The sequence below is a fragment of the Haliotis rufescens genome, unplaced genomic scaffold (assembly GCF_023055435.1).
Source record: "Haliotis rufescens isolate VD_foot unplaced genomic scaffold, xgHalRufe1.0.p SCAF_6, whole genome shotgun sequence".
NCBI classification, from domain to species: domain Eukaryota; kingdom Metazoa; phylum Mollusca; class Gastropoda; order Lepetellida; family Haliotidae; genus Haliotis; species Haliotis rufescens.
Genome location: NW_025964334.1, coordinates 37,209,179 through 37,331,074, shown reverse-complemented (window position 1 = coordinate 37,331,074; position 121,896 = coordinate 37,209,179). Strand labels below are relative to the sequence as shown.

Sequence of the window (121,896 nt, the reverse complement as noted above, 5' to 3'; positions counted from 1 at the left end):
CATACTCCTCGTTCTTCTGCTCTTCAAGCACCATGCAGTCCACCCCAGGAGCCCTGTGTAACCATGGGTGATTAAAATGTCCACGACATACTCTAGGGTGGTACTAAAACCTATTCGAAAGGGCGAGTACTAAGGTTTTTATCTCCAATAACGACATATACGGCATATTTACTGATGACCCTAACACATCTGCAGCATACACTAACGCTGATTAGATTTGTCTCTAACGTATTTTGAATGGTCACTTCAAAATGGCCCCTGTGGAAGTGATCATTTCCCAGCTATCCTTTCAACAGTCAATCCGTCTCATAAGACCCGTGAAGATTCCGGGGTAGAATAGGTCTTCAGCAACCCATGCTTGCCGTAAAAGGTGACTATGCTTGTCGTAAAAGGCGACTAACGGGATCGGGTGGTCAGGCTCGCTGGCTTGGTTGATGCATGTCATCGATCCTAATTGCGTGGATCGATGCTCATGATATTAATCACTGGATTGTCTGGTCCAGACTCGATTTTTTACAGACCGCCGTCATATAGCTGGAATATTGCTTAGTGCGGCGTTAAACAACAAACCAACCAACCAACATATTCCCCCTTCAACAAGATGGAATTTTACGCAGGCAAGCTGCTCTGCCTTTCAAACTTTATGCACAAATTCGCATGTTTTAGAAATGTTGCTGGTCCTATAACTTGTTTTTTTTCTGACGAATTAAATTAACTTGCTGGTGACTGTACCCAAGTCCTCTACAAACCCACATGTGCGTAAAGCATGGTTTAACACCGATTGTAGACCATCTAGAAAAGCGAGGAACAATATTTCCGCCACGACTAAACGATCCATATGTTCAATAAATTTAAAAAAATTAAATGCTGAAGTTCGTCATACGTTTAAACAAAATTTACGACAACATTGGTAAAACTATGTTGCTAAAAATAATTCACGAACGCCCATGTCCAAATTTTGGAAGTTGGTGACAAAGATAAAAGTTAAAGATTCCAAATCTAGTGTTCAACATCATGAGGAGGGTAACGCATTATTAATCGAAAAGTCAGATATAGTGAATACACTCTAAACCCAAGTGTTCCACTTCTGAACACTAGACAGAACACATGGATGTAACACTTTTAGAACGCGTCCATGTGTTCTGAAAATATTCTGAACGTTGATGTTCTCGACCCAGAACAGGAGTGTTCTACAAACATATTTAGAACGCTTCAACGTGTTCTGACGATGTAACGCTTTTAGAACGCCTGTAAAGTGTTCTGGACCGAGATTCAGAACACTACACGTTCTCGGACACGTACTTCCACATTACTGAAACGACAACTCATCGTGTGTGTCGAATACAATTTACCCGATGTTTTTCAAGGTGTAAGAATTTAAACCATACACCCATGCATATTCTCTGGCATAAAATCACACGGACGAAATTCTGAACTGCAACCATGAATTCTTTATTATATTTGTTTGGGATGATCATGGATATTCAAGTCACTTATGAGTCAGAGTTCTTCATGAAACATTACAAACTGTTGTGTAGCAAATTGAAGCATACTTCCATACTTAAGATAACTTAAGTTTCAAGCGCATGTACTTCGCAGATGTTTCTTGTGGGTAAATATCCCCAAAGGACGATGTTCGTAACAGCGACATGACCATCGCAGGCTTCAGGAAACTTCATGTCAAATATGACTCCCCAACATCCTACAACACAAAACATTTATTTGATCATAGTCATATAGTTATCAAACTCGTACATATTACATAGGACATTCTAACAAATGTTCGTTAGTAAACCCAAGATTACCGTGACATTTGTTTCATTATTTATAGGTTGCAAAATGTTTTGCCAAAAATGTCATTTGACTAACAAAGTTACCACTTACTTGGATAAAGGTTAGAGCAAAATATACACAAGTACCTTCTTATTTGATCTGCAAAACCTTGTGTCTTTTCCTCCTTTGTGTAGACGTGTGTCCTGTGCAATAATTTCCATGGATGGTACTGATTATCTGCAATGCACCCTGAAATAGAAACAACAAGACTGATTCTCTAAAATATTTCACATAAAATAGCCAAAAACATGTCCTGTGAAGGTTTAGTTCTTTTTGTTCATTACATACTTACACTACTCTCTGCTGATTTCGATGCATTGTCGATGCTTGCTGATCATGCCCTCGGATCCCAAATTAGATGTTCAGAGATTTGTTGCACGTAGCCCGCTTCGCACTATGGCGATTCATATAGAACCTGAAATATATATTCATTTTATTTGAACATCATTCAAATAAACGGAAACGTTCAAATAGTGACACTTGCAATTTGGATTGGAATTTCATCTCATAATTTATAAATAAAGCGTGTGGAACAATGGCAGAAATGACGGTCAAAATGGCGAGTAATATGTCGTCTGCTATGCGTTTTGTAAGGGGCCGGTTTTACTTCGTTGGGATCAGCATATGAATATATCGCCGAAATATTACATTATTTTAGGTACGTATTAAATATGAAACAAAAGTATTCCTAGATGGATACTTACCACAGACACCTCAGATCATAGGAAATTGTAGCGCCAAATACATGCGACGTCACGCCAGTTTCTCACATAACGGATGTGAATCACAGAGCATGGACAGCTTTGAATGCTTGTTAGAAAAACAGAACACCGATGTTCTATTAATGGAACACGTGTTCTCGCATATAACATTATAGAACACAGCAGAACACATGCGTTCTAGGAGAGAACGCAGGCGTTCAGCAAATAGACCGTATATGTTCCAGAGCACCCATTAAAGATCCAGCTAAAATTAGCCATCAGAATGCCAGTGTTCTGATACACGTAAATGTCCCCAATGCAAGCAAGTTATTTCCATGTATTAGCAATGAGTTGTATTTCAGTAATGTTTCTTGTTGTATTTATTCAGGCTACATATGAGTTATTATTAACACAAAGTATGCCATGTTTATAAACTATTTATTATTCATCAAACTCAAAATATAACCCTTCTTATACACATTTTCTGTTTGACATACCAATCTACCAGCCTCTCTTCTTCTCAAAAATAAATATTCCGAAAACACAAATATGATGGTCGAATTTAAATTTGTCTAACAGCATTCAGCACATTAACTCTGCTAATGTGCATGGACTTCTCCCAGGAGAGAACACACGCGTTCTACATCAGATCACAGGCGTTCAGCAATAGAACACGTGCTGCACGAATTAGAACATTCGTATTCTGTGGCAGAACGTATGGACGCGTCCAGTGTTCTATATTAGAACACATAGATTTAGAGTGTAAGAAAGGGGAAACTTTAGTTACAATTCATCCTCATAAACTTATATACTGAAATTTAACAAGTTTTGTGCAAATAGAAAAATATGATAAAGATGAAGATTACAATGTAATTTTTTTCAATGCTGAGCTCCATAGAGTCTTAGGCCAAGCTCCTAACACGGATAGGTGTGCTAACAAAGATTGTGAAATATATTTGATCATACCTGGCGAAATGACTGTTATAAATCCAATACCTAAACCTGTACTGATCGTTCTAATGTTAAGCCTACATCATATACTATCTGTATTCGTAAGACCATCGTCACGCCGAAGGCCCGGGTTTGATTCCCCACATGGGTGCAATGTGTGAAGCACATTTCTGGTGTCCCTCGCCGTGATATTGATGGAATATTGCTAAAAGCGGCGTAAAACAAAACTCACTCACTCGTTAGACCATGGAAGTATGGTCAATGACAGATTAATAAGGTACTTAGAAATTAATAATTTTATTACAAATACTCATTGTGGTTTTAAAATTTAAAAAAAAATAGAAGTCAGATCATTTGGTTTCATTGGAAACATTTGTTTAAAATGCTATCATCAAAAAGCAACACACCGTATCTCTATTTTTCGATCTACAAAAAGCGTATATGATACGATCGGGAAACATTTTTAAAGATCTTTGTGAGATTAGTCCGTTTGCCTAATTTTATGTAACACATTTTATCATATCTAGATGACACTCCAGTTATGAAAGAACCCAAGTTCCAATATTTGACAATCAGCTTACGTTTCTGTCTCGTATGAAAGCAAAATGTCTGAAGACACTGGATATATTAAAATTTGTTTGTATACTAGTCCGAACTTATGCAGAATTTATAGTACCAGCCCACTGAGACACAGTACAATGGCTCTGACCCACTAATCCCTGTCTAACCCCCTCAATGCCGAGCGTCAGGCAGGGTAAGAGCAAGTACCATCTGTTAACGTCTTCAGGGAGTTCGCCGCCCGGGAGACGCTCTATCTACGTGACCACGGAGGCGGTCTCGTTCAGTCCATATCTATCAAGTACATAGATCATATTGCTAGTTATTAACCTGTCCTTCAATGACAGTTACAGCATAACTGAATAACTTGCTCAAGTCACAATATGGTTGAAATATCGCCGATGCGACTTAAAATTCAGTCACTCACTCTATAGATCACAAGTCAATTTGACTTTTCGCTATCTTAGAGAAAATACAAAGTAAGCAATGAAATGTGCATATCTCCCTTTAAAAGGTTATAGACCTCCAAACTGCAACGGTCGACAGCAGATCTAATGGCTACACCACTTTCATCATCGACCTCTGTCACGCTGCTGAGCCGACCACGCTTGTTTTGTGCAGACAAACGTGAGGAATATGAGAGGACATGTGGTGTCATCCACTACTTCCGAAGAAACAACCATTTTACTTTGCCCGAGACTGTTGCCGGACCTTCGTTCACGCCCGTTTCCACACTTTATAGGTATACATACTACCCCGAATGGATGATAACATACTGCGATCATCTCAGAAATTTATGAACACAACACCATATATACCACGAACAGACACATGCTACCTCTTGTCACTACACCTTCCACACTGCATCTTCTTTACAACTCGTGTCATCTGCCTTTTATGGATGGAGCACAGTGGTCCGAACAAATAAATGTGTGAATTTCAAATTGTATGGTCTTATTTTGTTTACTCACATGACTATATCCCATTTTAACACCTCAGAAATTGTTCACCCATGGGATTCTGAACTTGTCCACCAGTGAGTTGTGTTTAACACCGCTTTTAACAGTATTCCAGTTATATCACGGCGCGACAGCTTCATGTGGGAGGGAAGCCCGAAGTGATGCAAGTCTTAGACATTTACCACTTCGGTGAAACCTACGAGCACGGGTATGGTGCTGACAAACCTAGAAATATAATTGGGGTGAACCAGGATTTAAACCCACAATCATAGGTTTCTGGTGTGCCCAAGGGACGCAACTCTGTACAGGGAATCGCGGCGCTTTAGACGACTGGGTCATCCGTAGACACACAGCAATATTCCATCTATATGACGGCGGTCTGTCGAGTCTGTGCCAGACAATCCAGTGATTGATATCACGAGCATCGACCCACGCAACTAGGATACGATGACATGAATTAACCAAGACAGCGAGCCTGGCCACCCGATCCCGTTAGTTGCCTCTTACGACAAGCATAGTCGCTTTTACGGCAAGCATGGGTTGCTGAAGACCTGTTCTACCCCGGATCTTCACGGGTCGGCAAAGTATGTAGCACTGTGAGCATTCACCTAGTGTATGGAGTTAAGCGAATAACAAATGTAGTTATTATTATTACTTATTTAATATCTAGGCGTGTAATGTAATATACATGATGGAATTTACAGATACTTAACATGCGAAAAATTAAAGTTTACGCCTTAGAGTGTGAATTAAAAGATATGTAACCAAATTCAAGTTTACCAGGTCAAATGGTGAATAGTGAGGCACGTACGAATTAGCCAAGTTACAAAATTTAAACGTAAAGTGAAAATATTAAGTTGCTATGTACAGCTGTAAACTGTACCTAGACTACAACCCACCAAACAACGGCCAAAACATGAATATGCATGACTTTCGCTGTGCATGATAATACACCTCGACTGTAATTGGGATTCCCCGACATTCTGCACCGGTGAAAGTAGTCCGCTTCGGTAGGCGTGGCTTATTTTTTTAATAACACATGACCAATTCAGCTAATTAGAATGCAGGAATTATACCATGAACACAACGAAAATTTATTTTTTTTGATTAAAGACTGCACGAGGCAAACGGAAGCAACTTTAACAGTGATATCAAATTGTGTTGTGGCCTGTACACGAAAGTAGTTCCACGGTGGATTCCTGACAGTGCTTATTTTGGTTCTATGTTGACGTTAGCTATTCACGATAATGACTAATGATGAAATTAAATAAAAATTATATTACACCAGAAAAACGTTATCATCACAAATATGAAAAGATTATGAGGGATGAGTGTTTGTGTATAGTACAGATCAATGACATCGATATGTGTGATAATCAATTTGTTTTTAGATTGACCCACAACAATCGATACCAGATATATAGTCAAATGTACCGTATTTCCCTCTGTCGTGAACATCTCTTTGACCGTTTAAAAATAGAGTACATCGAACGTGTATATTGCCTGGTATTGTGCTAGTCAGGATGTGTCACAAAACTTGGAAATGCATTCCGTTTATGCGTCTTTTGTCGAATAGGTGCAGAATTGCTGATGCGGCGTTAAGAAATATTCACTTAGATATAACTCTCACTTTATACCAGAAACATAGCGTCACAACGTCAATCGGAGCTGTAGCTTATGAGTTTCACCAACAAGGCCGATGTGCTCTGATTGGATTGTGTATACTTTCGTCACTTCCTGTTTTCAGCCACCATTTTGGAAAATAAATAGTGTCGATCTTTGTTTAGCTGCGTCAGTGTGCGTACGGACAAATACTCGACAGTCTATCGTCTCTGCCTTTGCTCGAAAGAAAAATCTGAAATCAAACAATGTCGCAAGTACGCCAAAACTATCACGAAGACTGCGAGGCAGGCATAAACCGCCAGATAAACATGGAACTGTATGCCAGCTACGTTTACCAGTCTATGGTAAGTTTCGACAGATTTACTGTACGCTTTGTCGCTTCAGCAACTGTTCAGAGATAATACTTAATGGTCCTTACGTAATAGTCACAGTGTCGATGCGTAAAAACTTCCATTTCTTCGAGCCCTTTTATGATCTTCAGAATAGCAATACTAGAACGTGTATTATTTCCAATGGGAGCCGCTATTTTCATTAAGGATCCAAGTGCTAAGGATAGTTGGTGGTAACTTAACCTTTCCGTTACACACGTAACCATAAGGATCGTATGTATGTAGTATATACAGGTATTACGTAGTGTATTATGATGCTTTTGCATGGCGAACAGATTCGCTATCGCTTCCTGCTGATATAATGTTCATTGCTTACAGTCGATTCCTGGCAAGCACAATGAGGAAAAAGAGTACTTTGCCACTCCCTCCCCTTGATAACTATCATCAGTAGCCATCATGATAATGAGAAAATTAGGGATTTTCCTGTTTCTGTTATTTTGTGTGTCCAGTAATAATTTTTGGTCCAACATGGTCAAATGCATGTCCCCAGACTTCCAACATGTTGTACACATCACTTGATTTCCTAGACTGTAACTAATGGCGTATCACTGCACCATTGACACATTGAGTGTATTTTTTACAGGTTATAGTCAAAAGGGTCACAAAGACATTGGTCAAAATGGCCACAAAAGAAGTCAAAATGGTCACAGATCCCTAGTCAAAATAGCCACAGATCCCTAGTCAAAATGGCCACATAAAAAAGTCAAAATGGTCACAGTGAAAAGTAAGGCAATATGTGATCTGCTTCCCCCCGTGTTCATTCCCATCCCTCTGACACTTAGTCAGTCCAATCTTGTGTGGTCAATCAACACAGTATCAAAGAATGTATTACCATTGTTTTGTTATATGAATGTTTACATATTGGCCTTGTTATAGGTTCAAGGTCAATCATATTGGCTTGAGGCAGGCTGTATTGACTGACCAGAGGATAAATACTAAGACCAATGTAAAAACTCTCATTTAATGACGAGGGCACAGATGGCCCAGTCGTCTAAGGTCCCTTGGGCATGCCAGTAACTTATGATTGTGGGTTCGAATCCCAGTTCGCCTGATTATGTTTCTAGGTTTGTCAGCACCATACCCGTGCTCGTGGGTTTCACTGAAGTGGTAAATGTCTGAGACCTGCATCACTTCGGGCTTTCGTCCCACATAAAGCTGACATGCCGTGATATAATTGGAATACTGTTAAAAGTTGCGTTAAACACAACTCACTCACTCTTTTAATGACATATTTCTTTAATGACAACCTAAACTATTGGTTTCCAAGTAGTACCAGTGAAGGATATCAAGAAAAGGCTCTAACGATGACAGCATTCTATCACCTTGTGATTGTACGGAATGCAATTTACATGCAGAAGCAATATTGGACTGGCAAAGCCATATTGACATGTTCATAACCTGTATTTGCCCTCCAGTTTTTTCCATATGATGCCGGTCGATGGAGCATATTACGGACCATTGATTCGTAATATTGTGTTATTATATTGGTGTTTTCATTTTGGCCTTGTTATAGGTCCAAGGTCCATCATATTATCCCCAGTCAGTATAAACTGAGGGCGAATATGACAGTGAAGGATATGTAACCATAGAAACACTTCACACATGTTCACACAGATCCTTTGAACAGAAGGTTTAGTGTTATGAATCTCTTTTCTTTGTCTTCAGGCATTCCACTTTGACCGAGACGATGTTGCTCTGAAAGGTTTCCACAAATTCTTTAAAAAGCAATCTGAAGAGGAACGTGAACATGCAGAGAAATTTATGCAGTTCCAGAATCAGAGAGGTGGTCGTATTGTGTTGCAGAATGTCCAGGTAACAAATTGTTATTGACACAGAAAATGTCTAGTGGTAGGTATAAAATATGCCATACTTTTGATTGCAGCTTTTCATGAATGTGTTTATACTTATGTAGTCAACAAAAACAGTAAGGGATCCTGAATGTTTTTGGAGATATTGCATATGGCATTGTGTGCTCTGTCTTCACTACAAGAAAATATTCATGATCCCTAACTGATTTTGTTCAGTACCAGTATATTTATACTTCTGCTTTTTAGTTGAAAATATATATCTTTGTCATCATTACTGAGAAAATGATTATTTGTAAAAGGAAAATTATCAATGATTATTAGACTGGAACAGTTGGTGTGGCATCATCATGTATGGTAATGAAAACATGAATGTACCATGGATTTTGTCATGTTCATGTATCAATCCACCTGGCTGATAAACTCGATGAAACTTAATGTCCAACTGTCTTTTTTTAAGTACATGAATATTCAGAAGTATATGTCCACAACGCCAAGAAAGTATGATTTGCAGTGTGAAACGGGGGACATGGATGACCTTGTTATATACGTGTTGCGTCTCTGAGGCATGCTAGAATCCAATGATATGGGTTTGAATCCCAGATTCACCCTGATTATATTTTTAGGTTATATGCCATGATATATCTGAAATACTGCTCAAAGTGGCGATATTCCTAACAAACGCACACATATGGTGAAACATTAAAAACACAACTGCTAACTGTTTTTGTTTTTTTATCATGGTAATCATTTACAAATGTTTTGAAATATTTGGAGAATGTTTATCATCCTTTTCTACAATCAAGTTACCATGATTAAGTTCATTCACATTATTTTATGACCTCATGACCTCTCATTTATATACAGTTCAAAGTTGCATTTACTTGTAGTGAGACCCGTGAAGATCCGGGTTAGAAAAGGTTTTCAGCAACCCATGCTTGTCTTCTTGTAAAAGGAGACTATGCTTGTTGTAAGAGGTGACTAACGGGATCTGGTGGTCAGGCTCACTGCATTGGTTGATGCATGTCATTGATCCCATTAGTGTGGATCAATGCTCATGATATTAATCACCAGATTGTCTGGTCCAGACTCGATTATTTACAGACCGCCATCATACAACTGGAATATTGCTGAGTGCGGCGTTAAACAACAAACCAACTAAAATGATTAGGAAGACTCCTTGCCTATCCTTGCCTTGAATAATATGTTACATGAGCTTTATGTTGGGACTAATAGCAGTGTTTGAAGTTGAGAGAGCACATCCCTCTGTAACTTTTAACATTTGGGTTTACTATAACGGGTACCCCTAGACTTTCAGGCATATTTTCGACAGAATTGTTTAGAATTGTAAATGTCATTTATTACAATGGATTAATCCCATGTTTTTCTTCCATGTTCAGAAGCCTGAGAGAGACGAGTGGGGATCTGGTCTTGATGCTATGCAAGCCGCTCATGCCCTGGAAAAAAATGTCAACCAGGCCCTTATTGACCTGCATGGGGTAGCTGATACTCACAATGATGCACATGTAAGCACTGTTGCATATATATAGGGGCATAATGTATAATGCAGTGGAAATGATTTAGTAAGTAATCATTGGTAATTTGACCAGAAAAGTCCCTGATGGAAACAATGAACATGACTGCCATCTGCCAGGGGATTGGATGGTCGGTGGTTCGATCCCGGGCCACGTCATACCCAAAGACAGTGAGAAATGTTTCCCTGTCTGGCACTTGGCATTCAGGGGAGAAAAGAAAGACTGGTTGGCTTGAGTTACAATTGAGTTTGAGTGGGGTATACATGTTAAAACTCAGTGGCAAGCACTGTCAGTGTAAAACCAGCAGTCGCACACATACATGCATGATTCTCTCTATATACCATACTCGACGTAAAAAGCGCCTGCTCTAATATGCGCCCACAGCGATATTTGCTAATATATTGGCTAGTGAACAATCCCAATTAGCACCCCTTACGATTGATCAATGTACACAAGACTTATTTATTTGTGTTTAATACGCACTCGTGTGTTATATGCACCCTTAATTATGGGCAATTAAATTCTGGAAACTATCTGTTGTATGTAACATTTCAGGCTGTCAGCATAAACCACAAAATTTACAATCTTTCACCAAAATAATATTCTAATAAGAGCCCCCTTTTCTAATTTTGAGAGTGCCCTGAGCGATTATTACGTCGAATACGGTAAGTGCAATACTCTTGAACACAACATTAAAACCCCATTTCAACTCACCTGGTCCACAAGGGGGATTTATGTTCTACCACCTGAAGCCAAGGTTTGTTTTATGTCTACACTTTGTAGGTAGTACGAAGTTTGAAACAGAGAGAAATTATCTCCGTGAACTTTAGGATAAGTATTCACTGCCATATCAGGATTAGTCTACACCATAAGAATGGATTTAGAAGATAAACAAATTGCTGTATAAAATCCAACTTGATTAGACTACCAAGTATTTTGATTGTGTTCGTGAAATTCAGTTGCTGATCAATAACGTGAACGTTCAAGTCTGTACTTTTCTGATCTTGGCTTTCAGCAACCCATGCTTGTCGTAAGAGGTGACCCATTGGATCGGGTGGTCGGACTTGCTGACTTGGTTGATACATGTCATTATACCCAATTGTGTCGATCATTGCGTGTGATATCACTGGATCGTCTGGTCCAGACTTGATTATTTACAGACCACCGTCATATAGCTGGAATATTGCCGAGAGTGCCGTTAAACAACAAAGAAACAAATTGTAGGATGTTTGTTTGTGATACATGATTTGTCAGCACTTCTGTGAAGTATCAACAAGTAGATTATTAATCATGAGTCATGATAATGTAGCACCTCTCATTAATGCACACGTCTTCGTGCGTCAAGTCTTTGTCAGTTGGATAATACTTCCATATCAGTGAAAACAGATCTAATGTCTAGAATAAAAGACCCATGAATATCCGGGTTAAAATAGGTCTTCAGCAACCAATGCTTGCCGTAAAAGGCGACTATGCTTGTTTGTAAAAGGCGATTAACGGGATCGGGTGGTCAGGCTCGCTGCCTTGGTTGATGCATTTCATCATATTCCAATTGCATAGAACAATGCTCATGACATCAATCACTGGATTGTCTGGTCAAGACTATTATTTACAGACCACCGTCATATAACTTGAATATTGTTATGTGCGACATTAAACAACACACAAACAAATCTTGAATAAAAGCTTCTTTTTATCTTGCTTTTTCAGATGGCAGATTTTATAGAGGAGGAGTTTCTCAAGGAACAGGTGGAGTCCATTAAACAGATCTCTGACTATATAACCACTCTGAAACGAGTGGGCCCTGGACTTGGGGAGTACATGTTCGACAAGGAAACTCTGGATGCCTGACCTGACGTAAAACAAATCTGTTGCATCACATACTCAGACCTCAAAGTTTTATGTTGAAATCCGCCAAGTTTCTCATTATTTCACAAAGCGAAAGTATTTTCAAAGTTGCTGTAGATGAATTGGTACTAAAATTAGGTTGATTGTGACACAAGATCTTGACCATGTTGACTTCTTTGTGTTAGTAAATTTTGTAGTTCAATTGTATTTGTGTATTCTCTTGTGAATGTGTAATGTTCTGCTATCAGAAGAGGTTGAATGAGTGACAGCAATCAGAACTATTGTATACCTTCTTGTTCAAATTATTTTCATGTCATGTTGAGAATTTATAATCATGACAAAACATTGACAGTATTTTATATTTTCAAGTGCATTGTTTTTGGGGAGGTATTCATCATTTTGATAATATATTTCAAACATGTTGCATAACTTAATAAAAAAAAATGTTGCACAGAAATGTTGCACTTCTGAAATAAAGAAGTCAACATCTATTTGAATGCCAGTTTCCATTACATATACAACCCAGGTACATTTCCTAGCCATCTGACATTGTATTTCAACTCCAAGGACTCCCCCTTCATGAATGACCAAATCTTCAACATGTCTTCGACAGATGTGATATCAAATTAAGGGAGAATCAAAATGTATGTTGCACATCAATAAAACTTGCATTGTCATATACTGTATTCGACATAATAAGCGCCCAGGGAGCTCTCAAAATTAGAAATAGGGGTCTCTCATTAGAACTTTATTTTGGTAAAAAACAACAGAGTTGAAAGATCGTAAATCTTGTGGTTTATGCTGATAGCCTGAAATGTTCATATAAGACATATATATTTTTCCAGAATTTCATTGCCCATAATTAAGGGTGCATATAACACACAAATAAATAAGTCTTGTGTACATTGATCAATCGGAAGGGTTGGTATTTTTTGGTAGCCGATATATTAGCAAATATTGCCGGGGGCGCTTATTACGTCGAATAGTTATATTAATGTAAACATACAGCTTTTCTACAGCTGTGTTGACTTGAGGGTCCTAATCATGCATTTACTTTAAGCGACAGGTCGCCTACTGCAGGGATTATATCCATGTGTCTGCTAGTTGTGACATCTATACAATGTCACTGTATTTAATAGTGTTCTACATTACTTGTTTATGAGGAGGGTGGTGACTCAATTTTGTCATAGATGTTGTTACAAGAATAAATGTATCAAACGCAAGTGAACTCAGTTTACTGTTGTTTCTCTCTTTGAAACTAGTGCTTGTTCAATATTTCATAGACTTGCCCAATTCTTATTGGTCAATTGTTTGTCACATTAAGCACTGTGTTACACTTCTGTGTCCCCAAGCTCCCTTGTCTAGCCAACTTCCATACATGAATCCTTCTAAGGTGAGCTGCCTCAGTGGCCTAGTCAACAGACCATCTACCTGGAGAGTGGATTGTCTGTGTTTGATCCCTGGCTGCGTGATACCAAAAGATGTTATAGATGGTACTTGTTACCCTGCCTGGCATTCGGCATTAAGGTGATGAAACAAGGGCTAGTCCGCTGTGAGTAAGTATATTGTGGGTGGGGTACCGGTAATAATGTTAAACTGTGGTCTCAGTGGCACTATTAAAACAATAGCATTAGTCCAGACGAGTACAACAACATCACAATACAAGTGCAATAATCTTGAATGCTATGTTAAATCTCATTTTAGTCATCCTTCACCTTCTCAAGTGTCCTCAGATCAAGGTCAGGAAAGGTCCTTGGTACTCCATGCTTGTCGTAAAAGTCAACATTTGGATCAAGTGGCTGCAGTTCCTAGACTCCAGTGTTTACAGGCTGATATGGATGGAATATTGGCATTTGTGGCTTAACACTCGCCAGAAATTCACTTGGGTGGCAAATGTGTTTTTGAATTTGTCACCATAATCCATGAGTAACTCATTGTGTTCAGTTGATCCAGATGTTAAGTGGGCTCAAATAATCCATCTCAAAATGCCTTATTTGTTGATTTAAATTTTATTCAACAAATATAGATTGTTAATACTGTCATGGCAAAAAAACATCTCATATTTGTGAGGTTTCATCTGTGACATGAAATAATAGTTTTGCTGATGGCGAATATAGCGCCTTCACACTTTTTATCATCACCTGGATGTTGACAACCCCAGAAGGTCATCTGTTTGCTGTCCGCCTGAATCAGCAGGAAATATGATCGCAACTCCATGGTGAATAGCTGTTACTACAATACTGGAAGATGAGTAGAAAGGATAAATATACTGTAAAGAAGAGGAGTAAAGTGGGGATCAGTAGTTAGCTGCTTGCATGTCATTGTGCCCTGATGGTATGGGTTGTTCACATCATCACATGCCTCATTCACTGGTTTGCAAGGTCAGACCCCATTCTTTTCAGGTCGCCCTGATACAGCTGGAATACTGCCGACTGTGGCATCGAACAACATTCACTCACTCACCCATGGAGGAATACCTCTGTACATACAGCAACTACAGACACTAACAGTACCCTGCATTGGGGATATATATATAATGCCACCATTCTTTACTACTGTTTTGATAACAACTGCTGACCACTAGTTTATAAAGATTTCCCACCCCTGTGCATTTCTCATTGACTTCTTGGAGACAAACTGGCAACTTATATTTGCCATTGGATTTTTAAAGATCTTTCAAAATCTCTGGCACTCTGATGGTTTTGTTCCACATCTGCCATTCTTTAAGTACTTGACCCTTTTGATCTAACCAGATAACTAAAATGCAATGAAAAATGTGAGTGCTAGCAAGCAAGCCCTAGGTATGGTTAACACAGTGGCAAACAACAACACCTGTAAAATTAAAGTTGTAAAGTTCTAAAAAAAGTACAAGTACAAAAACATACAGTTAGCAAAAAGAAGGTATACTGGAAGCTACTCATCACTCCTAAACTACATTTCACAGATAAAATACCTCGTAAAGACAAGACTCGGTCATACTCATGTCCCTGTTTGCTGGTGGTGATGTGTGTCATCGTCTGCTATTTGAATAAACCCACATGATCTCACAGCCTTTCCCTAGAATCTGATGGACAATTAATTCCACCATCCTTCCTTAGTCTGGCTGTAACTTTCCTTCCGGCCTATCTTATCTCAATTCTATTATAATGAGTACCCTGGACCTATTCGCCATCATAGTTTTCCTGTGAGCCTAGTTCGCATGACACTATGCTAAAAATAACCATCCAATCATATTACACAATTTTTCATGATAAAACCTACTATCCTACAGTCCGCTGTCAGTGTTGTACCCATTTACTTGATTTGTGACCAGTGCAGTCAAGTTGTAGGGATGTTTTTTCTTCAAATAGTCTTTCAGTACATAGATAGAAAAAGCTGAACAATAAATATCCTGATCGCCAGGATTATTTTTGATGGTGTTGCCGCCAGGCCTTCTGTATAACTTCTGCTGCCTGTCTTGCTTTCCTGATTTTCGCAATACGGTGTCTCTCCGTCTCTGCCTTGCTCATGTAGGCCGACTCCCTCTCTGTGTCCGGTAGAGCCTTGATCTTCTGGCGACTGCTGGACACGTTTTGTACGGGGGAAGACTGGAACTGCTCCAGACGACTTGTAAAGCGGTCGCTGGAGTTTGACTTGGAAGACGACTTAGCTGTTGGGAGGAATATGAACGTTATGGACAACTTTTTAATTTATCGGACACGAACCAGTGTTAAACATAAATTACACACGAACCTGCTAGATCAGGGTTACCTATGTGGTAATGGAAACATGGCCATCACGAAATCAACTTGGCCTCGATTCAGCAAATCAGCTATTGTTAATTTATCGTTCAGGACCCCTGGTTTGTCTCTCATTTATGATTGTTTGTCTGTTAACAATCATCTTGCATTTTCAAACAGGCATGAATGAATGAATCACAATTTTACCTAAAGTTTTTCTTATCAAAATCAATTTATTAAGTTATGACCTCCTAACAATCTTATACCAACAACATAGAAACTTAGAAACAGAATATGAGATCCAGTTACCATGGTTACCTGTGGTTCTGGTGTCAGGGGAGCTACAAATGTCCTCCAGGAACATGGCAAGTTTGGCCCCCACAGATGATCCCTGAAGTAGAAAATACAACTGTGACTCCACAGGGTATGGGTCATCTTTGGTAAGCCAGCATGTTATGTCTCCCTTCTATTTTGATAATTACCCTGGATCCATTTGCCATCATAGCTTCGTTTTGGGAGTGACTTTACCACCTCATTTGCTCCTGTCCTTTGCCTGACTAGCCTCAGACATTCTCATGCTCATGAGAGTAATTGGAGTGGACAGCAAGTCCTAGCATTATCCCAATCAAATCATATGACATCGTGGCAAGTGAGCAAAAGTCCTTATCACATTTTTGTAGCTGGTTTAATGTAAAAAAATATATTGACTGTTTTGTTTGGGCTAACTCTGTTTTACAATTAGGTGAACTGAAAAACCCCACACGATTTTATCACTGTTCGTAAGAAATGGTGATTATATGTTAATTGAATAAAAATCTTTCTTCTGACCAAAAATAAATCCTGTCTGGCTCAGAAAAATAGGTCAGAAATACACCATCACCAACCTTAGCCTCAGGACCCCAAGCCATGAGCATCTTTGTTGCATCGTCAGTGTTGCTGGTATGAACATGACCATGTTTGTTGGACGTCTGCTTGCGACTCGGGCTACCATGTTTTCGTTTACCTGACCGTGCGAACTGGTTGTAATACTCTTCCGAGTAGCGAACCGTCTCTTCCTTATCCAACATGGAAGACAATGCAGTCTCAAAGGTCTTGGAGGACAACTCCATCCTCCTTGCATCAAACTTATCCCCATTTGCCATGCCGTGCACGTACTCACTGGGCATGTAGGTCGCAAATGGTTCGTCATGTGTCTGGCAAGACTGTTCACTAGGAATGTTATTCCCTGGAAGATCATTGGATTCAAACACGGATTTCAAGTCTGGGTTAAAGGCTTGTGAAAGACTGTTTAATGAAAGCCCATCAGGTGGGGATTGTCCTATAGACATGGTATCGGCAGTAGCTGGTCGAGTTTCCGCGGTGGATGGCCTTGTGGAATATGCTGAGTCCCACCGTGAAGCCACACCTGTCGATGTCTTCCTCTGGGTGTAGAAGCTACCATCAGGAACAGTCACAGACTGAATGCTCTTCCCTGACACTGGTCTCGAGATTCTATTGTTTAGCATGGAATGAACCTGATTGTCTTTATCGCTATTCTTCTCCGCGTTACCTCCATTGTTCCGTGATCCTTTCTTTTCAAGGTTATCACCTCTTTCATGACATTCCTCAGTTAGACGGGTTCCATTAAAAGTACTGGAGACCTGAGTCTTCATTTCATGAAATGTTCTTCTGCTATTCTGCTCATCGTGATTCAGGTCGGTGTCCGTTTGCTCCTTGTTGTCATGTGACTGGCGGATCATCTGCTTCAGCTCCTTGAGTTTCTGTCTGGTGGCAGCTTCCCGCACCTCGAGCTGGCGACTCACTGTCAGAATCTTCTCTCGTTCGATCTCGGTTTGAGCCTGTCAAGTAAAATACACATGTTAAGGTGAGTGTGTGAGTGAGTGAGTGAGTGAGTGAGTGAGTGAATGAGTGAGTGAGTGAGTGAGTGGTTGAGTCAGTGAGTCAGTGAGTCAGTCAGTCAGTCAGTCAGTCAGTCAGTCATATTACAGCTGTGTTGTTTAACTCTGCACTCAGCAATATTCAAGCTAAAAGACTGTGGCCTGTAGATAATCGAGTTTGGACAGACAAACCAGTGATCAATATTGTGAGCAACAATCCATGCCATTGGGGTACGATGATACACCATCAACCAAGTCACCGAGTCTGACCACCTGATCCATTTGCTCGTCTCTTACGACCAGCATTGGTTGCTGGGGACATATAGCCAGGAATCCCAACTGGGATCTAACAAAGCAGCCTGTAATCCAGTGATGGAAAATATGAGCAATGATTATGCAGAGTTGCAGAACTGAACCAAATTATTCAATTTAGTCAAATGTGGAACAGACGATTTTATGTGACATCGTACAAAAAATGAGCTGAGCTGATTTCTCTATTTGTGATACATAAACCCTAATTTTCATCATTTTCAGTTAAAAACACTATTGGCGGGGATTTATCTAGATCTGCCCAGAGGCAATTATTATGCCCCAAGTTTGAAGCAAATGTCAGTAAAAATTTCCAAATTAGAGATTTGCCAATACATGTTATTATAGTAAACAAATCTCATTGCTTTGTAGTCGTGACCACCCTATTTTACTGATAACAGCATTGAATGAAATATTAAATTCCCCTGAATTTCTGAAAATAAGGACTTTAAGAAAAAAACAATTTTGAACAAAGTTATGTTTTTTCCCCAATTTGTCTGCCAAGGACACTTAGTTCTGAATACTAGATAAATGCCTGATTGGCTACATATAGAAGACAAACAACTTAAATTACAATTATCTCTCCAAAAGAATTAGTGCTGAAACTCCCATGCCAAGGACTCAGGACTAGAATGAACTCTCTGGAAACATATATTATGTCATTCCTGGATGGAGTGTTTGCTAGATGGAGAACTCAACCGATGATAACCATGTGTGTTTGATTCCAGCTGTAACACTGGATTTGTTTGTGTGTCTGTCAGCTATAACACTGGATTTGTTTGTGTGTCTGTCAGCTGTAACACTGGATTTGTTTGTGGGTCTGGCAGCTGGAACACTGGATTTGTTTGTTGGTCTGCCAGTTGAAACACTGGATTTGTTTGGATTTATTTGGATATGATGCATACAACACAGAACTCAGCCACCTTAAGATATTGGGGTTTTCATTTATCCGGCTAAATCTTATCCTACAGAACAACATGTAGACTAACAAGAGTCCACTGTAGCCACTAAATATAGCTCAGAAATAGAAGCCTCATTGTTATCTTTAACAATAGCTAAGCTGTTATAGCTATTAATATTATGAATTTATTAGACACAACTTTCCCTGGTCCAATGACACAGTTTTGCTTTTTTGACATGTACAATTTTTGAAGATATTAATCTATACACATGACTGAAAAACTAAATGTATATAAATGCCTGGCACTCCTTGGAGGAAAAGGGTCTGGAGTTATGAGAGCTCATATTTCATTACGTTTAATCCCGGATTGGATCTTCTCCAAAAGAAACACTGGCGTTAGGAAACCCGTAAGATCATTACATTTTAATACCTTTTGGGAATGGAAAGGATTTATAAGCAAAACTGGTAGTTATGACACTGTTGTGTGCAGAAAGAGAATTCATTTTCCAATTTTTTATATTTACTTCCTTTATTTATGTTTTCCAGCCTTTTTCACAAATAGCCTCCTTCACTACTGCTTTCCAAAGCCAATAACAAATAATAATAATAATTGTGTTACCTTCTGTCTCTTCTTCTCCTCCTGCTTGAGCATGTTGAACACCTGCCGGGTGTTGAGGGAGCCATCACGCTTCTTGTACTGGCCAAACTTCTCCTCAATGCCCACTTTGGAAGGAGTTCTCGGCAACTCCGGGGATTCCACATCTTTTCTTAGGATGTGGGCCTTCCTCTGTTCTATACCTTCAATCTTCTTCTCAAATTTTGCCTAATATCAATAAAACATAATTTCAGTTACAGGAAAGAAAATACATATGACCTTACTGTGTAGTCAAAGGGGAGATAACTCTCTCAATAATGAAGCACGTGTCGACACAACACAACCTGTATAACTGTTCTGTTGGCTTTTGTCTTCAAAGAGTATGTACATGTACATACATTCTGTTTAGCACAGAATAAACAATGTTTACTATCAGTTATGCTAAAGGAAGTATATTTGGCGGGACCTGGTGATATTGGTTTACACTGAAATCATGCAGTATCACTACTCTCTTGCTGCCCCAGTCAATGGAATAGGCTAAGTGGACCCCAGTGCCACAATGTACTGTTTGAGACACTTCATTATGACATACATTGTTTTTGAATCCTGAATCCCAACTGTCTCTCCCTGCGCCCCAACTGTCTCTCCCTCCACCCTAACTGTCTCTCCCTGCACCCCAACTGTCTCTCCCTCCACCCCAACTGTCTCTCCCTCCACCCTAACTGTCTCTCCCTCCACCCTAACTGTCTCTCCCTGCACCCCACCTGTCTCTCCCTACACCCCAACTGTCTCTCCCTCCAACCTAACTGTCTCTCCCTCCACCCTAACTGTCTCTCCCTGCACCCCAACTGTCTCTCCCTCCACCCTAACTGTCTCTCCCTCCACCCTAACTGTCTCTCCCTGCACCCCAACTGTCTCTCCCTCCACCCTAACTCTCTCTCCCTGCATCCCAACTGTCTCCCCTTGCACCCCAACTGTCTCTCCCTCCACCCCAACTGTCTCTCCCAGCACCCCAACTGTCTCTCCCTCCACCCTAACTGTCTCTCCCTGCATCCCAACTGTCTCTCCCTCCACCCCAACTGTCTCTCCCTGCACCCTAACTGTCTCTCCCTGCACCCTAACTGTCTCTCCCTACACCCCACCTGTCTCTCCCTACACCCCAACTGTCTCTCCCTCCACCCCAACTGTCTCTCCCTGCACCCAACTGTCTCTCCCTGCACCCCAACTGTCTCCCCCTGCACCCCAACTGTCTCTCCCTGCACCCCACCTGTCTCTCCCTGCACCCCACCTGTCTACACCTACACCTGTCTCTCCCTGCACCCCACCTGTCTACACCTACACCTGTCTCTCCCTGCACCCTAACTGTCTCTTCCTCCACCTCACCTGTCTCTCCCTGCAACCCAACTGTCTCTCCCTCCGCCCCAACTGTCTCTCCCTGCACCCTAACTGTCTCTCCCTGCACCCCACCTGTCTACACCTACAACTGTCTCTCCCTGCACCCCACCTGTCTACACCTACACCTGTCTCTCCCTGCACCCTAACTGTCTCTTCCTCCACCCCACCTGTCTCTCCCTGCAACCCAACTGTCTCTCCCTCCACCCCAACTGTCTCTCCCTGCACCCCAACTGTCTTTCCCTGCACCCTACCTGTCTCTCCCTGCACCCCACCTGTCTACACCTACACCTGTCTCTCCCTGCACCCCAACTGTCTCTCCCTACATCCCAACTGTCTCTCCCTCCACCCTAACTGTCTCTCCCTGCACCCTAACTGTCTCCCCCTGCACCCCAACTGTCTCTCCCTACACCCCAACTGTCTCTCCCTCCACCCTAACTGTCTCTCCCTGCACCCTAACTGTCTCCCCCTGCACCCCAACTGTCTCTCCCTACATCCCAACTGTCTCTCCCTCCACCCTAACTGTCTCTCCCTGCACCCTAACTGTCTCCCCCTGCACCCCAACTGTCTCTCCCTGCACCCCACCTGTCTCTCCCTCCACCCCACCTGTCTCTCCCTTCACCTCACCTGTCTCTCCCTCCACCCCACCTGTCTCTCCCTCCACCCCACCTGTATCTCCCTTCACCTCACCTGTCTGTCCCTCCCTCCACCCCCCCTCCCTCCACCCCACCTGTATCTCCCTTCACCTCACCTGTCTCTCCCTCCCTCCACCCCACCTGTCTCTCCCTTCACCTCACCTGTCTCTTCCTCCACCCCACCTGTCTCTCCCTCCACCCCAACTGTCTCTCCCTTCACCTCACCTGTCTCTTCCTCCACCCCACCTGTCTCTCCCTTCACCTCACCTGTATCTCCCTCCACCCCACCTGTATCTCCCTTCACCTCACCTGTCTCTCCCTCCACCCCACCTGTATCTCCCTTCACCTCACCTGTCTCTCCCTCCCTCCACCCCACCTGTCTCTCCCTTCACCTCACCTGTCTCTTCCTCCACCCCACCTGTCTCTCCCTCCACCCCAACTGTCTCTCCCTTCACCTCACCTGTCTCTTCCTCCACCCCACCTGTCTCTCCCTCCACCCCACCTGTCTCTCCCTCCACCTCACCTGTCTCTCCCTCCACCCCACCTGTCTCTCCCTTCACCTCACCTGTCTCTCCCTCCACCCCACCTGTCTCTCCCTCCACCCCACCTGTCTCTCCCTCCACCCCACCTGTATCTCCCTCCACCCCACCTGTCTCTCCCTCCACCCCACCTGTCTCTCCCTTCACCCCACCTGTCTCTCCCTCCACCCCACCTGTCTCTCCCTTCACCTCACCTGTCTCTCCCTCCACCCCACCTGTCTCTCCCTTCACCCCACCTGTCTCTCCCTCGACCCCACTCGTCTCTCCCTCCACCCCACCCGTCTCTCCCTCCACCCCACCTGTCTCTCCCTTCACCTCACCTGTCTCTCCCTCCACCCCACCCGTCTCTCCCTCCATCCCACCTGTCTCTCCTTCCACCTCACCTGTCTCTCCCTCCACCCCACCTGTCTCTCCCTCCACCCCACCTGTCTCTCCCTTCACCTCACCTGTCTCTCCCTCCACCCCACCTGTCTCTCCCTCCACCCCACCTGTCTCTTCCTCCACCTCACCTGTCTCTCCCTCCACCCCACCTGTCTCTCCCTCCACCCCACCTGTCTCTCCCTCCACCCCACCTGTCTCTCCCTCCACCCCACCTGTCTCTTCCTCCACCCCATCTGTCTCTCCCTCCACCCCACCTGTCTCTCCCTCCACCCCATCTGTCTCTCCCTTCACCCCACCTGTCTCTTCCTCCACCTCACCTGTCTCTCCCTCCACCTCACCTGTCTCTCCCTCCACCCCACCTGTCTCTCCCTCCACCTCACCTGTCTCTCCCTCCACCCCACCTGTCTCTCCCTTCACCTCACCTGTCTCTCCCTCCACCTCACCTGTCTCTCCCTCCACCCCACCTGTCTCTCCCTCCACCCCACCTGTATCTCCCTCCACCCCACCTGTCTCTCCCTCCACCTCACCTGTCTCTCCCTCCACCCCACCTGTCTCTCCCTCCACCTCACCTGTCTCTTCCTCCACCCCACCTGTCTCTCCCTCCACCTCACCTGTCTCTTCCTCCACCCCACCTGTCTCTCCCTCCACCTCACCTGTCTCTCCCTCCACCCCACCTGTCTCTCCCTCCACCTCACCTGTCTCTCCCTCCACCTCACCTGTCTCTCCCTCCACCCCACCTGTCTTTCCCTTCACCTCACCTGTCTCTCCCTCCACCTCACCTGTCTCTCCCTCCACCCCACCTGTCTCTCCCTCCACCTCACCTGTCTCTCCCTCCACCTCACCTGTCTCTCCCTCCACCTCACCTGTCTCTCCCTCCACCCCACCTGTCTTTCCCTTCACCTCACCTGTCTCTCCCTCCACCTCACCTGTCTCTTCCTCCACCCCACCTGTCTCTCCCTCCACCTCACCTGTCTCTCCCTCCACCCCACCTGTCTCTCCCTCCACCTCACCTGTCTCTCCCTCCACCCCACCTGTCTCTCCCTCCACCCCACCTGTCTCTTCCTCCACCTCACCTGTCTCTCCCTCCACCCCACCTGTCTCTCCCTCCACCCCATCTGTCTCTCCCTTCACCCCACCTGTCTCTTCCTCCACCTCACCTGTCTTTTCCTTCACCTCACCTGTCTCTCCCTCCACCCCACCTGTCTCTCCCTCCACCCCACCTGTCTCTCCCTCCACCTCACCTGTCTCTCCCTCCACCTCACCTGTCTCTCCCTCCACCTCACCTGTCTCTCCCTCCACCCCACCTGTCTTTCCCTTCACCTCACCTGTCTCTCCCTCCACCTCACCTGTCTCTCTCTCCACCCCACCTGTCTCTCCCTCCACCCCACCTGTCTCTCTCTACACCCATCCTGCCTCTCCCTCCACCCCACCTGTCTCTCCCTCCACCCAACCTGTCTCTCCCTCCACCTCACCTGTCTCTCCCTCCACCCCACCTGTCTCTCCCTCCACCTCACCTGTCTTTTCCTGAGCTGTCTCTCCACCAGCTTCTCCTGCTCCACCAGTCCCGGGTCAGCCTCCGTGTCCCGCAGCTGAATGATGTAGGCCTGCTGGTGGCTGATCTGGTCCTTGGTGACATCAACCTTGGCCCTGAAGGACAACACTCCGTGTAAGTAGAGGCAACTGACATCACTGAAGTAAAAGTATGAGCAACTCACTTCAGTGAAAATCCCTGATTGATTGAAGCCCTCATAAAATCTCAAACCATGTCAAAAGTCTGGGCTGAGTCACTAATGCACAATAGCCAATGTCTGTCAATGTCTGACCACAGAGTGACTGTATCCCAATCGACATTCTTGAGTAGGTTCTGTTTATAGATTTACACAAAAAATATTAAAACTAAAATATTTTCAGGAAGCCTAATTTTAACTGAACTAAGATGAATGATTGACATGAATGCAGATCTACTTCAGCCCTGAATCCAGGACTGACTGACTGAGAAAAAACCTGAGTGTTTGACAACAGATCAACTGAGGTGATGAATCTATGTCTCACTTGAGCCCCGACTCCATGACCTCGAGTTCCTGCAGCTCCACGTTGTGCTGGAGGTCATTCAGCTCGTTCTCCTTGCTCTCGTAACTCGACTGCAGCTTGTTGATCCGGCGACTGAGGCGGTGGATCTCACGTTCACGCTTCCGCTCGTATGGTGACGTATACTTCGAGTTGTTGCTGGTGATGGAGTCTGCTGTGACTGGTCGGTGAGGGGAGGTCCCGATCGAAGCTTTCTTCACTGAAGGTCAAGGTCAGTTTAGGCGTGATTATGTGGAACAGACTAAGGTGAATATGTTTTTACTGTAGCATCGTAACGTTATTGACACCAAACTGCTGATCTTGTTGAACATATATTTTACATTAATCAAACCTGTTACTATTTCAATGGCGTTATCTTTTAGTAGTGCCTCCCTTTTAGCGTTAGTGAATAAATTGGGCAAAAACTGCATTGAGAGGTTGGTTGGTTTGTTGTTTAATGCCGCACTCAGCAATATTCCAGCTATATAACGGTGGTCTGTAAATAATCAAGTCTGGAACAGACAGTGATTAATATCATGCGCATCGATCCACGTAATTGGGATCGATGACATGCATCAACCAAGTCAACAAGCCTGACCACCCGATCCTGTTAGTCGCCTCTTACGACAAGCATAGTCGCCTTAGTAATACATTGTGGTGTACTAGATATACCTCGGTCATTAAAATCTGGAGTACGTGGCATCAGACTCTCACCCCACGCTTGGCCTGGCTTCATTGGAGGACTGTAGAGAGAAGAGAATGAACAGGAGGTGGGACCTCTCAGAGGGCTCTGCAGTTCACCTGACAGCTGTTGCCTAAAGTCTAGACAAACGCTTACGCTTAAATATATCTGTTTAATATATACTACTCAAAAGAATTACCTTAGTTAATCCGCCATGGCTGGTGGGTCTAGGAACACACAGCCTTCCAATTGTGGGTGCTCTTTAACTTATTTTGAGTAGTTTATTATTATCAAAGAAAGCAATGAAATATTGGATGCTTATAGTTCAGGTGGATGATTCTAAGTTTAGTTGTAATACCCAATGTAATTTGTTATCCAAAATACATGTAGTACCATAGTACAATTATCGTGCTTATAAAATATTAGCTCTTGACTGAACCACAGGCTATATACCTGGAAATGACTGCATTAGTATTAGCATCATCCGTATTGTCGTATGTGATGTTGCCAGTGTCGGTGCTGTCATGGTCGATGCGTAGAATCTGCACTGAGTTGTCATCTGTCCTTCCGTTGAAGTTCCTCGGACCCTTTCCTGGACTGCTTCTTGATCCAGAACTGGAATCGGATTTGAAGTAGCCGCTTAGCACCATCTTCTTCAGCAGACGTAGACATTCCCGGAACTTGTAGGGATCGGTAATGCCTGGAATGTAGATGACGCTGATGATTTCCCATGATTCCAATGAAATCTGATTTTACAAACCAAATTCATGAACAACAAGACAAGCGAGAAAATAATTTCTGAGTGTGGGTGGGGGTCACCATAACCTTGGGGTGTGTCAACTGATCAAATTATCAATGCATAGCTAAGTGTTACCTCCATTTTTAGTAATAATACTGGGTGATTAATTTTTTAACCTCCCTCACAATTTCCCAAGAAAAATATGAAACAGAAAATGGCGGATGAGTTGGAGGTGTCGGAAAACTGCAGTGTTGGAAAGTAAAGCTTCTCCACATACCATCACAATGCTACTGTATGTCCCAGCGTGTGACCTTCCTACATGCACTACATTGCATGTGACTGCTGTGACAGAGTCAGTGAGACGGCCCCCGAGATATTCATGCACTACATTGAGTGTGACTGCTGTGACAGGGTCAGTGAGACGGCCCCCGAGATATTCATGCACTACATTGCGTGTGACCTATCTGCTGTGACAGGGTCAGTGAGATGGCCCCGAGATATTCATGCACTACATTGCATGTGACTGCTGTGACATGGTCAGTGAGACGGCCCCGAGATATTCATGCACTACATTGCATGTGACTGCTGTGACATGGTCAGTGAGACGGCCCCGAGATATTCATGCACTACATTGCATGTGACTGCTGTGACAGAGTCAGTGAGACGGCCCCCGAGATATTCATGCACTACATTGCGTGTGACCTATCTGCTGTGACAGGGTCAGTGAGACGGCCCCGAGATATTCATGCACTACATTGCATGTGACTGCTGTGACATGGTCAGTGAGACGGCCCCGAGATATTCATGCACTACATTGTGTGTGACCTACCTGCTGTGACAGGGTCAGTGAGACGGCCCCCGAGATATTCATGCACTACATTGTGTGTGACCTACCTGCTGTGACAGGGTCAGTGAGACGGCCCCCGAGATATTCATGCACTACATTGTGTGTGACCTACCTGCTGTGACAGGGTCAGTGAGACGGCCCCCGAGATATTCATGCACTACACTGTGTGACCTACCTGCTGTGACAGGGTCAGTGAGACGGCCCCCGAGATATTCATGCACTACATTGTGTGTGACCTACCTGCTGTGACAGGGTCAGTGAGACGGCCCCCGAGATATTCATGCACTACATTGTGTGTGACCTACCTGCTGTGACAGGGTCAGTGAGACGGCCCCCGAGATATTCATGCACTACACTGTGTGTGACCTACCTGCTGTGACAGGGTCAGTGAGACGGCCCCCGAGATATTCATGCACTACATTGCATGTGACTGCTGTGACAGGGTCAGTGAGGCGGCCCCTAGATATTCATGCACTACACTGTGTGTGACCTACCTGCTGTGACAGGGTCAGTGAGACGGCCCCCGAGATATTCATGCACTACATTGTGTGTGACCTACCTGCTGTGACAGGGTCAGTGAGGCGGCCCCTAGATATTCATGCACTACACTGTGTGTGACCTACCTGCTGTGACAGGGTCAGTGAGACGGCCCCCGAGATATTCATGCACTACCCGTGCACAGTGTATTTTATCCTCATCAGTCAGCTTGCTGCTCATCATTTCATCTGTACACTCAGTCTCCTGACACAGAACAACCAATAAGTCATCAACAAATTTCTAAGCCTTTATGATATATTCTAAATATGATTCCATTTATTGACAATTCACCCACCCAACGGAAAATGCAAACTATGATTAATTTCATATTAAAAATTATACAATATTTATAAGTATCTACATCCTGCGTTCGAACCTTGTTCAATCTCATAAAGGCAATCTCCGCCTCCAGTTCTGCTACTCTCTTCTTCAGCCTCTTGATCAGAGTTCGATCATCAATTTCCTCATTACGCCTGCAAGCAAAACGTCAATACACCATAAAGCATAAAAGTCAATGCAACCTGCTTAAATACATGCACAAAATATATAATGCTTAAAAAAAAGAAAAGAATTGGTTCTAAGGCAATGTTTTTTTGAAAATATAGTGTGGATTGGAGGTGTTTTTGTTTTTTTGTTACTTGTTCAAACTAGTATGTAGCCAAATAAACAGTTGTGTCAAATCAACCTGGGATATGGCCTCCCGACATAATGAATTCTTTGATGAGTACAGTATTTGTGCATAATACACGCATACAATGAGCCTTGATTTGATATCAAATTGTGTGAACTGCTGATTGTTTTTTTCTGGCTTATTTTACAAATACACATGTAGCTAATAATCTTAATCTCTCCATAGGAAGCATTGTCTGCTATACAGTACATAAATAGTGCCGCCATGACAATAACCTGAGATACACAGTAAGGCAGTGTGCACGTAAAGGGAAGTTACTGCACGCTATATTGGATCGCGTTAGTTTTAGTATTGCAGCATTTCACTGCCGGGGTCATGTTTTCAAGACGAGAATATTTACTGATTCACTGGTATACATATTTAAAAAAAAATTGAAATAAAAATGAAACATGAGTCAGACTTTATGATGATGCATGCGGTGCCTGAGAACAAGAATATTATTTTTTTAGCCTAAACAGCGTCCCAAAGGTCACAGAAAACATTCAACATTCTACATGAAATTTAAGAAAAAACATTATCAGTGACTTGAAGTCTGAGCCTCCTAATCAAAACTATTAACGTGTAAGGATTATTACTTATTATTGTTTGTTTAATGCACTATTCCAGCTAAATGACAGCAGTCTGTCAATAACTGAGTTTGAATCAGACAATCCAGTGATTGATCCCATGAGCATCAACCTACGCAATTGGGATACGATGACATGCAATCAACCAAGAGACCAAGCCTGACCAGCAGTTCCATTGGGTCATTTCTTAAGACAAGCACAGGTTGTTGGGGACCAATCTTCTAAACTGGTGTTCCAACTGGTTAGAAAGTATTAAATGCGTACCTAGAAATTTAAACTTTGACATTGTTTGGTATGGCCGGATCTCATTAGAACCTTCACTATGTTGAAAAAGAACAAATATAACGAATTCATGTAAAACCCTGCAGACATACCACCCTCAGCTGCAGTTACCATAACAGCTTCAATAGATGTCACTACTTGGGTCTATGGATCATCTCATTAGAAAAGTCGGCCAATGTGTACTGTAGGATTTACAGTGCTGTTCTACATCTTATTGACTACAGATGATATTCACCATATCTTCATACCAATCTCTTCCTAAAACACTTTCCACCAAAACATACACTTTAAATATGTTGAAAGTGAACTTTGAATAAGGATTCCAGGTTGAAAACAAAAACTGGTTGTGGCTTTGTGAGGGACGCCATCTTGTTTTGGAAAACTAATAGTTTTTCATGTTCGAGCTGGAATCCTTACTCAAAGTTCATAAATAAGGAAACTGGAATGACTCTCACTCAGCAATATTCCAGCCATATGACGGCATCTGTAACTAATCCAGTGTGGACCAGACAATCCAGTGATCATAAGCATCGATCCATGCAATTGGGATACGATGACATGCATCAACCAAGTCAGCGAGCCTGACCACCCGATCCCGTAAATCGCCTTTTATGACAAGCATAGTTGCTCTTTACAGCAAGCATCATCTTCCTGAGGCAAGAGAGTTAACTGACTATAAATCTTGCAGAGTTTTTTTGCCAGGTTTCAAGTTCATGGGAGGTAACTCTCTCCCAAACTCCTAACACAAGACATTGATCTTTGAAGTTCACATTGGTGGGTTGATGGCATCACAGGTCGACCTAACATGGCGGCCTCCAGGTAATTGGAAAATGTGAAGTTTCTCACTGAATATGTCTTATAATTGTTTACATGAGAATGTGCAAGGTGTCGCAATCATGATCTTAGTGTTGTTACTTTTCGTACAATTAATGTTAATTTTCAGTGGAATATCCCTTAAAGAACTACTTTCTTTCTGTGCATCTACTCACATAGCATGATTGGCGATACAGGCCACCCGCTGGGCAAAGCGGCAGGTGGATAGAGATTCTCCAATATTCTGAACCTCCAGGGAGATGGTGGCAATCATGGCAGTCTGACAGTTACCTCCTGTAATACAGTGCCAAAACATAAAACATCTCGAAATCACATCAGCAATAGTCCAGCTGGAAAGTGAAAAATAATGCACTACATATGTGTTAAAGCACGAAACGAGCCCATGCCGCGTTGTTTACTTTGAAATATGGGACCACCAAATCAAATGGTTGCCAAATGGCAACAGGACTATGTGTATGTAGAAATAGGCTCATAAACTCTGTCATTTTGAGTGAATGACCTGCCAGACTGTCCCGGAGGACCACAGTAAACGACCTACCCAGACTGTCCCAGAGGACATGCTAAACAACCTACCCATACTGTCCCGGAGGACATGGTAAACGACCTACCCAGACTGTCCCGGAAGACGACAGTTAACGACCTCCCGGGACTGTCCCGGGGACCACAGTAAGCGACCTACTGAGACTGTCCTGAGGACCACAGTAAACGACCTACTGAGACTTTTCGGAGGACCACAGTAAACGACCTACTGAGATTGTCCCGAGGACTACAGTAAACGACCTACTGAGATTGTCCCGGAGGACCACAGTAAACGACCTACCGGGACTGTCCCGGGGACCACAGTAAGCGACCTACTGAGACTGTCCTGAGGACCACAGTAAACGACCTACTGAGACTTTTCGGAGGACCACAGTAAACGACCTACTGAGATTGTCCCGAGGACTACAGTAAAGGACCTACTGAGATTGTCCCGGAGGACCACAGTAAACGACATACTGAGATTGTTCCGAGGACCACATTAAACGACCTACTGAGACTGTCCCAAGGACCACAGGAAACGTCCACTGAGACTGTCCCGGAGGACCACAGTAAACAATCTACGGAGACTGTCCCTGAGGACCACAGTAAACGACCTACCCAGACTGTCCCGGAGGACATGGTAAACGACCTACCCAGTTTGTCCGAGAGGACCACAGTAAACGACCTACCCAGACTGTCCAGGAGGACATGGTAAATGACCTACCCTTACTGTCCTGGAGGACATGGTAAACGACCTACCCAGACTGTCCCGGAGGACATGGTAAACGACCTACCCAGACTGTCCCGGAGGACATGCTAAACGACCTACCCACACTGTCCTGGAGGACATGGTAAACGACCTATCGAGTCTGTCCCGGAGGACCACAGTAAATGACCTACCCAGACTCTCCCAGAGGACATGGTAAACGACCTCCCCAGACTGTCCCGGAGGACCACAGTAAATGACCTACCCAGACTGTCCCGGAGGACCACAGTAAACGACCTACCCAGACTGTCCCGGACCTACCCAGACTGTGCCAGAGGACATGGTAAATGACCTACCTAGACTGTCCCGGAGGACATGCTAAACGACCTACCCAGACTGTCCCGGAGGACATGGTAAATGACCTACCCAGACTGTCACGGAGGACATAGTAAACGACCTACCCACACTGTCCCAGAGGACATGCCAAATAACCTACCGAGGCTGTCCTGGAGGACCACAGTAAATGACCTACCCAGACGGTCCCGGAGGACATGGTAAACAACCTACCCAGACTGTCCCGGAGGACCACAGTAAATGACCTACCCAGACTGTCCCGGAGGACCATGGTAAGCAAGGAGTTCCTGTACGGGACATGTTTGGGGGAGCGAGCATCATCAGCAGTGTATGGCCGACTCAGCTGAGAAGAGGAGTTACATCTGCAGAAAATGAGACAACAAATATCTGTAGATATGATGATAACATATATAAATGCAGTGCCAAAAACAACTACACAAGTATGTACCAAACTCTATTTACTTTGGCCTACTTGCTGTTCTGAATGTTGCATTTGACTCTTGATGTGGACGTGACAAGAAATGGCATTAACATTAAGACTGATGCAAATGAGCATGGCTGATGATAATGGTTGATAATTGAGGTACACCATGAATGATGGCTGTGTTGGACTATTATGGTTTATGATAATGGTGGATGATTATGGCGGATAGTTGTGGTACTTACTGTCTGAGTGAATGTGCCGTGCGCTGTCTGTCTATTCCGCTGTCTGCCTGGAGGGAGATAATTACAGTCTCCAAGTGATGGAGTGACAGGTTGATGGACTTGGCTTCGGTCAGCTGCTGACCGTCCACTCCCGTCTTGGCCACCCGCTCGGACCCTGCTAGGTCAACCAGGTGGAGCTTGGACCTGCACAGACAATACATAAACATGTTGAAGCAAAAGCTTCATAAAAATAGTTAATTTCTATTTCAAGTAGAAAGAACACCAATCCACACAATAACAAACAATGACTCACAATAACAAACAACACACAATTAAAAACAGTGACACAATGATAACAATGATAACAATGACACACAATGACAAACAATGACACACAATGACGAACAAGAGTCATCAGGAGATGACATATCCCCCGGTCTGCTGCAATTCAGAAGAGGTTTAGTTACTTCTACCCCACTTTTGGTTCCTTGCCACTGGATACCTTCAGTTCAGGGAAGAAAGCCATAATGCTGTAATATCCCAAATCATCCAAAGGCACCAGTTCACCAATAGACTGATCTGTAATGCAAGTTTATCAAGAAATGTTCAAAACTCTTGGAGTTAAATACTCCGGAAACAATCACTACCATCCTGTTGAGTTAAGTCCAACCTGTCGTCATGAAAACAAAAAAATAAAAAAAAAAAAAATCCCAAATCATCAAAAGGCACCAGTTCACCACTAGACTGATCTGTATAGCAAATTTCATCCAGAAATATACAACAGTTTTGGAGTTCTGCTGACGGACAAGCTGATCACTACATATCCCCGTGTTTTAAACCGGAGGGATAAAATGACACAGTGGCACACAACGTTCTACATTGACAATGACACATATTGACAAGCAATGACAGCAATGACACACAACATGCACAATAATGCACAATGACAAAGAATCAACCTCAATGACACAGTTGAGAAAATAATACATTCGAGAACAGATCATATACATACTCAGCACACAACAGTCTGTGCAACAACATTGTGTGCCTCCTAGCTGTCAAACATGTATAGTCTCCTAGTCCTTATAATGATAGCAAATTGCAAAACCCTTTGGCAAGGACTATAGGACTAATGCCAATTTCTATCACTTCTATAACTGTTATTTTATGGACTATCATTAGCTGAGCTGCACAGGACATAATGCTTCACACGACTGGCTTTGTAAAGCTGAAGACTGAGCTCCATGGCTTAGTCAGCCCTTCAACAAATGTGGGGATCTGTTCCACCCTTGAATCCCTGTGGCAGAGCATTTAAAGACAAAACTAAAGTTTTATTCACATCAGCAACAATCTCATTAAAATAAGATCTTAGTTCTCGCTGTCGCTAAACAAAGATTTGAGGACATTACCGGTCTCGTCAGAGCGACCTTTCATCCGACCAATCAAAGCGTCGCTTACCAGATCTTGAAAGTGACAGTCGGAAGGTGTTTTCTAATCATGCAACTTCGAAAACGTTGACACAGGGTATCCAATTGACAGTTACGGCCCATACGACAAATTTTGTCAAAATTATCGTCTATCTCTCGCTTCCGTGGGATAAACATTTGAATGGAGGAAGCGTTGCACAATAGGTGGAAAGCACTGCCATACGATCTCAACCATATATTAGACATTCCGGAATGTTCCTTTGTTCAGTTTTCAAAATTTAAATCGAGAACTGTATCAACATATTTTTCAAGCGTACTCTGTAATAGAAGTCGCCTGGTTGAAACAATTGCCGTAAAGCTCGAGAAAGTTGCTTTCTAATTGGCTGGTGTCGACTTCTTGTTAGTTTTTTCAGTGGTCGGTCAAAGTTTGCGAAAGGTTGATCTGACGCGACCCCTAATGGGATGTCCCGCTGTTTAGTAGCAGCAAGAACTTAGATCTGATTTAAATGAGATGGCATTAGCAAGGACACTTTTAAACAATTTAATTTGTTTACTATGACTGTTTAGGCAGACTTGATCAGTCTCTAATTAAGAGTCACAAATGGGGGAGTGCATAAAGTGTCTAAAGAATTTAAACACTCCAATCACAAGAAATCCCTCAGTTTTCACAGATTTGACACAGACTGCTTCTGCCATTCAGTCAGGATCAGGTAGTTTCATAAGTAAGTCAATTTATCAGCTATATCAAGGCATGCCATCTTAAAAGGGGAGGAAGGGTGAAATGACACAGATCACCACTTTCGTGAAACCTGTATGGTGCTTACAAACCAAGGATCCTGATATATCTAAGGGGCACAACTCTACATCATGAATGTTGGCAAGTTTAACAACCTGGACACCCTTGTCCCTTTTCTTAACAGAAGCATGAACCCTGTCACTACACATGTGGTATAACCCTGATGTATCACCCAGACAGCTGCTCTTGAGAAGGTGTGCTAGTGATCATCACTGCTGTCTGTACATATGTGTACTACCCAGCAACCCGAGCATGTTGATCCCTTGGCGACTACAGGGCATGGCTGTAATCCTACATGATCCACTCCAATACTCAGAAGCACACAAGCACCTGCATGGCCACCAGTTTATTGATAGCTGATATCGGGGCAAAATTTGATAAAGAAATATTGAACGTTCTTTGTTATGCTCCAGTAAAAAATGACACCCTCATTTGAACCTTAGTCTAATTGGCTGTTATGGATAACGAAATAACAACTACCACAAGTCCAAAATTCCTAAATAGTTAAAGACACCAGTTTATTGCTGGACTGATATCTACGGAAGCGTAGTAGGGCCACGGTGAAATTTTTTTTGGTCTAAGTATCTCCTACATATGACATATTATCTCCTACGTAGGACTTATTATCTCCCATGTAGGACTTAATATCTTCTACGTAGGACTTAGTATCTCCTACGTAGGACTTACTATCACCTCCTTACTATCTCCTTAGTATGGACTGGAATAACTATCTCCTACGTAGGATTTAGTATCTCCTACATAGGAAATAGGAAGTCCTACGTAAGAAATAGGAAGTCCTACGTAGGACATAATAAGTCCTATGTAGGACATAATAAGTCCTACGTAGGAGATACTAAGTCCTACTTCGGAGATAGTGATTCTAGGCCATACTAAGTCCTACGTAAAAGATAGCAAGTCCTATGTAGGAGATACTAAGTCCTACGAAGAAGATACTAAGTCCTACTTCGGAGATAGTGATTCTAGGCCATACTAAGTCCTACGTAAAAGATAGTAAGTCCTATGTAGGAGATAGTAAGTCCTACGAAGAAGATACTAAGTCCTACGAAGAAGATACTAAGTCCTACGTAGGAGATGATAAGTCCTCGAAGGGGATACTTAGACAACAACAACAAAATTTCACTGTGGCCCTTCCGTAGATATCTGTGCAAAGTTTGATCGAGAAATATTGTACAGTCCCTAAGTTATGCTCCATTTGAACCAATTTGTTGTCATGGAAACCAGAAACATAAAACTTTCCAAAATTCCATAGCAGCATAGGACACCAACTCATTGATAAACTGATATCTGTGCAAAGTAGGATCAATGAGTACTGAACAGTCGCTAAGACATGATCCAGAAACAAAATGTGGTGGAAGCAAAGACGATGGATGGGGACAGCACCCATTCCCTCCCATTCCCTCCCATTCATGGCTGGGGATAATTGGGGATAATGATGTAGTAATGTTTAATCTTTTCTTGTGTTAATTATGTAATGATCTTAATCATACCTCCATGGGAAACTGATAACGATGTAAGTGACTTTACTACATGCCTGTATGGCAGAGAGTGAATTTGGCACTGTAGTTAACAAGTGCATCTAGCACAATAGAATGTGCACCAAACCAGTAAATTTTTTTTAAAATGTATTCGACGTAATAAGCACCTAGGACGCTCTCAAAATAAGAAATAGGGGGCTCTTATTAAAATATTATTTTGGTGAAAAAAAACAGAGTTGAAAGATAAATTTCCAGAATTTAATTGCCCATAATTAAGGGTGCCTTTTACACATGAGTGTGTATTTTACACGAATAAATAAGTCTTGTGTACCTTGATCAATCGTAATGGGTGCTAATTTGGATTGTTCACTAGCCAGTATATTAGCAAATATCGACGTGGGCGCTTATTAGAGCGTGGGGCTTATTACGTCAAATACGGTACCTAAATAGTCTGAAAACAAACCAGCAAACTTCTATACATGATCTTATTTCGCATTCGACTGGGAATTAAATCTCATCAGTTTATTATTTGTCACTTTATTTGCATTAACACGCTTTTAAGGGACATTCTTCATACTTTTTTGGGAGCTAAGGTTTACCCCGCGGTGCATCCGGAGTAGGGGTGGGTACATCGAGGAGCGTTAAGTCGAGGAATCACTGTATTTGCTTATTACTGTAACAATGGGAGCACCCCAACATAAGACATCCCGCTCAATATATACTACTACAAGAAGTTAAGGACCACTCAATTCTTTCACAATTACTACAGTTAATCTGTCATGGCATGGTAGTCCTTCACTTATTTGAGTAGCATATGACAGACATACAGTATAACCAGGGTCTCCTATACTGACAAGACTAGAGGATAAATACATGCAATAATGTCATGTATGCTAAGCTCTGGTTGGCTGAAATATGGAAAAATACACGCTGTAAAAAATATGACCTTAAAAAGTCATATAAATAATGTTTTAACAATAAAACATGGCTAGGAGAATAGACTACAGTGTGTAGCAGAAGCTTTATTCAAATCAGATGAAACGTAGGATAATCCTTTTCAATGTCTTTGACAGATATGTCCCCAGTGGATGAATAGACATAGATAAGGGTACAACGTTTTCTCGACTCGATGAATCTCGTAGCTAACCAACCATGTTAATCCTTGGCAGACGGAAAAATAGGGGAATTAATTCTGGGCAATTACCCCTTCATGATTCTAGTCTGATATCAGATAACCTTATTAGGCATTCCTGGCTATGAAAAAACATAATACATATCTTTTATTATGATGGACTCTATATCACACAAATAAATACCCATAATGACACGTATGTCATGTTACGACATGAACTTGTACAATGCAGGATTCCATTAGAAGATTAACATTAAAAAGTGATAAAATATACCAAGTCACATGAGACTATATTCATTGTGTGAAACATGAGCTTTAATACGATGACAGTGATAAATGTCATTGTATTGTATTTGAAGCCTTCTTAATAAAAGAAATGATATAGAAAACTTTGTCAGTTATTGTTGAACAAATTTAACTGCATACAAATCAGTGTTTGAAATTTAGCATGAAAGTAATGGTGTCCTTGTCATAACCCTAATGTGCAGAGTCAAAGATTTAGGGGGTCCATAGATGATAGCAGAAGACCTAGAGGAACCCCTTGACTAAAAATACTGAAAACATTTGCAAAGCCTATCAAAACAGTGATACACAAAATTATCAGTAATTTGAAATCCCTTGAGTAGCACAAGGGGTTAAATGAGCTACGAATTGTATGCACTGTGGAAATATAATAAAGTTATACTTCAGTACACCAAGCATTCTCCATGATATATTAACTCTCTGTCTGGACATTCTTGCTTATTCACACATTCCTAAAGCTTATTCAATGCAAGTTCTTTATTTGTCCCTAAGGCAAAATTAACTGACGATGAATTTCATTTTTGCTACAAAAAGCATTAATACCTATAAACCTTGAGTGCAAGTAATTATCCTTCACAAAACACTTGCTATGTTTTTATATTTAAACACATTGGAAAAAAACAGAACATTGTACAATATTCAGCTGAATTTATGTCAAATTCTGTGTAATAAAATATAAGAACTTAATAAATATATATTTCTTTTAAATAAGCATAAGACTCAGACCCAGAATAATTAAATAATTAAACAAAACAATTTTTCTATCCAAATAACATTCTTACCGTGAAAGTAGACCCCAAAGTTTGATCAAACGATCAAACCTGTGTCATCCCTGACTGATATAGCAGTAGATAACATAATAATATAAACGAGATTAACACGGAGGCCTGGATAGGCCTTCTGATCACCTCCTAGGTATGAGCAGCAGTCAATATCAAGCATGCACGTAAATCACATCGTGTGAAGTGTTGTATATTTCACACAACTGTATTGTACTACCCTCTTGCTGTCTTAATCCTAGCATTGACAGTCGCTGTTTTCGCCATTGACAAGGGCTACCGTGTGTTCATTTCAACATTGTTAAGAAAATCCCTGTATGAATGGATCGTCCCCTCTATCAAAGTAGCTTCAAAGTTAGGGATCTTGTTGTAAATCCTGTCATTGATGTAAGTGTGTGGGTCAACTTGTTGCAGTGTGTTCTACAGAATTGCTGTAACCTTTTGGATTAGCGACATCGATGGAATCATTAACACTGACAGGTGACTATTGATATGTGAATTATACAAGGGAACCCTGTTAGCATGGTAAATATGGTTAACAAGGGAAAATGTCGGGAATAACAAATTCCGGGATGATGGATTATGGGTTTGCAGTCATGTCCATATAAGATTCACAACACAATAGTCCAGAGGGAGGGGTTTCCGGAATACAGGAGTCCTGACTAACAAGGTTGCACTGTATGTGATACTCTACCATGTTTTATAACATATAGGGGCAAGAGGTACAGCTGTCTAAGGCCCCAGCATTTGTTGGGCTGCATTCCTTCATCATGTCAGATGTGTGTGTGTGTGTGTGTGTGTGTGTGTGTGTGTGTGTGTGTGTGTGTGTGTGTGTGTGTGTGTGTGTGTGTGTGTGTGTGTGTGTGCATTCTATATGAGTGAGTGAGTATGCTTTTACGCCTCTTTTAACAATATTCCAGCAACATCACGGCAGGGGACACAAGAAATGGGTTTCACACATTGTATCCATGTGGGAAACCAAACCCGGGTCTACAGCGTGACGAGCGAACGCTATAACCACAAGGATAATTGGATTGTAACTATTATCAAAAACATTTTAGTTTCATTAACATGGAACTAAATTGTTCATGAGCATTCAAAGTCTGACAACAAATTTGACCTGTCTTTGGTTTCAATAAATGCCTCCCTTTGTCAATTTTCTGAGCACCAAGGATTATGGTGAATACGGTACTGTTAATAACATTGTCATTTCTATAAACACATTAATTCCTTACATTTTCACAATTTTTTTTAATTTTTAAATTTAGCATAGAAAAAGTGAAGGGATATCTAACATAATAGACAAGATTTTGTGTGTACTGAACTACAGATATGAAAGAACCAATGAGGCAGTCAGTGGTGTTACTGATCATGTGGACATGGCTGGAATTTGGTGGCTCAATCGTGTTATGTCCCTTCTAAGTCCCTTCTATTGGCCAATCGGATTCTACCTCTCATATCACTTGCAATTGCTTCAAACAAAATGGCGTTGCCCAGTTTATGCCAGTTACGTATGAAGGATTGTGCACATCATACTTCCACCGCTGACCTAGCTAGCTCCATCATGGTAGACAGTGTGAGAGCCTCAACAACCTGGTATTCAGGGAAACCTACATTGAGCAAGTTGACTAAAAACATGAAAATATCTGGCGACACCAGGCGATGGTGCACAATCATGCTCTGCAAATCCTGCAATCAAGCAAAATGTGCACAGCAGTTGCCATGTTGTTCACGAACCTTGTTCGGCAAGGGTGGAAACTGGACTTTTATATCATATATAAATGACAGAGCACAAGCCCATACTTGTATCCTCGGATCAATTGAAATGCAGTAGCTTCCTGAAGCTGTCACAGGGTGAGAGGTCATCTGATTTTCCCAAACATCATCCAATAACCCTAGAGATATGCAGGAATAATCTGAAGTAGGAAATACTATTGATCTACCAGGGTAATGGGTAGGCTAAAAAATAGAAAATACTCTTTGTTCTCATGCACTGCCGCATCACAAAGTCCGCCACATGTTTCGTTTTTATTTCCATTTTCAAAAAAAATAATCCTTAAATATTCCACGTCTTAAACACACGCAACCCCGGCAGTGAAATGCTACAATACTTAAAAACAACACAATCCAACATAGCGTGTAGTTACTTCCCTTTACTTGCGCACTGATGTAGTGCACAATTCGTGTTATATGTTATGGTCATGGCGGCAATAGTTGTGTGCTTGTTTTGCCGTTTGTAAATTTGGTCAAAGGAAACATGCATTTATTTATAAAACATCACCAGATATGATGATTTACAAATTCAATGGTATTTGTGTACTGTATGGCAGACAATGTTTCATACGCAGATAATAAGATTACATATGTATTTGTCTCGTAAAATAAGCTGTAAAATAAGCTGTAAATAGCGTTCAGGATTTTCTCCCCTTTCTATGGGTGATTTAGTTTAAAATACACTTCATGTCATGGCCAATATTATAACTGAAACGAAAAATTGATAGGAAGACTGAAGACTTTGTATCTCTAACAACTAATGTTCATTTCAAGGCGAGTTCATGGTGAGTTGATGTGATTTGCCAATCAGATCATACACGATTTTGCCAAAATTAATGTAAACAAAATTGAATGAAATCCTGCAGAAAAGTAATTTGTAATGGATCACAACGTAAGTACAGATACAGAATGAACATTTTTATGGCCAGATTGTGTAATAATAGGAGTAACTTGTGTACTTCAGTACGGATTTGCTGACATGCTTCTTTCAGTGTTATATGCTTACGATAACCTTTTCGTATTGTGAAATAGAATCATAGCTCATTGTATGCGTGTATTATGCACTTACATTGATGAGGTCGGATTCAATTGAGCCAGTATTAAAATTTAAATACAGGTAAATATTTTTAAGGTTTGTACAATTTATCATAATCCTTAAAGAGGCTGTACATAATGTTGACATCTCATAAAAGAAATATATGACTCAAGGTTTATTCTCCCTGCAGTGTTTTATTGTACGACAAACAATGACCACGAGTCATTTATTTCTTAAATAAACCATGGATTCAGAAAAATATATATTTACTCACTTTCCTGACCCAATATTCATCTAAGAGACCCTAAAAAACTTCTGAGCATCTTGGGACACTGGGACTACCAAAAACATATACCATATTCAACATAATAAGCACCCAGGGCGATCTCAAAACTAGAAATAGGGGGCAGAGTTGAAAACAATTTTTTTGGTTTATGCTGACAGACTAAAATTATATAAAAGAAGAATCTGTGCGTATTATACACAATAGATATATTTTCGAGAATTGAATTGCCCATAATTAAGGGTGCATATAACACACGAGTGCGTATCATACACGAATAAATAAGTCTTGTGTACATTGATCAATTGAAAAGGGTGCTAATTGGGATTGTTCACTAGCAATTACATTAGCAAATATCGCCGTGTGACTTATCAGAGCGGGGCGCTTATTACGTTGAATACAGTACAGCCAAAACAGAAACTGCTCACTCACAATAAGCTTTGGACTGTTTATAAGATAAATCCTGAAAAATTTAATAACTACCTGTAATATTACCTACAAATGTTGCAGCAGAAGAATAAAAAGGTGTTGTGATACATTGTAGTGTGATGGAACTGAACCTACCTGACGATGACATCGGAGTCGGGCCGTTTAGCGGTGAGATAGATGGAGAAAACTGCATGTGACCTTGATGACCTTTGGTTGACTGGTGTCTCTGCGACCCTTCTGTTCGCCTGACCTTGTAGCAGCAGACTCTGGGCGACCTCTTCACTAGCCGCGAGATGGACAGACAGATTTCTCAGCAGACATGATCCTCCTGCACCCTCTGCCACTCCAACCTGAAGCAGCCAGAGTGAGTGAGTTAGTTGGGTTTACTTTTAACATTATACCACTTCACACATTGTTCCCATGCTTGGAATTGAACCTGGTCAAGATTTCTCCTTGAAGGACCAACACTTTAAGCACTAAGTGAGTGAGTGAGTGAGTGAGTGAGTGAGTGAGTGAGTGAGTGAGTGAGTGAGAGCGAGCGAGTGAGTGAGAGCGAGCATGCGTAGGTATGATGCTGATAAACTAAGGATGAAAATTACTTCAAATTAATGTTCATATTGATCTAAACTTAAATATTAAATATTAAATTAAAGAAATGTGACCAACGTTTACTCCCCTTACACGTTTTTAAGAAAATGAATTTATTCCACATTTGGGAATTTGTTAATCCTTAAATCATAGAATATCAAAAACAATACAACCCTTCCTAACTAGTACGTTAAGTCAGTGAAACAATGGTTAAGTCTAATATGGGTAAAATATGTCTATTTCAGATATTGTCTACAAAAACCACTTCAACTTCGTCGCAAAGCAACTTAAATCTTTCACCTTTAAATTTTCTAAGTACTTGTAAACTTGTTTAAGCAGCCTCACTACCTGATAATCTTTGACATACAGAAATTCTGCTAACTTGTCAGTATGTTTTTACACTATGTGTCACAGACTCAAGAATTCAAAGTGGCACCTTAGCCATTGTAGTGTAGTATCAATGATGACAGACATGTCTGATTTGATTTAAACATATTTATTCACGGGATTGGGGAACAAGTTCTTCCAACTAAGATTGCCCTCTCCCTAAAGAGTTGTCTTATGGAGTTCAACTTCATTATTCTCTCAATGTTATGTTTCGGTTCACACGCTGGTAAATTTATCAAGGGTGTCACTTGCGGGTTCCAAAATGTTGCATTGAAAGAATACAGAATCAAGATACATACAATAAGTTAACTGACTATTCCAAAGGCTGATGTTCAGGTCAAATTTAAAAGGCTGAGTTTGTTCAGATTCCATACAAACAAGAAAGGCAAATATATTTCTTGATCAGTTAAGTTAATTCAATGGCCCTCAAAATAAACTATTACATCAACATCCTAGATCAGCAAAAAAAGGAAATACTTACAAGAAATAAAGAAAAGAAAAGAAAGTCTCTACCACATGGAACTGTAAACATATAGCACTGTCCACACAACTGCTTCAGGAAGAATTAATCCCAGTGAGAACAAGCTGATAAACAACACAGAGCCCAGCAACAATGGAGCATCAACTGTCAGTTATAGCTGATTACCCACAGGTCATAACAGCAGTATGACCTCCCTTCACACCAGTGAGAGCTGGGCCAGTGGACTCGAATCTCGGCAACACTGGAGTACTTGCATGGGGTTTGCCGCTCAGGGAGGGGGAGATTATCAGACTTCCGTAAGTATTTCAAGATATAATACACTACTCAACATTTGATAGGGATACTAGTGAGTGAGGGAGTTTGGTTTAACACCGCTTTTAACAGTATTCCAGTTATATCACGGCGTGTCAGCTTAATGTGGGAGGAAAGCCCGAAATGATGCAGGTCTCAGATGTTTACCACTTCGGTGAAACCCATGAGCATGGGTATGGTGCTGACAAACCTAGAAACATAATCGGGGCGAACCAGGATTCGAACCCACAATCATAGTTTTCTGGCGTGTCCAAGGGACGCAACTCTGCACAGTGAATTGTGGCGCCTTAGACGACTGGGCCCCCGTGCCCCCTGATAGGGATACTAGCTATTTCAGACTGTTCATGTAGCGAGACACCAACTTATTCACCTGTGTACTTAAGTTTCATCAACTTGAATCGAAGTTGCACATGCTTTAGTTTCATGGTATTATTGAATACTATTTGCATGACAACACATTCAAACAATCACATTCAGACGCACACCTGGATACTCCCTATATCCTTCTCAAAAGTTGAGTAGTATACCTAGTAAATGCTACCAACTCTGTACTCTTTTACCCCTTGTTATACATTCCAATTTTACTTGTTAACAAAATCTGCCTTTGAAACTGTGTTTGAAAAAGTGCTACATCATATTTCTACAAGGGCATTCCTCATGGTATGATCAATGACACTGTGAATAAAATAGTATATGTATCAGGTGAAATTTAGCTGTTGACATTATTCAAACAATGGGTCTTCAGGTGAATTTGTTCTTGCTATTTGCGAATATAATCTTTGGTAACAAAAACATCTCAAAATGTTCAATCACCACATGGTAGTATGCACCAACCTTGTTGCAAACTCTTTTAAAAAAAAATGGAATTGCATCATTAATTCAGAATGGATTGATAGATTTCTATAAATCTTTATTGTCTCAGTTGAACTGTATTTAGCATTCAGTGCTAGGCTTGTTCCTAAATTCAGGGTGGTGGACAGTATTTTGTTCAGTCACTGTCATATTAGCCACATGATTACAGTACATGTGGCCATCAAAGGACCATCTTCCCGAGGCAAGGGAGTTAACTGACTATAAAAGTCCAGTTTCCACCCTTGCGGAACTAGGCTGGTATTATGGAGTTACATTTTGACTGGACTAACGAGTCTATGCATAGTCCAATCAAAATCGAGCAACGAAATTGAAATCTGGTTCGTAAACTGTCGCGCAGATTTCGGTCGATTGCAGGATTTGCAAAACATGTGCACCGCCAATTTGTTGTCAACAGATAATTTCCAAACCTTTTCATGTTTTTAATGAAGGTGCTCGTGTGATTTGATTCACTTCGCAAAGTAAGACCCGTTTTATCACAACATAGATCTTGATTATCGCACATATTGTCTTGACTAGGTGCCACCGTTTTGTTTGAAACAAATGCAAGTGATGGAATCTGATTGGTCCATAGGAGAGGCTTAGAAGGGACATAACTCGTAATAACCACTGGTGGCGCTACGATCGAACCCAGGAATCCCAGCCAAGTTCGGCAAGGGTGGAAACTGGAATTTTAAAGTCAGTTAACTCTCTTGCCTAGGGAAGATGTCAAAGCACACACAAACACCAGGTGGAAGAAGGAATAGTTCAGCTCAAATAAATCTTCCAATGACTTTACATACAAATCTACAGTCTAAAGTATAAAGCATCTGAACGGAGAGTGAAGATCATTGGTTCGATCCCCTTGTTCATAAAAAATGTGCTCAAAAAGGCACCTGGAGCTTATAGATTGCGCTTCATGTGCAGTCATGTTAGTTTTAAGCGTTAGACAGTGTTAAGACTCCCGTAGGAGTAACCAACACATAAGCATACAGTAACTGTTAGAATTAGCATAAGTTCTAGATTTTTAGTTTCTTTCATTTGAGGTTTATTCATCTTTCCTTCACATAATAACAGGTAATCACGTTTAGTTCCTTATAGATCTTCATAGTTTTTAATAGGTTATCACGTTGAGTTCCTTGTTTCATTTAAATAGGGAAGTCATACAAATTTAAGATTAGTTTTCATTTAAGTTAAACCACGCTAAAAAATATTCAGTTCCACTGCGCAACACCCCTGGCCGCACCATACCAAAAGACGTTGAAAGATGGTACTTGTCTTGGACTCAGCATTAAGGGGATAAAACAAGGATGGGTGAACATTAAACCCCATCTCACCTGCAGTTATAACATGTTCAGGTGCAACATCCTATATATCAATACATGACAACCCAGCTGTTGCAGCAACATATTCATCAGTATAATAAACCTCCAGTGATGTCCTCCTATCGTTTTCCTGTCGGGTTAAATCTCATAAATAGGGATGTTATACAGTCCCCAGGACTTTATTAATACAACTTCCGTTTATTTTGTAACATGAATGTTTCTCGCTTGAAATTTATTTTGCATTTGAACACAATATTATGAAAAGTAAAATCAAATGACAAATGTTTTCTTTATATTCCTGTGGATCGAACACGCAGCCTTCGTATCTGTGGTCCAGTGAGTGTACCAACAGGCTTCAGAGGTGCTGATAAATCACAATGCTTTTAAGAATGTCTTTTTCAAGTACCTGCACGCCAGCTACAGATATTTTACGCCCGTTTCCTTAGGTTCATGGAAAGTATGTTTGAAACATGAAAATGTTGATAAATGTTGTTTTAAGTTTCTTTTTTTGGTTTATAAGTTAGATAAAACACTTCACCTCGGTTTTATCCCTTGGATTCAGGTTTTAAATCTCATAAAAACCAGAGGGTAAGTGTTTTATCTTACATATAGCAACTGCTCCCATCACCAAAACAGACGCAACCACCCCCACTCCTCTTAAGTAATAATAATAATCAACAAATTATCGGTATTACAGTCATGTACTGGGTCCTCAAGTTGTGTTTTAATGTGTGAAGACTATTTCAACGGTCATGATTCAGGCTTTTTTCCAATGAATTAGCTGTACTTAATTCAATTAACAGGACATTCATTAATCCCAGTTACTGATAAATCAGAGGGTTTTTGATAAAATACACAAGTCTGTAGATATTAACTTGAGGTTAAGAAAATTGATGAGGATGACAGTAAGCTACAGTCAAGAGGAATTGATGAACTCACATACACACACACACATGCACACACACATGCACGAACACACACACGTCTGTACACACATGCAGACAGACGGTGGGTGCACGAGGAATGATGTCATACATTGTGCACCTCAGCATGCAGTTATGACATATACGACGGAACAAGCTGATTAAACTCTGGAATGTTTTACAAATTGCGGCGCCATCTGGTGTTCCTTATTATCAACATTGTCCTTTAGCAGTTTAGTGTCTTTTCATGCACACTTTACGTTTTTTTACCAGAATCTGTTTGTTTTTAATTTTTGGGGTATAAAGTTCATGAAAGAATACCTATTAGTTTTAGAGATATGATCCTGACCCAAAAATTAGTACAGACAGACAGACAGACAGACAGATAAATGGATGGACAGACAAGCTGACTACGCCAGTATGTAATATGCTACAGGGGTCAGTTTTATCAATGTATCTAAGTCAGAAGTATGCATGCCCTCTGTCAATATTACATAGTCACAGCGACATGTACATAGAGCAAGGGAGATAACTCAGGATCAATGATTCAACTTGTTCAGGTGCAAAGTGGGAAGAATGAGAAAAGAGAATGTGTGGCCTACCTTGGGTAGTTGTGTGAAGGGAGAATGTGTGACCTACCTTGGGTAGTGGTGTGAGCGGAGAATGTGTGACCTACCTTGGGTAGTGGTGTGATTGGGGAGAATGTGTGGGGTACCTTCGGTAGTGGTGTGATTGGGGAGAATGTGTGACCTACCTTGGGTAGTGGTATGAGTGGGGAGAATGTGTGACCTACCTTGGGTAGTGGTGTGATTGGGGAGAATGTGTGACCTACCTTGGGTAGTGGTGTGAGTGGGGAGAATGTGTGACCTACATTGGGTAGTGGTGTGAGTGGGGAGAATGTGTGACCTACCTTGGGTAGTGGTATGAGTGGGGATAATGAATGACTTACCTTGGGTAGTGGTGTGACCGTGGAGAATGTGTGACCTACATTGGGTAGTGGTGTGAGGGGAGAATGTGTGACCTACATTGGGTAGTGGTGTGATTGGGGAGAATGTGTGACCTACCTTGGGTAGTGGTATGAGTGGGGAGAATGTGTGACCTACCTTGGGTAGTGGTGTGATTGGGGAGAATGTGTGACCTACCTTGGGTAGTGGTGTGACCGGGGAGAATGTGTGACCGGGGAGAATGTGTGACCTACCTTGGGTAGTGGTGTGACCTACATTGGGTAGTGGTTTGACCGGGGAGAATGTGTGGGGTACCTTAGGTAGTGGTGTGAGGGGAGAATGTGTGGGGTACCTTCGGTAGTGGTGTGAGGGGGAGAATGTGTGACCTACATTGGGTAGTGGTGTGAGTGGGGAGAATGTGTGACCTACCTTGGGTAGTGGTGTGACCGGGGAGAATGTGTGACCTACCTTGGGTAGTGGTGTGAGTGGGGAGAATGTGTGACCTACATTGGGTAGTGGTGTGAGTGGGGAGAATGTGTGACCTACCTTGGGTAGTGGTGTGATTGGGGAGAATGTGTGACCTACATTGGGTAGTGGTGTGAGTGGGGAGAATGTGTGACCTACCTTGGGTAGTGGTGTGAGTGGATATAATGAATGACTTACCTTGGGTAGTGGTGTGTGTGGGGAGAAAGTGTGACTTACCTTGGGTAGTGGTGTGAGGGGGAGAATGTGTGACCTACCTTGGGTAGTGGTGTGACCGGGGAGAAGGTTCGAGCACCTGGATTCAGTAGGTCATAGGCCACTTCTTGATATATCTCCATATAGGAGATGTGGGCAGTGATCTCCTCATCCGATCTTTGCTCCAGACTCTTGTAGATCATGGACAGGGCTCTGGAGAAACAAGATATCACTGGATTGTCAGACTTGTTAAAAGGTTGTAATAATTTCTCAAATTTTATCTTTTTATCCATCAATGTGAAGAACTTTTGTGTGTTAAATTTCAATCAGAGGTCCTCAGTGTGATTTGTATCCTCTGACAGACCAATCAGAATCAAGGATTTTAAATAAACTTAAGACACAAAGTTTTAACTCATGTGAGATCATGACCAGTAATATCAGTGTGTAAAATTTCATTTCTCAACTTAAATAGTTTTTGAGAAAACTTGTCCCCATTGAGAAGCGGAACATCTTCCTGAGGCAAGGTATTTAACTGTCTGTAAAATTCCAGCTTTCGCCCTTGCCAAATTAGGCTGGAATTAGGGAGTTATATCTTAGCTGGACTAATGAGTCGAATGAAATCAACATCTGGTTCGTAAGCTGCACTGCACTACGATCAAGCCCAAACATTCCAGCCTAGTTTGGCAAGGATTGAAACTGGATGTGTACAGTCAGTTAACTCTTTTGCCTCAGGAAGATGGAAGCGGGACTGATGGAAGGATGTACGACAGAAGGATGGACGGATGCTGTTCCTATATATGTCACCCTACTTCATGGCTGGGATAATAACACAGCTGAAAGAAGGTGCTATGCTGAAGTGTTGGAGAACTCCTGGGAGAACAGGACCATGTCTAAGTTACCAAAGGACATTCAAAGATGGTACTTCTTGTTACCCTGTCTGGCAATCGGCATTAAGGGAATAAAATGAGGACCGGTCAGAATAATGTGTCCGAGTTGGGGTATCAATGTCAAACTCACTGCTATCTCACTGGGCTAGCACTACAATCCCGACAGAAGTTGGAACAAGTACATGCAGCCATACACGTTGCTATTTAAGCACAATAATCTTGAATGCAGTGTTAAACCCCATTTCATCTCACCTTGATACGACATAGCAGACAAACAGAACAGAGAAAGTCTAGTTACACAGATTCATATTGTTCCCTTCGTATACACTGATAGTCAGACTTTCGAAAGTTGATCACAGAAATCAGAAATTCTGACTAAAACAAAGACATTTTCTGACTTTATTACCATTACAAAGTAAATATACTGAACATAAAAAGTTAAGGACCATGAAGATTTTGGGGTTATATGTTTTTGTAGTGAAGACTGAGCACACACTTCATAAATATATCCCCAAAACTGTTCATGATCCCTAACTGTTTGTTGGTATATAGTAGAGGACTTGTCCTGTAGAGTCTCACCTTGGCGCCAGTCCCCTGTCGCTGTATTTCCTGGCACTCCCCTCCACAGTGTATGTTTTCCCGGTCCCGGTCTGGCCGTATGCAAACATGGTGCCATTGTAGCCATTGAGGAAACCTGCAAGCACATCACAGCATGTGCAGCCACAGGTGAGTAGGTATGGTTTTACGCCGCTTTTACCAATATTCCGGCAAAATCACGCGGGGGGACACAAGAGATGGGCTTCACACATTGTACCCATGTCGGGACTCGAAACCCTGGTCTTCAGCTACCCTACCGCCCCTCAGCCACAACAACAGAACACACTTTTATTACCTGTAAGGATAGAATGAAAAAGCAGTATTCCAGTTGTATGATTGTGGTCTGTGAGTGAATGGGTCAGACAAACCAGTGACTGGTATTATGAGCAACTTCCCATGGTACTGGGTATTTTCACTGAGCCTGACCACCAATCCGTAAGTCATCTCTTGTCCATAGCACAGCCTGCTGGGCCATATTCTAACCCAGTATCCAAGCATCCCAGTGTCCAGGGTTCTCAGACTAACCATCATTCTCATTCCACTTCCTTGGTTTACCACTGGTACTGCCTCAACATCCTTACTCACCCCATCCCACTGTAGGCCTTACTAACCCCACCACACTATAGGCCTTACTAACCCCATCACACTGTAGGCCTTACTAACCCCACCACACTGTAGGCCTTGCTAAGACCACCACACTATAGGCCTTACTAACCCAAATAGCACTGTAGGCCTTACAATCCCCACTATGCAAGAGGACTTACTAACCCCACCACACTGTAGGCCTTACTAACCCCACCACACTGTAGGCCTTACGAACCCCATCACACTGTAGGCCTTACTAACCCCACCACACTGTAGGCCTTACAAACCCCACCACACTGTAGGCCTTACTAACCCCATCACACTGTAGGCCTTACTAACCCCACCACACTGTAGGCCTTACAAACCCCACTATGCAAGAGGCCTTACAAACCACACCACACTGTAGGCCTTACTAACCCCACTATGCAGGAGGACTTACTAACCACACCACACTATAGGCCTTACTAACCCCATTACAATGTAGGCCTTACTAACCCCACCACACTGTAGGCCTTACGAACCCCACCATGCAAGAGGACTTACTAACCACACCACACTGTAGGCCTTACTAACCACACCACACTGTAGGCCTTACTAACCCCACCACACAGTAGGCCTTACGAACCCCACTATGCAGGAGGACTTACTAACCACACCACACTGTAGGCCTTACTAACCCGACAACTGTAGGCCTTACGAAACCCAACTATGCAGGAGGACTTACTAACCACACCACACTGTAGACCTTACTAACCCCACCACACTGTAGGCCTTACGGACCCCACTATGCAGGAGGACTTACTAACCACACCACACTGTAGGCCTTACTAACCCAACCACACTGTAGGCCTTACTAACCCCACCACACCGTAGGCCTTACTCACCCCACCACACTGTAGGCCTTACTAACCCCACCACACTGTAGGCCTTACCAACCCCACCACACTGTAGGCCTTACTAACCCCACCGCACTGTAGGCCTTACTAACCCCACCACACTGTAGGCCTTACTAACCCCATCACACTGGAGGCCTTACTAACCAACCACAATGCTGAGGCCTTACTAACCCACTCACACTGTATGCCATACTCACCCCACTATGCTGGAGGCCTTACTAACCCCACCACACTGTAGGCCTTACTAACCCCATCACACTGTAGCCCTTACTAACCCCACCACACTGTAGGCCTTACTAACACCATCACACTGGAGGCCTTCTTAAGCCCATCAAACTGTAGGCCTTACTAACCCCATCACACTGGAGGCCTTACTAACCCCATAAAAATGCTGGAGGCCTTACTAACCCCACCACACTGGAGGCCTTACTAACCCCACCGCACTGTGGGCCTTACCAACAGTGCCACACTGTAGAGGCCTTACCAACCAACCCAGTGTAGGCCTTACTAACACCATCACCTCATAGGCCTTACTAACCCAACAAAGAACTTGTTATGGTCTTTTGCCCATCCAAACTCTTGGTAAAAATTTAAAATTAGACTTGACTGCAGTAATTTTCATAATATGCATCACACACTCACCATTAATAATTTCTCGGGCAACTCCATCAAACACATTTTCTTGTGTGTCACTGACATCAAAGACTCTGTCAAAGTAGTACTCATGACGAACTGTTGCCCGGAACTTTCCTGGAGAGCCATAGTCCCGAAATATCTCCGGAGTCCGTATTTGTAATGTGGTGGGCGTCACATCATACTCGTCATAGAGGGCGCTGCTTGGCTTGAGACGGGCATAGGTCTTGATGTGAGTCATGCTCAGAATATAGCATTAAGAGCATTCAGATGTGACTACCATATCTCTGAAACATTTAGCACAAATACTCAGTCACCTACTACGTCTCACTATCCCTGAACCATATCATTTTCCGACCCCGTGAAGATCCGGAGTAGAATGGGTCTTCAGCAACCCATGCTTGCCCTAAAAGGCAACTATGCTTGTAAGAGGCGACTAACGGGATCGGGTGGTCAGGCTCACCGACTTGGTTGATGCATGTCATCATATCCCAATTACATGGATCGATGCTCATGATATCAATCACTGGATTGTCTGATCCAGACTCAAATATTTACAAACTGCTGTCATATAGCGGGAATATTGCTGAGTGCAGCATTAAACAAGCATATCACATATCCAGCCCTTTCTGTAACACACATGCCCTATATGAGCCATGTTTACATTTTCCTCTGGTTCAGAATCTCTCATCTCACACGATGGCTCCTTTTCAGTTTAAATGGAGTTATTTGTTTCTATCCCATGCAAAATAACTAAGTCTGGACCAGACAATTCCAGTAACTGATGTTATGAGGAACCAAGTCTCCGAGCCTGACCACCCGACTAAGTCGCCTCATTCAACCCATCTTCCCGAGGCAAGAGAGTTAACTGACTTTAAAAGTCCAGTTTCCACCCTTGCCGAACTAGGCTGGAATAACTGGGCTCGATCGTAGCCCAACAAGTGGCGTTTACAAGTTATGTCCCCTCTAAGCCTCTCCTATGGACCAATTAGATTCCACCTCTCGCATCACTTGCGTTTGCTTCACACAAAATGGTGGCGCCATGTCAGGACGATCTCATCGATAATCAAGATCTACATTGTGATAAAACGGGTCTTACATCGCGAAATGCATCAAATCACGTGAGCACCTCGATTAAAAACATAAAAAGATGTGAAAAAAATATCTGCTGACATTGAGTTGGCGGTGTACATGCTTTGCAAATCCTGCAATCGACTGAAATCTGCACGACAGTTTGCGAACCTGATTTCGATTTCAGTGCACGAATTTGATTGGACTTTGCTGAGACTCGTTAGTCCAGCCAAAATGTAACTCCATAATACCAGCCTAGTTCGGGCAAGGGTGGAAACTGGACCTTTAAAGTCAGTTAACTCTCTTGCCTCGGGAAGATGCATTCAACCAGCATAGGGACTACTTCGAACCAGGAATCCCCATAAGTCATCATGTCAGAATTTGATGATTGTGGGGCTGAATCCAAGACTCATACAGATTAGGATACTTGGTCGACAGCTCTGTGCTCATGCTCTGTAGATAACCTGCACCACCTTGGACTCTCCTCCCAGACTAAGCTGACATGATATGACTGAAACACCGTTCAAGGCAGACATTCGCTCACCAAGACATACAGGAAGTTGGCTGTACTTGTTGTCTTACTGACAAACTGATCCATACTGTATCTTCTTACAAGCACAGGTCTCTGGGGAACTATATTCTTACCCAGAATCCCCACGCTTGGACATGACTGAGATGGATGTGATTACCATTAAAAGAGTGACAGAAATGGGTCATTAAGTTCATCATGTTCATATGATTTCAATAATTATCCTCATAAAGATGTTGAAAACAAGATGTTTTTATGTTTCTAAAGTTATATCTTTGCATCATGTACAAACATACAAATTTAGTTACATATTCTCTTAACACCACCATAATAATCATCATCAACATGATACATCTGTCTTCTTATCAGAAATATCGGCACATTATCATCAATAACAACAAATAGTTGGTACCTAAAGGGACAGTACATTTGCGGTTGTGTGTGTTTTCTGATCATTTCTTAATGGCTGAGTCACAAAATACTTATTGCCAGCTTGGTTAGATTAGAGGCCAGTGTTTATCAAAGCCTAGATTACAATCAATGAAAATATGCCTTGTCATATGAAGCCAATCACTATCCTACCCAGGGTTCCTTGCGGCCAGCCAAGTACCTCGGTCACATCGTCACATCTTACACGGTCCATTCATGTGTTTTTCATCTGTTTCATTAGATGAGGCTACAGACTTAGATAACCAAACGTCATGAAATGTTCAACTTTCTTTGATAAAATATTGAAAATGTGAAACATTATCATTTGCATATATATCCTCCACGTCCTGTCATTGAAGCACTGCAGAGAGCAAAATCGACAGGTCACTTTCATGTGTAAAGCTATATTGTCATGCACTTCATTGTCGCAGTTGTAGTAGTTTATTTAACTAAATGCTTGCATTAGGCCTGTCTGTTCTTATTTCAGACTAAGTGTGTTTTTTCACAAACAAGAGAAAAATCCTGGCACAAGTTGAGCTTGCACAGTTGTGGTCACCAGAGCGGAAACAGAATAAGGCGAGCAGAGCAGAGTGACATCGATGGTTATCGGCTACTGTTTACAAACAAAGCTTCAGAACGGTCAATGTACTAGCCCTTTAAATGTTGGTTCATAGATTTTATAATAAATTCAATAAATTTATGATATTTTGGCAAGTGCTAGAAACTAAGCATGTCCTGGATGATTGCTGCTCCCATACTTTAATCTCGGGATCCTTGTTATAACCTTTTCACATATGTTTTGGGATTCAAACCACAGACCTTCTGATCAGAGGTCAGATGCCATGTCCACTTAACCAAAGAGGTTAACTTGGTTAGTAAGTTGGGAAGCTATAAGGCCTGAGGGTGTCATCTGTGGGATGACTATGCCCTGCCACACTAGCATACCTGTCACTTATCAATATCACAAAGGACTGGTCTTTCACCACAACTTGCACGTTAAATGGTAATTTGGGGAAGCCAATTGAAATTATGCATAAATTATTTACTGAACACCTCTGAACTAACTCAGTCAGAGGGGATGCAACAATGAAGACTCACGCCTTTTGTTGACAGTTGAACCCCCTCATTAATTGATTGCATCAATGTTCTCGGCTAGCTCAGTTACTGAAAGTCACCTTTTCGAATAAACATGATTGGGGTTTATTCAAAAAATTATATTTCTCATATTTTCAATCAGCATTTTAGTGAATTTCAAGCACAAATATTTCGTACCCTTCCGCGTGTTGTACAATCGATAAGCCTACAAACTTTCCAAACAGGTGAAAACTTGCAGGAATTATATCTTCCCGTCATCGCATTTTGCCCCATGACAGTTTGTTAAAACAGTGGATAGTTCATTTACATACATGTACACAATCTAGAATAATACCGTGTAATTCATCTTTGCGTGTGGATCACAATACAAACAAGCTGAGATATGTCGGCAAACATTAGTGGAAACATGTGCCATCACTTTGACAGGCTCCAAGGTAAACAAAAGTTTGTACTATTTTCGCAACGACATATCAAACTGAAGAATAATTGTGATGCACTCTACTGGCGATAACATGGTCCTACAAATATTCGTCGGCACTCCAACAGAATTATGAGGTTATTAATATAACTTCGCGGTGCATATATTTCGTATCGATATTCTGTTTCTTATATACTGTTGTGAGACGTACCTTCAACCAAGGAGTCTCCAAAATCTGATTCAACCACCTGTAACGCGGATGTGACTGTTCAAAGTGACCATACAGGAAAGCAGGGCCAGATCAACTTGCCTCGAGCTTGGATAATAGTACCACGATTTAGATCGGTTTTGTCTGTATGGAGGATTAGAAAACAATAGGAATTAATTAATACCATGTGGTAAACTGGGGCATTGTCTCTGTGTAATTTGGGTAATCATTAACCGTTAGATTGATCTACATAATAATCTTTGACCTAGCATACAGAATAAGTGGTGTGTATGTTTTAGGGTCTGGAACCAAATTTGCTAACTCGCCTGAGCCTAATCCTCCTTTTGCCAGTGACCGCCTCTGCTAATTATTACTATTTTCACATGTTACACGTGCAGATTCGCTCTTCAATCTTATATTTAGTTAAAGCTTTAGATACCATTTTGACTTAAGATATAATCATATAACATGCCAACATGACACAATAATTGTATGCATGTTTATAGGGTCAAAACGATAAGGTGAAATATAAATAATTTATGTCACATTAATGATACAGTATACAAGTGATATGTATGAAGGTGGCGTGTACTTTGCTGGCCCCTTCCCTTGATAAACTATCCATTATATGAAGCATTATTGACACAGCTCAGACCCCCTTCTCAATCTCTTTTACAAAGGTGGGGTAGCCTAGTGGTTGAAGAATTTGCTCATCACGCTGAAGGTGGGGTTCGACTGCCCACGTGGGTACAATGTGTGAAGCCTACTTCTTGTGTCCCCTCGTCATATTGCTTGAATATTGCAAATAGCAGAGTAAAACTATACTAACTCACTCCTACCTTCCTGTCGAAGACAAATAATTGATCACTGGGACAAGAATATATAATCCGCTACTGATAACTATATAGTATATTACCAAATTGATAGATGGCACCGCTGTTTTGTGAAAGCTGGAAAACTTTTAGGAACAGGTCATTTATAATAGGGGTGGGAACAAGGGGCCAAACATGAGTCTCAAGGGGAGGGTCCTAAAACATAATAGACAGTTTTACGGGGAGGGTCATGAACAAATAAACAGATGCTTATAATAAAATATAAAGTGCTTTAGCATTTTGTATTTTCAGGGAGGGGCTTGAAAAATGTGACAAGCATAAGGGAAAGGTCAATATCTTCTGTACCTAAGTGCACCCCAAACCTCCAACCCCCCCCAACCCCCCCCCCCCCCTGGTAATGGTAATGAGTTATGTACCCGGTACGACCAGATATTTTAATGCTAGTCAAAGACATTCGTATCCAACCTCATAACGAGAAAGGAATAAAACTCCCTTAGGCCCCCTTCACAACTGTCCCCCAATCCCGGTACAGGAAACCCAGGAAGGTCCGGGTTCGATTCCTAACATGGGTACAATGCGTGAAGCTCATTGCCGGTGTGCCCCGCCGCGATATTGCTGGAGTATATGGAAACTTCATCAACTTAAAGAACACGGTAAAGCTTGTTGATAATTTTAGCGTCAGTACGAATCAGCCAACAAAAATGTACTGTGGCAGCCAATGTGTGAATGGGTTCGCCAATCTTTTTGTGAAGTCACAAAACACGTTTTGTGAACGGATCAGCCAATGCCACGTGTGAACCAGTTGACTATAGTTCTTGAACATCCCGCACTGTATAACAATGTTGACGGAAACGTGGATGAGCAATAAGCATTGAACGTTTCATTTGGTAGTATATTAAGAAGCATGTGTGTTTTCTAAATCTCAAATATTATTTTGTAGCCTCTTGTTTTATCGTATTTACATGTTTTTGATAAAATCATTTTCAGTGTGCAACTTTGTGACATTGTCTCAAATTAGGACGGAGCAGAAACGATCTTGCGTTCTTCCTAAAACGTGGTGTTCTGTTTATTACATGCATTGTAAAAGGTTTTATTATACTTTTATTTACAAGTTACGTTGATGTTGACCATAAGAAGTGTTATAAGTCCACATACAAGTAGTATTTATTTTCAAACTTGGAAGCACCTGCTTGATTATCTCCCCTTGACTATACTCGTATCCGGTGTAAACATCACTCTCATTTCCTGGTTACTATAACTTGTTGCAGCTCTATTGATGGTCAGAAATATGTAAATAAACATTCATCAACATTATTGTTATCGCTTCTCCTCTATTGCTGCTTCTTTGCGAACCAGCCAAACCTGAAGAAAAATGAAGTATTGTCGTCTGGCTGCAGCTGTAGCCTACACTGGCTACAGCATGGTTTACACTAAAGTCACAGGAACTCGTTATTGGTCAGTAAATAAAAATATATACCCCCTATATGTAAGTAGAGAACATATAGGGGGTATATATTTTTATTTACTGACCAATAACGACTTCCTGTGACTAAAGTCCATCGTTTGTACACATGACAGATCAGACAAGATCGCTATCTGTTTATGATAATCATTCTAAGTATTTTGCTTTGGACTGACGACCCTTGAACTCCAGAACCTTTACCTAAAGATAGAAACATAACATAACTTGGAATTTAAGGTCAGGAGACAAACATGATGTCTTTCATGCATGTTATTGTATATTTGTTAAAACTTTCTATATACGATTAGATTGCATAACATGTTCAGATATATTTAATTAAATATGGTTTTATTTATGATTTCAGATTTTCAAATGGGATTTAGGATAATTCATTTCATCACAAAGACCATGAAGTATTTGATCCTCAAGACATCAAGAACTTCTTTAATATGATTCATTAATCTACAGTGCAGTTACTTACATCAGTTGTTTGGGCGATATTTTCAAAATGGGTGGAGCATCAAGCACTCCGTCTGACGGCACTTCACCCCAGATTGCCCGTGACCTGCGTTTGCTGTTAGGGAACTTTGATAGACTTGACCCTATGACTCAGAGACTGGTGAGTCTTGGGAAGAAATGCCTGACGTCCACCATCTTAGATTCCCAGCAGAATAACTTTAAGAGATTGGAGGAGTTTAATGCTGAAGCGTCTGGAGCTCCTCTCCAAGTTCCTCTGGGTGGTGCGGAAGCTGGTGCAGAAGCTGCTGGCTCTACAGCAAAAGGTTCTGATAATTTTTCTCCTGTAGACTTTGAAAGTTATCCGTTTGAAGACACGGTAGGGGACTCGAAAAGTTTGTCTGAACTCAAAACAGAAGATAGCCATGACCTTCACCTTGAAGGGTCTAGTGCCAGAGGCATGGAGCAAGATGAGGATGCTGGGTTATTTCTACCGCTGACACAAGCCAGACCGATATACCTAGGTCAAACATATCCCAGATGGAAATACATGTACAAACTTCAAAACATGTATGCACTTTGTGTCCCAACAAGGAAGATAATTTACATCCAACCAATTGATGAATTTCCTGATTTCATGACAGAGTTCAGGATTTCAATGAAGTCATTATCATTAGATGTATTCAGTCTGCTTCAGGGATTCACACAGATATTTTTCAGTGGGCTTGACGTGACAGTGTTGCCAAGTGTGTCCATGGAGAGAATGGGATGGACAAACCTTGTGAAGACTCGTTGTCACAAAGAGACGGAACAGAAACAGTACCGAGCCAAAGACTTTTACCCCCTGCTGAAGAGTAGTCTTCCTTCAGACGGTCACTGTGTCCTTGGACTGGTGTGGACAGACCTGTACCCCGAGGATGACCTCAACTTCACCCTAGGGGAAGTGTCCTTTTACCACCGAGCTGGCATCTTCTGTTTTGGGAGATTTGAAACAAAGGGTTTCAACAAGGAGACACACAAGGACATCACTGAAGTGGACGGGTTCCTCGTCTGGAAACTTATACGAGTACGTTGCTATGTGTTTTTGATTTGTTGTTACTTGTTTCTTGGGCCTCTCATTTGGTACCTCCGATCCAGATTTTTTTAAAACATACAGATTGAACATGTTGAAAACTTTTTGTAACAATTATTCATGTCAGTGTGAGCAAATGTCTCCACACACTGTCTGTTTGTTCATTAGCACCGAATTTAATATCTCCTCTTTCCCAGGTCTATCTATTCTAGTATGGCAGGTTTCACCTCATCTTCAACAACCCTCCTTAGATCCCTTCCTACCCTCCCTCTCTTGTGTATTGGCTTCATGAGTTGATCCAGCTTGTTCTATGTAAGTGGGGGACACGGGTGGCCCAGTTGTCTAAAGCGCCGTGATTCACTGTGCAGAGTTGCGTCCCCCGGGCACGCCAGAAACCTATGATTGTGGGTTTGAATCCCGGTTCGCCCCGATTATGTTTCTAGGTTTGTCAGCACCATATCCCGTGCTCATGGGTTTCACCGAAGTGGTAAGTCTGAGACCTGCATCACTTCGGGCTTTCCTCCCACATTAAGCTGACACGCTGCGATATAACTGGAATACTGTTAAAAGCGGCGTTAAAACCAACTCACTCATTGTATGTAAGTGAGTGAGATGCAGTGTCAGACAAATCAGGTCTCTCTTCCTGATAACCACTGTCCAGGTGATGAGTAAATGAGTGAAATACTGTTGTCAGTTGATGTGAATTGGAAACTGTATATCATTTTAAAGTGCTTGGTGTCAGATCAGCAACTACAGGTAGGCCAGCTATCACAATTTTCATCAATGTCACTCAACAAATTGTTGACTATAAGGGTTTTGAACTTATTATTAAACAGTTAACACTGTGGTAAAACGTCAATAGATTCTGTTTTAAGCAGTGTTAAAGCAAACACTAAACAATCATAAACTGAAACAAAAATTAAAGGAATCTATCAAACCGCACACATGAAGTTCAACTGAACATGCTTAATGATTATTAGGTTATAAGAGAGAGATGCACTTTGCTATATAAGTGCAATAATCTTGGATGCAATATTTAAACCCAATTTAACCTCACCTCTGGCCAATAGTCCCAATCAGTGATAGATGAATCCCTGTAATGTATGAAGCTAATGTTTGGTTCTTATCTCACCCTCCTTATTGCTGCAAAAGATATACAGTAGTAGGAACTTCTTGAAATGTCTTTAACATCTATGTTCACAGATACTGTTACTATCTTAGGGTATTCATTGGCATTTCCATGCTCCAGCTCTATGGTTTAGTGGCCAGGGAACGGTTCATGATCATGTTTTATGTATACATGTATTTCCATTTGTTATACACTGAGTACATTTCTGAGTGTCTGCTTACATGACTTTCACTTGAATCATAGATATCAGGGGAAACTAAATTCTGTCATGTCGATTCCCAAATTGAAACAATATTGAAATCTGTACGTAAAAGAATTTAGGGTGACACCAACAACCAACCAACAAATGGTATACAATCAACAGTTGTATCCCTACATTAACTAGGTTTACAAATCAATACAAATTACTGCACAGCAATTACAATGGCAGTACACAATAGAGTGGTAGTACAATATTTAATGGCAGTATAAAATGTGAGAGCAGTGGAAATGACAAGAATAATAATCACCTTGCTGCATTTGGGCTGATAAGTGATCCCTACACAAAAGCTGGTCTTGATGTAATGTCAGAAAAATGTGAGACGAAATGTGAGATGCAACAGGAATGTGCCCGCTCCACTTAACCAGCTTCCAGCACTTTACACACAGTACCAGACCAGTCCAGTGTCACTGGAACATCACAACATATTCCACATGTTTCTATAACGCTTGACATCCATCTATGCTATTCTGTAAATTTACAGTTAATTCGAGCATCTAAATATATAATAAGTTCCTCACTACTGCTTACATCAACTAGTACTACATTCCTGACACCTAAACATTGTCCACATACAATGCAATTGAACTTCTGAATCTCAACAGAAACAATTTAAAGAAATGTAATAAAGTTACAATTATTGTTTAACAATAAATTACACTGCCATATACGCCTTGTAATTTATGTTTTGTAAACATGAGAAACGAAATATAAGCTCACTAAAAATAGGCCTGTCAAGATGCGGGTGGGGTAGGAGGTCTTTTGTCTAAGATATAAGTAACTATGTTGTACAAACTCTCATGTTAAATCACTGAATGAAGGTGAGCCTTTGTACCTGTGGTCCTTTTCTCACTTTTCTCCCCAGGTAAGCCTACAGGGAACATGTTGAAGATTTGATCATAGCAGAAATAAGTTGCTTAATCATGCTTGGTGTCAAGCTGGAAGAGATTCTTCGAGTTTAATTCATTCCACATTTGTTAAAATCTCATTAAAATCAGATTTTAGTTCTCGCTACCGCTAAACAATCTCATTAAAATCAGATCTTAGTTCTCGCTACTGCTAAACAATCTCATTAAAATCTGATCTTAGTTCTCGCTACCACTAATTAATCTCATAAAAATCAGATGTTAGTTCTCGCTACCGCTAAACAATCTCATTAAAATCAGATCTTAGTTCTCGCTACCGCTAAAAAATCTCATTAAAATCAGATCTTAGTTCTTGCTACTGCTAAACAATCTCATTGAAATCAGATTTTAGTTCTTGCTACCGCTAAACAATCTCGTTAAAATCAGATTTTAGTTCTCGCTGCCGCTAAACAATCTCATTTAAATCAGATTTTAGTTCTCCCTACCGCTAAACAATCTCACTAAAATAAGATCTAAGCTTCGCTACCACTAAACAATCTCGTTAAAATCAGATTTTAGTTCTCGCTACCGCTGACCAATCTTGATAAAATCAGATCTTAGTTCTTGCTACCACTAAACAATCTCATTAAAATCAGATCTTAGTTCTTGCTACTGCTAAACAATCTCATTGAAATCAGATTTTAGTTCTTGCTACCGCTAAACAATCTCACTAAAATCAGATGCTACTGCTAAGCAATCTCGTTAAAATCAGATTTTAGTTCTCCCTACCGCTAAACAATTTGTTAAAATCAGATTTTAGTTCTCGCTACCGCTGACCAATCTTGATAAAATCAGATCTTAGTTCTTGCTACCGCTAAACAATCTCATTAAAATCAGATCTTAGTTCTTGCTACTGCTAAACAATCTCATTGAAATCAGATTTTAGTTCTTGCTACCGCTAAACAATCTCACTAAAATCAGATGCTACTTCTAAGCAATCTCGTAAAAATCAGATTTTAGTTCTCCCTACCGCTAAACAATCTTGTTAAAATCAGATTTAAGTTCTCGCTACCGCTAAACAATCTCACTAAAAATCAGATGCTACCGCTTAGCAATCTCTTTATAGTCAGATTTTAGTTCTCGCTACCGCTAAACAATCTCACTAAAATCAGATCTTAGCTTCGCTACCACTAAACAATCTCGTTAAAATTAGATTTTAGTTCATGCTACCGCTAAACAATCTCACTAAAATCAGATCTTAGCTTCGCTACCGCTAAACAATCTCATTAAAATCATATCTTAGTTCTCGCCACCGCTAAACAATCTCGTTAAATCAGGCTTTGGTTCTCGCTACTTCTAAACAATCCCACTAAAATCAGATCTTAGCTTCGCTACCGCTAAACAATCTCACTAAAATCAGATCTTAGCTTCGCTACTGCTAAACAATCTCATTAAAATCATATCTTAGTTCTCGCCACCGCTAAACAATCTCGTTAAATCAGGCTTTAGTTCTCGCTACTTCTAAACAATCCCACTAAAATCAGATCTTAGCTTCGCTACCGCTAAACAATCACATTAAAATCAGATCTCAGTTCTCGCCACCGCTAAACAATCTCGTTAAATCAGGCTTTAGTTCTCGCTACTTCTAAACAATCCCACTAAAATCAGATCTTAGCTTCGCTACCACTGAACAATCTTCTTAAAATCAGATCTTCTCGCATCATGGAATTGGCTCATATGAGGCACTGTCTTCATCAGCTGATGAACGTCAATAAATACAACTTCAATCCTCAAATAAACTCACTGATTTGCTGTCTTTTTCAGGCCATCAGCCATGAGTTATGTCACCTGTTCGGTTTACGTCACTGCACCTACTTCCACTGTTCTATGAACGAGAGCACCTCTCTGGTGGAGGCCATGGATCAGCCTCTCTTCCTGTGTCCAGTCTGTCTACGGAAGCTGCACGAGGTGTGTCGCTTTGATGTACTTGACCGCTACCAGCAGATGCTGGGCTTCCTGTTGGAGCTACAGACACAACTGCCCAGTGTCCACTGTGATAAGGCCATCGTGTGGCTGCAGAACTGTATTTCCTTTCTACAACAACCAGCATCAGCTACCGGTAATTGACTTGACTGAAGACTGTGCTGCTCCCTGTGATGTCAATATCTTGTCAAGGAGACTCTAAGACTGCAATGTTAATCTCAATGTAATGTGTCAGAAGTCATTCTTATCAATATGTATTGGATAATATATGGAGGTCGCAGAGTCTTCAATTTGGTACTGACTGATAATCTGTTTTTGTCTTTTATTTAGTCAGATCATGATTTTATTTTGTCATAAAACAAATTCATTAAAATCAGATCTAAGCTCTCACTATCGCTAAACAAATATCTGCCAGCATCCTATTACTGGTCATGTCAGAACGACCTTTCACAAACTTTGACCGACCAATGAAGTGACTTGGAGGAAGCTCAATATTACCCAATCAACATGATCAAAAAGCAGCTTTCTTGAGCTTTAGGGCACTACTTTGAAAATGGTGACTTCCATTCCAGACTACACTTGAATAATATTTTGACAGTGTTCTTGATTTAAAATGTTAAAACCGAACAAAAGAAAATTCTGGATTGCCTTATATGACCGAGATTGTAGGGCAGTACTTCTCATCGGCTGCGGGAAGAATTCATTTCCCATTAAATGAAATATAGAAGATGTATAACATTCGGAATCAGTTGGGGGGCTGTAACTGTCGTTCGGAATACCCTGTGTTAACCTTTTCGGGGTTGAATGATTAGAAATGCATTCTGACTATCACTTTCCTGATCTTGTAAGCTGATGGATTGGTTGGATGAAAGGTCTTCGGATGGACCTGTAATTGGATGTCCTCAGATCTTTGTTTAGTAGAAGTGAGACTTCAGATCTAATTTTAATGGTCTTAAAACATGTAAATTAAGATGAATGTATATATAATATAAGGTATAACGCAGCTTTTCCTCTGTTAAGATCAAAATGTGATTTTTATACACTTCAAAATAGTGTGGCATGATACTTCATATTGTGAACTGAGCATGCTGAGTATTGTAAAAACATTGTGAGAAAACAATTACAAACAGAATATTTATTGAGTCACTTCTTCAAGATGTACGATATGTTTTCTATATAAAGAGCAGCCAATCAGTCCCATGTTTTTTCACAACACATTGTTTTCTGCACAACCAGTATGCCCAGCAAACAGTATCTCTTGTTGCAGAATCAAGAGCAAACTTAAATATATTATTTCATCTGGTTGATCCCTGAGTGTATTGTTACTATGGTTACGTTGCTTAAAACACAGATGACCAATCTTTTGTTTGTTTGTTTGTTGTTTAACGCCGCACTCAGCAATATTCCAGCTATATGATGGTGGTCTGTAAATAATCGAGTCTGGACCAGACACTCCAGTGATTGACATCATGAGCATCGATCCACGTGGTCGGGATTAGATGAAATGCATCAACCAAGTCAGCGAGCCTGACCACCCCATCCGGTTAGTAGCTTCTTACGACAAGCACAGTCGCCTCTTACGACAAGCATGGGGTGCTGAAGACCTATTCTACCCCCACAGGATTACGTTTGTCCCGACAGAGTGAGGTACTAGATCTGTGAGATATGAAGGTGTCATATTGTTATATATTTTATTAAAAAAACACAATTTACGTTTTATCCTGCACTCTGATAAGGGTTCCCAGGAAGTTTCAAAACTTTTTGACGGAAGTATAGGTTTGTAAACCAGTTACAATTCTTGTTGCTTCCAGTTGGAGTTTTTCTAATCTGTCACTCTGCTCTTTGGTACAACCGTCCCAAACTTCACATGCGGTCTAATAAACATTGCATAAATCTCATTCAACACACTACGACAGAGCATATACTTAAGCTCTCCCTTGATTGAATCATCTTTGATGTTGTTTTAATAATTGAATCTATATGACATGACCACTTCCCGATGACGACAATATAACACCAAGGCGTTTGTGTGTTTTAACATTTTCAGTGTTTTGATTATCCAAAAATAATTTCAAAGTTCTCTGCGGCTCTTTTGTGGAAACAAGAATTGATTTTGTTTTGCTCAGATTATATACAATTAGCCAGTCTTGAGCCCATTCAGTAATTTTGCTTAAATTGCTATTCATAGTAGTTTCTATATATTCAATGTTATTAGATGAAATGTCCGGGGATGTGTCATCGGCAAATAATCTTGTTGCACAGTTCAATTTATCAGTAATATCATTGATGTACACAAGGAACAAGAAAGGGCCTAGTACCGATCCCTGTGGCACACCAGCTTTTAACTCTTCTGTGTCAGACAACGTTCTATTTAAACAGATTATTTGCGAGCTGTTACGTTATCAGCCAGCCACTCTAGTAATTCATTGTTTATACCATAACATGACAATTTACATATAAGCCCACTCTGCCATACTCTATCAAGCACTTTTGAAATATCGCAGAATACCACACAATAGAACTCTTTGTTATCGATTGCTTTACACACTTGATTATATAATTCCACTAGTTGGTGGACGGTCGAGTGGCCAGCTTGGAATCCTGATTGGTATTTGTACAGCAACGAATTCTCATGAAAATAATTGTGCAAGTGCTTGAACACAACTCATTCGAATACTTTCGCGATACAGCTTTTCAAAGATATTGGTCTATAATTTGAGGATATCGTTGGCTCACCTTTTTTAATAGTGGCATAACATGAGCTATTTCCTTTGGCTTGGAAATGTACGCGTTCTCAATGAGATATTAAATAATAGACATAAGACTTCACTTACACACACACGATTGGGATACGATTACATGCATCAACCAAGTAATCGAGCCTGACCACCCGATCCCGTTAGTCGCCGCTGACGACAAGCATGGGTTGCTGAAGACCTATTGTACCCCCGATCTTCACAGGTCTCGTCCGATGGCAGATGACCAGATGTTGGAAACACGGAGACATACACCCGAAACGCATGTGTCCAAACTTGTTGTGTCACCTTGGGCAAGTGACTTTGTTCAAATGTGCCTCTGTTCACCCACCTGGGAATGGGTACCCGATATGTGAGGTGGATGTAAAAACCCTCTAGCGCCCATAGACTGCTTGGCTTGTATACCCCCAAGGGAGTAGAGAATGACACCTGGAATGCAAACGGATCCACTGGTCGATGAACAAATGAAACCTGCATTTGAGATGATAATAGTACCTGGGAACCTGTGGAAAATAAATGTATAATGATATAATATAATAAATACATGAATTTTACAACGAATAATAACATATTTTTTGTAACATTTTGCTTGTCTGCTTGTATAACGTTATTTCATATTTTTGTACATGACGTTTTAAGAAAATGGAGACTGCTTCAGTCTCTACATCAGAAGGCCTGTAGTTGTAAGAACATGTAGGAACATTCTAGCTTAGTTTGTGTTTGAAAAATGTGTAATTTGGCCTAATAAGTTCCAATGAAGGCTTACTTGTGAGTGATCCTTTGCGTTAAACAACAAACCAACCAACCAACCAACCAAATAATATTGGAATGTTCTTGAAGTTTTTAAATCATATGGTGGAAGACCTGTGGTTGTGAACATGTAGGAACTTTCTAGTTGAGTTTGTATCAGAAAAATGTGTAATTTGGCCTGATCGGTTTCACGGGGGGGGGGTTACTTCTGAGTGATCCTACGAGTGAGACGACAAACAACTAACAAACAAACAAAATTGAATTGGAATGTTCCAGTAGTTTCTAAATCATACTTGGAAGACATGTGGTCGTGAGTACATGTAAGAACTCTCCAGTAGAATTTGAGCAAAGGGACAGTTGTTACAGGGCTCACCTGTTACTGGCTTACTTCTGAGTGACTTGGTTTCATACACTACCAGGGCGGGGTTTTCACGGACTGGTCGACCTTTCATTATCAAATCCCATTGTCATATCTGTATGTTGTCATTATATTTAAGGAAATCATCTGTGGCAAATTGTTTGTAGTGATAGTTATTGGAGCATTGATTTTGATATTGATTCTAAGTTTTAATACAATTGCTTAATTATACCATTCTGTTGTGTTTTCCATCACATTTCACTCATTTTTTATGTATCAAATACCCGGAGGTTATCTTTAGATCCTGTCAGTCAAAAATAATGGGCAATTTGTATGACCACTTGTTTAGAGCGAAGAAAAGATTGGGATAAACCAACACAGAAATAATGAAAATGTAAATGGGGTTAATTCACAATGAAACATAACAGTATTGGAATGAATGTCAGAAATGGCACCAGTTAGATAAATTGGGAGTGTATAATAACTTCAGCTAAACTATACAGAAAAAACTAGCCAATAACAAATTCATATATACTGAACAAAAAAGTTAGGGATCATGAATGATTTTGGGGATATTTTTATGAAATTGCGATTAGTTTTAACAGCAAACAGATATCCCCCAAAATATTCATTATCACTTACCTTTTCATATGAGTTGGGTAATTGTTAGTCTGTGTGTGTGGGTAGGTTGGAGGTTTCGTGGAGGGTAGTATTACACTAATATGCATCACACTGTGTCATTTATTATAAAAAAAACCCCACTAATACTGCTGTGACAAGAAAGCTTCCATCTGCTTTGCTAGTCATTATTTAATACTAGTACTGAGTTAAGACATAAAGCATTGTCACCGATTAGTCAGTTACAGCCAGCGACAGCAAATCTACGTTTTAGGAATGAGACAGGTGCCTCAGCCGTCTAAGGTCCTGCAATTCGCCGTGCAACATGTGATTGTTGGTTCGAGTCCGCTCGCCCTGATGGGCATGGATACGGTTGTGTGGTATGGGCGGTTTGCTGTCAGGGACTCATGAAGGCATGGGTACGGTTGTGTGGTATGGGCGGTTTGCTGTCAGGGACTCGCGAGGGCCTGGATACGGTTGTGTGGTATGGGCGGTTTGCTGTCAGGGACTCGCGAGGGCCTGGATACGGTTGTGTGGTATGGGCGGTTTGCTGTCGGGGACTCGTTAGGGTATGGATACGGTTGTGTGGTATGGGCGGTTTGCTGTCAGGGACTCATGAAGGCATGCATGGATACGGTTGTGTGGTATGGGCGGTTTGCCGTCAGGGACTCATGAAGGCAGCATGGATACGGTTGTGTGATATGGGCGGTTTGCTGTCAGGGACTCGCGAGGGCATATATACGGTTGTGTGGTATGGGCGGTTTGCTGTCAGGGACTCATGAAGGCATGGATACGGATGTGTGGTATGGGCGGTTTGCTGTCAGGGACTCGCGAGGGCATGGATACGGTTGTGTGGTATGGGCGGTTTGCTGTCAGGGACTCGCGAGGGCATGGATACGGTTGTGTGGTATGGGCGGTTTGCTGTCAGGGACTCGCGAAGGCATGGATACGGTTGTGTGGTATGGGCGGTTTGCTGTCAGGGACTCGCGAGGGCATGGATACGGTTGTGTGGTATGGGCGGTTTGCTGTCAGGGACTCATGAAGGCATGGATACGCATGTGTGGTGTGGGCGGTCTTACTAGGAAAAAGTAAAACCTCTCAAGAGGTTATTACGAGATAGGATGATACCTACAATACAACAGGCAAAAGTGGCAGTAGGTTTACAACTGATGATTCTATTGTCTTTTTGATCAAATTATTTTGGAAAGTTCCTACATGTACTCACGACAACAGGTCTTCTTCCACCATATGATTTAGAAACTTTAAGAACATTTCGATTATATTTTGTTTGTTGTTTGACCTCGTGCCTTCTGCTAGACTGTTGCAGTCTCCATTGTATGAAAGAAAATGTATCAAATAACCTAATACAAGCATACATGTACAATCAAAATGCTACAAAGTATTGTTGTATTCGTTGTAAAATTCCTATAGGAAACAACGTCAGCATCCTGACATCCACAACACCATGGATGTATATTACACCATTTCAAGCTGTATCACAGTGAGTGTTTGGGTGAGTGAGTGATTCTTCATCGACAATGTTTCAGCCAGAAACTGACATACCTGAGAAAATAACCATTTCATATAAAAATATAAGCGAGAAAGCAATTTCCATAATCATACTCACTTCTACGAGAAATCTATTCTAAAAACTTTCTGAGAAGTTGGTTACGACGAACAACATACCAAATTAAAGCAGCAGAATTTCCTTACGACCTGTGACCATGACCTTTAACCCCGCTCTTAGCACTTCAGGGTTATCGCTAACATGTAACATGTTTAGTGCATGATCTTGAGAGTTCATTTGATCAGTGACAAGCGATTCAAGGTATATTCACAATGGCCTCGCGGCATATAAACCAGATATGAAGATGTCATTAGGTGTAATGTGTTTGTTTGGGATTTTTATAACGTCGCATTAAGCAATATTCCAGCCAAGTGAGACGGTCTGTAAATGATCAAGTTTAGATCAGACAATCCAATGATTCACATCATGAACATCTATCCTTGCAAATGGAATAGATGACATGAAATCAACATAGCATGATTGCAGGATGAAATCACCAAATATAACGAGGTTATGACGCAAGTGCGGTCAATAGCCTGTGTATTCGGAATAAAAAAAGTATTCAGCTGGCCTTGACAAGCTAAATACAAAGTGTATATTCCTTTTATACAGCTTAATACAAATTGTTTATTCCGTATACAGCCAAATACAAAGTGTTTATTCCTTATACAGCTAAATACAAAGTGTATATTCATTTTATACAGCTTAATACAAATTGTTTATTCAGTATACAGCCAAAAACAAAGTGTTTATTCCTTATACAGCTAAATAAAACATGTTTATTCCGTATACAGCTAAATACAAAGTGTTTATTCCTTATACAGCTAAATACAAAGTGTCTATACCTTTTATACAGCTAAATACAAAATGTTGATTCCTTATACAGCTAAATACAAAGTGTATATTTCTTTTATAAAGCTAAAAACAAAGTGTATATTCCTTTTATACAGCTAAATACAAAGTTTAATCCTTATACAACTAAATACAAAATGTTGATTCCTTATACAACTAAATACAAAAAGTTTATTCCTTATTCAGCTTAATACAAAATGTTTATTCCTTATTCAGCTAAATACAAAATGTTTATTCCTTATACAACTAAATACAAAAAGTTTATTCCTTATTCAGCTAAATACAAAATGTTTATTCCTTATACAACTAAATACAAAATGTTTATACCTTATACAACTAAATACAAAATGTTGATTCCTTATACAGCTAAATACAAAATGTTGATTCCTTATCCAGCTAAATACAAAGTGTTGATTCCTTATCCTGCTAAATACAAAGTGTATATTCCTTTTATACAGCTAAATACAAAATGTTTATTCCGTATACAGCTAAATACAAAGTGTTTATTCCGTATACAGCTAAATACAAAGTGTCTATACCTTTTATACAGCTAAATTCAAAATGTTGATTCCTTATATAACTAAATACAAAGAGTTTATTCCTTATTCAGCTAAATACAAAACGTTTATTCCTTATACACCTAAATACAAAATGATTTTACCTTATACAACTAAATACAAAATTTTGATTCCATATACAACTAAATACAAAATGATTTTACCTTATACAGCTAAATACAAAATGTTTATTCCTTATACACCTAAATACAAAATGATTTTACCTTATACAGCTAAATACAAAATGTTGATTCCATATACAACTAAATACAAAAAGTTTATTCCTTATTCAGCTAAATACAAAGTGTATATTCCTTATCCAGCTAAATACAAAGTGTTTATTCCTTATACAGCTAAGTACAAAGTGTTTATTCCGTATACAGCCAAATACAAGGTGTTGATTCCTTATCCAGCTAAATACCAAATGTTTATACCTTATACAGCTAAATACAAAATGTTGATTTCATATACAGCTAAAAACAAAATGTTGATTCCTTATACAACTAAATATAAAATGTTGATTCCTTATACAGCTCAATACAAAGTGTCTATACCTTTTATACAACTAAATTCAAAATGTTGATTCCTTATACAGCTTAATACAAAGTGTATATTCCTTTTATACAGCTAAATACAAAGTTTATTCCGTATACAGCTGAATACAAAATGTTTATACCTTATACAACTAAATACAAAATGTTTTTACCTTATACAGCTAAATACAAAATGTTGATTCCTTATATAACTAAATACAAAAAGTTTATTCCTTATTCGGCTAAATACAAAATGTTTATTCCTTATACACCTAAATACAAAATGTTTATACCTTATACAACTAAATACAAAATGTTGATTCCTTATCCAGCTCAATACAAAGTGTTGATTCCTTATCCTGCTAAATACAAAGTGTATATTCCTTTTATACAGCTAAATACAAAATGTTTATTCCGTATACAGCTAAATACAAAGTGTTTATTCCGTATACAGCTAAATACAAAGTGTCTATACCTTTTATACAGCTAAATTCAAAATGTTTATTCCTCATACAGCTAAATACAAAGTGTATATTCCTTTTATACAGCTCAATACAAAATGTTGATTCCTTATCCAGCTAAATACAAAATGTTGATTCCTTATCCAGCTAAATAAAAAATGTTGATTCCTTATACAGCTAAATACAAAATGTTTATTCCTTATACAACTAAATACAAAATGTTTATTCCTTATCAAGCTCAATACAAAAAGTTTATTCCTTATCAAGCTCAATACAAATGTTTATTCCTTATCAAGCTAAATACAAAGTGTATATTCCTTATAGAATATATTTACCTCCCCAAAACGCACAAGTGTGATAACCTCTCATCATGTCATTTATATAATGTTCAAGATATGTGCCGATCAGTTGACACGTGATGGGATTATAGGTGAAGGGTGGCGAAGGCTATATTATTTCTTCGGAAATTGTACACAACAGGGCGGCGCCATTGATACTCGCTCGCATGTGGTAGTTCCCAGAGTGGGTTGTGTTTAACGCCGCTTTTAACAGTATTCCAGTTCTATCACGGCGTGTCAGTTTAATGTGGGAGGAAAGCCCGAAGTGATGCAGGTCATAGACGTTGACCACTTCGGTGAAACCCATGAGCACGGGCATGGTGCTGACAAACCTAGAAACGTAATCAGGGCGAACCGGGATTCGAACCCACAATCAAAAGTTTCCGGCGTGCCCAAGGAACGCAACTTTGCACAGCGAATAGCGGCGTCTTAGAACACTGGGCCACCCGTGCCCCAGGTAGTTCTCAGAATGAGGCTATGAATTTGACCTTGTATTACGCATACCGTAATATATAATCTAACAACTCATTAGATTTTATGCATGGGCACTACAGTACCTAAGGACGGTATTTTCCCGGCAATTAATATTTTACGTTACACGATCAGTTATTAGTCAGTGAGAGTGACAACAGGTTACATGTATATAGTTCCAGTTGAAACTTGTTTTTAGACAGTGGCTTAACTACCATGTTGGCAAAAAGACAATTGCTTTCACATAATTTTTCAAGGTATGTTTGAAAGCACAAAACAGCTTTGTCATATAAACATTATTTTGAAAGTACATGGAGCCTCCGATTGAAATCAAATGAGGTACTTGTGATAATGAATATGTCTTACATGCCTGCATCACTTAAAGATATAGAATCCTATGTAAAGCTTTCCCTGCGCCATCAATATACCATAGATAAAGGGTGAAAAAACCCTCGGAATATCACCGATATCTATGGATACATACTGGGCTCTTATATTATTGAAAGGATCTCCACATATCTGATTGCCATCTATTGGAAACAATGTTATAAGGGTTGAGTGGCTTTCATATGTAAAATAAGTTCACTAATGTTCTTCGGCAATACGTTATGCTGTAAGAAACTCACTCTTGCCCGAAAGGGACAATGAAAATGTAGTAGTGGATGATATACAGAAGGTGGGGTCAATATAAGTTTGTATGTTTGTTGTTTGACGCCGCACTTAGCAATATGAAGGCGGTCTGTAAATAATCGAGTCTGGACCAGACAATCCAGTGATTGACATTATGAGCATCAATCCACGCAATTTGCATCAACCAAGTCAGCGAGCCTGACCACCCGATCACGTTAGTCGCCCTTTACGACAAGCATAGTCGCCTTTTACGGCAAGCAGGGTTTTTTGAAGACCTATTCTAACCCGGATCTTCAAGGGTATAAGTAACGGGGGAAAATAAACATATGACAGAGACCTAATGGAGGTGACGATTGGTGACAGATGTCCAACAAGTCAGTCTAAAAGAGAACATATACCATGTTTAGTTGTTGTATACCGCCGCGTTCATTTATCATAAATAATCCAGTGATGATCACCCGATCCATTTGGTCGCCCCTTACGACCAGTATAAGTTGCTGGTCACATATTCTTACCCAGACTGCCCATAAACGTAGAAAGTGAATTTACAAATTTAATTGCTTACCTAGCTGCAATATTTATGTTCACGCATTGACGTGTAAATGCCATGATCGATGTTAATGAAGCAAACAATTGCCTTGATGTACAAATGTTGATGTTTCATTATATTAAGTTATGTAAATTGTGTGGAGAATGATACTCGTCAACACGACAAATATCACTGTGATGTTAATGAAGTACTTTCAGTTCAACAAATACATTAGTGCAGGTATTTGGTATTCAATAATATATTATAACTTTAAATTTGATGAAGATAATGTTTGTTTTTTTCTGCAAGTGAACATATATATAGATCTGTCTGGGGCATACTGCCTTCAGAGTCTGAGGATAGTGACAATGTCGAAGCTGGAAAAAGTCAAGCAGGAGGTGGTGAAATACGACTATGTCCGTTTTTCACTTTGCGATTTGAATGGCACGAGTCGTGGCCATGTCATCAAAGGTCGTCATGCTGCTAAATATTTGGAACATGGTCTGGCTTTGTTTGAGGGTAACTACAATAACAAGCTGAAAATCAATTGATCTTATAATGTGGCGGCAGTGTGTTTATTTGACTGTTAGTCTCGTTGACTGGCCTATATTGTATCAAACTGTTTAGCTTTAGGAAAATTGAGTTTTACCAAGACTATGGTTTGATGTGTTATTTCCGATGACATGTCCATGAACATTAAGGAGATATATTTACATGTTGTCAAAAAAAGTCTATGCCAACTTCATTTAATACTGTTTGTTAAGAAATTATAAAATTTGACCTATTTGTGTAATTAGCACTCTGCATGTAAGAAACAAAAGCGAAAAGAAAAGATGATTATCTGTTATGTTTTGTACAATATCCTAAATTTAGTTTGGTTTTATTGTAGGCACTTTGGCAGTTGGTCCCCGAACAGAGCATGTGGATTTGAACCATGGGAATAACCACTTCTTTGGCAACATGAATATCTTTCCTGACCCCGACACCCTGAGGCCAATTCCTTGGGCTCCAGGGTGTATGAAGGTTGCTGAAATACTATGCGAGTCTAGGTGGATGAAAGACAACACTCCACAAATGGCATGTCCTCGGTTTGCTGCAAGAAAACAATTTCAAAGATTAGCAGATCTTGGATGTGATTTCTATTCTGGTCATGAAATTGAATTTACACTCCTTGACGAAACATTGCAGCCAGTTAATGATGTTCCTGATGGATACGGCCTAAGGCTAATGAACAAACACAGCAAAATCTTATTTCACTTTGATAAGAACTTTGAAGATTCCAATATTTCTGTTGAAAGATACTATCCTGAACTTGGTCGTGGGATGTTTGAAGCTGTAACAACACCAAAGTATGGAATCGATAGCCTCGATATGGCTTTCAATCTTCAGCAAGGACTTCTAGAAATGGCGGATCTAGAAGGTCTTACAGCTACCTTCATGTCTCAACCTTTTTATAATGAAAGTGGATTATGCGCGCATTTAAATTTTTCTCTCTGGACAAAATCTGGAGAAAACGTGTTCTACGATGCTGATGCTGCAGACAAACTGTCTGTAATTGCCAAACAGTGGATTGCTGGTATCCTGAAGCATAGTAAAGCTCTCCATGCATTCACATCCCCTACAGTCAACTGTTATAGGAACATGAGCTTGTTTTTATTTGCTTCGTCTATCAACTGGGGAATAGAAAATCGCGCCGCATGTATCCGCGTCAAGAACGACGGCCCTTTGAGAACTTACATTGAAAACAGACTTCCCAGTTCTAAAAGCAACGCATATCTCGTGGCTGCGTCTACTATTGCTGCCGGACTGGATGGGGTCATCAAGAAGATGGAATGCCCACCTCCAGGGATAACAGAGCACGATGAACCGCTACCTCGGTCTTTGGCTGAAGCTTTGGAAGAGCTGGAACAGGATGAGGTATTGTGTGATGCCTTAGGGGAGGAACTGGTGACATGGTTTGTCAAGAGCAAGAGAGATGCGGATATCCCCATGTTTGAGGGTGTTGAGACTGATGAGGAAAGATTTGCTATTGAGAAAAAGGCCTACCTATAATCAAATCTTGGTCATGCAACATGTATATTATATCCTCGTATGTTGCCTTTATTTTGAAACGTTTATGATTTATGAAGATATATATGATTTGTGTGTATCCATGGTGTGGTTTCACAGTAGAGGAAATATGCTATACCACAACTAATTATGTTTGGTAACCAAGATATGAATGTATCCAACATACATTATATGAAGAAGACACAGATATAATTATTCAAAAGGCCATATTTCTTCTCGGGTTGTGGATTTTATTACCGAATAATTTGGTAGGTTGAGTTATATCATGATAAGATGCTTTTGTCTTTTATTTGGGTTGACAGGTGGAGGAAAGAAAAAGGCCTGGTATCACCGATTCTGGTCTTTTCATATAATTAAATAAGTGATAGTTAGTTTATGAATTTTGTCTTCCTGTTCTTAAGTGCAATCATTGCACTCATGACAGTGTTTTCAATGTAGCATTTCAGTAAATGCGTGTCACTGGATTTTATGTTCCATCGATCACTTGATTGTCTAGTTTAATTTTCACAGCTATTTTATTCTTTACATCAAATGTAATCTGTTTCGGATGATATTCTTTTGCGTTGACGTCTAATATTTAGAGACCAGTGCCTACAAATAACTCCGTGAATGTAGGATATGATTTGTATTGAATGTAGGAAACTGATTTTTACGGTACCATAGGTGGAAGTCAAAAATGGAATGTTTAGTAAGTATGATATTTAAGCATAAATATGAAGACAAGATATTTTTATCTTGACCTTTATTCGACCTTTTCACTCACTGTAAGAAAAGTCCAACTACACAAGCATGTGTATCATTTGGATAGATGAGATTTCCAAAGCTTAAACAATTGTGTATAGATGAGATAGCCAACACCTAAACAATTTAGTATACATGAGATATCCAGAAATTGTATTTGTATATATTGGTAAAGGGGAATGATTGCTATATGTTGTTATATGAGTGTTCTGTAAGTGCAGAATCGACCAATATTATAAGCACGTTTGAAATAAAACTGATATAGTGGAGTGTAACGTGACTGAAATTTGCTGAGTTTCAATTAGTACTCCACTCTGTGAGCGGGATTTATTACTCTTGCAATGATGTTGACAGGTAAGTGATTGAGGCGTCTGGTACTTTTCCTTGCGCGTTGCACGGTATGTGAGTGGACATTCTTGTCGAATGCACACATCGGATTAGCAGACGGAGGTGATTGCACTGGCGGTGACATCTATTTTATAAAGTGTTGAAATTGGTTTGTGCTGAGCTTGGTTTGGTTTGTACGGTATGCCACTGTCACCAAGTGGACAAGCTCTGGTGTATATAGCCGATTAGCCAACGGAGTGGATTGCACAGGCCCAGGAGGTGAAAGCTTTATCATAATCACTTGAAAGTGTTGAATTTGGTTTGTGCTGAACTGTCGATTTGTACGGAATACAATGTATATGAATAGTCATCATGATCTAATGCAATGCCCGTGGAATTGCGCATATTATTTCTATATTGAAATCATGTTGAGCTCAGCTTGATCTTGATGAGATAGTCAGCAAACTACGAATGTAAATTATTGAACAACAGACATAAGAAAATAAATAAAAATGTTACAAATACAAATTATTAACAAGGGGAATAGCAAATACGATCAAGTGAGTTTTTGGACGTGAAAAGCGACCGGGTCCCATTCCTAGAGGGAGTGTACCGCATCTCAACGTCGCAAGAGTGAGTGAATTAGTATGGCTTTACGCCGCTTTTAGCAATATTCCAGCAATATCACGGAGGGGGACACCAGAAATGGACTTCACACGTTGTACCCATGTCGGGAATCGCACCCGGGTCTTCGGCGTGACGAGCGAACGCTTTAACCACCGCCCCCAACTTTGCAAGAACTCTACGTTGATACCTATTGGTTGTAGATCGTACATAAGTTGAAATTGCAACTGTAGTTTTAAATAATCTAAACGTTCAAAGTTTATAACAATCTCTTTGTGCAATGTGAAACACGTCGATCGACGGCAAATTCAATGTATGGGTTAAATTAATAACTGTATTTTACCATGATTTACGGAATTGAGAAGACCAACATGTTACTACATTTACAAAGGGCACGGGCGGCCCACTTGTCTAAGGCACCGCGATTCACTGTGCACAGTTGCGTCCCTTGGGCACGCCAGAAACCTATGTTTCTAGGTTTGTCAGCACCATACCTGTGCTCGTGGGTTTCACCGAAGTGGTAAGTAAGTAAGTGAGTTGGGTTTAACGCCGCATTTAACAGTATTCCAGTTATATCGCGGCGTCTCAGCTTAATGTGGGAGGAAACCCCGAAGTGATGCAGGTCTCAGACGTTTACCACTTCGGTGAAACCCACGAACACGGGTATGGTGCTGAAAAACCTAGAAACGTAAGTGGGGCGAACCGGGATTCGAACCCACAATCATAGGTTTCTGGCGTGCCCAAGGGACGCAACTCTGCACACGGCGAATTGCGGCGCCTTAGACAACGGGGCCACCCGTGCCATCCATCCGGTCCCTAAGAAAGATGAGGACAGTGATCCGCCTGACCCACTGTGGTACAGGCCCCTCACCATACTCTCCATCCCCTCCAAGATCTATGCTGACGTCGTCAACCACAAGCTATGCAAACACCTCGAAGCTCAGAATATTCTTGTTCACGAACAGAACGGATTCAGAAAAGGAAGGTCTTGTCTCGACCATGTTCAATGTTTATATAGTATTGTTAATGATAGAAAAAATAAACATTTTCATGTTTCATTAATTTTAAAAAAGCGTTTGACTTTGTGAATAGGGAACTCATGTTGTTCAAACTCATGGAATATGGTATTTCAGGTTATATTCTCCAAGCTATCAGATCCCTGTATGACAATGTACTTTTGCAGTGTCCAAGTCAACCAGTATGAAACTGATATCTTTCCTGTACAGTCAGGTGTCAAACAAGGATTTGGGTTATCGCCCACTTTATTCTTGCTACGGAGTTGCACTTTAACGAGTTTACAAGACTGAATGATAGTGTAGTGCAACCTGTGTTATCATACTGCTCCGGTCTGTGGGGAATATTTAAATGCCGGGAAGTATATGCTAGCCAGAACAGAACATGTCGTATAATCCTTGGAGTGCCAAGAAGTACGTGTAACCTGGCTGTGCGGGGTGACATGGGGTGGCTGGACCCTCAGTGGAAACTGTACATGGAAACTGCCCGTCTGTGGTCCAGCACATGCCTGAAGACAGACTTGTATATAGGATTCACATGTGGTCTCTCGCACGGGGGCAGTCCTGTTTAGATGCTGTTGAAGATGAAAACCATTATCTACTTCAATGTTCTTTTTATAATGATATCTGCCGTGGTGAACGCCCGACCTTATTCAGTAATTGCTCTGCCACTAACTTGAACATATTGCTTAACGATAATACCGTAGCCCCTTCACTGCGTGGATCGATGCTCATGATGTCATTCACTCGATGGTCTGGTGAGACAACAATAAACCACATTGAACTGAATTTGAATTGAATTGAATTGAATTAAACTGTATTTGGTATTGAAAACATCCTATGACATGCCACCAACTGAATTATATTTACATATTATTACACCTAAAGCCCCCCCGGCAGCTTTAGCTATTTTATTCGCAGTAAAAGTTAAACCTAAGTGCTCTTGTAGCCAAATTCCGAGATATTAATAAGCGTGTACAACTTCAATGTTATCAACCCCCATGAAAATTTAAAGAAGACGGGGCTCTATAATGTACAATTTGTCTTCTTACTATTAAGTTGGAGTCGCCACTTCCTGCACCACTGCACGACACAGTTTAGCATCAACTGAAGTGTGTTCATCTGCCGAGATAAGGGTTATATCATCTGCATATAAACGTAGACTGAGTATAGTGCCGTCGATATCAATGCCACATTGTAAATCATACATTTCCTGAACCAAATCGTTTATATATAATGAGAATAATGTCGGAGATAAGACGGAACCTTGTTTTACACCGATACTAACTGAGAACATATCTGTATGACGGCCATTAACAGGTACACAAGACTGATTATTTTCAGGCATTGTTATAACTGCTGTGTAAAATCTTCCATTAATGCCTAATCACAAAAGTTCTTACCACAAACAGTCCCCATTTACTCGGTCAAAGGCCTTTATTGCATCTACATAACAGACAAAAGTTGTAAGTCTCCCCAATTTCCTATTATTAATAATAGAATACAGGATGTAGATGTGGAGAAAAGTACTTCTTTAAAAGCGAAATCCGTTCTGTTCCTTCGCCAAAATGTCTTCCCCTTCAAGCCATTTAGAAAATCTAGAGTTTAATATATCGGAGTAAATTTTACACGGTATAGATAGCAATGATATGCCACGGTGATCAGTATCACATTTCTTAATAGGATAAATAATACTTTGTTTCCACATATCGGGACATGAGATAGTTTCAAAACAGTATGTAAAAATTTTCAGCAGCATATCAATGGATGATTTATTTTTTAAAGCTTCAGCTAGGATGTAATCTAAATCCACTGCTTTATCACTCTTAGCACGACTAACTGCCAACACCGCCTCCTCAAATGTTATCAATGCATCAAGGAAACTAGTGTCAATAGTGGTAACAGAAACTCCTTAGTTAGCAACGTCATCTAAAATTTGTTGAAAATGGGTCTCAACAAGTAAATTACTATGTACAACATTATATAAAGACTTTATACTTCCAAGAATTGAGAACTTATTTCTTATCTGTAATAATACCCCCCCCCCCCCCCCCCCCCCCCACACACACACCTACCCCTCTCATGAACATGAATTACCTCCCAAAGAATAGGGCTCCGTTTTTCACTAGCTATACCACGTTTACCTATTGTTTTCCAAAAATCACGGCTTTTATCTGTTTGTTTACGTTAATCCAAATGTGGTAGCTGTTCTTGAGCCCGCCCACTTTTACGTAACAACTTCAGACACATAGTTCTGCTTTAACATCTTTTTGCTAATGGGCGATTTGCACTTTCGCCATTCCCGCTCAGAAAAAGTTGCCTTCTTTAGGTTCTTTTGTACAATTGGGAGCGACGTTTCAGTGTAGGTTCTAACACCGTTATCAATGGCAAGTAAGTGATAACGGTGTAAGAACCTACACCGAAACATCGCTCCTAGTTGTAAGTTGTTCATCTGTATATCTTATCCTCACTTACTTAACTTTTATATAATCTACGTAACATAATTTTTCGTAATTCGCATTTATTCGAAAAGTGAATGAAAAACGTTTGAAAATAATAACGCTTTTGAGGACAACAGTGAAATTTGTTTTGGGATGAAATTACCAATATATATATACTAAAAGTATATAGTTAAAGAATATCATTATGAACCCTTTCTTGTATTTTTGCCAGAAATCATACATATATCTACACAGCTATATTTACATGCATGGCACAAAGATTCACATCAATTCATAATGTTGATCATGTTTGTAGCTATATTTACATGCTTGGCACAAAGATTCACATCAATTCATAATGTTGATCATGTTTGTAGCTATATTTACATGCATGGCACAAAGATTCACATCAATTCATAATGTTGATCATGTTTGTAGCTATATTTACATGCATGGCACAAAGATTCACATCAATTCATAATGTTGATCATGTTTGTTTATTTGTACCTTTCGTTGTTATCGTTATCCTGAGGATGTTGTATATAATGTATGAGAGGTAAAAAAAACAATACGTAATTCTACATGCGTTTATGCTTGATTGCAAACTCAAATTCTTCCTCTGAATACAAATGGGTTTAAATCATACACATGAACAGGATATAGGGGAAATGTAATTGAAGTAATTGGAGTAAACGTTTTTGCAGAATTGAAAACTAGTATCCGAGTGACGAAACGTTTTTCAAAATAATGTTAACCATACACATTTTATATATAATATAACATCGTTCTTATTTTAGTCCATATCAATTTTGAACCATGAAAGAAGGATGCAGATTGAGTATATATATTTATAGAACTCATTCCTAGTTGATCACCGAGGATCTGTGAAGAAGAGTGAGTGAGTTAACATTTAACATTTAGAATATTTTCTTTGAGAGGCATGTAGAAGTTGGAGTACTAAGTAAGGATATATGGATGAACAACTTCTTTATAACAATTAGGAGCGACGTTTCGGTGTAGGTTCTAACATATTTATTCCATGTTAATTTTGCACAACTTTTGTATTAATTTTGAATTTGTAATATCAAGTTCCCGGATGTTGTGAGGCTGATTCTGAAGTCGTCTTATGTCTGTCCAAAGAGACCCACAAATGTTCAATTGGATTCATGTCCGGACTTTTGGCTGGCCATTGCTTGACATCCACGTGGTTTGCCTGCAGGAAGTCCCGTGTGATGCGTGCGGTGTGACTTGTGGCATTGTCATGCTGAGACGTCATGTTGGCGTCGGCGTTAAGGTAAGGGACAGCATGTTGAGCAAGAATCTCGTCCTTGTAGCGCATTGTATTCAGATTTCCACGAATATGAACAAGAGCTGTGCGATGACCGTGTGCAATTCCAGCCTAAACCATTACAGATCCAGCTCCTCCAAAACGCTCTCTCTCAGGAACACAAGCGTCAGCATAACGTTCATTCCTCCGTCTTTACACCCGATGTCGACCGTCACCTCTTTAGAGTGAAAAACAGGATACGTCACTACAGAGCACTCCCTGTCATTCACGTCATGTCCAACGCAGATGCCCACTTCGACGTTGGGTAGGAACTTGCCCAACGTATGGCCTCCTGGCTCTCATACCCTATTGTCGCTGTCGATTGCGAACAGTTTGAGCACTAATTCTGTTGTTATGAGTTCCTTGGGTGGTTTGTGCAATAACATATGCTGGGTGAAAACGATTGGGTAAAAAATACGTTACAATATAGCGGTCTCGAGCTGGTATTGTTGCACGTGGACGTCCACTTCTCGGACGATCAGTGGTTACTCCAGTTGCATTGTAACGCTCCCTCAGACGTTGTACTGACCTCACGGAAGCACCAACTTGTAATGCAACGTCAGCAATACGCATGTCTGTGTGCAACATTCCGATAAATCAGCCACGAACATTATTTGGGATTCTTGACATGTGTTTCAAAGGTAATCGTGGGAAAAGGAATGTGTTTATGGTGTTTTCTCGTGTGTTCTAACAACTGCCGTCAATGATAACCAGTCACCCCAAAATTCACGCATACGACATGTAACTTGTGCGACGATCGTGCGTTTTGCATGTTTTTAGGATTGTGGGTGTAACGTTTGATAATGCTCAATTAATTGTGAGTTTGAACACGATTGTCACATCTGTCAACTAAGTCATTTTAAAAATCTGACGTTTCTTTTTTGGTTCACTCCGAGGCTTGGGAGAATGTGCAACTGCAACCAACTGCATTTATTTTTGTAGAAAATATAAGACGCAAAAGGACCCCGATTTAGTTTTGGATGGTGCTACTATCAAAGTTGTGAAAGACCTTCTACCACACACAATGTTTTTAAAGAATAAATGCCCGAAGGCACTTGATTTATTAAGAATGGTTTTATATTCGAAATTTGGAGGGGATCAGAAAACCCTCCTCCAACTATACTGAGCGCTCATCCGCTGTAAACATGATTATGGCTCCATCATCTATCGTGGAGCATGTAAGAGCAACTTTTAAAAAATAGAGTCAATTCACCATCAAGGCCTTTAGAACTTCTCCGATTCATGGTCTGTATGTGGAGGCTGATGAACCGTCACTAAAACAACGTCGCACAAAATTATCTTCACAGTACATTTCTAAATTGCATTCCAATAACTCCAATCGATCCTTTGATTGTGTTTTTAATCCTCTCTATGAAGAACTCTACAATAAAAAAATCATCTCTTTCTCCACCCCTTGGTGTAAGAATCAAACCTCATATTTCTGCGGCAAAAATAACTCTTGAAAGTATAGCCCCCTCCCAACTTTTGTCTTGTTCAACATGGCAGTTAGTAAAGCCAGAGGTGGATCTAACATTAACTAAATTGAAGGAATCTGAAAAAAAATCAACTTAGTTATCAACAAGAATATAATCAATTAAGAAACAAATATGATACTTGCAAGTCTATATTTACTGATGGATCCAATGATAGTGGCCACCACCATTGGATCCAGGGCTATATATTCAAGACTACCAGATAACTGTTCCATTCTTACGGACGAATCAAAGGCCATATTAACAGCATTAGTGTACATAAATAAACAATTCAAACATATGCAATTTATCGTATTTTCAGATCCTCTTTCTTGTTTTGTAAACGTCCACTTTTAATTGAATTTTTTGAATTATTAAATGCTCTTGCTACTGGCCAATACGACTTCGATTTTTGTTGGTTACCCAGCCATGTTGGAATCACTGGTAACACAATGGCTGATGCATTACTCAACAAATCTGTGACACAACTTCTGACCCCACACAGTAATTATAAACCCGTGATTAAAACTTAAATCCGTGATCTAATGCAAAAAGAAGGGACACTCCAGTAGGTATAAATAAATTACATGAAATTAAACCAAATATCGGTTACACCTAATTGGGTTGGCAATCCAGATTCGAAGAGGTCTTTTTACGACGAAGTCGTATTGGACATGTAAGCCCAGGCGAAATAAGGTTTCACTTGGAACAAATTTGTCCCAGGAACAACATACCAAAAGTCCCAAGCAATCCCAGTTTGGGAAATTTGCTTAATCCATTGTGGCCCCCAATTAACAATAAATCTTCAACCTATTGATGAAAAAAGTTTGGGTTTTATTGCAAAATAATCATACTATGTTTCTAAAAAGTTATTCTGCTATATAGACATCTACTGAACGTTTTCGACTATTGACAAATCATTACAATTTCAAGATGTCCGACAAGTTTTATATAAATGAGTCAAGACTGTGGAATCCTGTAATTCTAAAACAGTGTGCTTGGAATTGTATGCATATAACTTGGCATACTAACTCACTAAGTATAGTTAACCCTTTTGGATATGAAACCCCATCACCAGAGCCGCCTTCTGGCCAAACAATCCAAGATGGCCGCCAAGAGATTAATGGAATTTCATGGAATATCAATAAACTGTTGGTCTCTGGTGACATATTTGAATGATTTGAACTTCTACACTGGGGTAAACAGACCCAAGGATGCATGTTGAATATTTAATCATTTGCACAAATCCAATTTAACCACCCAACACAAATATTCAAATAAAAATCTGAAAAAGCTTAATCCACTGCCCATTCATTTAGATGATTGTCTGATTCATACGTGAAGAATAGTGGCAAAGTTGTCAAGGTGGATGCTGTAGCTGAAGTTGCAGGGTCATTACGCCTCGAAAGTCTCAACAGGTTTGTCATCCTTCTCTGAGAAATCTGGTAGCTCTGCATTGGTACAGCGTGTACCATGGCTTTCCCCGCACACAGCACTGCAAATGAGGCCATATTTCCGGCAAGTGCATCCTCGCGTGTTACACTCTTTTTGGCAATTACAGCAGATGATGTCCAGGAGTGCTGACGGTGCTGCAAGGCTGATCTGTTTGTATTGGTAAGCACTGTCCATCTATTATGTGCCATTCCCACTCAAATGGATTCATCCTGATCCCTTTCCACTCCATTATCTGGAAGTAGACACGGAGGTTGTCGTCTCTTACGACTGCAGAGGCTGGTGGAAGAGTTTGTGGCTCTACATGTGATAGGGTCTTCGTCACCTTCTCACGAAACCGCTTGTACCGTAAGGTGCCCCGTCCTTCCTCCTTGAAGTGCGTGTTCACCTGCTTCAGGGATTATTTTTTTATCCTCTATTTCTTCTGTTTGGCTTAATTTTTTAAGCCAGATGGCAGAACAAGGCATCGCTTATGAGTATCTTCAAAGCTAGGCCCTTCCCCAATTAAAACAGGCGAGAAGTCGTGTCACAGTCAAGATGTGAGGTGAAATGGGGTTTAACGTCGCGTCCAAGATTATTGCACTTATATAGCGACGTGCATGTATGTATGTGTGTTTGTGTGGCTGCTTGTACTAGTCCGGACTGATGCCAATTTACACAGTATACTGACTCCGAGCCGACCAGTCCTTGTTTTAGACCCTTAATGCCGAGCGCCAGACAGGGTAACAACAAGTACCATCTTTTAACGTCTTTTGGTATGACGCGGCCGGGGATCGAACCCCGGACCTTCCGCTCTCCGGGCCGACGCTCTACCACTAGATCACGGAGGCGGTCCTCACAGTCAAGAACTGCATCTGAAAAGAGTGCATGTTCACATACATCACTGCCAAGTAGCTACTTTGATTGCTTCATGCACCAAATCCTTTTCTTTCTTGATGCTTGCTTGGTTTCTGATGCCAGGAACAAGTCATGTGCTTCCATTTCAACATGATGAAGAAGGAAATCATCTCCCACCAGGAGAGTGTCTGTTTTTCTTGCAGATGTGATAGCTGTTTGAACAATTAGTACACCAACGTCTTTTTGCTTGGACTGTGCTGCACCCAGCTCTCTGCAGTTTCTCACCCAGATAATCAATAAAGCGCTGTTTGTATTTCGCGTTGTTCAAGAATTATTCCTTCTTCGATCAAATGACCATTTCCCCCGTGAAATAAACTGTCACACCAGAACAGGCCCCTGTTCTCATGTGTGTGGCATCTTTCGTTGATGGGTGATTGTAGCCATCAAAGACCACGGCAGTAGAAGGATATTTCTGTACAACATAGTTGGTACATAGTTCACACACACAATCAAATGAAGAACCTCCTGTCCAGGGTAGACGGTGAAGTAGAGCACCACCATCAACGATGTTCTCGACATTTCCAATAGGTTAACGTTGTTTCACACGGATAGTTTTCCAGATAGCATCAGCAATGTTGCCTTAATGGCCTACAGTGAAAGGGGGCATGATTCACTCAATGCAAGAGGGTGACTACAGAGTTTATACTTGAACAATGCTGGAAGATCGTCCCAGCATTCCCCAACAGTTATCAGCCTCTTGAATATTAACTGTGGATCCACCTTGTCCGCAATCCGCAGCATAAGATGTTTACAGGAGGAATATTTAACAGCATAAAACACCATGCGCAATACAAAACATATAATAATATGTACACCTATGAATACATACTCTACATGGCATAATGATAAATAGCATTATATTGAGAACGTTTTGTTAATGATATAACAGATTTTGACAAGTTTACATAATATTCCGAGTTTGGGTTGGAGAATAACTCTTTTAGTTTTATGGTGCTGGGTCTTACTATATAATATTAAGTAAGTAGCGATTGTCTTTCTGTTAGAAAGTGATCACATATAAACAAATAGTGCCCAAGTCATGTTGCTCACACAAATTACAAATCCTATTGCCATGTTCTATATTTCAGCCATCTGCCTGGTCAGAAATTTGAAGTCCTAAATTTCAATATTTCTCACCACCATCTTTCTCGTAAACTGGTTAAGTAGTTTTCAAAACATAAAATATCATTGAATATAGAATATATTTAACCTTTTGATGATGGTGATATATCCGAGTGCCATTTTTGTTTATAATGGTTTTGTTGGTACAGACTTAATAATATTCTTAAGCCAGAAAGCATTAATATCACATTTCGAGACCGACACAACCACAGGTCTTCCACCATATGATTTAAAAACTTCAAGAACATTCCAATACTATTTGGCTGGTTGGTTGGTTTGTTGTTTAACACAAAGGATCACTCACAAGTAAGCCTTCATTGGAACTTATTAGGCCAAATTACACATTTTTCAAACACAAACTTAGCTAGAATGTTCCTACATGTTCTTACAACTACATGCCTTCTGATGTAGAGACTGAAGCAGTCTCCATTTTCTTAAAACGTCATGTACAAAAATATGAAATAACGTTATACAAGCAGACAAGCAAAATGTTACAAAAAATATGTTTTTATTCCTTGTAAAATTCATATTTTTATTATATTATATCATTATTCATTTATCTTCCATAGGTATCCAGGTACTAGTATCTATTCAAATGCGGGTTTCATTTGTTCCCCGACCAGTGGATCCGTTTGCATTCCAGGTGTCATTCTCTACTCCCTGGGGAGTGTACAAGCCAAGAAGTCTATGTGCGCTAGAGGGTTTTTACATCCACCTTTTAATCGGGTACCCATTCCCAGGTGGGTGAATAGAGGCATATTTGAACAAAGTCACTTGCCCAGGGTGACACAACAAGTTTTGACACTTGCGTTTCGGGTGTATGTCTTCGTGTTTCCAACATCTGGTCATCTGCCATGGGACGAGACCCGTGAAGATAGGGGGTACAGTAGGTCTTCAGCAACCCATGCTTGCCGTAAATGGCGACTATGCTTGTCGTAAGCGGCGACTAACGGGATCAGGTGGTCAGGCTCGATTTCTTGGTTGATGCATGTAATCGTATCCCAATCGTGTGTGTGTGTAAGTGAAGTCTTATGTCTATTATTTAATATCTCATTAAGAACGCGTACATATCCAAGCCAAAGGAAATAGCTCATGTTATGCCACTATTAAAAAAAAGGGAGCCAACACTATCTTCAAACTATAGACCAATATCTTTGAAAAGCTGTATCGGGAAAGTATTCGAACGAGTTCTGTTCAAGCACTTGCACAATTATTTTCATGAGAATTCGTTGCTGTACAAATACCAATCAGGATTCCAAGATGGCCACTCGACCGTCCCCCAGCTAGTGGAATTATATAATCAAGTGTGTAAAGCACACGATAACAAAGAGTTCTGTTGTATGGTATTCTGCGATATTTCAAAAGTGCTTGATAGAGTATGGCAGGGTGGGCTTATATGTAAATTGTCATGTTATGGTATAAACAATGAATTACTAGAGTGGCTGGCTGATTACGTAACAGCTCGCAAATAATCTGCTTTTTTAAATAGAACATTGTCTGACACTGAAGAGTTAAAAGCTGGTGTCCCACAGGGATCGGTACTAGGCCCTTTCTTGTTCCTTGTGTACATCAATGATATTACTGATAAATTGAACTGTGCAACAAGATTATTTGCCGATGACACATCCCCAGGCATATCATCTAATAACATTGAATATATAGAAACTACTATGATTAGCAATTCAAACAAAATTACTGAATGGGCTCAAGACTGGCTAATTGTATATAATCTGAGCAAAACAAAATCAATTCTTGTTTCCACAAAAGAGCCGCAGAGAACTTTGAAATTATTTTTGGATAATCAGAACACTGAAAATGTTAAAACACACAAACGCCTTGGTGTTATATTGTCGTCGTCGGGAAGTGGCCATGTCATATTAAGTCAATTATTGAAACAACATCAAAGATGATTCATTCAAGGAAAAAGCTTAAGTATATGCTCCGTCGTAGTGTGTTGAATAAGATTTATGCAATGTTTCTTAGAGCACCTTTTGAATATGCATGTGAAGTTTGGGACCGTTTTACCAAAGAGCAGAGCGACAGATTAGAAAAACTCCAACTGGAAGCAACAAGAATTGTAACTGGTTTACCAACCTATACTTCCGTCAAAAATTTATATTTTGAAACTTCCTGGGACCCCTTATCAGAGTGCAGGAGAAAACGTAAATTGTGTTTGTTTATAAAATATATAACAATATGACACCTTCATACCTTAAAGATCTAGTACCTCACTCTGTCGGGACAAGTGTGAGATCTGTGGGGGTAGAATAGGTCTTCAGCAACCCATGCTTGTCGTAAGAGGCGACTGTGCTTGTCGTAAGGGGCGACTAACGGGATGGGGTGGTCAGGCTCGCTGACTTGGTTGATGCATTTCATCTAATCCCGATCACGTGGATCGATGCTCATGGTGTCAATCACTGGATTGTCTGGTCCAGACTCGATTATTTACAGACCACCATCATATTGCTGGAATATTGCTGGGTGCGGCGTTAAACAACAAACAAACAAACAAAAGATTGGTCATCTGTGTTTTAAGAAACGTAACCACGGTCAATACATTCAGGGATCAACCAGATGAAATATTATATTTAAGTTTGCTCTTGATTCTGCTACAAGAGATACTGTTTGCTGGACATACTGGTTGTGCAGAAAACAATGTGTTGTGAAAAAACATGGGACTGATTGGCTGCTCTTTATATAGAAAACATATCGTACATCTTGAAGAACCAGTGCCCTCAACTACCAGACTCCCGTCCTCCGCCGACACAGGGACGCAACCCACGGCAAACAGGTTGCCCAATTTGGTCGCCTTCTACGACCAGCAATGGGGTGCTGTGGAAATATTCTACCCCGGTTCCACACGGGGGAAGAGCTATTAGCGCTACCCAGCACTCACCACGAGGAGGTTGCTCTTCACGAGTGCCTCGTACATCTTGAAGAAGTGACTCAATAAATATTCTGTTTGTAATTGTTTTCTCACAATGTTTTACAGCGGTAGAAAACTAACGGTTTCAGTCCACTAGTCCTTATGATGATATCATAAAGCAACCCCCCTAAAAATGGCAAATGTCTGCTAGTCCTTATGATACCTTTACTTTTGGGCAGTTTGGCAAGGACAAAAGGACTAGTGCCAATTTCTACCGCTGTTTTACAATAAAAATCACATTTTGATTTAAACAGAAAAAAAGCTGCATTATACCTTATATTATGTGTACATTCATCTTAATTTACATGTTTTAGGACCAGTCTCATTAAAATTAGATCTGAAGTCTCACTTCTACTAAAAAAAGATCTGAGGACATCCAATTACGGGTCCATCCCAAGATCTTTCATCCAACCAATCCATCAGCTTACAAGATCAGGAAAGTGACAGTTAGAATGCATTTTCTAATAATTCAACACCGAAAGGGTTAACACAGTGTATTCCGAACGACAGTTACAGCCCCCCAACTGATTCCGAATGTTACACATCTTCTATATTTCATTTCATGGGATAAACATTTGAAACAAATTCTTTCCACAGCCGGTGAGAAGTACTGCCGTACAGCCTCGGTCATATAGGCATTCCAGAACTTTCTTTTGTTCAGCTTTAACATTTTAAATCAAGAATACTGTCCAAATATTTTCAAGTTTAGTCTGGAATAGAAGTCACCATTTTTAAAGTAGTTCCCTAAAGCTCAGGAAAGCTGCATTTGATTGGGTAATATTGAGCTTCCTCTAAGTCACTTCATTTGTAGGTCAAAGTTTGTGAAAGATCGTTCTGACATGACCAGTAATAGGATGCTGGCAGATATTTGTTTAGCATTAGTGAGAGCTTAGATCTGATTTCAATGAATTTGTTTTATGACAAAATAAAATCATGATCAGACTAAATAAAAGACAAATACAGATTATCAGTCAGTACCAAATTGAAGACTCTCCGATGTCTATATATTATCTAATACATATTGATAAGAACGACTTCTTACACATTACACTGAGATTAACATTGCAGTCTTAGAGTCTCCTTGACAAGATATTGACATCACAGGGAGCAGCACAGTCTTCAGTCAAGTCAATTACCGGTAGCTGATGCTGGTTGTTGTAGAAAGGAAATACAGTTCTGCAGCCACACGATGGCCTTATCACAGTGGACACTGGGCAGTTGTGTCTGTAGCTCCAACAGGAAGCCGAGCATCTGCTGGTAGCGGTCAAGCACATCAAAGCGACACACCTCATGCAGCTTCCGTAGACAGACTGGACACAGGAAGAGAGGCTGATCCATGGCCTCCACCAGAGAGGTGCTCTCGTTCATAGAACAGTGGAAGTAGGTGCAGTGACGTTGACCGAACAGGTGACATAACTCATGGCTGATGGCCTTAAAAAGACAGCAAATCAGTGAGTTTATTTAAGGATTGAAGTTGTATTGTTGATGTTCATCAGCTGATGAAGACAGTGCCTCACATGAGCCAATTCCATGATGCGAAAAGGTCTGATTTTAACAAGATGTTTAGCGGTAGCGAGAACTAAGATCGTATTTTAACGAGACTGTATAGCGGTAGCGAGAACTAAGATCTGATTTTAACGAGATTGTTTAGCGGTAGCGAGAACTAAGATCTGATTTTAATGAGATTGTTTAGTGGTAGCGAGAACTAACATCTGATTTTAGTGAGATTGTTTAGCGGTAGGGAGAACTAAGATCTGATTTTAATGAGATTGTTTAGCGGTAGCGAGAACTAAGATCTGATTTTAATGAGATTGTTTAGCGGTAGTGACAACTAAAATCTGATTTTAATGAGATTGTTTAGCGGTAGTGACAACTAAAATCTGATTTTAATAAGATTGTTTAGCGGTAGCGAAGCTAAGATCTGATTTTAGTGAGATTGTTTAGCGGTAGCGAGAACTAATATCTGATTTCAATGAGATTGTCACAAATGTGGAATGAATTAAACTCGAAGAATCTCTTCCAGCTTGACACCAAGCATGATTAAGCAACTTATTTCTGCTATGATCAAATCTTCAACATGTTCCCTGTAGGCTTACCTAGGGAGAAAAGTGAGAAAAGGACGACAGGTACAAAGGCTCACCTTCATTCAGTGATTTAACATGAGAGTCTGTACAACATAGTTACTTATATCTTAGACAAAAGACCTCCTACCCCACCCGCATCTTGACAGGCCTATTTTTAGCGAGCTTATATTTCGTTTCTCATGTTTACAAAACATAAATTACAAGGCGTATATGGCAGTGTAATTTATTGTTAAACAATGATTGTAACTCTATTGCATTTCTTTAAATCTTTTCTGTTGAGATTCAGTAGAAGTTTCAATGCATTGTATGTGGACAATGTTGAGGTGATAGGAATGTAGTACTAGTTGATATAAGCAGTAGTGAGGAACATATTATATTTAGATGCTTGAATTATCTGTAAATTTACAGAGTAGCATCGGTGGATGTCAAGTGTTATAGTACATGTGGAATATGTTGTGATGTTTCAGTGACACTGGACTGGTCTGGTACTGTGTGTAAAGTGCTGGTAGCTGGTTAAGTTGAGCGGGCACATTCCTGTTGCATCTCACATTTCGTCTCACATTTTATCTGACATTACATCAAGACCAGCTTTTGTGTAAGGATCACTTATCAGCCCAAATGCAGCAAGGTGATTATTATTCTTGTCATTGTCATTTCCACTGCTCTCACATTTTATACTGCCATTACATATTGTACTACGACTCTATTGTGCACTACCATTGTAGTTGCTGTGCAGTTATTTGTATTGATTTGTAAACCTTGTTAATGTAGGGATACAACTATTGATTGTATACCATGTGTTGGTTGGTTGTTGGTTTCACACTAAATTCTTTTACGTACAGATTTCAATATTGTTTCAATTTGGGAATCGACATGACAAAATTTAGTTTCCCCTGATATCTATGATTCAAGTGAAAGTCATGTAAGCAGATACTCACAAATGTACTCAGTGTATAACAAATGGAAATACATGTATACATAAAACATGATCATGAACCATTCCCTGGCCACTAAACCATAGAGCTGGAGCATGGAAATGCCAATGAATACCCTAAGATAGTAATAGTATCTGTGAACATGGGCGTTAAAGACATTTCAAGAAGTTTTACTTCTGTATATCAGTTGGCAGCAATATGGAAGGTGAGATAAGAACCAAACATGAGCTTCATACATTTAAGTGGTTCATCTAATCACTGATTTGGGCTATTTGTCAGAAGTCATTACAGTGTACTTGCCAATTACAAAGTCTTCGGTCCAAGGAACTCCTCATAAGAACAACCGCCTCTGTGGTCTAGTTGACATTAGAAGGTTTTCCAATATATTTAACATGTTTGAAATGAATGTATAGAATTTCCTGAGTCTGGGAAATTTTATGGGACAATGGATCCTACAAGGCGACTAGAATAATCAAATGTCATCTGTTGTTATGAATAAATATAATTTACCTTCTTATAGCATTACTCAATGCATGGGGTGAGTGAGGGAGGGAGGGAGGGAGGAACAGAGCGACGGAGGGAGGGAGGGACGGAGGGAGGGAGGAAGCATGCACGCTTTTACTCTGCTTTAAGTTTAAATAAATACTCCAGCAACATCACGGCGGGGCTTCACACACGGTTCCCATGTGGGGAATAGAACCTGGGACTTTGGCATGACAAGCAATCGCTTATACCACCAGGATACCCCAACACTCCTTGAACTCGCTGAATTTATATATGATATTCAAAATGAGTTAAATAACACTGATTTTTTTCATATGACTATTGTTTAATTGTCATGAAACTAAAATGTTAACTGGCTTTAAGAAATCTGGACAATATCATAATCTGACATATTTATATTTAGCCTAATAATCATTAAGCATGTTCAGTTGAACATCATGTCAACTGTTTGATAGATTCCTTTAATTTTTGTTTCAGTTTGTGATTGTTTAAGTGAGTTTGCTTTAACACTGCTTAAAACAGAATCTATTGAAGTTTTACCACAGTGGTAACTGATTAATAAGAAGTTCAAAACACTTATAGTCAACAATTTGTTGAGTGACATTGATGAAAATTGTGGTAGCTGGCCTTCCTGTAGTTGCTGAGCTGACACCAAGCACTTTAAATTGATAATATACAGTTTTCAATTCACATCAACTGACAACAGTATCTCACTCATTTACTCATCACCTGGACAGTGGTTATCAGGAATAGAGACCTGATTTGTCTGACACTGCATCTCACTCACTTACATATAACAAGCTGGATCAACTCATGAGGCCAATACACAAGGGAGGGAGGGAGGGTAGGAAGGGATCTAAGGAGGGTTGTTGAAGATGAGGTGAAACCTGTCACTAGAATAGATAGACCTGGGAAAGAGGAAATTCGGTGCTAATGGACAAACAGACAGTGTGTGGAGACATTTGCTCACACTGACGATGTCGACATGAATAATTGTTTTAAAAAGTTTTCAACATGTTAAATCTGTATGTTTTCAAAGAAATCTGGATCGGAAGTGCCAAAAGAGAGGCCCAAGAAACAAGTAACAACAAATGAAAAACATATAGCAACGCACTTGTATAAGTGTCCAGACGAGGAACCCGTCCACTTCAGTGATGTCCTTGTGTGACTCTTGCGTGAAGTTGAGGTCATCCTCGGGGTACAGGTCTGTCCACACCAGTCCAAGGACACAGTGACCGTCTGAAGGAAGACTACTCTTCAGCAGGGGGTAAAAGTCTTTGGCTCGGTACTGTTTTTGTTCCGTCACTTTGTGACAACGAGTCTTCACAAGGTTTGTCCATTCCAATATCTCAATGGGCACACTTGGCAACACTGTTTTGAAGTTTGTACATGTATTTCCATCTGGGATATGTTTGACCTAGGTATATCAGTCTGGCTTGTGTCAGCGGTAGAAATAACCCAGCATCCTCATCTTGCTCCATGCCTCTGGCACTAGACCCTTCAAGGTGAAGGTCATGGCTTTCTTCTGTTATGCATTCAGACAAACTTTTCGAGTCCCCTACCGTGTCTTCAAACGAATAACTTTCAAAGTCTACAGGAGAACAATTATCAGAACCTGTTGCTGTAGAGCCAGCAGCTTCTGCACCAGCTTCCGCACCACCCAGAAGAACTTGGAGAGGAGCTCCAGACGCTTCAGCATTAAACTCCTCCAATCTCTTAAAGTTATTCTGCTGGGAATCTAAGATGGTGGACGTCAGGCATTTCTTCCCAAGACTCACCAGTCTCTGAGTCATAGGGTCAAGTCTATCAAAGTTCCCTAACAGCAAACGCAGGTCACGGGCAATCTGGGGTGAAGTGCCGTCAGACGGAGTGCTTGATGCTCCACCCATTTTGAAAATATGGCCCAAACAACTGATGTAAGTAACTGCACTGTAGATTAATGAATCATATTAAAGAAGTTCTTGATGTCTTGGTGATAAAATACTTCATGGTCTTTGTGACAAAATGAATTATCCAAAATCCCATTTGAAAATCTGAAATCATAAATAAAACCATGTTTACTAAACATATATCTGAACATGTTCTGCAATCTAATCGTATACAGAAAGATTTAAAAAATAAAACTCTCTGGTATCAAATACACAATAAAATGCATTTAAGACATCATGTATGTCTTCTAATCTTAAATTCCATGTTGTGTTATGTTTCTATCTTTAGGTAAAGGTACTGGAGTTCAAGTGTCGTCAGTGCAAAGCAAAATACTTAGAATGATTATCATAAACAGACAGCGATCTTGTCTGATCTGCCATGTGCACAACCGATGGACTTTGATGTACACCATGCTGCAGGCTACAGCTGCAGCCAGACGACAATACTTCATTTTTCTTCAGTTTTGGCTTGTTCGCAAGAAGCGGCAATAGAGGAGAAACGATAACAATAATGTTGATGAATGTTTATTTATATATTTCTGACCGGTTATAGAGCTGCAACAAGTTATAGTAACCAGGAAATGAGAGTGATGTTTACACCGGATACGAGTATAGTCAAAGGGAGATAATCAAACAGGTGCTTCCAAGTTTGAAATAAATACTACTTGTATGTGTACTTATAACACTTTTTATGGTCAACATCAACGTAACTTGTAAATAAAAGCAAAATAAAACGCTTTACAATGCATGTTTTATACAGAACACCACGTTTGAGGAAGAACGCAAGATCGTTTCTGCTCCGTCCTAATTTGTGACTATGTCACAAAGTTGCACACTGAAAATGCTTTTATCAAAAACATGTAAATACGATAAAACAAGAGGCTACAAAATAATATTTGAGATTTAGAAAACACATATCCTTCTTATTTTACTACCAAATGAAACGTTCAATGCATATTGCTCATCCACGTTTCCGTCAACATTGTTATACAGTGCGGGATGTTCAAGAACTATAGTCAACTATCAGGCATTGGCTGATCCGTTCACAAATCTTGTTTTGTGACCAGTTCACAAAAAGATTGGCGAACCGATTCACACATTGGCTGCCACAGTACATTTTTGTTGGCTGATTCGTACTGATGCTAAAATTATCAACAAGCTTTACCGAGTTCTTCAAGTTGATGGAGTTTCGATATACTCTGGACAGCAATATCACGGCGGGGCTCACCGGCAATGAGCTTCACGCATTGTACCCATGTTAGGAATCGAACCCGGACCTTCCTGGGTTTCCTGTACCGGGATTGGGGGACAGTTGTGAAGGGGGCCTAAGTGAGTTTTATTCCTTTCTCGTTATGAGGTTGGATATGAATGTCTTTGACTAGCATTAAAATATCTGGTCGTACCGGGTACATTTAAGCAGCCGTACCCATCACCTTACACAGATGCAGTTATCCCTTGATTTATCCGTACATATTTGCATTTGATGTAGCTGCTAATCTGGAAGTTATGAGGTAATAATAATGCCTTATCTTTCAGAAATTTAATAAAATGTTCTTTCAGAACACCACGTGTTGCATGAAATATTAAATTATAATAAAGCTTATTCGGCGTAATTAGTATCATTGTTTTTATAACTGCTATCCTAATAATGCACCATTACGTTTGGGATATCAACAACAGCAATCAGGATGTTTTTTCTCGCTTTAGAAACGTCAATACAATTGTGAAATTGAGGAAGCAGTCTAACGTTTCCTCGGCTAACTCAAACAGAGTTTGGGACGGGTCATATATTACAAGGGTGTGTGTGGGGGTTGGGGTTGGGGTAGGGGTGGGGGTGAGAGGTTTGGGGTGCACTTAGGTACAGAAGATATTGACCTTTCCCTAATGCTTGTCACATTTTTCAAGCCCCTCCCTGAAAATACAAAATGCTAACGCACTTTATATTTTATTATAAGCATCTGTTTATTTTTTCATGAGAATTATTCTTCAGTTTGATATGTCGTTGCGAAAATAGTACAAACTTTTGATTACCTTGGAGCCTGCAAAGTGTTTCCACTAATGTTTGCCGACATATCTCAGCTTGTTTGTATTGTGATCCACACGCAAAGATGAATTACACGGTATTATTCTAGATTGTGTGCCTGTGTAAATGAGCTATCCACTGTTTTAAAAACTGTCATGGGGCAAAATGCGATGACGGGAAGATAAATTTTTCACTTGTTTGGAAAGTTTAGGCTTATCGATTGTACAACACGCGGAAGGGTATGAAATATTAGTGCTTGAAATTCACTAAAATGCTGATTAAAAATATTCCCGCTTTATGACAGCAGTTTGTAAATAATCGAGTCTGGACCAGACAATCCAGTGATTGATATCATGAGCATCGATCCATGTAATTGGGATATGATGACATGCATCAACCAAGTCGGTGAGCCTGACCACCCGATCCCGTTAGTCGCCTCTTACAAGCATAGTCGCCTTTTACGGCAAGCATGGGTTGCTAAAGACCCATTCTACCCCGGATCATCACGGGGTCGGAAAATGATATGGTTCAGGGATAGTGAGACGTAATAGGTGACTGAGTATATGTACTTAATGTTTCAGAGATATGGTAGTCACATCTGAATGCTCTTAATGCTATATTATGACTCACATCATGACTCACATCAAGACCTATGCCCGTCTCAAGCCAAGCAGCGCCCTCTATGACGAGTATGATGTGACGCCAACCACATTACAAATTCGGACTCCGGGACTATTCCGGGACTATGGCTCTCCAGGATATTCCGGGCAACGGTTCGTCATGAGTACTACTTTAACAGAGTCTTTGATGTCAGTGACACACAAGAAAATGTGTTTGATGGAGTTGCCCGAGAAATTATTAATAGTGAGTGTGTGATGTATATCTTGAAATTGAAGAGTTTACTGCAGTCAAGTCTAATTTAAAGTTTTATAAAGATTTTTCAAGACAAGATTTTTGTTGGGTTAGTAAGGCCTACAGTGTGGTGGGGTTAGTAAGGCCTACAGTGTGGTGGGGTTAGTAAGGCCTACAGTGTGGTGGGGTTACTGAGGCCTACAGTGTGGTGGGGTTAGTAAGGCCTCCAGCATAGTGGGGTGAGTAAGGCCTATGAGGTGGTGGGGTTTGTAAGGCCTCCAGCATAGTGGGGTTAGTAAGGCCTACAGTGTGGTGGGGTTAGTAAGACCTACAGTGTGGTGGGGTTAGTGAGGCCTACAGTGTGGTGGGGTTAGTAAGGCCTACAATGTGATGGGGTTAGTAAGCCCTACAGTGTGATGCGGTCAGTAAGGCCTACAGTGTGGTGTGGTTAGTAAGGCCTACAGCGTGGTGGGGTTAGTAAGGCCTACAGTGTGGTGGGGTTGGTAAGGCCTACAGTGTGGTGGGGTTAGTAAGGCCTACAGTGTGGTGGGGTTAGTAAGGCCTACAATGTGATGGGGTTAGTAAGGCCTACAGTGTGGTGGGGTTAGTAAGGCATACAGTGTGGTGGGGTTGGTAAGGCCTACAGTGTGGTGGGGTTAGTAAGGCCTACAGTGTGATGGGGTTAGTAAGGCCTACAGTGTGGTGGGGTTAGTAAGGCCTCCAGTGTTATAGGGTTAGTAAAGCCTCCTGCATAGTGGGGTAAGTAAGGCCTACAGTGTTTTTGGGTTAGTAAGGCCTACAATGTGATGGGGTTAGTAAGCCCTACAGTGTGATGGGTTTAGTAAGGCCTACAATGTGGTGTGGTTAGTAAGGCCTACAGCGTGGTGGGGTTAGTAAGGCATACAGTGTGGTGGGATTGGTAAGGCCTACAGTGTGGTGGGGTTAGTAAGGCCTACAGTGTGGTGGGGTTAGTAAGGCCTACAGTGTGATGGGGTTAGTAAAGCCTCCTGCATAGTGGGGTTAGTAAGGCCTACAGTGTGGTGGGGTTAGTAAGGCCTACAGTGTGATGGGGTTAGGAAGCCCTACAATGTGGTGTGGTTAGTAAGGCCTACAGTGTGGTGGGCTTAGTAAGGCATACCGTGTGGTGGGGTTGGTAAGGCCTACAGTGTGGTGGGGTTAGTAAGGCCTACAGTGTGGTGGGGTTAGTAAGGCCTACAGTGTGGTGGGGTTAGTAAGGCCTACAGTGTGGTGGGGTTAGTAAGGCCTCCAGCATAGTGGGGTGAGTAAGGCCTATGAGGTGGTGGGGTTTGTAAGGCCTCCAGCATAGTGGGGTTAGTAAGGCCTACAGTGTGGTGGGGTTAGTAAGACCTACAGTGTGGTGGGGTTAGTAAGGCCTACAGTGTGGTGGGGTTAGTAAGGCCTACAATGTGATGGGGTTAGTAAGCCCTACATTTAGATGCGGTCAGTAAGGCCTACAGTGTGGTGTGGTTAGTAAGGCCTACAGCGTGGTGGGGTTAGTAAGGCATACAGTGTGGTGGGGTTGGTAAGGCCTACAGTGTGGTGGGGTTAGTAAGGCCCACAGTGTGGTGGGGTTAGTAAGGCCTACAATGTGATGGGGTTAGTAAGGCCTACCGTGTGGTGGGGTTGGTAAGGCCTACAGTGTGGTGGGGTTAGTAAGGCCTACAGTGTGGTGGGGTTAGTAAGGCCTACAGTGTGGTGGGGTTAGTAAGGCCTCCAGTGTTATGGGGTTAGTAAAGCCTCCTGCATAGTGGGGTTAGTAAGGCCTACAGTGTTGTGGGGTTAGTAAGGCCTACAATGTGATGGGGTTAGTAAGCCCTACAGTGTGATGGGTTTAGTAAGGCCTACAATGTGGTGTGGTTAGTAAGGGCTACAGCGTGGTGGGGTTAGTAAGGCATACAGTGTGGTGGGGTTGGTAAGGCCTACAGTGTGGTGGGGTTAGTAAGGCCTACAGTGTGGTGGGGTTAGTAAGGCCTACAGTGTGGTGGGGTTAGTAAGGCCTACAGTGTGATGGGGTTAGTAAAGCCTCCTGCATAGTGGGGTTAGTAAGGCCTACAGTGTGGTGGGGTTAGTAAGGCCTGCAGTGTGATGGGGTTAGGAAGCCCTACAATGTGGTGTGGTTAGTAAGTCCTCCTGCATAGTGGGGTTCGTAAAGCCAACAGTGTGATGGGGTTCGTAAGGCCTACAGTGTGGTGGGGTTAGTAAGGCCTACAGTGTGGTGGGGTTAGTAAGGCCTACATTGTGGTTGGGTAAGTAAGGCCTACAGTCTGGTGTGGTAAGTAGGTCCTCCTGCATAGTGGGGTTCGTAAAGCCTACAGTGTGATGGGGTTCGTAAGGCCTACAGTGTGGTTGGGTTAGTAAGGCCTACAGTGTGGTGGGGTTTGTAAGGCCTATAGTGTGGTGGGGTTCGTAAGGCCTACAGTGTGGTGGGGTTAGTAAGGCCTACAGTGTGATGGGCTTCGTAAGGCCAACAGTGTGGAGGGGTTAGTAAGGCCTACAGTGTGATGGGCTTCGTAAGGCCTATAGTGTGGTGGAGTTAGTAAGGCCTACATTGTGGTTGGGTAAGTAAGGCCTACAGTCTGGTGTGGTAAGTAGGTCCTCCTGCATAGTGGGGTTCGTAAAGCCTACAGTGTGATGGGGTTCGTAAGGCCTACAGTGTGGTTGGGTTAGTAAGGCCTACAGTGTGGTGGGGTTTGTAAGGCCTATAGTGTGGTGGGGTTCGTAAGGCCTACAGTGTGATGGTCTTCGTAAGGCCTACAGTGTGATGGGCTTCGTAAGGCCAACAGTGTGGAGGGGTTAGTAAGGCCTACAGTGTGGTGGGGTTAGTAAGTCCTACAGTGTCATGGGGTTAGTAAGGCCTACCGCGTGGTGGGGTTAGTAAGGCCTACAATGTGGTGGGGTTAGTAAGGCCTACAGTGTGGTGGGGTTAGTAAGGCCTATAGTGTGGTGGGGTTAGTAAGTCCTACAATGTGATGGGGTTAGTAAGCCCTACAGTGTGATGGGTTTAGTAAGGCCTACAATGTGGTGTGGTTAGTAAGGCCTACAGCGTGGTGGGGTTAGTAAGGCATACAGTGTGGTGGGGTTGGTAAGGCCTACAGTGTGGTGGGGTTAGTAAGGCCTACAGTGTGGTGGGGTTAGTAAGGCCTACAGTGTGGTGGGGTTAGTAAGGCCAACAGTGTGATGGGGTTAGTAAAGCCTCCTGCATAGTGGGGTTAGTAAGGCCTACAGTGTGGTGGGGTTAGTAAGGCCTGCAGTGTGATGGGGTTAGGAAGCCCTACAATGTGGTGTGGTTAGTAAGTCCTCCTGCATAGTGGGGTTCGTAAAGCCAACAGTGTGATGGGGTTCGTAAGGCCTACAGTGTGGTGGGGTTAGTAAGGCCTACAATGTGGTGGGGTTAGTAAGGCCTATAGTGTGGTGGGGTTAGTAAGGCCTACAGTGTGATGGGCTTCGTAAGGCCTATAGTGTGGTGGAGTTAGTAAGGCCTACATTGTGGTTGGGTAAGTAAGGCCTACAGTCTGGTGTGGTAAGTAGGTCCTCCTGCATAGTGGGGTTCGTAAAGCCTACAGTGTGATGGGGTTCGTAAGGCCTACAGTGTGGTGGGGTTAGTAAGGCCTACAGTGTGGTGGGGTTAGTAAGGCCTACATTGTGGTGGGGTTTGTAAGGCCTATAGTGTGGTGGGGTTCGTAAGGCCTACAGTGTGATGGTCTTCGTAAGACCTACAGTGTGATGGGCTTCGTAAGGCCAACAGTGTGGAGGGGTTAGTAAGGCCTACAGTGTGATGGGCTTCGTAAGGCCTATAGTGTGGTGGAGTTAGTAAGGCCTACATTGTGGTTGGGTAAGTAAGGCCTACAGTCTGGTGTGGTAAGTAGGTCCTCCTGCATAGTGGGGTTCGTAAAGCCTACAGTGTGATGGGGTTCGTAAGGCCTACAGTGTGGTTGGGTTAGTAAGGCCTACAGTGTGGTGGGGTTCGTAAGGCCAACAGTGTGGAGGGGTTAGTAAGGCCTACAGTGTGGTGGGGTTAGTAAGTCCTACAGTGTCATGGGGTTAGTAAGGCCTACCGCGTGGTGGGGTTAGTAAGGCCTACAATGTGGTGGGGTTAGTAAGGCCTACAGTGTGGTGGGGTTAGTAAGGCCTATAGTGTGGTGGGGTTAGTAAGTCCTACAATGTGATGGGGTTAGTAAGGCATACAGTGTGGTGGGGTTGGTAAGGCCTACAGTGTGGTGGGGTTAGTAAGGCCTACAGTGTGGTGGGGTTAGTAAGGCCTACAGTGTGGTGGGGTTAGTAAAGCCTACAGTGTGATGGGGTTAGTAAAGCCTCCTGCATAGTGGGGTTAGTAAGGCCTACAGTGTGGTGGGGTTAGTAAGGCCTGCAGTGTGATGGGGTTAGGAAGCCCTATAATGTGGTGTGGTTAGTAAGTCCTCCTGCATAGTGGGGTTCGTAAAGCCAACAGTGTGATGGGGTTCGTAAGGCCTACAGTGTGGTGGGGTTAGTAAGGCCTACAGTGTGGTGGGGTTAGTAAGGCCTATAGTGTGGTGGGGTTAGTAAGGCCTACAGTGTGATGGGCTTCGTAAGGCCTATAGTGTGGTGGAGTTAGTAAGGCCTACATTGTGGTTGGGTAAGTAAGGCCTACAGTCTGGTGTGGTAAGTAGGTCCTCCTGCATAGTGGGGTTCGTAAAGCCTACAGTGTGATGGGGTTCGTAAGGCCTACAGTGTGGTTGGGTTAGTAAGGCCTACAGTGTGGTGGGGTTTGTAAGGCCTATAGTGTGGTGGGGTTCGTAAGGCCTACAGTGTGATGGTCTTCGTAAGGCCTACAGTGTGATGGGCTTCGTAAGGCCAACAGTGTGGAGGGGTTAGTAAGGCCTACAGTGTGGTGGGGTTAGTAAGTCCTACAGTGTCATGGGGTTAGTAAGGCCTACCGCGTGGTGGGGTTAGTAAGGCCTACAATGTGGTGGGGTTAGTAAGGCCTACAGTGTGGTGGGGTTAGTAAGGCCTATAGTGTGGTGGGGTTAGTAAGGCCTATAGTGTGGTGGGGTTAGTAAGGCCTACAGTGTGGTGGGGTTATTAAGGCCTACAGTGTGGTTGGGTGAGTAAGGATGTTAAGGCAGTACCAGCGGTAAACCAAGGAGGTGGAATGGCCCAGCAGTCAGTGCTATGGACAAGAGATGACTTACGGATTGGTGGTCAGGCTCAGTGAAAATCATAACCCAGTATCATGGGAAGTTGCTCATAATACCAGTCACTGGTTTGACTTACAGACCACCATCATACAGCTGGAATACTACCTTTTCATTCTACCCTTATAGGTAATAAAAGTGTGTTCTGTTGTTGTGGCCGAGGGGCGGTAGGGTAGCTGAAGACCTGGTTTCGAGTCCCCAAAGCTGATTTTGGAGGTTGCAGGAAGCGTTTTTCTAATAATTAATTTCATTATTAATTAACAAAATGCATTATTTTGGTAATCTTACATTATTCCAATTCAAGGGGCTTTCACCCCCTGCATTTGTGTTCCACGGTCAAAGGGAAGCTACTCTTCCTGGTTTAATAGTGCAAGGGACGCTTCTCTTCCTGGTTTAATAGTGCAAGGCACCTTATCAGTGCACTTCCAAGAAGAAGCTCTCGTATGCCAGCGCAGTAAAATCGCCCCCAAAATCAACTGATGTACCCACTGAACAGACCTGCATCAGAAACTGCATCAACAACGATCACCCCTGACACTACCCAGTGCCAACCCACACCCACACAAATGCCCATGTAAAATCTTCGGATTTAACTCTGGAGGAAATAAAGAAATTCATTTATTCTCTCTTACGTTAGAAAAAACATTTCTAATTCTCGTTTTTGTGGCGTTTGTTATTATTGTGGTGAACGTCATAGCTTTACTTATCCTCATGGAAAAGTATTTCAAACAATGGACAATTTTGTTTCGGGGATGGAATCAAGATTTGCAGTAACAACTGTAGCTATAAGAGTGCGTTTCATGGAGACAGGGAAAATGGCGGCAGCAGCGTGGCCGAAGCAGAGGTCGACGTGGTCCCAGAGGCTATCGACGATAACGCCTGTTACCACTACTCCTTCAGGAGGTAAGTCAGTGCAAATTGGTTTTTATCCTAAAAATGCAAATAACCCGTTAGTTAACTCACAAATGTATCCTCCCGGAATTTGAAAAGTATGTCCCTCAATCCCAGTATCATAACAATGCTCCTACCATGGTTAGTAACCCAATTGCCCCTCATAACTCACAAGTCATTCCCATGTTTCAAAATGTTGACATGTTAAATATGCCACCACCTACAACAACACAAAGTGTGTATGATCACCTGGGTTGTAATGTTCCTGTCAGCATTAAAAACAAACTATGGAATGGTAGGTACATCAATTTTCGCACTCTTGCTTAAACCAGCCAGAGATTTGATGGATTATATGACAACTTCGGCAGTATTCATCAGTACAGATGGACAGCTTGAGTTGGGGCTCAAGTCTCAAGGCGCGAGAATTAGAAATTGTTTGATTGGACAACAGCTTTCACAACTTACATGAGTATTTAAGTCCAGCGCAGGATGGACATGGTTCAAGTTTTACTCAAACACATGAATACTGTCCGTTTAGCAGGTTTTCCTGGTTTGGGATGGAGAACCTATGATGAACAATATCGTCTTCGCCAGGCTCGTGACCAGTCTCTACCATGGGGAAACTTGAATGTGGAATTGTGGATTTTGTTTGTACAGACACCTTACCATCAACAGGTCAGTTCTGGGTTTTTCTGGTATGCAAAAACGACACATCAGCACATTTCAGGGCAAATTACATCGACCGGCAAGCAACACAACTTCAATCAGAGCAAGTGTTTTAGACAAAAGTGCAAGTGCCGACACAGCTGTTCCGCATGTGGAAGCGATGCCCATCCAGCCTGCAGATGTACATCAGCCAGCACTCCTTCCAGAGTTATACAAGCTCGGTCGAACACCAGTCAAGACACAGGTGATGGAACGAATGGCCAAGCATTTTCCGGATCGTTAATGGTTTCAAATATGGCTTCAAGCTGGGATATGATGGTACAGTGGTAGGTTCTATGGTATGGCAAGAAATCTCAAATCTGTTAAAAATAATCATGTTATGTCACTTTTAAAAATCCAAAAAGAGTTGGACTTGGGTAGAATAGCAGGCCCATTTGACTACCCTCCTATACCACATGTTAAGGTTTCACCGCTTGATTGGTCCATAAGAGCGCTCCAGGAGATTATAGATTAATACACCACCTATCTTTCCAGGTCAGAGCGTGAATGATTTTATTGATGAATCAACATGTGTGTGCGTGTGCCGGAGATAAGCTATCTCTTTCGTTAGATGCTATAGATCATATTTTTGACACGTTTAAAGGTTAGATTAAAGGAGATGCAGTCGTTACTTGGTTTACTTAATTTCCTGTGCAACGCAGTTCCATCAGACAGATGTTTCCTCCGACGAATGATTAATGTAACATGTGGTAGGAAGCCTCACCACCACATAAGATTGACAAAGAACATGAAGAGTGACCTAAGAGTTTGGCAGAGATTTTGCAGGAGTTCAATGTAGTTTCCGCAATGAGATCAAAGTTTTCAAATGCTAATCTGGAGTTTTTATACTGACAGTGCTGGTGGACAAGGCAAAGGTTTTGGTATTTATTTAGCCGGACCATGGACCTGTGGAGCTTGGCCGAATCATTGGGTACAGCAGGGCTTTATGACTTATATTACCTTCCTTGAGTATTTTCCCATCGTAGTTGCAATTGTGATATGGGGTTCCGAGTTACTCGGAAAAAGGGTCACATTCCATTCTGACAACCAGGCAGTAGTCGAGATTTTTAACAGGATGACCTCAGGATCAGATCCAGTCATGTCTTTGGTTAGGCACCTTGTCTTGTGTTGTTTGGAGTCGAAATAACAATTAGGGGCGAGTACATTGAGGGGGAAAAAGAATGTTCTTGTCGGTGCACTTTCGCGCTTTCAGTTGGAGAAATTCCAGCAGCTGGCTTCAGATGCAGATTTGGCGGCAACTCTTATACCAGACACAGTTTGGAAGATAGTGGAAGAGAAGTTATCCGATTACTAGTGATGGCTATATCACACAATACGAGGAAGGCTTACCAGGGAGCACTAACCAGTTTTTCTCGCTTTCGACAACAGCTCAACTTTCCTAATCTTTGGCCTGCACCGTCAGGACAACTAACAACATATATTATATTTTTGTCCCTGAAAGGTTTGGCCCACTTGACAGTGTCAGCACCTATCAGCGATAAGCTACCAACATAAACTCACAGGATTGCGAGATACCACAAGCAATGTTTTCGCCTGAAAGATGTTGGAAGGCTCCTAACGACTCAAGGGTCACAGGGACGACGGGGGTTCCAATTACCTATTCCATATTGATTAAGATGCCTCAATGTCTTAATGCTCTTTGCCGTTCTCCATATGAAGCTATTTTGTTGACAACTGCATTTTTTCTGGCCTTTTTCGGTTTCATGAGAGTGGCGAGATGGTTCACACTGACCATCTTCATTTAGAACGATCTCAGATGTCTTAGGATTTCAGATGTCACAGTCCAGAGGACATTTTTAAAAGTAACCGTGGGATCGTCAAAGACTGATCAGTTAGCAAGGAGTTGCTCGCTCCACATCCAAGGTAATGCAAGTGAAATATGCCCACTAAAAGCAATGAAGCAATACCTTGCACTTCGTCCAGCGGGGTTTTTTTTTCCGTTTTGCCATAGGAACTGTCAACCTTTAACAAGATACCAGTTTGCAGGTAATAGCTAGTTAATCTCCTACTATACACCATAACCAATGATAACAGTAATCACAGTACAAGTATTGGAGGAGATGTGTATAGACACATCTCGTGGCGGAACACTTTTGGGCTGGGAGTAGTGTTTTGGTGTTTTGGGGGTATTTGAGGCATACCCTCTAGGCCCTTTTGTATAATGGTTGAGCCTACAGCAGACTCCCTATGCGCTTTTCCCTGGCGGGTCCCATCATTTGGCTCCGTATGATTTGTACCCTCGGAGCCGCGTTTGCTGTTCTGTCCGGGCACCTTCGGGTTGACAGTCAGCCATGTTTAGCTTTTCCCAGCCCAGGAGAGTTCTCCAGTCCTTGTACTTTTCTGTATATAAACCTGTGGCCTAACATCCAACTAAAGTCTTTGTGTTTTTTCTTGCAATGGGGCAGCTTCTAATTCTGCTAAAGCATTATCCTAAAATAATTGAATATGAGCATTTCTTCAACCCAAGCTGATATTTATAGGAGATTAAAATAAAATTTATTCATTTTCCCAAAATCCAGAGAAATTGCATGAGCCTATATACCAATGATGTAAGGGGGAATTGTCTTTTATGTGCAAGAATAATTACATGTTTTTACCACAGCTTGGGGTTACTATTCACCCTGTTTGGAGTGGACAAATAATACAAAATTATATACTGGAGATGAGCTGGTGTCATGGATTAGTTTCCACATTTGACTATCGTCCATGGTTAAGGTTCTTTCTTCGTATGTAGCAGTACAGCAACGTTAAGACTGGATCGTTTGATCCGCAATTATTGGTGACGCAGCATATTTCCCAATATCCAGTGTGGACATTTGAAGATTGTGGATCATCGGTCGACCTTCAAGATTCCTTATTACCTGCTCAAGAAAATCCATGGTGCCGATGTGAACTATCAAATTATATATTATTGTACATTGCACCCAATTATTGATCAAGCAGCATATTTCCCAATATCCAGAGTGGACATTTCAAGATTGGGATAATGTGGATCATAGGTCTACCTTCAAGATTCCCTATTCCCTGCTCACGAAAATCCACGGTGCCGATGTTTACTATTAAATGTTATATGTTTGTGCATTGCATGCCTACGGATACATTCTTTTTCACAACACTTAAGCCCTGAAAATGATGATTTCGTTTTCTCAGTGGGACGGTAATACTCACAAAAGCGGCGTTCGCGGCCCAACAGCGACTTTGTTGTTAGTAGTAGGCCAATGTAGTTACCAACAGCAGCACCAGGTCTGTAACTTGGGCACAGCACCGGCATCAGTGTTGTGCCATGTTCTGTAGGTCGGCGAGTGCCTTGATGTATAACGTTGTTATTCGTAGTTTCTATAGAACACAGTCATTTATTCTGAAATAATAAAAGAATATTTTGATGCCATTTGCAATGTACAGTGATCAACTGCAATTGACAAGAACATATATCACAGCTATATTACCTCCACATGAATAGTATATAAAACCGTCGTCCAGTGATGACAACTAAATGGAGGTATAGTCTTTCCGTTTGTAAAAGGTGTATGTAAATGCCACCTACCAATTTGAATCAATCATTTCAATTAATTCAATTATACAATTCCTACATTTATAAAAAACAACGTTTTTCAAATCATTCATGTCATGAGAATTTTGAATTGAAGATGAGACTACTAAATGATCACTTGACGACAACAATTTGAAATAATAATATTAACGCAATATTTGTTTGTGTTTTTGTTGTTAGACGCCGCAATCAGCAATATTCCAGCTCTATGGCGGCGGTCTGTGAATAATCGTGTCTGAACCAGGCATCTGATGTGAGAGATAGACCCTTTTGTCAAACCTTCGTGAACTCACACAAAGCGAAAGTCAATTCTTATAATTTTTATATCACTATTTTATACCTTGAGGTGATGTGTCGCTTGACATTTTCGTATGACTTTATGTTTACACTGACAGCCATACAACAACAAGCCATATCTCGAAATAAAATAGTTCCCCAAAATGAGAGGTGATATGAGCGTATACTAGTATATGCTCAACTTTGTTTTACAGGAACATTTGTTGCAGTTTGTTTACAAGAAATGTATTCAAATAATATAATCATTGGGTGAGAAAGGTCTACCTCTGTAAGTCAGCCATATGTCAAATAGATGCTATTGTATATTCAATTAATTGCTGTGCACTGTAGCTGTCTGTCTAGACACGGATCGAGTCGATACTACGATAGCGTATGTGCATTTTTACGTTTTGTTCACTAGGAGGGCTCGTAGTGAGGATACAAGTGAATGATCTATGATGTTTCTAGGTTTGTCAGCACCATTCCCGTGCTCGTAGGTTTCACCGAAGTGGTAAACTTCTGAGACCTACATCACTTCGGGCTTTTCTCCCACATTAAGCTGGCTCGCCGCAATATAACTGGAATACTGTTAAAAGCGGCGTTAAACCCAACTCACTCACTCACTCACTTACCCAGGAACATGTCCAACCCATTTTCCAGATATTTCTTAGCATGGTGTCGACCAACCATTTGTCCACGATTCAGGGCGGTCAGATCGCAGAGGGAACATCGAACCTTGTCCTATTTGTCACTTCGAAACATGAACTTTTAGGAAAATGGTTACATTACAAACTACCTAAAATTTCAGGTAAGTAGTAAACTTCATTTCATGTAATTTAGGTTTGTTCCTCTGCTCACAATCAAAGCAGTTTATACGGCTCGCGGCTATATTGTGAACTTTCAAATGGCACCTTGAGTGTATGACCGCAATATTTTTATGTGCCGTAACATAAACCGAGGCCCCTCTCCCAGAAATGTACATGTAGTTGTCTCCATTGTGTCGCAAAACGAACATATTTCTTAAACCCTATTACTTTACTTACATGCAGCAGAATCCACTTCCACACAACCATTCAGGGTAGGACAAAGCCATTCTCACCCTTTTCGCGAATACCCGGTTTCATCACAGATTTTCAGTGATCTATTCATAAAATGTTCACCAATATTTGGCTTTTTATACCCAGTGTAATCTGTTACGTCGGATAATGGGAATTGGTTATTCTCTGGCGTCGACGTTTTATATGTATATACGATCATATATTGTTTCAAGCAGGACATGAACGTTGCAGGTTGACGTGGTTTGACAATATGATTCGGAAACATAATATGTCTAGATCGGCATCATACTTAACATTATCTACAGTATCTTCTTCAGCAACCCTCGAATCCAGTTGTCTTGTCGATTATTGGTTACGCGTGGCCTGCAACTCCGGGCATGGTCTCTGACTGCATTCGTCTGTTGCCAACGTTGCCATAAACACCAAATGGTGTTTCTGTGGACGTTAAATTGTCTTGCAACATCACGTTGACTCGATCCTGCTTAAAGCATACCAATGGCTCGCAGAAGCTCATTTTCGGACAGGCCTGGCATTTCGTAATGTTGAATAATTTGGTAATTTTGTTGTTTTTCTGAGTGGTTGTTGTCAGCACGATGCTAAACAATGCATATGGAATCCCGTTAACGCACATGTTTTTATACCCATTCTTAGGTAGTGAATTGCATGGGGCTTGCATAAAAGTAAACTTTTGCATGGAATGCATGCTTTTCTGTAGCAGTTGCGTTTTTGTTACTTGATTCCATACATGTACTACAATATTGAAAACCAAACTTTACTTGTTTGGAAAATACACTAAAATATTGGTGTCACAGGAACTTTTGTTGTTGAGTATATATGAATGAACCACGTAAAATCAGTGATCACAGTGATGTCTCTCGCGAAAAGGGTATGCATGTCCTGCCCTATCGGTAGCAGTCGCCATTCATACAATTTGCATTAAAAAAGCATTCATTGCCTGACACAGCACAGCAGTACTTACATGCTTGCCGTAAAGGTGACTATGCTTATCGTAAGATGCGACTAACGGGATCGGGTGGTCAGACTCGCTGACTTGGTTGATGCATGTCATCGATCCCAATTGCATGGATCGATGCTCATGATATTTAACACTGGATTGTCTGGTCCAGACTCGATTATTTAACATACCGCCGTCATATGGCTTGAATATTGCTGAGTGCGGCGTTAAACAAGAAATCAACCAACCAACCACAGCAGTACTCTGTTCGAAAGTAATTAAAGCAAAGTAAATATGGTTCTTGTCTATAATTATACATAAATATAATTTACACATAGTGTTTATAGGTACAAAGATAAAACGAAAGAGTATGTTGATGTCAGTTGTATCAATACGTAAGTTAAATGTTTTTATAATTCGGAAACTAACTATGCAGAAATAGGATCAAGCCAAATGCAAAATCCTGTCATAGTTATTAATGATGCCATATATTCTTGGACTGACTAACAAATTCGTTGAAATTGTTAATACCTGTAAACTTTACATTTTCCGACTGCTTCACTCATTTGTGTACTTCATTTCTCATTTTGTTTGGTGTCTTTTCATTAACATGTATAAAACAGTTCATTTATGATAAAGAACAGACTCTATACATTCAGCTTCCATACAACTGGCCATGGAAATATACAAGACCATCCCAAGCTTGGAAATTGTTCTATTTACAAAAGTTCGAGTCATCAGGCGTTTTGTGTCCACACTGACGCAGATCACCACAAATTCTCCGCAATTTGTAACCCACATTTGCTGATATCCTTATTTTCAACCTAAATTAAATAGGAAGCACCTTACCATAAATATTTGCTTCATTAACTAGGCTGTTCTCATCAGAGGCACGTGGATGTGGTAAGCCAAACAAAACAAAGTATCAGAAATAAAGTGCTGAACGATCATACATTGTTGACAAGCCCAACATTTGTCATATTAGAAATACGCCACTGTTTCCATAGCAAAGCGTAGCTCGTCGATCTCAACCAATTTCTACTTAGCGACCTCCAAATCTCATTTGCACTTGACAAACCATGTCACCAGTTCCTTCCCTAAGGCATTACATAGAACCTCATCCTTTTCCAGCTTATCCAGAGCTTCTGCCAGGGAACGCGGGAGAGATTCGACGTCCTTTGTTTTGCCCGGGGGTGGGCACTCCATCTTTTTAATTACGCCGTCCAGTCCAGCAGCAATGGTAGACGCCGCTCCGAGATACAGATTGCTCTTTCCGCCAGGTAGTCTGTTCTCAAGGTATGTTCTTGAAGGTCCATCGTTTTTTTTGCGCGAATGCATGAATATCGGTCCTCTATTCCCCCAACAAATGGTTGACGGATAAATAGATTTACCGAGGTTCCTAATGCAGTTGACATGAGCGTTTGCAAGGCGTTTGTGTGTTTTAACATTTTCAGTGTTTTGATTATCCAAAAACAATTTCAAAGTTCTTTGCGGCTCTTTTGTGGAAACAAGAATTGATTTTGTTTTGCCCAGATTATATAGAATTAGCCAGTCTTGAGCCCATTCAGTAATTTTGTTAAAATTGCTATTCATAGTAGTTTCTATATATTCAATGTTATTAGATGATATGTCTGGGGATGTGTCATCGGCAAATAATCTTGTTGCACAGTTCAATTTATCAGTAATATCATTGATGTACACAAGGAACAAGAAAGGGCCTAGTACCGATCCATGTGGCACACCGGCCTTTTACTCTTCAGTGTCAGACAGTGTTCTATTTAAAAAACCAGATTATTTGCGAGCTGTTACGTAATCAGCCAGCCGCTCTAGTAATTCATTGTTTATACCATAACATGACAATTTACATATAAGCCCACTCTGCTATAACCTCTGGTGAGTTCCAACATCTTAAAGAGCGTCTGTGTACCAAGAGCCCTGTATGGATGTGTATTGTGGTGTGGCTTAAGCAAACTGAACTGTTATCTTTAGAGCGTGCCCAGAGAGCTGCATTAAAAATTGCACAAGGTCTCCCTCGAAGCACCCGGACTGATATTTGTAATGCCCTAATTGGATGGACCCCCTTGGAATCTGAAATAGACAAGAGAAAACTTCTGTTTCTAGGGGACCTATGCAATAGTAGAATAACGTTCCTTCCGAGAAGAATTTTCAGTACTAGGCTTTCCCTCTCAAATTACTATTGCTCTACCACTCTCCTGGGTTATGTTCCTGACATTAAACGTATTATGTCTAAATATAATCTTGAGCAATTCTTGAGCAGCTTTAGTACCCATGGTACATTCCCCAGCTGTCATACCTGGAAGAAAATTGTGAAAGATGCCATTAAAGCGAATGATCTTGAAACCTGGAGAAAACGCATAAACTCTGATCCAGACCTAATGCATTTTAAACAAATTCATCCGGTTATCTCCCCTCACAAAGCATGGGAAATTGCTAGAAGAAACCCAGATCTGAAACAAGCTGCAACCTTCGTGATCCACTTGTGCGCAGTCTGGAGACCTGGGAAAGTCCAGGGAGTGTGTGACATGTGTAAGTTTGCCCACCAGGACTTGCTCGTTCATGTTGTGTGTATATGTCCACAGACAGAGCAACTCAGAGACAATTTGTGGTGTAGCATAGTCGACACTTGTCCAGTGGAAGTCAGCGTGGCTCTTCATAACAAGCAGGAAATTGAGTTAGTTTGCTGTCTCCTAGCATGTACGCCCCCGATCCCAGCAAATCCAGAGATGGTAGAGAACTTTGCAAAAGCTGCAATCAAAGGTCTCTTCCAATTGAAGAAATATATAGACCTTGTGAAGAAACATTATATGTTCTGACATGTGAGCAGGGATAGACTTAGCATAAGAATGCCTGTTTTCGTACACTTGTAAATACTGTATTTATATGTTTGTAACTCTCCTATGGAGGAATAAAGAATATATATATATACAATAGAACTCTTTGTTATCGACTGCATTATAACTTGATTATATAATTCCACTAGTTGGTGGACGGTCGAGTGGCCAGCTTGGAAACCTGATTGGTATTTGTACAGCAACGAATTCTCATGAAAATAATTGTGCAAGTGCTTGAACACAACTCATTCGAATACTTTCCCGATACAGCTTATCAAAGATATTGGTCTATAATTTGAGGATAGTGTTGGCTCACCTTTTTTGAATAGTGGCATAACATGAGCTATGTCCATTGGCTTGGATATGTACGCGTTCTTAATGAGATATTAAATAATAGACATAAGACTTCACTTACACACACGATTGGGATACGATTACATGCATCAACCAAGTAATCGAGTCTGACCACCCGATCCCGTTAGTCGCCGCTGACGACAAGCATAGTCGCCATTTACGGCAAGCATGGGTTGCTGAAGACCTATTGTTTCCCCGATCTTCACGGGTCTCGTCCGATGGCAGATGGCCAGATGTTGGAAACACAGAGACATACACCCGAAACGCAAGTGTGAAAACTTGTTGTGTCAACCTGGGCAAGTGACTTTGTTCAAATGTGCCTCTGTTCACCCACCTGGGAATAGGTACCCGATATGTGAGGTGGATGTAACAACGTTCAAACACACCTAGGCAGCTTGGGTTGTATACTCCCCAGGGAGTAGAGAATGACACCTGGAATGCAAACGGATCCACTGGTCGGGACACAAATAATCCCGCATTTAAGTAGATACTAGTACCTGGATACCTGTCGAAAATAAATGTATAATAATGTAAAATAATAAATACATGAATTTTACAACGAAAAAAAACATATTTTTTGTAACATTTTGCTTGTCTGATTGTATAACGTTATTTCATATTTTTGTACATGACGTTTTAAGAAAATGGAGACTGCTTCAGTCTCTACATCAGAAGGCCTGTAGTTGTAAGAACATGTAGGAACATGTAGGAACATTCTAGCTTAGTTTGTGTTTGAAATATGAATAATTTGGGCTAATAGGTTCAAATGAAGGCTTACTTATGAGTGATCCTTTGTGTTAAACAACAAACAAACCAACCAACCAAATAGTATTGGAATGTTCTTGAAGTTTTTAAATCACATGGTGGAAGACCTGTGGTTGTGAACATGTAGGAACTTTCTAGTTGAGTTTGTATCAGAAAAATGTGTAATTTGGCCTGATCAGTTTCACTGGGGGCTTACTTCTGAGTGATCCTACGAGTGAGACGACAAACAACTAACAAACAAACAAACAACAAACAAAATTGAATTGGAATGTTCCAGTAGTTTCTAAATCATACTTGGAAGACATGTGGTCGTGAGTACATGTAAGAACTCTCCAGTAGAATTTGAGCAAAGGGACAGTTGTTACAGGGCTCACCTGTTACTGGCTTACTTCTGAGTCACTTGGTTTCATACACTACTAGGGCGGGGTTTTCACGGACTGGTCGACCTTTCATTATCAAATCCCATTGTCATATCTGTATGTTGTCATTATATTTAAGGACATTATCTGTGGCAAATTGTTTGTAGTGATAACTATTGGAGCATTGATTATGATATTGATTCTAAGTTTTAATACAATTGCTTAATTATACCATTCTGTTGTGTTTTCCATCACATTTCACTCATTTTTTATGTATCAAATACCCGGAGGTTATATTTAGATCATGTCAGTCAAACATAATGGGCAATTTGTATGACCACTTGTTTAGAGCGAAGAAAAGATTGGGATAAACCAATACAGAAATAATGAACATGTAAATGGGCTTAATTCACAATGAAACATATCAGTGTTGGAATGAATGTCAGAAATGGCACCAGGTAGATAAATTGGGAGTGTATAATAACTTCAGCTAAACTATACAGAACAAACTAACCAATAACAAATTCATATAAACTGAACAAAACAGTTAGGGATCATGAATGATTTTGGGGATATTTTTATGCAATTTTGCGATTAGTTTAAACAACAAACAGATATCCCCAAAAATATTCATTATCACTTACCTTTTCATATGAGTTGGGTAATTGTTAGTCTGTGTGTGTGGGTAGGTTGGAGGTTTCGTGGAGGGTAGTATTACACTAATATGCATCACATTGTGTCATTCGTTATAAAACAAACCCACTAATACTGTTGTGACAAGAAAGCTTCCAACTGCTTTGCTAGTCATTATTAAATACTAGTACTGATTTTAGGCATAAAGCATTGTCATCGATTAGTCAGTTACAGCCAGCGCCAGCAAAATCTACTTATTAGGAGTGAGACAGGTGCCTCAGCCGTCTAAGGTCCTGCAATTCGCCGTGCAACATGTGATTGTTGGTTCGAGTCCGGCTCGCCCTGATTACTTTTTTGTAGGTTTGTCAGCACCATACTCGTGTTCATGCATTTCACCAAAGTGGTACACGTCTGAGACCCGCATCACTCTGCCTTTCCTCCCTCATTCATCTGATATAGGGTGATACAACTGGAATACTGTTCAAACTATCTTTAAACCCAACTCACTCACTTACTCACTCCAACTGCTTTGCTTGTTGTTACTAACTATTGATTTAAGATATCAAAAAATGTCACTTATGGCCAGAGACAGCAAAATTTGGTAAGTAGGAGGACACATCACATTTGTTGTCAGGGACTCGCGCTGGCATGGATACGGTTATGTGGTATGGGCGGTTTGCTGTCAGGGACTCGCGAGGGCATGGATACGGTTGTGTGGTATGGGCGGTTTGCTGTCAGGGACTCGCGAGGGCATATATACGGTTATGTGGTATGGGCGGTTTGCTGTCAGGGACTCGCGAGGGCATATATACGGTTGTGTGGTATGGGCGGTTTGCTGTCAGGGACTCGCGAGGGCATATATACGGTTGTGTGGTATGGGCGGTTTGCTGTCAGGGACTCGCGAGGGCATGGATACGGTTATGTGGTATGGGCGGTTTGCTGTCAGGGACTCGCGAGGGCATGGATACGGTTGTGTGGTATGGGCGGTTTGCTGTCAGGGACTCGCGAGGGCATATATACGGTTATGTGGTATGGGCGGTTTGCTGTCAGGGACTCGCGAGGGCATATATACGGTTGTGTGGTATGGGCGGTTTGCTGTCAGGGACTCGCGAGGGCATGGATACGGTTGTGTGGTATGGGCGGTTTGCTGTCAGGGACTCGCGAGGGCATGGATACGGTTGTGTGGTATGGGCGGTTTGCTGTCAGGGACTCGCGAGGGCATATATACGGTTATGTGGTATGGGCGGTTTGCTGTCAGGGACTCGCGAGGGCATATATACGGTTGTGTGGTATGGGCGGTTTGCTGTCAGGGACTCGCGAGGGCATGGATACGGTTGTGTGGTATGGGCGGTTTGCTGTCAGGGACTCGCGAGGGCATGGATACGGTTGTGTGGTATGGGCGGTTTGCTGTCAGGGACTCGCGAGGGCATATAAACGGTTGTGTGGTATGGGCGGTTTGCTGCCAGGGACTCACGAGGGCATATATACGGTTGTGTGGTATGGGCGGTTTGCTGTCAGGGACTCGCGAGGGCATATATACGGTTGTGTGGTATGGGCGGTTTGCTGTCAGGGACTCGCGAGGGCATGGGTACGGTTGTGTGGTATGGGCGGTTTGCTGTCAGGGACTCGCGAGGGCATATATACGGTTGTGTGGTATGGGCGGTTTGCTGTCACGGTACCAGGCACAACTGATAAGAACAAATGAATGTTGGTCATTTGGGCCCCGTTCAACAAAGCGGTTGTAGTGTTAAGATGATAGTAACTCCCATGCTTTAACCTAGACATATGGCAGTGAAAGCGATCGCTATCGCTGTGTGGAACGGGCCCATCTCTATGACCATAGTGTGCAACTTTAAGTACATACGATCGATTGATCCATTGTTCAACAACATTGCAAAGGGAAGTGCAGCCCCAAAGTAGATGGGTGGTGTCATACATTACATCTTTACAGACTGGTTATGAATTAGTCTGAATTGAGACGAACCATCGTTGAGACGAGCCATGTGTAGTATCCGTACAAAGAGTTTTTATTTTGAATAATTCCCTTTCAGTATCAGTGAATTCATGGTTCAATTTTAGAGGTTAACAGTGTCATGTTTAGTTCCTCTGGAATTTACACAAAGATGATATGACACGTGTCTTCATGTGCAACTGGACTTATTACCAGATTTTGACATGATAGACCATTCGGTCTCAGGTTGTCATGCCCTGAAACTTCATGATAGACGTCAGTCTGTTGTCATAGAGTGCCAAGCTTCAGAGGACACAAATATGTTAATGTATGCTGTTCTAACCCCGGGTTCGAATTGGGCTTCAGCAACCCATGCTTGCCGTAAAAGGCGACTAACGGGATCGGATGGTCAGGTTCGCTGACCTGGTTAATGCATGTTATCGTATCCCAATTGCGTAGATCGATGCTCATGATGTCAATCACTGGATTGTCTGGTCCAGATTCGATTATTTACAGACCCCCGTCATACAGCTGGAATATTGCTGAGCGTGGCGTTAAACACCAAATAGCCAAACAAAAAGTACAAAAAACATAAGTAAACTTATGTGACGCTGTAGACAAGTACACCATTGGTTGATGCTCTTTTCTGATGATTCAGTTACTCAAAAGCTTCTTCCCCGATGATGCAGCTGACGGAAGTAAGGACATAGGAATCTGTGGAAGTTCCACGGCATCTTGAACATGTGAAAAAGTTTGAAGCTCAATGATAGCAAAAGTGAAATTCTGCTGTCATGTTGTTATTTCAAATAGTCTCTTTTACCCCAGTCAGCTATCCAGGTTGGAGATTCCAACATTCAGTTTTCACCCGGGGTGTATTAGCCTCAACAATCAGCATATAACAAAATGTCAATTTTATTTGTAAGACCTGCTGTTATAATCTCAGTTACATCAGCCACATCCGGCACATGCTGAGGCTGTATACGGGCCTATTTTGTATTTATCATTTTCCATGACGCCCTCTACATATTCCAGGTCGTACCATGGATGGACCTCTGTGTCAAAACCACAAACATGGTGAAGACGGTAATAAAATGATCGAGCCACTCCATCATGTTGCTTAAGATATGGTGTTTGTGCCAAAGCTGGGCATCAACTGACAGGTGTTGGACAGTCTAATTAAATTCATTACATAATCTACATTTCATATTTATATTTTGTTCATATATATATATATTTATTATTATTGATTTAAGTACTTCCTTGTTGCGTTTCTCACCCCGTAAGAGGTCACAGCATCTGTTCTTATGTACTATGCCTAAAACGTCGGGGACAGTGGGAGTCATCAAGACAACATATCATCTGATCTATATGGTATTGGTAAATGGAAATGATAATGATCATATCTGCTTGGGAGTAGGCGATCAGATCTAATGGTATGTGTGATGGGATGGTGGCGCACTAAGTCTTAAAAGAGGTAGGGGGTCAAATTCGAAATTTGCATTTTGCAGCCAACGTAACTAATATAGGGTAAAACCACGTCTGTTGGCCAGACATGCATGAATTCTTTGAGGCATGCTTCTAATGAGTCGACCAATGTCAGCTTGACTCATGTTGTTCCACTTATCACGAAAGCAACACCGAGTTCATTGAGAGTAGTGGGAGGATTTTGAGTTGACGTACACGTCTGCCAAAGACGCCCCGGACGTGTTGAACGGGGGAAAGGTCATGGCTGAGTGCTGGTAGAATTAAAGGATTCCACAGTCTTGACTCATTTATATAAAACTTGTCGGACATCTTGAAATTGCAATGATTTGTCAATAGTCGAAAACGTTCAGTAGATGTCTAAATAACAGAATAACTTTTTAGAAACATAGTATGATTATTTTGCAATAAAACACAAGCTTTTTTCATCAATAGGTTGAGATTTATTGATAGTTGGGGGCCACAATGGATTAAGCAAATATCCAAAACTGGGATTGCTTGGGACTTTTGGTATGTTGGGACCAGTTTGTTCCAAGTGAAACCTTATTTTGCCTGGGCTTACATGGCCAATCCGACTTCGTCGTAAAAAGACTTCTTCAAATCTGGATTGACAACCCAATTAGGTGTAACCGATATTTGGTTTAATTTCATGTAATTTATTTATACCTACTGGAGTGTCCCTTCTTTTTGCATTAGATCACGGATGTAAGATCTAATCACGGGTTTACAATTACTGTCTGGGATCAGAAGTTGTGTCACAGATTTGTTAAGTAATGCATCAGCCATTGTGTTACCAACGATTCCAACATGCTGGGTAACCAACAAAAATCGAAGTCGTATTGGCCAGTAGCAAGAACATTTAATAATTAAAAAAATTCAATTAAAAGTGGACGTTTACAAAACAAGAAAGAGAGTCTGAAAATACGATAAATTGCTTATGTTTGGATTGTTTATTTATGTACACTATGACCTTTGATTCGGCCGTAAAAATGGAACAGTTATCTGGTAGTCTTGGATATATAGCCCTGGATCCAATGGTGGTGGCCACCATCATTGGATCCATCAGTAAATATAGATTTGAAAGTATCATATTTGTTTCTTAATTGATTATACTCTTGTTGATTACTAAGTTGATTATTTCAGATTCCTTCAATTTAGTTAATGTTAGATCCACCTCTGGCTTTACTAACTGCCATGTTGAACAAGACAAAAGTTGGGAAGGGGCTATACTTTCAAAAGTTATTTTTGCCGCAGAAATATGAGGTTTTATTCTTATACCAAGGGGTGGAGAAAGAGATGGGCGCAGAGTGATGCAGTGATGCAGGTCCCAGACGTGTGCCACTTTGGTGGAGTGCATGAACACGGGTATGGTGCTGACAAACCTACAAATAAATAAGCAGGGCGAGCCGGCGAATTGCAGGGCCTTAGACGACTGGGGCACCTGTGTCCCTCCTAATAAGTAGATTTTGCTGGCGCTGGCTGTAACTGACTATTCGATGACAAAGCTATATGTCTTAAGTCAGTACTAGTATTGAATAATGATTAGAAAAGCAGTTGGAAGCTTTCTTGTCACAACAGTATTGGTGGGGTTTTTTTTATAATGAATGACAAAATGTGAAGCATATTAGTGTAATACTACCCTCCACGAAACCTCCAACCGACTCGCGCACACTTAAAAACTAACCAATACCCAATTCATATATACATATGCACAAATAATTGTGAGCTGTTACTTTTGGCACTTAATGATGACTACGGATACGGATACGGATCCATTCTTCATGAAGTGCGGCTTCAAGTCCAGCGAGATTTTGAACTTGGGGATCACGATGTCTGACTTTCCGGCCAAGAATGTCCCACAGATGCTCAATCGGATTAAGATCTGGACTACAGGCCGACCAAGGAAGAGTGTCAATAGCTTCTTGACGCAAATAAGCCAAAACTGCCCGAGATCTGTGTGGTCTAGCATTGTCGTCCATGTAAACAGGTCTTGTCTGAAGAGGATGGTTGTCAAAATGAGGGACTGCCACTGGACGAAGAACGGCATCTTGGTATTGTTGGCCATTCAGGTTTCCACGAATTGTCACCAGCGGAAGTTTGCAGCCGAAGCAAACACAGCCCCATATCATGACAGACCCCCCGCCACATACTAAGGTCTTCTGGGTGTTCCTTGGTGCAAAACGAGTGTTACGTTGCCTCCAAACACGTATTCGACCATCAACAGTTCGTAGCAGCATTCAACACTCGTCAGACAAATGGATCCTTCTCCAGTCGGCCAAGTTCCATCGACTACGGGCACGACACCATATCAGACGATTCCGCATGTGCCTCTCAGTCAGTTGAGGACGTT

At 41.2% G+C, this 121,896-nt stretch overlaps 5 protein-coding genes and 1 long non-coding RNA gene across 10 annotated transcripts; 3 read left to right on the top strand and 3 right to left on the bottom strand.

The window, feature by feature from the left end:
* Nucleotides 1-1,197: 1,197 nt before the first annotated feature.
* LOC124149753 lies at nucleotides 1,198-2,234 on the bottom strand. Its single transcript, XR_006863153.2, has 3 exons — nucleotides 2,126-2,234; nucleotides 1,920-2,022; nucleotides 1,198-1,702 (listed from the first exon to the last, which is right to left on the bottom strand). It is a non-coding gene; the product is annotated as an uncharacterized LOC124149753 (long non-coding RNA).
* A 4,497-nt stretch (nucleotides 2,235-6,731) lies between these two features.
* Nucleotides 6,732-12,724, top strand: LOC124112257 (soma ferritin-like). Its single transcript, XM_046472274.2, has 4 exons — nucleotides 6,732-6,969; nucleotides 8,680-8,826; nucleotides 10,220-10,345; nucleotides 12,062-12,724. The coding sequence occupies exons 1-4, from the start codon at nucleotides 6,871-6,873 to the stop codon at nucleotides 12,200-12,202; spliced, it is 513 nt and encodes a 170-aa protein (XP_046328230.1). The 5' UTR covers nucleotides 6,732-6,870; the 3' UTR covers nucleotides 12,203-12,724.
* Nucleotides 12,725-13,142: 418 nt separating this feature from the next.
* On the bottom strand, nucleotides 13,143-55,114 carry LOC124112258 (kinesin heavy chain-like). 3 transcript variants are annotated; one of them, XM_046472275.2, is made up of 18 exons: nucleotides 55,014-55,114; nucleotides 51,565-51,842; nucleotides 49,424-49,538; nucleotides 48,020-48,170; nucleotides 41,606-41,820; nucleotides 32,038-32,220; nucleotides 31,621-31,733; nucleotides 29,948-30,065; nucleotides 27,796-27,892; nucleotides 27,506-27,623; nucleotides 25,750-25,996; nucleotides 25,287-25,357; nucleotides 24,600-24,834; nucleotides 24,062-24,194; nucleotides 19,625-19,828; nucleotides 16,803-17,756; nucleotides 16,228-16,309; nucleotides 13,143-15,848 (listed from the first exon to the last, which is right to left on the bottom strand). In XM_046472275.2, exons 2-18 carry the CDS (start codon nucleotides 51,794-51,796, stop codon nucleotides 15,604-15,606), a joined length of 3,513 nt encoding a protein of 1,170 aa, XP_046328231.2. In that variant the 5' UTR covers nucleotides 51,797-51,842; nucleotides 55,014-55,114; the 3' UTR covers nucleotides 13,143-15,603. The 3 variants fall into 3 exon arrangements, with proteins under 3 accessions (XP_046328231.2, XP_046328232.2, XP_046328233.2); XM_046472276.2 differs by having other exon boundaries at nucleotides 16,237-16,309; XM_046472277.2 differs by lacking the exons at nucleotides 48,020-48,170; nucleotides 49,424-49,538; nucleotides 51,565-51,842; nucleotides 55,014-55,114 and adding an exon at nucleotides 42,927-43,074.
* A 2,203-nt stretch (nucleotides 55,115-57,317) lies between these two features.
* Nucleotides 57,318-64,705, top strand: LOC124112259 (archaemetzincin-2-like). 3 transcript variants are annotated; one of them, XM_046472279.2, is made up of 3 exons: nucleotides 57,318-57,428; nucleotides 57,965-59,122; nucleotides 63,186-64,705. In XM_046472279.2, the coding sequence occupies exons 2-3, from the start codon at nucleotides 58,109-58,111 to the stop codon at nucleotides 63,486-63,488; spliced, it is 1,317 nt and encodes a 438-aa protein (XP_046328235.1). In that variant the 5' UTR covers nucleotides 57,318-57,428; nucleotides 57,965-58,108; the 3' UTR covers nucleotides 63,489-64,705. The 3 variants fall into 3 exon arrangements, with proteins under 3 accessions (XP_046328235.1, XP_046328236.1, XP_046328234.1); XM_046472280.2 differs by having other exon boundaries at nucleotides 57,319-57,417; XM_046472278.2 differs by lacking the exon at nucleotides 57,318-57,428 and adding an exon at nucleotides 57,673-57,837.
* Nucleotides 64,706-74,095: 9,390 nt separating this feature from the next.
* On the top strand, nucleotides 74,096-76,855 carry LOC124112243 (lengsin-like). Its single transcript, XM_046472256.2, has 2 exons — nucleotides 74,096-74,283; nucleotides 74,654-76,855. Exons 1-2 carry the CDS (start codon nucleotides 74,133-74,135, stop codon nucleotides 75,814-75,816), a joined length of 1,314 nt encoding a protein of 437 aa, XP_046328212.2. The 5' UTR covers nucleotides 74,096-74,132; the 3' UTR covers nucleotides 75,817-76,855.
* A 14,378-nt stretch (nucleotides 76,856-91,233) lies between these two features.
* On the bottom strand, nucleotides 91,234-95,588 carry LOC124112233 (archaemetzincin-2-like). The gene is made up of 3 exons (XM_048386506.1): nucleotides 95,262-95,588; nucleotides 94,814-95,020; nucleotides 91,234-91,607 (listed from the first exon to the last, which is right to left on the bottom strand). Exons 1-3 carry the CDS (start codon nucleotides 95,586-95,588, stop codon nucleotides 91,305-91,307), a joined length of 837 nt encoding a protein of 278 aa, XP_048242463.1. The 3' UTR covers nucleotides 91,234-91,304.
* Nucleotides 95,589-121,896: the final 26,308 nt, after the last annotated feature.

Coding starts and splice junctions, on each gene's coding strand:
- LOC124112258 (XM_046472275.2), bottom strand. CDS start 51,796: ATGACTCACATCAAGACCTATGCCCGTCTCAAGCCAAGCAGCGCCCTC. Junction 24,835..25,286: donor TCCAGATTTTAATGACCGAG/GTATATCTAGTA, acceptor CTTGACCTTCAG/TGAAGAAAGCTTCGATCGGG. Junction 24,195..24,599: donor GTCATGGAGTCGGGGCTCAA/GTGAGACATAGA, acceptor GTTGTCCTTCAG/GGCCAAGGTTGATGTCACCA.
- LOC124112259 (XM_046472279.2), top strand. CDS start 58,109: ATGGGTGGAGCATCAAGCACTCCGTCTGACGGCACTTCACCCCAGATT. Junction 59,123..63,185: donor TCGTCTGGAAACTTATACGA/GTACGTTGCTAT, acceptor TGTCTTTTTCAG/GCCATCAGCCATGAGTTATG.
- LOC124112257 (XM_046472274.2), top strand. CDS start 6,871: ATGTCGCAAGTACGCCAAAACTATCACGAAGACTGCGAGGCAGGCATA. Junction 8,827..10,219: donor TTGTGTTGCAGAATGTCCAG/GTAACAAATTGT, acceptor TTCCATGTTCAG/AAGCCTGAGAGAGACGAGTG. Junction 10,346..12,061: donor ATACTCACAATGATGCACAT/GTAAGCACTGTT, acceptor TTGCTTTTTCAG/ATGGCAGATTTTATAGAGGA.
- LOC124112233 (XM_048386506.1), bottom strand. CDS start 95,588: ATGGGTGGAGCATCAAGCACTCCGTCTGACGGCACTTCACCCCAGATT. Junction 95,021..95,261: donor GTTATTCGTTTGAAGACACG/GTAGGGGACTCG, acceptor AACCTTGTGAAG/ACTCGTTGTCACAAAGTGAC. Junction 91,608..94,813: donor TCGTCTGGACACTTATACAA/GTGCGTTGCTAT, acceptor TGTCTTTTTAAG/GCCATCAGCCATGAGTTATG.
- LOC124112243 (XM_046472256.2), top strand. CDS start 74,133: ATGTCGAAGCTGGAAAAAGTCAAGCAGGAGGTGGTGAAATACGACTAT. Junction 74,284..74,653: donor TGGTCTGGCTTTGTTTGAGG/GTAACTACAATA, acceptor GTTTTATTGTAG/GCACTTTGGCAGTTGGTCCC.